At 39.8% G+C, this 144,179-nt stretch overlaps 1 protein-coding gene across 1 annotated transcript; it reads left to right on the top strand.

Annotated features, from left to right (window-relative positions):
- The first annotated feature begins 27,840 nt into the window (after positions 1–27,840).
- On the top strand, positions 27,841–126,989 carry LOC308386636 (polypeptide N-acetylgalactosaminyltransferase 10-like). The gene is made up of 14 exons (XM_080866317.1): positions 27,841–28,045; positions 52,330–52,432; positions 56,956–57,094; positions 61,167–61,333; positions 98,427–98,612; positions 101,723–101,906; positions 108,463–108,580; positions 117,577–117,684; positions 119,687–119,908; positions 121,525–121,641; positions 123,123–123,272; positions 123,717–123,951; positions 124,854–125,069; positions 125,154–126,989. The coding sequence occupies exons 1-12, from the start codon at positions 27,902–27,904 to the stop codon at positions 123,879–123,881; spliced, it is 1,803 nt and encodes a 600-aa protein (XP_080722443.1). The 5' UTR covers positions 27,841–27,901; the 3' UTR covers positions 123,882–123,951; positions 124,854–125,069; positions 125,154–126,989.
- The last annotated feature ends 17,190 nt before the right edge of the window (positions 126,990–144,179 follow it).

Genomic DNA, 144,179 nt, shown 5'->3' with positions numbered 1-144,179 from the left:
ATCTGGAGGAAGTTTTTTTTTTTCAATAAATATTAACGTTAGCCCGCGACCTTGTTCCAGTTTTGAATTTTGGCCCACTGTGTATTTGAGTTTGACACCCCTGTTCTACAAGGTCTAATCTTTGCAGATATGGTCAGTGAGAAATTAGTTTTTCCCTTTTTGATAACAACAGTTGCTACAATAATAGTAACAATAATAATTATTTATATTTAAATTACTTCCCCACCTCGTCTGTTTTTTTGTTTGTTTGTTTTCTTAAGGTTCAGGAATGATGGCAACAGACACTCTGGTAGCAAAGAGAATACCAGACAAGGGAGGTTTTAGGAGAACACAGTTATTTCAGCCCACCCAAACAGGGTGTCGTGTCCACTCAATTGAGAAAACTAAACATAAAAAAACCTCCCGACTGGGCAGCCAGCCTACTCCCTCCTCTGGAGTATCCCGCCGCCCACTCTCTTACGTGATCAGAGGTACAAACACAGAGGTCCAAAACAGACTGTTGTGTGTCTGAGCGTGTGGAGGTGTTCTGCTCTCAGCTCAGAGCAAGACCAGAAAAGCACAGACATATGGCTTGTAAAAAATAAACAAATGCATTAAAAAAATAAAAAAAATGACATGCTTAAACATCTAACCTGCTGTAACTCCAGCAGCTGAGTCAGATCGTTCATTTTTCACTCTCCTCTGTGCAGTCTGTGTAGAACCAGTCTACCTGTGTAGCAGTTGTGTTGCTGTAAGATGTGTTGCAGTGCTCTCTCTCACTGGGTTAACATTTCTCATGAAACAGTAGATCATTACTGTTGTGGTCAGAAAAACAAACGAGTTCTTTAAAAATCAGTCAGAGATTTTTCCTCATTTACATTTTTTATGACTGTGCTGAAGCCACTGAGAGGAAACCCTTTGTGTCAATTAAATGTGCATTATGGCGCTGAACTGTTATTCATTACATTCTCATGTACTTTTATGTAAGCAATGTTTTTTGTGTAGCAATATGGAAATGAGCTTTTCTAACGAGAACCTTGATTTTCCCTCATGGAGAGATGCTTATGTTTCTATGCGAACTGAAGGGTGAATATAAAATTTAAACATTGACTATCACCTTGCTTTTACTGCAGCTGTAGTAGCATTGATGAAAGCAGTATTTGCAAGAATTTGGACACAAAAGGCTGGAAAGGTTTTGTTCGGAGGGTTTAAAGAGACTGCCTCTCAGTGTGTATATTAGTCATGTTATTCTTTTAAAGAATCAGTGTGAGCCCTGCCCACCTATTTTTGCTCTGGTTGACTATAGTAGACAGGAACCAGCCCTGATCCTCAATGTCAGAGGTTCCACCTGTCACTCCATAAGGGGGCTAGCTTTAGACTCTTTAGCTGAAAAGTCAGGTTCTGATTTGAAGCTGTTATTAATATATGTACACTGAGCCAAAACCAATGCACACTATCATTTCAGTGATCAGCCATGACACCAGAAAGCGGATTCAGTTAACTCAAATACCCACTAGCTCAAAAAATATCATCATCCCCTCAGTGGGCCTGCACCTAGACCAGAAAACATAGCGCCAGAGCAAAGGACTAAATCACTGGATTCCTGGGACTTGTCGAAGATTCGTCAAGCTTCACACATTTGTTTTTTTCCCCCATCACCTATTCTACCATTTACATTCACTTTTAGGATAAGGTCTAAAGACGGGCTCTCCCCCATCTACAAGAACAAGGTGTACTTGGCTGTAGATGACAAAGGTGGAAGTGTGAAAACAAGAAAAGATTATTTCTAAGACAGACAAATGACAGGTACATGAACGCATGCTGAGAGGGAAATAAGAGCTGGGCAGGCCAAGTGACAGGAGTTTGTCTCCTTTTACGCAGGTTTGTAAATGTGGGAATGACTGGCAGCAGGAGGCAGAAGTTTCTTTGCAAAAGTACTCGCCTTACTAGAAATAATGATGTGGAATAAAAAGGTTACACATTCTGATAATGCATTTTTTTAATGAATCAGTGAGACAACATAAAAAAGATGGAAAAGAGATGATTCAAACACACAATGATGTAAAACAAAGACTGGGCGAACCAAAATTATTCTGGAAAAAAAGAAGCTGGAAATACTGGAATACATTAATATAGAAACACATAAACATTGGACAACACTGCATGGTGAGAGAACCACTTTATGACTGGGTTGGAGTCCAGAAGTGGCTCACAGGAGAGCCCCAAAAAACAACTACAGGCAACAGAAGTGTGAGAATGGGAATAATAGAAGCTGCAGTTGATGATCTCTCCTCTGATCCCACAGCTGGCATTGAACAGAAGCTACTAGGAGAGACAGATATATGACTGCCTGGCAGCACCTGTGATTTTTCCAAAGAAGGTAGGAGAACTACAGCCAGAGCTATAAATAAGGGTATATAAACAAACACTGAGAGACTTAATGTGATGTAAGGGATGTAAGTGATGAGGGATCAGAGAATATAGAGGGCACCGGTCCAGGAGAAGCTCTAGGAAGGAAACAATCTCATCTTTTTTTTGTCTGCTAGTTACACCATGAGCCTGAGGAAACACACATAGCAGATAATTATTTTAACACAAAGAGAGCAGACTCCATTATTGTCAACACAGAAGGATCCCTGCATGGAAAATGTTTAATTTGGCTGGCACACGCCACTGAACAAAAGTGATAATGTTTTAATAAAACAAAAAGTCCAGCTGGAAGATTTTTAGTGCCTAAATGAATCCGTTAAAGCAACAAATTTGTTTTTTTTTTTTATAGAATTCAGTGCAATCAAAGAGTTGTGGCATAATTTAATGTTGTAGGCCACTTTATTGAACTTTCCATCAATTTGCTTCTGTACAACGGTCATATTCATTCGTGAATGCATGTAAGTGAAATTGATTTTACGCACGTCATCAGTGACATACCCTATGAGTTATCAGGTGTTTTCGGTCTTTTCAACATCACACACCTGGTCAGGTGAGCCAGCTTAGGGCGATGAGTCACTAGCTTCTTTGTCTCATGTTCAGCTTGATGCCTCCCCAGCTATATAAGTGATGTACCTGATGGATCCCTCAAGTTGCTATATATTCCTCTGATCCTCAGCAACTTGAGGGCCTGGTAGAGTGACAGGTTGGAAAAACCTCAGCAACCAAAATCAGTGGGGTAACAATTGGTCTTCCATCTCGTAATTGGCCACTTTCTCCTCAAGCGCTTCTCCCATCCAGTTTTCCCAGGGGGCACTCACTTCCACCAGGACCACCTGCCTGGAAGTTTGACATTAGAACCATGTCAGGCCTGAGGGTAGCCTTGCTATGATGTCCTCAGGTCGACCTTAAGCTGTCAGTCCTGTGCTGTTCCCAGAAACCTCTGTAGGGTTTGTGTCTTGTTGCATCTTCTCCCCAGCCTTGATAAAAGCAGCATTGCTGGAAAAAGACCCTTGTTCTGATAGCCTTTGCAATAACTCTCAGCACCTGGTAGTGGCGCCACTGATAACACCCCTCATCCACTGCTTTTTGAGCAATAGTTTAAGATCCTCTTCCCTGGCACAGCAGGCCTGTGGGGTTTCATTAAGATTAAGAAAATCTGGGGAAATCTCTGTACACAGAACATGTGGCTGAAACCTGATATCAAACAGCTGCAATCTTTGGGACACCACGGCCTCCACGAAATCACAGCATGGTTTTCAAAACTGCTTTTGAAAATAACTGGCAGAAGTTGCTTTTGAAAACCAGTGGCAGAAGATCCACAAATATAAGTTAAAACTCAATGATGCATTTAAGGGAAAAAAGTGCAAACAACTTAAAGATGAACTAAAACGAAGTAGAAAACTGATCTGTGGTCTGTCCAATGACCTGACTTGATATCAACTCACAGTTCAAAAACTAGCATCTATGAGGGTATTAGAGGTATATGTTACATTACATAACATGGAGAACTTGATCCATCTGCTCTGATTCCAAAGACGCACATATGAGTGGGAAAAAAAAGCACTTTACGCGCCATTACATTACACGCACATCCACGCCAAATAATGGGGCAGGTACTGGGCCAGAAAATTAACAGCTCGCACACTAAGAACAGCACTTTTACCCCTTTTATTGCATTTTGGTAGTTCCAAGTTCCTGCATTTTTCAAACTAGTGTAAGTGTTGATATCGTACTTAGCGACTCATATGGGAAGCTTATACAGATGATGGCGTTTTAAATATCATGAACCTGAAATTAGAATCACTTTTTAAAGATAGCAATGAAATAGAATTAAAAAGTAAAACACGTAGAAAAATGCAATACTGACTGGAGTGGACAACAACACTAGAACTCTGTAGAAGGTTTTTACAGAAATAACTTTTGCTTGTTACAGCATGACAACAGTACTTCATTGCATTCTGCATGTATACCAGCAGCATGGTACCAAGTGATAAACTGACCTGCCTTATATCAGGCCAGAATAGGAAAACATTCAGCCTTCAACTCTTACAGAGTGAAAAAAGCGGTGATGCAATCCCGTTGAAATCATACACCTGCCCCAACCTTTTTGAAAGCTTTGGATCAAGTTCAAAATCACTGTTTTAAAATAATATAAATACAATTCATGCTTCAAAATGTGACATGTTGTCTTTTTACCATTTTCTATTAAATCTGTTTAAATAATTTGTCAATTATTCTGGCTGTATTTCATTGTTGCACGTCATCAAGACAGTTTTGGAAATCTCATTTGCAAATGGTTATAGACTTTTTCCACACACACAGTATATTTCTTTGCACTTGTTTGAGTTTAAGATCTTGTGGATGACTTTGTCCCTTCCCTCCTTGTTCCGGTGTACAGGACAGATAGTTTCAAACGAAATAGTGTATTTTAAAGTATGTATAGGTTTTATGGCTTCCTCTGTGGAGAGATTCTTCTTCCTAATGTCTTCTGAGCTTCCCCACATGATAGATTGCTGCACTGTGCAGATTTCGCTGGGGAAGCTGTGCAATTATATAGAAAGCATCAGATGAGAATAGTAAAGTGGAACCATAAAACAATTCTGCTTCAGTTCTACTCTTCCACTCAGCATACCAGTAGTGCCTGATATTATTTCGCCAGTCTTGCCATGTGCAACGGTAATTTCTCTAGTGAATTACCACTTCTTGACCTTTCACGGCATTAAGAAAGGGCACTTTCATAAATTGTGTATGGAGTATTCCATCCAGCCTCTTTATCACTGATAGAAAAAAAGCAAAGGCAGCAAGACAGTTTTAGTCTGGGAATTTTGCTCTGGTCATGTAGGCAATATTAATGATTAAATTCAATCTTTCTTTTTTTTCCCCCCCTTTAATGTGCCTACAACAAACAGTAAAACAATATTTACAATAGCACCACTGACATTCATTAGTTGTGTTTACATGGATGAAATACATTTTGTTTAAAGCAAATATTATCAGTTCTTCAAATCCTGCTGACTCAGGTGCTGTATATATTTAATTATTTTTAAATAATCAAAACTCATATGCTGCTCAAATTTTAACTTATAATGTTGCTTTGGGTTTGACTTGTGTAGAAATGCCATTGTGTTGACGGTTAACCAACAGTCTGACTGACCGAGTTGGAGCCACAAGACTTGGAAACACAAGGGGTAAACTAAAAGTGGTTTTATTTAACTTAAACTAGGTGGTAAACTAATGTGAGCCAGAAAACTTGGAAAAACCAAATCAATGATGTTCAGTTAAACCATACTGCAAGGGCGAACACAACCAACGTGTGACAGAGGATAAAGGGAAACTCAGACAAAATATACACACCAGGTAATTAGGGCAAGAGGACACACCAGGGAACACAGCTGAACAAAATCAGGCTAACATTGAGCAAACACACAAACTCCCTGAGCGGTCCCTTGGACCACTGTGAGCGACAGCAGACGTGAGCACTGTGGTCACGCCAGCATCGAATCCATCCAAGTTACATGTTTTATTAAAATAATTAAATTACAGCATTTACATTTATGTTAGACTACTTTTAATTAACTGCTACAATGAAAATTTAAAAAAAAAATCTTGTTCATGACCTGTGTAGTATGTTAACACTATTGGAAGTAAAAATAACTTTAACTCCAATTTTGAAAACACAACTTTATTTATTTATTTATTTTGCTCTGACTTGTATTATGAGTATGAGTCTGTGGTCTGGGAGATAGTCCTGTAACTCTCTGTCTGTAAAATACAGTATATAATGACCAATGTTGGGCAATTAATAAATTGTTACTTCTTCAAAAAAGTTTTGCAAACAAAGTTTTTTGCAGCTGTTTACCTAAAAATGCTGCCAAGACTTTTTTAAAATAAACATTTCAAACTATTTACAGAACAATCAGCTGTTCTGCATCAAGTCTGATGCCACACAAATTATTTGTGCCACTCCAAAAAATAATTTCTGTCCACTATGAGATAAAGGAGAACAACAGCCTGATACCTGCAGGCCTGACAGCAGGAGATGTATCACTGCTGTAACACCTGTAACATTCAGCAGTCGCCTCTTTGTTCTGACACACACAACAAAACTACTGACTACACTACACACTAACTACACAAGATTTGCACTAAACGTTGCAAATCTCTCACATCTCAAAACACCTCCGTCACTCCTAAAACCTCCCCCTTCCTAGTTGTTTTTGGGGGTGTTGTTTTTGCTCACAGGCAATGAGTGCTTTTGAGCGTTTTCCTTATAAAACACAGTTTTTACCATTTCTTCCTGTAGTAAATATAAACAACGATAGTATTCAGGAAGAAAACAAACTGTTAGTGTTCTTAATTTGTGGTATAGTCCACACTTTTTCCGTCTGTCCTGCTCACATCTCCAATGGTTGTACACGTTGTCATTAACGTGGCTTCTATGGGCTCAAACTGTAGTCATAAATATTTTGTACTTGTAAATCAGGATTTGTATGTGTAAAAAAGATTTGTGTGTGGACTTAGCCAAAAAAAAAACCTCTGCAATTTACAAGTACGAATTTTGACTCTATTTTTCTTCCTTTCATCTGATTGGTCAATGTCATGTCAATCACAAATGTAACAATCCAATCAGAGAACAGATGGGTTTGGCTGTCCGAGGGGTGCTTTTTTTTTAACTTATTCTCGTGAAGGACAAAACAAGACAGAACATCTTTAACTGGTCTTTTACTTGCTAGCGAGGGAAGGCAGCTATTTATTCCCAGTTACAGTTTACACAATACAACACAAGCACCTCCCATCGTAGAACCCCCTTGGTTACAAAAGACAAGGCACTGTGTGTGTGTGTGTGTGTGTGTGTGTGTGTGTGTGTGTGTGTGTGTGTGTGTGTGTGTGTGTGTGTGTGTGTGTGTGTGTGTGGCCTCCTGCTCACCAAAAGGATCATAAAAGCAGGACGCTTACAATAAAAAAGGATCAAAGGAATGTCTTTGATCCTATACTGCTTGAACTAAGACTTTACAAATTTAAGAAACACAATGACAACATTCAACAATTTGACTTAACATGGCCCACGTAGACTGTGAAGGCCGGGTCCTCAGGTGGATGCAACCCATGAATTTGGACACGACCCCAGAAAGAGTAATAAGAATAATATTAAAAACTTAGGAGCTGTTGCATTGTTGAAAACTGGAATTGGCTGAGCCGCGCTATGAATTCTGGGATATGGTGGGCCATGAAGCACACGCCCGACCCATCCTTCAAATTCGGGGAAAAGGAGGACGCATTTGTCAGTTGTATTCGGAGGAGTCTACTGTCATGAACCGGCTGTGTGGAGGCAGATGAGGACCCAAACGCAAAACTCACGGAGGCAGGAACTGAACTCAAAATCACTGCTTTATTGCAGGTTTCACAAAGGAACAGAACTAAACTGGGAATGCTAACAGAAAACCATGGGAACACAGAAAGACACACAGGTTCGGGGAGAAGACATTGACGACGCAACACTGACCTGATGGAGACATGCACATAAATACACAGAGGGTTAACGAGGGAAGTGGGAGCACATGGGGAACACAGCTGACACAGATAATCGTAACGAGACAGGGCGGGGTGAACACAACATGACGCATACTGACGAGAGACTGTCAAAGTAAAACAGGAAGTACACAGAGGTTCAGACAGGAGGAGAGAGAGCACGGGGAGAACACAGACATAACAGGCTGGGGGAAACATGGAATAAAACACAAGGAGAGACGAGGGCTCACAGATACACAGGGGCACACAGGAGGTAACCAAATAAGGAACATCTTAACTAAATAACCTAGGAACCAAGGCATAAATAGGGAACAAAATACAAAACACACAAACTAAGAATATTGGGCCAACATAGCCCAGGACCATGACATCTACGAATTTGGACAGCCTTCGTCGCGTCACTGTGACGTAATCGGCCTACAAATGCGGCCTCAGGAGGATGCAGCCTATGAGTTTAGACACCCCCCCAATCCGAAGTGTACTCCAAATGTGGTCGCCAAATGCACCGTCGATTTCCCCAAATTTCCCCAAACTGTTAATGTTAGCTATGTTATATTGCTGCCTCTGTTCGGTGGTGTCGAGCCAAACGGACTTTAACGTGTGTTTGAACGAGCTGACGGTTCACTCGTTAAGCTGAAAGAAAGATGCTTTAATCACAGGAGTCACATGTGTCCACTGTACCATCTGGGAACTCTTCTTGTTTCGTAATAACACAAACACTAAATCCTCCTTCTCTTGTGCTGTTTTGTAGCAGTGTGTACACCTGAGACTGTCACCTGTCTGTCCTGCACTCTCTCTCTTTTTCTTTCTCTCTGATTGTGTAATAAAAGTATGAACATGTGTTTATAAGTTACACTTGTGTTTTAATCCTGCAGCTTATCACACATTTGATTTCCATGTGTGACAACTGCAAGTGTCCAGAGTGAGGACAGACTGAGGGACCCACTGCTGCACATCATCTGTGAGGCTTTGCACCCCTGATGATCCACCAGGAAAACTCAGCAGTGTGTGAGGAAGAGGAGGAGGAAGAGCCAGCAGCAGCTGACAGATGGAGAGAATAGACAGACTGTTCCCTGTTTGTGAAGGACTGCTAGAAAAGTTTAGAATAACTGTCTGTCCTGAATCAGTCTTATTAGGTAATGTTCAAATTTTTTTTATCATCCCAGTGTTTTCAGTGTGCGAGAAAGTGCTCAGGGCCTTCAAGTTACACACTATGAAAGGCAGAAACAAGTTTAATATTCAGAAACCTAAAGTATGTATCAGTAGCAGAATGGACCTAAAAATAAATGTTTGTTTCAGTTCTATCTACTCTTCATTCAAGACTTGAAGAAGAGAGAAATATGAGAAAAACCCCTGATAACCCTGGTTCAAGGAGCCAGGCACCTTACGTGATAATTATTGCTTTGCACCTTTGCTTGAAAATAAGCTAACAGTCAATGGATCATTATAGCATCTGCTGATTAATGAACAGTCTCACTACTTGTGTCTCTTGTTTTTTATTGCCTTTTGTATATTTATATGTGCTGTTCTATGTTTTTTAAGGAGTAAAGCTCAGAGGATACCTTTTTTTTCTGATGATTCAGGAAATTGGGCCTAAAAAACCACCAGGGCTGAAGGATGAGACAAAATCAAACTCCAGGATTTGGAGATGGTTTAAAAGCCCAAAGGTGATCATACTGGAGGGAAAGCAGAGAGGTGGGAGTGGCAGGTCTGAAATGGCAACAGAGTTAGTACATGGTTAATAGACCAATAGAGTTTGATTGAATGGACAGAATGGAATGGAATAGTGGCAGTTTTCAAGGCACTCATGGGTGCTTGATGTCCTCCTACATCTATATCCTACATCAGTCCTGCTTCTAACCACTTTGGTGCCCTAGGCAAGATTTTAGGTGGCCCTCCATTGCAAGAGAAATAAATTCCTCTGCCCATTTACATACACTCACACAAGAAACTGAATAGCTTTGCCTTTGACATTTTCTGTACTGTACATGTATAAAATACAATGGATTTTGCTTCTGACATGAAAGCTAGATTTGATTCAAATTCATGTCATTGCAGTGAAATGCTGATTAGCAGAATGCAAAGATGCAGTGAAATGCAGTATTGACATTGTCATGATGTGCATTTTAACAGTGATTTAAAGTTTGACGCTATAAACACACAACTAGTCTAACAACTATGATGCATAAAGGGGTAGAAAAGGAATAGCACTGTGACTGACTGTTACAGGCAAGGCAAACATTAGCTAACCAGATGGCAATAAAAACGTAGATAAATATAACAAATGTAATACCTGCTGCCAATACGTGCTACTGTGTCTTTGTACATTTGTCTGTTTTTAAGGAGGTTTGCTGAAAGTATTGATTCGATCGATTTCAAGCTGAGCTGCAGATGAGCTCCAGTTGCACCTAAATTTGTAATAGCTTAATTGTCAATAGCTTTTATTTACTATTATTATTATGTAAGCTATCTTGCTTTTTGGTGCTTAAATCTAACGAAAGAGCAGGTTTTAAAATGAACAGTGAAAATAAATAAATAAATAAATAAATAATAGTTCTATATTAGAACGATTACATTATAAATGAGAACTATTTTCTTGACTGCTTGTCCAATTCAGGGTTTGGAGAAATGTTGACTCTTTCCATCTATAAAGCAAAATAATCTTGGCAGTCACTAAAAAGTTGATGTAGTGAAGTAACAATGACAATTAAAAAAACTGCAGGAATGCAACAATTATAGAACTAATATGTTTTACCCTGTGGACTAATGTAGCTATTACACATCTTAATGTGAGACTGGCTTGCCTGCAGACATCGTAAACAGCTGACAATAGGATGCACTTTGCAGACTGGAGACAGTGAGGTAGTAAAGCTGATGACTCATTACCCAAAAGAAGCAGTTTTTGAATCACTTGTATCACTCAACAACCTTATCGAATCCCTGCAGATAGTGTGCATTGCAGTTGTTATATTTTACAAGCCGGGGAGGGAAAGAGAGGGAGCGAGCGAATGGATCATCTTTAATTTTCCCCAGGTAGGATTTCAGTTTCTCGCTTACAGAAAGGTGAGATGGTACTTTAGCTAAAGCTGCTGAAGCAGAAATAATTGCCTACATTTATCTGCTTTTGTCTCCCGGAGAACAGCGCCAGCAGTAATGCTCGGCTAATCACTGTTGGGCTCGAGTAAAAACAGCACTGTCAATTCCAAAGGCAGACACAAAAATTTTACACACATGGCACAAGAGGCAGCATTCATCATTTGAAACATTGTGGTTCGATAGCTGTATTAATGACCTAACACACATGCATACACACACCTACTATAGAAAAGAGAGCTTGTTTTGTCAACAGTGTGTGCCCTCATGTTTTATATTTGTGCTACAACTTTGTCAAAAGTAACCACCTATTCATTTGTTTTGCAGGTCATGAAACACGGTTCTAGACTCTAACTGAATAGAGTGAAACAAATAAATAGTATAGGTATGAAATCTATGTAAAAAGACATAATGTGTGTGAAATGTTTATATCTCTGAAGGTCAAACACTCTGCATTGTTGGAATCCCACAATTTCACAAAGATACACTAATCTAAAAGATCTTTAAACATAGTAAACATACCTTGTGTGCCACAGACTGCTCCCAAACACGAGGGGACAAGTAATACCTCTAAAACACTTAAGTTGGCTTTATTAAACATTAGATCTCTAGCTGGGAAAACATTTTTAATTAATGATTTAATCACTGAGCACAGCCTTGATTTTATGTTTTTAACTGAAACTTGGTTGGACCAAAGTAACAGTGGAGCTGTTCTCATCGAGACGACCCCTCCTAACTACAGTTTTATCAGTGAGGCCAGGGCGAGCAGGAGAGGAGGAGGGGTTGCTGTCTTATTTAATGAATCATTTCAATGTAAGCAGCTATCTCCTGGAATTTTTCAGTCTTTTGAATATGTGGCTTTACAGCTGAAGGCCCCATCCAAAGTTGTGTTTCTTAATGTTTACAGGCCTCCCAAATACTGCACAGACTTTTTTAATGACCTCAGTGAACTGCTGTCTGTGATCTGTGTTGATTTTGACTGTGTAATTATTGCTGGGGATTTTAACATTCATGTGGACAACCCTCAGGACAAAGGGACTAAAGACCTGAGTAACACTCTGGGCAACTTTGGGCTGACTCAGCATGTAACAGAGGCCACACATAATAGAGGACACACTCTTGACCTACTGATCTCCAAAGGCCTGAGCATTTCAAAGGTTACTGTGTCTGATGTGGGCCTGTCTGATCATTACTGTGTTTTCTTTGAAAGTAAAATCTCAGCCCACACAAATATATCAACAACAGTGATCACAAAACGGTGTATAACTGAACACAGTAGTGCAATTTTTAACCAGGTCTTCCCATTAACACCTGACCTGCCCAGAGGGTCAGTCAATGAGCTCGTCAATAGCTTCAATGCTAACATGTTAAATGTAATGGACACTATTGCTCCCATTAAGGTGAAGGTTATCTCTGGAAGGAAAAAGTCTCCATGGAGAAACTCCACACTGGTGAAAAATGAAAAAAGAGAGTGTAGGAAAGCTGAGCGCAGATGGAGAAAAACAAACCTCCAGGTTCATTATGACATTTATAAAGAGAAACTTCACAATTATAATTTACAACTGAGGAATGCAAGGAGGTCCTACTTCTCTGACATCATCACTAAAAACAGCCATAATGCTCGGGTCTTATTTTCTACAGTTGACAGGCTAACAAACCCTCCTGTGTCAGTGGCAGCTGAACTTCATTTGACCATGGCCTGCAATGACTTTGCCAAATTCTTCACTGAAAAAATCCAAAAAATTAGACAAGCAATTGGTACATCAACAGCAGATCCAGGATATGTACTGTGTCCACCAAAAAACTGTTTAAACACCATGAAACAGTTTCAACCTATTAACAGCAAAGACCTGGAGGACATCTTAGGTCAACTGAACTCCTCCTCCTGCTGTTTAGATGTCCTGCCAACAAGTTTTTTCAAAAAGGTCTCAAAGACTTTAGAGTCAGACCTGTTACAGATCGTCAACTTTTCTTTATTATCAGGTGTGTTTCCAGAATCACTAAAAACTGCTGTAATCAAACCTATACTGAAAAAGGACAATCTTGACAAGACACAAATGAACAACTACAGGCCGATCTCAAATCTCCCGTTTTTAAGTAAGATCATTGAAAAAGCAGTTTCTCAACAGCTCAGTTACTTCTTAAAACAGAATAATTGCTACGATGCCTTCCAGTCAGGTTTTAAACAGAACCACAGCACTGAAACCGCTCTGACCAAAGTGTTTAATGACATATGTCTGAATACAGACAGTGGAAAAATGTCAGTCCTAGTTTTACTGGATCTCAGTGCAGCATTTGATACAGTTGACCACAACATATTACTCAAACGACTGGAGAACTGGACAGGTCTTTCAGGAACTGTACTAAACTGGTTCAAAACATACGTAGAAAACAGGAAATACTTTGTATCAATAGGTAACTTCACATCTGAGCAGACAAGTATCACATGTGGAGTTCCCCAAGGTTCCATCTTGGGACCCCTTCTGTTTAACATCTACATGCTCCCACTGGCACAGATTATAAACAACAACAAAATAAACTATCACAGCTATGCAGATGACACACAAATATATATCACAATGTCACCAGGAGACCGAGGCCCTGTACAGGCTCTTGGTAAATGCATTGAGGAAATCAATGACTGGTTGTGCCACAATTTTCTCCAGCTAAACAAAAACAAAACTGAGGTAATAGTCTTTGGCGCCAAAGAAAAACGATTACAGGTCACCAGAGAACTTCAATCTATACATCTAAAAACCACAAACCAGGCGAGAAATTTGGGTGTAGTGATGGATGCAGACCTAAACTTAGAAAAACACATCAAGACAATAACAAAGTCAGCTTACTATCACCTCAAGAATATATCAAGGATAAAAGATCTGATGTCTCAACAGGACCTGGAAAAACTAGTCCATGCATTCATCTTTAGTAGGCTTGATTACTGTAACAGCATCTTTACAGGTCTACCTAAAAAATCAGTCAGACAACTACAGCTCATTCAGAACTCTGCTGCTCGAGTCCTCACTAAGACCAAAAAAGTGGACCACATCAGTCCAGCTCTGAGGTCCTTACACTGGCTGCCTGTCCGTCAGAGGATAGACTTTAAAGTTCTGATGCTGGCCTATAAAGCTCTGAATGGTTTAGGACCAAAATACATCAATGACCTCCTGACCCAGTATGAACCATCCAGATCCCTCAGGTCATCTGGATCCGGTCTTTTATCAGTTCCCAGAGTCAGAACCAGACACGGAGAAGCTGCATTCAGCTTTTATGCTCCTTATATCTGGAACAAACTCCCAGAAAGCCTCAGATCAGCTGAAACACTCAGTTTATTTAAATCCAGGTTGAAGACTCACCTGTTCTCAGCTGCATTTGAATAAAGCACCAAATCCACACTTTAAGCTTAAATTTCAAAACTTACATTTAACTACTGATTTTATCTACTGTTCTGATTTTATCTGTTTTGATTTTATATACTGTTGTTTGTTTGTTTGTTTGTTAATTAGTTAGTTAGTTTATTTGCTTGTTTTAATCAATTTTAAATCATGCTTTTTATTTGTTCTTGTTTCTAATGTCTCTGTAAAGCACTTAGAATCACCTTGTTGTTGAATTGTGCTATACAAATAAACTTGCCTTGCCTTGCCTTGCCTAATCTAATAGGATATATAAACTATAAAAATATAAGCTGATGGATGCAATGTGCATGAAATAGAATTAAAAACACGCTGCCAAGCCGCAGTATACTGTAATGTTTTTTTTTATACAAATATAAAAATATATAAATATAAAAAGACAACTGCAGCCCAATTTGTTTAATGTGTTCCTGTTCTCTGGTCCTTCTGTACTTTAAATCTCATAAGAGGAAGGTGTATTTTAACAAACACAGCCTCTGTGGTATTTTTGGGGTTTTTTTTTTACTGGTAAAAATGTTTTCTGTCCTCCTTCATTTTACCAACTGTGGGTCAGATATGGCTTGTGAAAACAAAAGTATCCATCCATCCATCCATCCTTCCTACCTTCTTTCCTTCCTTTGCCTATCCTTGTCAGATATGACCTCAGGAGGTAGAACAAGTCATCTACTTATTGGAAGGTTGGTGGTTCAATATCTTCTTCCGCTTATCCAGGGCCAGTCGTGGGGCAGCAGCCTAAGCAGAGAAGCCCAGACCTCTTTCTCCCCAGCCACCTCCTCCAGCTTGTCCGGGGCCTGCAGAGAGATATAATCTCTCCAGCATGTCCTGGATCTCCCCCGGGGCCTCCTCCTAGTGGGACATGCCCGGAACACCTTATCCAGGAAGCACCCAGGAGGCATCCTTGTCAGATGTGCGAACCACCTCAACTGGTTCCTTTTGATGTGGAGGAGCAGCAGCTCTACTCTGAGCCCTTCAAGAATGGCTGAACTTCTCACCCTATCTCTAAAGCTGAGCATAAACTGTACAATTTTTGGCCCATTTTGAGACCATTTTTCACTTGTGCAACCATTGTGTGGGTTGTGCATCGTGTAGTATACATGGGGTAATGAAAAGCGATTAACACCTCACAACTAGCAGTGCAGCATGTGATCTGGACACAAATGATGGAGGCCCAACTTGTAGAACTTTGGCAAGCTCATCTGAGGCTTTTTGATGTGGCCTCCTAAAATTATCACAACAGCAACAACTGTGAAAATTGTGTGTGTGTGTGTGTGTGTGTGTGTGTGTGTGTGTGTGTGTGTGTGTGTGTGTGTGTGTGTGTGTGTGTGTAAGACAGAGAGGGAGAGCGAGAGACAGATTTTGTGCTACAACCTTCATGTTATCACTTCATGTCATGGACATGGTGAGCACTCAGGTCACATCAGAGCATTGGGCCGTATAGTGTGAGAACATGCATCGTGACCTACGAACGTCTAACCCCTGAAATTCAGTCGTACAGTTTGAGCAGGAGCTGAATAACGCAACTGAAAAAAATCACACAGTGTATGCCCGCTTTTCAATAGGCCAGTCACCCATCAGAGGAAGCTCATTTCCTCCACTTGTTTCGGCAATCTCATTCTTTTGGTCACTACCCACAGCTTGTGAAGACAGGTGAAAAAAGTATGTAAAACAGATTTTTTTGAGAAAAAAGAGAGAAACGTGGGGTAAAACAGAGGAAACAGCGTTGAGACATTCACTTTCATCTTCCCTCCAGTGTCTTTATAGTCTTCTTCTTCATGCTGGATGAGACTCACTACTCAATCAAATTAGAAATGACAACCGTGAAAGGTTACATAACTTTCCTGTGGAAATTCTGTCACAGACCAAATCCTGTAATTTTGGCAAGGCCGAGATCACATACAGATCAATGACTTAAATCATCAGCTACCACAAAATCCCACTAGAGGTTAACTGGATTCAAATGGCGCTTAAGACTCAAATGTCACCCAAAACTGAGCAGCTGAGGAAAACTTCTCTTTATGTGCTGTAAATGTAGTCTTTCATGCAGGAGCAATAAATTGCAGGCAGCAATGCTTGCCTGCAATTTATTGTCCTTATGAAACATAGTTGCTATTTTAATGAACTACAGTGACTGAAAAGAAAAAAACTACAGTGAATGAAAAACAAAGACTGCATACAAAAGATGCCAATGGGATGCAACTCATTTGTTTTTGAAACTTTGTTTGGAAACCTCTACTTTAGCATTTAGGTCCTTGACATCTTTATTATTATCATTATTGTTATTTGGGTTAATTGGCTATCAGTTAATGCAACCCAACTTGGGCAAAAAAATTTTTTTTTTTAAAAATATGGCCTTCAGATCAGTCAGGGACGCTTTCTGTTGGGTTTGTAGAGGGAAATGTGTATTCCTCAACACCTGACAAGGGTGAGGTTCCTGCTTGTTGCCACGTAAAATCAGTCACAAACAGGATGCTGCACCAAAAACCTCCCTGCAATTGCTTCTACTGAATATAGCATACAATGATGATGATTAAAATACCAGAAGTATGTAACTATCCAACAAGATTATGTGTGCATTGAAATGTACTTCTTGCATAGTCTGTAGTAAAATTCAGCAGGGAATGAGCCACATTATAGTCAGATGTCTATTCATATAGTCTATATATGTCTATTCAATAGTCAGATGTCTATTCATATTAATGTACAGAATTCACCTGCTTGCTGCTACTGCTGCACATTCACCCAATGTATATACTACATATATATATATATTTATATATATATATATATATAAAAACACCCAGCACGCCCCTGCGGGCGGTTTATCCTTCAAGCTCGGGTCCTCTACACTGCAAAAACTCAAAATCTTACCAAGTATATTTGTCTTATTTCTAGTCAAAATTATCTCATTACACTTAAAATAAGACACAATCAGCTACAGGGCAACATTTCAGTAAGCTAAAGGAACTTGTTTCAAGACAGTGAATCTTGAAACTAGAGAAAAACTAGAGATTTTTCACTTGTTCCACTGGCAGATTTTTTCACTTATTTTAAGCTAAAATATCTTATATTAAGTGAAAAAATCTGCCAGTGGAACAAATGAAAAATCTCTAGTTTTTCTCTAGTTTCAAGATTCACTGTCTTGAAACAAGTTCCTTTAGCTTACTGAAATGTTGCCCTGTAGCTGATTGTGTCTTATTTTAAGTGTAATGAGATAATTTTGACTAGAAATAAGACAAATATACTTGGTAAGATTTTGAGTTTTTGCAGTGTACCAGAGGCCTGGGAGCTTGAGGGTCCTGCGCAGTATCTTAGCTGTTCCCAGGACTGCGCTCTTCTGGACAGAGATCTCCGATGTTGTTCCCGGGATCTGCTGGAGCCACTCGCCTAGCTTGGGAGTCACCGCACCTAGTGCTCCGATTACCACGGGGACCACCGTTACCTTCACCCTCCACATCCTCTCGAGCTCTTCTCTGAGCCCTTGGTATTTCTCCAGCTTCTCGTGTTCCTTCTTCCTGATATTGCTGTCATTCGGAACCGCTACATCGATCACTACGGCCATCTTCTTCTGTTTGTCTACCACCACTATGTCCGGTTGGTTAGCCACCACCATTTTGTCCGTCTGTATCTGGAAGTCCCACAGGATCTTAGCTTGGTCATTCTCCACCACCCTTGGGGGCATCTCCCATTTTGACCTCGGGACTTCCAGGTTATACTCGGCACAGATGTTCCTGTACACTATGCCGACCACTTGGTTATGGCGTTCCATGTATGCCTTGCCTGCTAGCATCTTGCACCCTGCTGTTATGTGCTGGATTGTCTCTGGGGCATCTTTACACAGCCTGCACCTGGGGTCTTGCCTGGTGTGATAGACCCCAGCCTCTATGGATCTTGTGCTCAGAGCTTGTTCTTGTGCTGCCATGATTAGTGCCTCTGTGCTGTCTTTCAGTCCAGCTTTGTCCAGCCACTGGTAGGATTTCTGGATATCAGCCACCTCCTCTATCTGCCGGTGGTACATACCGTGCAGGGGCCTGTCCTTCCATGATGGTTCCTCGTCTCCCTCCTCTCTCTTGGGTTTCTGCTGCCTGAGGTATTCACTGAGCACTCGGTCAGTTGGGGCCATCTTCCTAATGTATTCTTGGATGTTCGTTGTCTCATCCTGGACTGTGGTGCTGACACTCACCAGTCCCCGGCCCCCTTCCTTCCGCTTAGCGTACAGCCTCAGGGTGCTGGATTTGGGGTGAAACCCTCCATGCATGGTAAGGAGCTTTCTTGTCTTTATGTCAGTGGCTTCTATCTCCTCCTTTGGCCAGCCTATTACCCCAGCAGGGTACCTGATCACGGGCAGGGCGTACGTGTTGATGGCCCGGATCTTGTTCTTACCATTCAGCTGACTCCTCAGGACTTGCCTGACCCTCTGCAGGTACTTGGTGGTTGCAGCTTTTCTAGCGGCCTCTTCATGGTTCCCATTCGCCTGTGGGATCCCCAAGTACTTGTAACTGTCCTCTATGTCTGCAATGTTGCCTTCTGGTAGTTCAATCCCCTCAGTTCTGACTACCTTCCCTCTCTTTGTTACCATCCGACTACACTTCTCCAGTCCGAACGACATTCCAATGTCATTGCTGTATAGCCTGGTAGTGTGGATCAGTGAATCGATGTCTCGTTCACTCTTGGCATACAGCTTGATGTCATCCATGTACAGGAGGTGGCTGACAACTGCTCCGTTCTGTAGTCGGTATCCGTAGCCAGTCTTGTTAATGATCTCACTGAGGGGGTTCAGGCCTATGCAGAACAGCAGTGGGGACAGAGCATCTCCTTGGTAGATCCCGCACTTGATGGTGACTTGTGCTATGGGCTTGGAGTTGGCCTCTAGTGTTGTACGCCACATCCCCATTGAGTTCCTGATGAAGGCTCTTAGGGTCCCATTGATCTTGTACAATTCTAGGCATTCCAGTATCCAGCTGTGGGGCATTGAGTCATAGGCCTTCTTGTAATCAATCCAGGCAGTGCACAGGTTGGTCAGTCTGGTCTTGCAGTCTCGGCTGATTGTTCTGTCTACCAGTAGCTGGTGTTTTGCGCCTCTGGTATTCTTGCCAATTCCTTTCTGTGTCCCGCTCATGTATTGACCCATGTGCCTGTTCATCTTAGCCGATATGATGCCTGACAGGAGCTTCCATGTAGTACTGAGGCAGGTTATTGGTCGGTAGTTGGAGGGGACCGGTCCCTTCTTGGGGTCCTTGGGGATCAGGACCGTCCGGCCTTCAGTTAGCCATTCCGGGTGTCTCTCGTTAACTAGCAGCTGGTTCATTTGTGCTGCCAGACGCTCGTGGAGTGCAGTCAGCTTCTTCAGCCAGTAGGCGTGAACCATGTCGGGCCCTGGTGCTGTCCAACTCTTCATACTGGAGACCCTTTCTTGGATATCTGCCACTGTGATGGTTACTGGACCCTGTTCAGGGAGGTCGCTGTGGTCAGCCCTCAGATCCTCTAGCCACTGAGCATTGCCGTTATGGGTTGCATCCTTCTCCCATATGCTCTTCCAGTATTGCTCCGTCTCCAGCCTTGGTGGTGCTGTTCTCTTATTGTTCCCTTGCCACTGAGAGTACACCTTTGCTGGTTCTGTGGAGAACAGCTGGTTTATTCTCCTGCCTTCTATCTCTCTGGTGTACCTCCTCAAGCGGCTGGCCAAGGCTGTGAGTCTTTGCTTGGCAGTTTCCAAGGCCTCAGTATGGACAGCTTGCTGTATTTCTTAGGCACCTTATTTGTCGCACCTTTCTGCAACTCCGTTAGTTGGCTAACCTCCCTCCGTGCTACTTTGATCTTGCCCTCTAGCCTCCTTCTCCATGGAGGGTACTGCCCCTTGTCGCTGTTCAACTTGTAGCCAAGCATCTCACTGATCACTGTTGCCGTATTGTAGATCAGCTTGTTAGTGTCGGTAATCGTGGTTGTAGGTATTGCCCGTAGTGCTGCATTAACATCATCTAGCAGACCTTCTGAGGGAACTTCACGTAATCTTGGTAACCGGCTACGCGGGATCCAGGTTTCAAGCTTGGCCATGATCCTATTTTTCAGGTCAGTTCCTCTCGCACTCAACGATCCTTCTCCTATCGCACTTACATAGCCCCAAGTGCTATGTACCCAATCTCGGGTGGGGGTGATGATATCTCCCCCCTGACCTGGCGTCCTGACTCCTCCTTGCCGTAGCATTTGTGTTGTACCTCGTCAATCTCTAGCTGTGAGAGCAGTCCCTTCTTTTGAATGTTGGAACACTGAGCTACTAGTTGTTTCGCCGTCATTGTGGATGTTGGGTATCGAAGAATCCATAGGTCCCTCATCCTATTCATGTAGCCCCTTCCGCCGGGGTTACTTGCATAGTAGCATTCCAACAACGCCCTGTTTTCGTCTCTTGCCCACCGATGCCGATATATATCGTAGTATATATATATATATATATATATGTTTTTCCTCTCCCCCCCCCCCAAAAAAATTCTTTTGCACATGTCGAGGAGTGTGTCAGGCTACATTTCACTGTGTGTTATACTTGTATAACTATGCATGTGACAAATAAAGAACCTTGAACCTTGAACCTTGAATTATTAATTGTCAGGCAATTGAAAAGCAAACTGTCAAAAGACGCCAACACCACAAGCGATGATGATGCACCTGATAATGCGTCACACATCGTGTGTAAAATTTCAAAGAAATAGTTTTATAAAATATATTTGTCATAGAGACTTTTTTTAAAAAAAAATCCCAGGCAATAAATATTTGTTTTTCCTCTAATGGTTTATCATGGGAGTCTACAGCAACCAATGCACCTTTAAAGTCAGCCTCAAGTGGCCATTTAAAGAACTGCACTTTTGTTTTTTAGCAATTTCAGTTTGGCTTTTTTTTCGGTTTTTTCTCCTTTGATCAGCTCCATCACCTAGTGGGGGTGGGGGGTCATAGTTTGGTCCCACCTTCACTGTTGTGATTGGTGTGGGGGTAGGGACAGGCTTAGGGCGTCGGGGGGTTCCCTGGGGGCATCTTCCTTGGGGGGGCTCAACCCGGGGTAGCGGTCATGGCCAATTAGGGGCTCTGTTGGCTCTTAGGTGACGGTTTCCTCGTGGCTGCGTGCAGCGGGGCTAGGGGAGGGTCTGTGCTGACGGACGTGGGTTACTGACCTAGTAGCCTGGCTGCCCCTGGGTGGGTCCGGGATGGGCGTGAGGTTCTGGGGGCGCTCCGTCTCTGGGGTGGGGCCCTGGCCGGGCCTCGGGGGCTTGGGTCCTGGTTGGTGTGTTGCCGGGGTTGTGGGCGGGTGGGTGTGTCGGGGCCCAGCCCTGGTGCAGGGTGCCGCCGATGCGTCGAGCCACCTGGGGGGCTCTTCAACTGGTGGGGCAGGTTGTCACATCTTGCAGGAGCTTTCCTCTCCTCAGGAACTCTCTGCAGGGGGAGCTGGCCCCAGGGAGGGGTTACCTGCCCCTCCCTTCCTTCCCTCCCCATCTCCAGCTGCCTCCCTCTTCCCGCTCCACCACATCCACCCACACATGCAGGGCCTTGGAGTAGGGGTATGTCACCAGGGTGCAGAGGAGGCTACCCCCCCCCGTCCCCTTCTGGCTGCCTCTGCCTCAATTTTATCCCACAACTTAGACATTCACATTACTCACACTCTCATTACACATACATATAGGATCTTGGGGGTGGGCACGATACACGGAATCCAAATTACTATCAGGGTGTACACCTCACCCCTGGCGTCGTCGCCCACCTTTCAATTTTAAATACACGTAGACATTGAGGGCTAGCAGGAGGGACCATGCGCTTACCTGCTGCTCTCTGGCAGGTAGCTCCATGCCCTCCTGGGTTTTAAATGCACCTTAGAACACACATGCATCGACACTACAATGAGCAGGCGGAGGGAGGTTTGGAGTCTTCTCTCACCCCCGTTCTCTGCAGCCTGCTGGAGCGGGGGGCTAGGAGGAGGAGTTGGCCGTCCGACTGGGGTCTGGAGTGTGGGGCCTCCCTGCTGCTGCGGAGTCGGGGCGGTCTGCTTCTCCCCACCACAGGGAAAAGGGTAACACCACCTGGGTCTGGGTGCAGTTCCCCCCTCCAGGGGCAAGGGTACCTAGACCCGGTTTGTAGAGTACGCTTGGGGAGTGTGATCGTGTGTACAGCGTCTCTTTATGTCTGTCTCCACGTCGGTTGAGTGTGGAGTGAGTGCATATGAGAGCATGAGGGTGGGAATGGATGTTTGTATATGTGTGTGCCTGTATGTCTGTGTCTATATGTCAGGTTGGGTATCAGACGCCACCTCTCTGGGGACATCTCAGGCCCTCCAAGGTTTGGAGGCCTATCTCCCCCACCACCACTTCCCCTGCCAGTGGCGGACTCCCTCAGACGTCGGTGCGTTGGTGGTTCTTTGTGTCCGGGGATGGGCGTCCAGGTACACACCGGCTCACTCCTTGGCGACCGCTTATCGGGGCCTGGAGCCTATCGAAATTTTAAACAAATATCCTCATTTGTGGCTCTCATTTTTCTTAGAAACAAAAATTAGGTAAAAAAAAATCTGGTAATTGTTTGTTTTTACATTCATCAGGTCCCAATCAGCCCAAATATCAAATATAATTAAAAATGCATGCCGTGGAAGAGTTCGGGTCTTAGGAGGTTAACTCACTTTAACACTACTATATTAGTGAGGAATTGTGGGCAGAATTTCCTATACTTTGATAACAAGGTGGAAGACTGTAGTGGCATTTTGTAATTGAGGCTTTTGTTTGTTGTTGCTCCAATGGGGAAAAAAAATCTAGCTGAAAATGTTCTGTTTATTTGACCTGTGGGTTCGGATTTCATGGCTCAGTTCCTTGGAAAAGAATGATGCATCGGTAATTGCTTATCAAGGAAGTCATAGCCCAGCCCTTTCTGAATGGGCCTTGTTAATGGCTTTCAGCAAGGAAGAGTCAATCAGTGGTTTGCCATTAGAGGATAATAATACCCCCATTTCCTCTGCTTTGATGCTCTCCAAATTACCTTGATTTTTTTCCCCCAACCTCTTTCAAATCCACACTGAGAGAGTGACATGAGCAGGAGGGGTTATTAAGCCTAAATCCCCACCACATTGAGAGGTTGCAAGGTTCATCCATAATTCATGCAGGAAGACGGAGAACAGATTGAATTGTCACAACTCCGGCCAGTACAGATGGAGAGAACGAGAGAGGAATGAGCTGTTCTCCTTTTTCTCAGCGTCCAGATCAGGAATACAAAGGACGCGATTAGCGGGCAGAGAGGGTCAAACTCCTGGCTTCAAGTCCACTCTGTTAAAGAATGTAGCTAATCTTCATTTAACTTAAACTAGCTCTTTCCAGTCTGTGTATACTCTGTCTGTGCCTGTCAAATTTGGGGGTTATAGGAGATTAGAGTAGCTTAGAAATGAGGATTTGTTCATCGTGTGTGTCAGAGGTTAAAAAAGGGAGCATCAACTGACGTTTGAAATAAGAAGGGATCATGGGGCAGTTTAAGGTCAGGAAGAGGTGATCAAAATTTCAGTCACAAATTTCAGTGTTTATCAACTGAAAAGAAAACCTTTACTCTCACTTCTGTACTGACCAGCTTTTTTTCACTGTTTAGCTGGTTGAGTTGGGTCGAGAGGCTTTAGATGACTAACTATTGTACAATCGTACGTGGTTAGAAAACAAAGCAGGGCAAACCTGGGGGGGGGGGGGGGGGGGGGGGGGGGCACATGCAGAAGTCTTTTTTTTCATTCCTTGCCTTCATTGGTCACCATCATATGCATTTGAAATAAATAATGCATAAATAAATAAACATGACAGGAACTGACTGTCAACAAAGTGCATTCTTTCTAATATATAGCAACTGGCGATTCATCTGACTGCTTAAGGATATCAAATTCTATTCAGTCCAAGTCTCACATGGAGCATTTGCCATCTCAAGTCAAGGTGTGAGAAATCAATCTGTGATGGCTACTGTATGCATCTTTAACATACAGTCTATGGTGACATGAACTCAAATGTATAAAACTGACTGGTTCTTATATAATGCCCTTCTAATCTAGCTGAGCACTCAAAGGACTCTATAGCCTACACCGTGCCTCATTCACACACAAGCACATTTTTCAATGCTCAATTCACACTCTGATGGATGCATAGTAGAGCAACTTGGCATTAGTATCTTGCCCAAGGATATTTAGCATGCACGTTGGAGCAGCCAGGAATCAAAACTCCAGCCTTCCAATTAGTAGAGGACCTCCTGAGCTACAGCCACCCAAAAATGATGCTTGAGTGTTTAAAAAAATTACTTAAAAATCAGTACATTTAATTATTTATGCATTTATTGTATGCTATTGTTAAGAGATTTTCTACATTATACAATATAACCAAATCTCTATAATACAATATAATCAAGTGTGCCTTATATTCTGTGTGTTCATATGTTTTCACATAACCAAGCTTATTGTTAAAAGAGAACATAATGCATTCCTTACCTCAGTGTGTGATGTCAGATAAGCATGATATACTTCTGCATCGTTATTTTCAGTGTATGTGTGCAAGGTCAGATAAGCTGAGATAATGCCTGACCTCTCCCCTTTCTGTTAAAAGAGGAAGTACTATGTAACTTACTTTCACTATAAATAAAGAACCAAGCCTGCGCTCAGTGTGTGTGTCTTCTCAGAGGCATTCACACCCGTGCGCACGCTTTCTAATACTCTCTGAGTCGGTCTACAGTGTCTCATTTCTCTTACTTGTGTTTGAACAAATGTCTACCCCTGACATTTATATGCAGTGGAAGTTGTTGATTGAATATGATCTGCCTTAAGTGAAAACAGAAAAAAATGGTGTACCCAGCTTAACAATAAAATTCTGACAAAAAGAAATGTTGTAAAGAGGGAGAAAAAAAGTCAAAGCAGATACCATAAAACATATAAAAAGAGCAGACGTGTAGCTCAATGTGGAGCTACACAGGTCACACAGTTGTTTGGCACTGTTTTTTGTTTTTTACCCCCGAAAAATTATGTAAATTGCATGGCACAATTTTAATGACTAAATTGCAAAAATATGGCTTATGTAGCAAATGTGATACTAATTAAAACATATATATGCAGATTAAAATTTAATATATTATTATATATTCTGTCTAAAGGTTCAACAAAAACTCCATTATCAAGAAATTAAAGATTTCTGGCAGTTATTTTATTGTTCTGGTTTTAAAGGGCTAAAGAAGACTGTAAAATACAGGCAATGTGCTCTCATTTTAGTTTGATTAGACCAAAACAGTTAAATATGAGATCATACAGGATATTTGATGAACACAGAGTGGCAAGATCTCATCACATCTCATCTAATTTCATCTCATGCGGCTTCATAAAGTGATCTGGGATCATGTTTCTTGATTGTGGTTGCTGTAATTGGTAAAACAAAAAAGAAAAAAAAAAACCTGTCACCTTCTGCATGAGCTCAACTAGAATAGTGGAATATCTCATTACCAGGCCAGGCTCAATCATCATTTGTGTTAATTAATGAAAATTGATGAGGGACTGACTTTGTTCATAGTGCATTAATTATGTACATTGACTTCCTCTGTCTGCAAATGCAGCACTAAGAAAAAAGGATAAATGGAAGAAAGAATACGGGAAGAGTTTGCAAAGGAAATCACTAAAATAGCAGCAGCCCTGTGTTTCTATTGTTTGATTGATAGAATTAACAGGACTTTAAAAGGACAAAAACACAGTACATGTTGGAAAGCAGAAGCAGGTAAAAATGATACCATGAAATAGTGTAACAGTACACATGAAGTCACCCTACATGTTAACGCTATGCATTTTTTTTCCTTTTCATCTGCCATTTCACACTTTTACGAAACCATGAAAATGACCTGAACCCTGCCCCAGGCTTTAGTCATTTTCTATGTATTACATGACATGTGAACATGAAATATGCCTGAAGTGACTTTCTATTTATAGCCATTCCAGTGATACAGAATAAAAAAATCCTTCACTACTGTCACTACTGGTCTTTAGTTTCCATTGTCTTTGAAGAACATCATAACATGAGTCCTAAAGGCTGCGCTCCCGTTTTAGTGGGACTTTCCAGTTTGTTTGCTGGGTGAGATCAGCAGGCAGGACATAAGAGGGTCACTGTGAGAAAAAGAAATTGCTGTGTTTATCAAAAAGAAGAATTGAAATGGCTCTTGATGTTTTATCTTTTGTTTTATGTTTTATTGCATACCTGATTATTAAAACACAGTCAAACATGAGCAACTGGGGTTTCCCACCAAGCCGTGGTTTATAAAGTGTAGCAGGTTTTACAGAGCAGGAAACCACTGGAAAATTGCTAATTAGCCTTTCAAAACAAAAGCATCAATCCAGTCAATAAGAATTAAGCTAATTGTTTACTGCTCTGCTACATTCATATCTACTGTATTGAAAAGACCTACTGACTCCGATTGCTATACTTTTGTTAACCTCGATGACCAATTAAATATAATACTCGTAAACTTAAAAAAGAAATACAAAGAAAATATTTCTACATATCGCAGCGATTCATAAAGACAGCAGAGTCTGGACGAAATGTCAGAAGAAAGCTTAGCCAATTTGGGTCTTTCAGAAATGCAAGGTGGAACATTTTCTGTGTGCCTTCCTGCTGTGTAATTCTACACCGCACACGGAGAGTCTTCACACTGTGCAATTTGGTGGATTTTTTTTAACACCAGTCAACCCCCATTTTCCAGCTTGCAGGAACAATTGTTCAACAGCTTCAGGTTAAAAAGGTTAAAAAAAAAGGTTAAAAAAAAAACGAGACTTTTGAGGCAGTAGACGTTTCCTCAAGCTGCTCTACCATCTATGTCTTTCCACTAAAAACTATGACTTTTGTAGAGAAAAGCACCATTTGTGCTCAAGCTTGAAAGACTCCTGACATAAATGCTCATTAAATGTCTGGTCACATTCATATCTGCTGCTTACAAACTAAAGATGTGATTCAATGTCAGATATAAAATGCCTGTGTCCACGTTTCACACAGGAAACTACAAAGGCACAAGAAGCCATCTACATAACCGTTTTCAGATCCCACAATGTGACCTTTAATGTAGTGTTGTGAGTGCATCATTGAGAGATGGAATGAACTAGAAAGAGAAATATGGCTTTCTGTCGCTGAAATCATGAAACTGGTTTGACATTCAAGACAGAGTATAATAGAAGAGAAAGGATTCATTTGATATAATCTTCAAATGCCACCATTCGTCGCTCTTTGAAAGTTAGTTTTTGTCGTTAGACCAAAGTGAAAGCGTTTCGTAAGTCGTGTGCTTTTATTTTGAAACTCTCACCCGGATGTCCCGGCTGGTGGGGTATTAGAGTTAGCTTAAAAGCAGCTCGCTCCTCGAGTCAGAGCGAAAGTTGTCTCCGCTTGGAAAAGTGGTGAGACGGGACCCTCCTGTTCGCACCGCCGTTGCTTCGCGCGCTTTCTCCCGCAGAGATGAGGCGGAAGGAGAAGAGGCTGCTGCAGTTCGCCGGGCTGCTCATAGCGGCTCTGTTATTCCTCCCTAACGTCGGGTTGTGGTCTTTGTACAGGGACCGAGTGTTTGACAACTCTCTCTACACAGTGGATGCACCGATACAGGTAAGAGAAGCTCGGCTTTAACGCTCCCCGTGTCACGCAGGGGTGCTAAGACTTTAAAGGCAGTCTTAAAAAACATACATGCATCGTGTTTCCTCACTGTGTCCACTTGTTCTCGGTTTAAAAGACAAGCAGGGAGACGGTATAGCCTCGGTTTATTCTCGTTGAGACTGGGACATCTGAAACAAAGAACACACTCTCATACAGGAGACTTTTAAACTACAGAAAACGCGTAAGAATTCACTTCAAGTAAGGAAAATATGTAATCCAATCTTCCGTATATGTTGTAAAATCAGGATCAGGTTCAGGATAATGTAGTGAGACGTGAAACACAGTGTAGCACAGTGTTGCTTAAGGTAGCCGTCATTCACTCAAAATAGTAAGACGTGCAGTAGAATTTGCAGAAGAGTGAGATTACAAAGCAACCCTCGCCTTACTTTAAAGCCTTGTAAAGTGTGGACAGAGCGTAGCTTCAGTAGACTGGTTGAGAAAGGGAAATCTGAAACAGAGAAAATATTCATATAGGCGACTTTAAAAGTGGGAAATATGAAAAAAAGAAAACTAGAAAACTATTGAGAATATCCACAAGACACATTCTTTTACCACTATCTAAAAAAGAAACATAGAATAAAGAAACCCATGTGTTCCCAGGTTCAGAACCATGGAGAGCGTACAAGCGTTGCTCAGGTTCAGCACCATGGACAGAGCCAAGGCACCTAAAGGATCGCAAGACAAAGTTTGTTGGGTGTTAGGACGATTTCAGCACTATTGCTTTATTTCAACACATTAAACAATGAGATGTGTAACAGTCTGGCATTCAAAGTTAATCATCTTCACTGTCTGGATATTGATTGTTTTTCTGTGCTTAGCTTGGTTTTAGTGTAGTGGAACTGAGAGTTTTCTTTATGATGAACAAATGTAGATGCTTTCATTGTGGGATTATACGTGCTTCAGCATGAGCTTCCTGGCAGTCAGCTTTGAATCCCTCATTATTGATTAATATTAAGGAACTAATTTGTTGGCATGTCATGTGAAGAATAATAAGGAGCATCTACCAGATCGTAAAATTATATTCATGACTATTCTTTCTGATTGGTGAAAGTGCTTTGTCTTTTAAAACCATGATGATCCTGGTTGCTGTAGTGTCTGTACTGTACTCTATTTAAAAGAAAATGCAATATTTATTTTACTAAGGCTTCCACACCTGAGAGGCAGGGTACAAAAATAAAATAAAATAATAAAGGTATGCGGCTGGCGTGAGGCATCTGCTTGACATTTCAGGCACTTCCATTACAATTCAGCATTGTTGTAAAGTTATAAACATGGAGGATGTTGTAAATTTAAAAACTGTTTTTCACTCTTATTTGACATTGAGGTGCCTTTATTTGAGAATCATATGTAGAAGGCATGTATCGAGTGAAGAGCACAGCAACACTGGCTTCCTGCCCGTCAGTCATTGGCAAACGCTTCGATGCGCCTCACCTCTAATAAGAGAGACAAGACGAATGTTTATGCAGCAAGCTTCCAGTAGTGTCAAGGAGGTTCTCTTTTTCTTTCTTGTAAATTATAAAATGAAAACAGAGGAAGGCTGCTAATGCTCATACTGCTGACAGGCTTTTGGAATTTAAAATCAGTCCAATGAAATTTTTGGCTCTAATTAATTTTCTCTTGATTGGTAGTCCTTTAAGTGAGAAGAAGTGGCTGTCATAAAAAAAGCTTCAACATTGCAAATTCATTTAAAACTTTTTCATAGTATTTAGACTCAACATATCCAGCGTCTCTGTACATAATACTTTGACAAAACCATTCATTCCTTGATGTGTGAGAAGAAAAGCCACATGTTCAGCGTCAAATTTACACTGAACGCATGAAATGTTTTTTTTTTTTCTTTAACATTCCCTCAGTGATGAAGATATATCAGCTCAGTTTCTCTGAGGGATTAAACAACATTCAAAACCATGAAGTAAAAATGACCACTTAAGCATGATTTATGTGTAGATTTGTGGAAATCCAGCCTGCGTTAATGTTTTTGATGTTTTTGCATTCAGTCATCAGTGTAAGGTGCCCAATCACAGCTTTCCTGTTATTGATGCTTGCATTAATTTCTGTTCCATTCCCACTGTTGCAATGGAGTAGATGAGAGCCAGTGATTAGAATTGATCATCTACTGCCTGACGTATTCAGTTCCCTTTGACTGAACAGAGAAATCTACCTCTTGGGCTGTAGCCAGTGCCAATTATGAAAATTTGAAGTTCACATAGTAGATGTAAAACTGAGCAAGTTCCCCCCCTTTTTTTTTTTAGCATTAAAAACACTTGTTTACTGTCTGGCTCTAAAAAGAGTTTGGCCTGTCTGCATATTTTCCCCTTCATAAGAACTCTGACTGGTGTGAATTTTATAACTCATCCACCTGGATGCTGCAGTGCGGGCTGTGGCTCATTTTACCGATAGCCGTCCCGATACATGAATGAATAAACTGGATGTTTCTGCCACGTCTGTGCTGTTGGTACCTGTTGAAGCCTTTTAATGTACTTATCTGTCTCATATTATAGTCAAAGAAATCTGAGCTTCAGTTTTACTCAATGAAAATTTATTATTTTATTAGTTTGCAAAAATGATCAGTAGGTCATCTGCATTGTGCCTATGCGTTTTGTAGATGCAGCATGACTTTTGTCTTCACAAAACAACATGTCAGGGGCAAAACTGCTAATTCAAAACTAGTGGGTGATCTCACAGTAGCACAGTCCATTTTATATAGTGCCTATGACAGAAAAGGCTTCCTTTCCATTTTTCAATTTAACAGCTAAACAGTAGGGGAAATATTAGGGCTACTGAAGATTAAAATAATAATAATAACATGAGTTATAACCCTGAATTTTAGAGATTCAAGTTGTAAACTTATGAAAATAATTACTTAAGAAAAAAAATTGAGTTTTTATTTTTCACTCAAGGATTCATATGCTGAACTTAGTAAATACGGCTTTTACTTAGTAACCTCCCAGTGACTGAACACAGAGAGCCAGACCCCTATTTCAATAAGGAGAGATCACGTGGAAGAATTGAACATTATTGATTGAGATAGAGGAATTAATGTATTTGGCGATTAGACTCCAATAACCCATCTTGGAAGAACAAAATTGCAATGTGCGTTTGCATATGTAACGCAATCTGTACTTACGCCAAACCTTTAATGCGTGGAAATCAGGACTGTTGACCTTGGGCAGTTCACTAGGTGTCGGTGTCATCAATTTCACCCCGATGTTTAACCCAGAATCACAGTTTCTCTAAAAATAGGTTACAAGAAATCAAATGTATCCCAAATACCTGTATCCTGTCAGAGGCTAGTTTCGTAAAGGAGATTGGTAGTAGCTGCTCCACCACAGGAACAATAAGGCTTCCAGCACACAATGGACACCACACTTACTTAACATAAACACATTTATTAGACACAATTTTAAATAATAAACCCCTTTTTTTTTTTTTGTAGTGTCTTTCCACTCAGTGTCATAAGAAAAATAAAATAAATAAATAAAAACAAATATGTATCCTTTAAGGTCCTTTGGCCAAAAGAAAATCACCTGAGCTCAGGGAAAAATAAAGCGCATCGTTGGGGCCCTTTGAATTGTTCCTACCGCTCTGTTGGAACGGTGTAGCATCCAATAATAGCATCCAGCAAGCAGCAACGACCATCTATTTGCCAGGACGGTTCGGCAGAGTCATCAGATGAGGACTTCCACAAGGCAGTTCATCCAGTAGGATCCAGGGCACCAAAAGGGCAAACAAACCAGCCAGAGGAGTTCGTGTAATGGCGAATGCTGTCGGACTCAGCTCCGCTTCACGTTTGTAACTGCTACAAGACTTTTTCCCGAATTTCCAGCTCGTAGAGGGCACGAGAGCAGCATGCGCCTCATCGGACGAACGGAAGGAAAAACTCTGTAGCTGGACTAGAGAGTGGCTATGCGCACGGCACAGTGGTGCGTTCAGTGACCACAAATAATCAGAAATCCCATACTCAAACAATGATCTGGGTTACACTTACATAAGATTTTCTGGAGGAGGACAGACATTTGTTTAGAATTCTTAAAGATGTCGAAGCAAGCTCCTTTAAGTAATTACTTTGGTGTTCCTCCACCTCCAACGGATGCGCACATGCGGACCACTTATGTGCACCCCTGTATATAAACATCCATGACACCTTTCATGTTTCTACACCTTATAACGGCAATACAAAATGAAATATATTAATCACACGTTCTGTACATAAATATTCCGTACATAAATATCAATAGTGTGCTTTCCTAATCGTGTCTCCGTGGGAAAAAAAAAGAAAAAAAAAGAATTTAATTTAAGGGATCTCCAAAAGTTGATTCTGTTCATCTGGACGTAGCGTTTTGTGGGAGAAACGTTTCGTCACTCATTCACGTGACTTCTTCAGTCTCAGCTGACTGCAGGTTTCCCCAACCTTAGAAACAGTACATTTGCATAATGACTGAAACCAGCCCACTGAGGAACAATGGGCTGGGAGGTCAGTTCCTTAATCTTAATTATGCAAATTCTCATGACCATTGATCAACAACCACTGATCAATGGCCATGAGTACCATTCACAGAGAGTTGGGGAATGGCTGCAATCACAGCATTGTAATTTAAGGGAATTCCTGACTTATAAAATATATTCATCTAAGGAAAATGTAATATGCAACTATGTAAGCAACAAGTTAATGGGGAATATTTGTGCATTAATATAGTGTGGTAAAAACCAGCTACGTCAAATCTCCAAGTCAAAGCCCTATATTCCACATAAAGACCTTGAAAAGCTTATCCGTGCCTTCATTACTTCGAGACTGGTCTATTGCAATTCTCTGTACATGGGCCTCCAATTCTCTCTCTCCTCCAGCATTTGCAATTAGTTCAAAATGCCACAGCACGCCTCTTAACTGGTGCCCAGTTACCCAGCAGACCTTCTCGACGTGTATAGCCCCAAGAGAATGCTCAGATCCTCTAACCAACTGCTCTTAGTGCAACAAAGGCCCCGACGAAAGACTAGAGGGGACCGAGCTTTCGCACCCAAACTCTGGAATAATCTTCCTATCAATGTCCGCATATCAGATTCCATTCAGTCGTTTAAATCATGCTTAAAAACTCACCTGTTCCAGCTAGCTTTTGATGCAAATTAGTTTGGACTTCCACCTGGTCTCCAGTTGTGCTATGTAACTGTAACTATAATTGTTTTTAACTTGTTTTGTTGCCTTTGTTTTAATCTGCTTTGCTACCTTGTGTGAAGCACTTTGATGGACACTGTCCTTTTAAAATGTGCTATAGAAATAAAATATTGATTGATATTGATTTGCAATTTTTATGTAATTTAGGTATATGAATCTCTTTGTGGTGGTTTTTGTCAAAATGTATTTCCTCTGTAAAAAAAAAAAAAAAAAAAAAAAAAAAAAAAAAAATCATATCATGCTGCGAGAACATCAACATCAGAACAATAATGCTGTCTGATTTACTCACTTGTGCTGCGTTCATGTCATGTGGGATTGAAGTTAGAGATGGAAAAGCTTGTCATTTGCCACTTAGATGAATTTACAACATCAGGAAACTTAAGAGGTTTGTGCAGTTATAGATTTGGTAGTGTGAATGTTAAACAACACCCTGAATACGCAGGGAGGCGCATAAAGTGTTAATTTTGCATTTAATTCCCTTCATCAGGGATTTTAGTTAATATGAGCTGTCTTATTGTTTTTCTTTTTATGCATTTGATGTATTGGAGCTCAGAAAAATCTGAGTCATCGATCACGCTCGCTGTTGTGAATTAGGAAGCCAGTTTACTCCCACTTGACATAAAGTGCCATTATTTCTGTATCATGTGTACTGAAAGGCATGGACTGAGCGAAAAGGAGGGAGACAAACGGGTTAGGCTGCCAGCACATCATCATCCAACCCTAACATTTATCTTATTTTAACCTCTAATGGCACAGAAACTCCTTTACACTGTTGGAAACCGGCTGCAAACATTCATCTTGTCTTCTGTTTGTTTCTTGTAAACTTTTAATAGCTAAAGACAAATGGAACAAAAAACAAATAAGGGCAAAAGGAAGGAACAATATGTGTGTCTGTGCTCGGCGTCTGAGTGCTCCCTGTGGGCTGTTATGGCTTCACTGAAGTAGATAAAAATCAATACTCTAATCCCATTCAGGCTTTTCCCACATAAGTCTTGTTAGAGACGTTTGTAGCTGATATTTTCTTCCCCTTGTTGGTTTCTGTCTGCTTCACTTGTCGACTACACATCGCTTAAACCATCAGAATGAGATCAGAGTGTATTCAATACAAAAAGGGTGAGCCACATTCTCATTCATAACCAATCTGTCCCACGGATGTATTAGTTATAACAGGATATAAATGAACAACATTTACATTTATTGTTTTTTTTTCTTAGATGGATTTACCCAGGGAGCCGGACATAGAAGGCTTTTCTGGTGCTATGTCCTCATTTGCACTTTTTCATATCCACATTTTTGCATTTCTGCTTGACCCTCAGTCATGAAACCGTAAAGAGTAACAAAACATCATTTGGGAATTCTCAAACCACTACCCGGACCCAGGACTCATTTCCACAATTTATGTGTAGATTCAGTCACAGCTATAATATCTCAAACTGGTACAATTAAAGCCAACAGTCTTTCCACAGCTTTGCACCACCAAGGTTAAGGATTTCCACTTAAGGAGCATGCCTTACATTTGATTTACACTGAACAGAAAATTACTGACATGCTTACTGTGGGTCTTCTTCCCTTATTTTTATCTCTTAGTCAGTTCGTAACCTCTCAAACCCTTGCTTATTATTCGCTTGAAAATATCCCAGAATTTTGTCAATAACAACCGAAAGTAAAAATGTAAGGTAAAAAATGGACAACCTTGGGCTCTGTCACTGAAAGACACTTGGGGAAGCTGAGGCACACTGATGTGACTTAACCTAAAAATTCTCAACACTGACTCTGAAAACATTTTTTTTTTTGCGATATGTTGATTTTTATTCCCTATAGATTTGGTTGTCAATGCAGTAATATGTAGCCTGTTCTTATTTACTAGTTTAGTAGTGAAGAGTGGGCAGGAAAGAGGGGAAGAGAGAGCGGGAGAGGGTATGTAGCAAAGGGCTGCTACATTTCAGCCATGTAACATGTGGTCTCCTGCTTCATCAGTGACCTAAACTGATACATGAGAACCTGAGTGGTTTTCAAGGAGAATGAGGCAAACTCTTCCAAACTGGGATGTAAGCAATATGTTTAAATGCAATATGAATGCAGTGTGAACGAATGCTCTGTGTTTGAACCGTCAGCCCTACTTTCACCGAGCGCTGAATAAGACTAATCACTTAATGCGACTGAAAGCTTTGGCTGCACCTGTTGTTCCGCACTTCAGCACTTTGTCTATGCTTTGTTGCGTAGCGTTGAATTTTCATTTTATTACTATGCTGAAAAAGTTTTATTCTGAAAAGAAACAAAAAAATCCACTGTTTGATTTAAAAACAAAATGGCCTTGAGATAACTGTACTCACCAGTGTGGCTAAATGCCTTTCAGCAGCACAGTGACAGCTCTTTCTATTAAACCAATTGATTTGCTCCTCTTAACCATACCGAGCATTGATCGCTGTAGTGAAGGAAGGAACAACCTGTCTCTGTGTTCTCTGCTCAAAAAAGAGAACCCAGCATGACTGTGGCCCTGCAAATCAGCCTAAGTCGATGCTTCTAATGGGGCAGATAGAGAGCATGTGGGATTAGGGAAGCCAGTGCAAATCACATCTGTTTCTTTAGTTAGTGGCAGCAAAGCTGAAAGGCAACATGCAAAGCAAAGTTACTCATCTGTAGTACGAGTTCTGCTGACGGGGTGATATTTAGGATGGTGTGGAATGGAGGACTGCAGGGTTGCCACTGCAGCTGATGGTCATCTAACGTTGAGCTTCATAACCAAAGACACAGAGGTTCAGTTTATTGTGACATTTTAATTGAACCTGAGCTCAGTCATTACTGCAGATGTGCTATGCATCCATGAAAATAATTTTCTTTCTTTATCAGTGTAACACTTCGCGTATTTCAGGAAAGTTGATGCATGTGTCATTCCTTATTTATTGCTGAATTATTGCTTGTTTCCTCTGTGATATGAAACATCACAGATTCCAGTTTGTAGTGAGAACGGAGTTACGGACTCACCTCAGTGATTATTTAAGCTTTAATGTAGTGGAAATTCTTCAGTTGTTGTTGAACATTCATTTGTTTTCTCACCTGGAGGCAAACATGCTCACCATTTTAGTGTACTTCTGAAGCTTAGTGCTGTTCTGTGCTTGGGGGCTGATACTGGGGCCTTTCTGCCAGCTTTGCCTCTGGCTATAGATGTGACAGGAAGCTGCTCTTTGAGCTTGCAGGACCAGAAATTCTGTGCGGTGACCATTAAGTACTGCTTCTTTGCTGCTTTCGTCTCCCTCAGACATTTTAATAAGGAGCTTATATGAACAGCTGATGTGAATTCACACAACAACCAGTGAAGGCTGCAATCCCAGCATTTCCAGCATATTATGCAGGGTGTATTTTTGTGGTATTTGTCTTGTAGTTTTTCAAAAACTAACGGGTTTTGAAATAACCGAAACCATTGGAAATAAATACAGTTTAGTTCATCCTGTTAAAAATAACAAACGACATTAAATTATCTTTTATTGTTTGTACCTTATATCACCCGGAGATGATGTTTCTTGTGATTTGGATTTACATATATAAAACTGAATTGATTACTCATTGAATTACTTTTAACCACTGTTTTGTAAAGTAGTGGTTAGCCTTGCCATCCCACTACACCAAGATCAAGGGTTTGAATCCAGAGCGGGCTAGTGGATACCTTTTTGTGTACAGTTTTTATATTCTTTCTGTGCCTATGTGGGTTCTCTCTAGTTATGTCTCATGTTAGGCCTCAGTTACACAGGCCTAGATGACCTGCTGGCAATCTCTGGTTGTTAGGGAAAAATGTGTCTAATCCTTGGTGAGTGATTGGTGGCTGTCCCTGGGTGGAACTGGTTACAAAAAGGGTGCTAGACCAAAAATGTTGTTGTGAAGTTGTCGCTAGCAGATTGTCAAAGTCACCTGTGGTTTGCATTGAAGTTGGTGAAACTTGAAAAAGTGTGATACAAACTGGGAAGAGAACATTTACCTTCAGAGTAATAGTGGTACCTTTTTGGTTCTAGTAGTAAGGCACCACTTTTACTTTGAAGGTGAACAGACTCCAGGTTCATAGGTTAACTTATAGTTTTAAATTGGTTGTAGGTATAAATGTGAGTGTGAATGACTGTGTGTCTCTATGTGTTGGCCTTGGTTTCAGCTCCAGCTACCCTGCAGCCATGAAAGGGCCAAACGGCTAAGAAAAAATGACAAGACTGCAAAGCACCAGACTGATCACACTGAAGTCCCATTAATACAATAGAACCTCACAGTTAGAGTGACTTGTCTAGCTTAGTTCAGTGGATGGCAGCTACTGTAATGCATCTCGATTTATTTAGATTTTTGCTGATTCTGAAGTCGAAGAGCCAAAAAAACCTGCAGCGTTGATTTGGCCCAGAGTTCCATCTGCTTACAGCAGAATGGAAGCAAGCACTGGAACAAGCAAATACCTTTTAGCAGTAGTTTATGCATAAAATATATTAACTTGCTCAGTAGTATTAAGAGCAGTTTAAAATCAGATATCTGAAATGTTTACCAGCTGGATCTGTCAGCAGCTTACATTAACATCCTTTAAGCTGTGTGGGGAAAACACTGCATTCAGCTCTTTGGTGATATCAGAACAGTTTTAAACTGTTTCTTAATGAGGGCTATGGAAGTTCTTTTTCTGTGTACAAATATCCAGCTGACGTTGTATCTTAGTTTGAATCTCCTAGTGTGTCCTTTTTCTGTTCTTTGTTGCATTGTAATATGAAACATGAGCCGATACAAACTCTACACACTGAAATAAGTAGTAGACAATACAGGCAGACTCCTGTGGTGATTGGAAATGTAATTCTACAATGAGTCTGTTGTTTTAAGGCTTTCTTACAGCCTACAGTATGTCCATTTAGCCACGATAATATTTGTGAGATAAGGCTCTGATAATGAGAAAAATAACTGTTCTTTGCAAACGAAGCCATCGACTGAAGCACTTTTTGAAAGAGTAAAGTAAGTCCCTGCCAATCTTTCCATGTTACTTTTGGGAAAAACAACAAACCTTTGTCTACATTCCACATATTTTCATCTTTGATTTCTCTCTGATTTGACCAAAGAAAGGAGCACAAGGCTTTATTTGGTCTTCATGTTGCTTGGTGGGAGCAGCAGGCGGTCCAAAAAAATTCTGTAAGACCAGTGTTTGCGTCGTAATCCATCAATATCTGAGCAGAAAGTTTGAAACCACAGGAAGCAGAGAACTCCAGGAGTTCTGGCCTCTCTGTGGTCCTCTGCCTGCTCTCTCCATCTCAGCAGGACTTTGGATAATGACTCCTTTTGGGAGATAATGGACTGTGCAGTGGCCTTGCTGAGCTCCTCTGCAAGGGGAGTTTGGAGTGCCTCGCTGCAGGGATCACTGTCGGGAGGTCCTCTGCCTCAAGCTCATGTCTAGCTCAGATGAGACAGAGAGCAGAAGCCTTGAAGGATTTGCATGTGAGTCACAATGAGGTTAATCAGCCAGAAGCATAGTCTAGATCTTTTGCAACTTACCTGAAATAGCAGAGTACGATTTTGTAACTATGGCTCTCAGGACTCAAGTAACATAACAGTATTACTCAGTGGATACCTGAAGTGTTGCTCAAAGTGTTGTTTAAAAGCTGTGAGTTTTGTAGAGTGTGTTAGCTGGCAAAGAAAAAAACAAGCACAAAGATACTTTATACACAGAATCACGACCCATTAATTACCTTTGGTACTTCTGATTGTACAGTTCTACGATTGTAAGATGGAAATGGATTTTTAAGTGAATAGAGAAGTTGCGCTTTCTTAGAAGATGGAAAAAGTGATTTTGACCCTCTAGCTCAGATCAACTTGTCTGTCAAATGCCTAAATATGATGGAGGAGAAGAAGAGGGTAAAGCAAAACATGAAAAGCAGGTAATTGTATCAAATGAGGGGAGTATTGACCTCGCACATTGAATTGCCAGCACTGTTTTTTATCAGATGCACTGCTCAGCTGGTAATACTTTATTTTTCTTAATGCCAGACAAAAACAGTCCGATAGCGTTTATCTGTCTTTCATTTTCCCGCTGACTGTTTGTTTAGAACAGATCAGAAAGTGGTAGAAAATCAGCAAACAATCTGTTTTCAAGTTGGAGGAAGAACATTTTTTGAGCAAGTCCAAGAGACTCTGGTAATGATGGTAATCTTGAGCCATCTTATGAAAAAGGAAGCATAAAGCTTATAATAAAACTAGGAACCACTTTTGATATTTATAATCTTTATTACTAGAGGGACATGAAAATACCTGAAAGCCTGAATATAGCCTGAAGTTTGTGACATTGGAGGAGGCCATTTTTGTCATGGTCCTGGGTCGTTGACCCAGCGTTTTGTGTTTTGTGATTGTTTTCCTCTGTTCTAGTTATTCTGTGCCCTCCCCCCTTGTGTCTGGTTCGGGTTCTAGATTTCCTGTTTTGTTCTGAAAGTCTGTGTCTGTTGTCATTGTGTTCAGCTTGTCTCCTCCGGTCCTCATGTGTATTAGGTTCAGCTGTTCTTCCCTCCTGTGTGTGATTACCTGATTACCTTGTGTGTATGTATATTTAGTGGGTGTCGGTCTGTGTTCATTGTCGGCTCGTCTGCATTTATCCGTGTATCGCTGTGTTCTATGGTGTTCCTGTCTCTGCGTCTCTCTGCCCATCGCCCCTTTTGTATGGTCTCAGGTTTGTCAGTTAGTTCTCCCAGTTTAGGTTTCTTCAGTTGTTTTGTCATACCTCACTGCCTGTTTCTGCCACTACCACTTTGTAAATAAACATCATTCGTATCATCAGTCACTGCTGCATTTTGGGTCCTCCTTTTCCTCCACACCACACGGCTCACTCCACCAGCCGTGACAATTTTCCCCCGAACTCAAAGGTTTAACCTCAGTTCACACACGATTGTACTAGTCTTTCTGACTCGTCTTTTTCTTTCTTTCTTTTTTTACTTTTGCACAAAAAACTGAAAATGGTAACAATATAAATTGCCCTCTGGGAGGAAGTCGGTTATATTTTTTTGGATAGATAGCAACTACAGCATGAAAACATTCATCTTGCACCTAATATTTGCTGCTTACAAAGTATTTTTCCCATGTTTGTGGGTAAACATTATTCAAGTTCATAATTTCTTAATATTCCTCTAAACTGTATGCATTTGTGACAGGGAACAAAGATGGAGGAAGCTGGTTCTGAGTCATTCAAACACAGTCACAGAGTTAAGTGTCTCTGATGGTGAAGTCAGACAAAAACTCACTTCCCTTCCATTTCTATGTTTAGCGGGGCTAGACATACGCTTGGAGTTGTATATTGATTTGCCTCCTTCCTGTGCTTTTTGTGCAGCTGGGTTTGATCGCAGGGCTCTCCAGTGTCTAGCCAGAGGTAGGAAGGTGAGATTGAGGTCTCGCTCAGGGACTGCTTGTTTATGTTCTTGTTTTATATAATAACAAAATAACCAGCTGCAGGAAGACCTTTAAAGCTATACTTTTTGATACTGGTTTCTCCTAAACATAGTAGCTGGAAGTCGTTATGTTGTCTTTTACAACTGAGATGTATTATATGTATGTTTGCCTTTCTAACTAATTTAAACAATAAAGCACAATGTATATTTCCAAAACGAATGAATGCTATCATGAAGTATGAAATATATTTCAGAATGCTTGTTCAGGACAAATACATCCACTGTGGGAACCAGACTGTGAATTTTTAAGAGTAAATAAAGTAAAATAAGTGGCTGTTGGGTGTTGTGGACGTTTTCCATTAAATAAAGCCTGCAGACGAGCGGTGAGCAGTAGCTAAGACTCATTAATCAAAACACAAAGAAGAGAAAAACCAAGCTTGGTGGAGAGCCTGCATGACCGCGGGGCAGACGGTCAGCAGAGTCTTCCTGAGCCTAACATGGTTCTCAGTTAAATACCTTCTCCAGGAACAAAAGGCAGTACACAGCTGTTTCACACCTTAAGGTTCACACTCCCTTGCTACCTCCCAGAGTCCTCAAAGAGACAAAAGACTCTTCCTGGGGAGTGGTCTGCTTCCCCCAACTTCCTTACTACACCCCCACCATTTGTCTTGCAGTATGAGTGTGAAATATGTTTAAATCCAGTAGCACCAAGGCATCATACAATAAAATAATGTGATTAATACATAAATAAAATAAATTCCTATACATGGGCTTTAGAAAACTTACCTCCAGCAAACCAGACTATGTTTCTCTAGACTGAATGCCTATCATTTGTTAACTTCTGGTACAGTCACTGTATATGTGGCTTAAGTCTTCATGTTCTGTGTGCTGATCATTGTTGACAAATATATAACTTAAATCAAAAAAAGAAAAATCATCATCAGATTATATGGATTAGTTTGCGTTTCAACACTTTTATTTATTTATTCCCGCTCAGGCCGACATTCCAATATTTAACCAAGCTCACAGCTTCCAATACCAAAACTCTTACCCCTTTTCCTGCTGATTCGGTTTCAGTAGACATGTTCTTTATGTTCTTACACAGATCTCTGTAGTGATGTAGTGTGTCTGTCTGACTAACACATTGATTAGTTATCATCCTACAACACTGGCCAGCAGCAGTGATGATGGTGAACTTCTGCCCTGGACATTCAACTTTAGATCCATTTATTTTCAGCACAGATTTCTATTTAAAGCAAACTTGGAAACACGAGAGACACAGTCAACAGCCAGAGAAGTAGTTTTCAATTACATTAGGCATTTTTTCAATGGTGCGACAAAAAAAATATCTTAGGTCGCACCAGTGCCACCAACTGTTTGAGTAACGAAAAAAAAGTCTCTGCAACTCTCAAAGTCTCCGTGTGGTCAACAACAGCCACACATTATGCCCCTATTGTGGTGTAAACCAATCAGAGATAATCAGGGGCGGGACCTCTCTGATTGGTCATGGTCCAGATATTCATGTAGTGCGTCTGTACATTTGAAAGTGCAGGCGGATAGAGAATTCAAATTCAAATTCAAATTTTATTTGTCACACACACGCAACCATACACAGTATGACATGGGGGTGAGTAGCTTGAATAAAGCGATATCGATTCATTAAATCCTGAATCGACTTTTAAATATAAATGTATTTTGCCAGAATCTCAGGTTAAAGCTCATAAAACAATTTCAACGACCACCAAACAGCAAATGAGAGCAGATAAATGGATTCCACACAAAGATGTAAACACAGAGCGTGGACCTGATGCATCGGAATCAGCTTTCTCACTCAACGGCACGTAGACGGACACGGTGTCGGGGCTGAAAGCTGACAGCTCACTGATTCTGATGCACCAGGTCCGCGCTGTGTGTACGTCTTTTTTGCGTTAGATTCTGCGCTGCAGGGTTTGTCTCTCTCCAACCAAAATTCACTGAACCACCAGCAAAAGAAGCAGCAAACTACGCATCTCAAACCTCTGTTTTCTGCATTATTCATTCGCTTATAACCCACCAGTCTACCGCTGTTTACAGCGCGGTCAGCCGCTGTCCTTTTTTTTTAATTTTTATTTTTTTATTTTTTTCTTAAATGACCTCGGACAAAGCCTAATTTCTGCTGTTCAATACTGAAGAAAACTTTTTAAAATTATGCAAAATTGCAGAATATTTTGAAGGTTATCTGTTATATAAAAAGCCAGGCCAGGAAAATCTCCTTCATGTTTTTCTGTGTTTTATTCTCAGTTACTTTGACACAAAGCATCTGCTGTGATGCTCACAATTCTGATGAAGTCTCACAAGTGTCAGTACTGTTAAATGATCAGAATTATAATGTTTCTGACTGTCTGAGGCAAAATTGAATCAAATCGGGACCTTGTGAATCAGAATCGAATGGATTATAGAAATCAGTGATGACACCCAGCCCTAGTGAGTAGCCTAGGCCCGACATAAGTGGATGTAGCTATGGGTAATGAGAAAAGATGAAAAGAACCATTGATAAGTTTTTCATTAAGGCCTGATCCGTCCGAAATTCATAGCCAGTGCTCTGACACGGAGCCATCAGTCTTTGAACGCTTAAAAAGGACAGTGTATCCAGAAAACATATTATATGTCGTGATAAATGCACCGCCCAAGTGTCCCCTCTCTCCACTGCCTTTCAGTGGCAGGCAGCAGCAAACAGGTCGTCAGAGGAGGCTGAGATGATGATTACGTTTAACATTGTCTACAATATTGCCAAAGCACTTTAAGCACAAGCACAAGATTGTTAGTTAATCATTGTCTGTACGGACAGCAATTTTCCGCCCCCAAAGAAGTGCACATGTAAAACTGCGATGTTAAGCGATGCGGTTGAAAGATTTGGGTGCGTCTAACTTTTGTGCTGGTGCGCCTGCAGCTGTGTCAGAAAGTTAGTGTAGAGCCCTGTTAGGGAACTGAAATGAACTTAAATCTGTAATAAAATTTGCCAGCTGCAGCTACAATTTCAAAATGTGTTGTTTGTTCTGAAAACCTGTCCGATATAATCTGTTGGAAATTATTTATCTGGAGTTCAGGGAGATATTGCCAATTCTTAGCAAGGTCTAACTGCCAAGCTCTTAAAAAGCCATTAGAAATAACAGTGGTTTTAAGATAGTGGTGGTGATACTGTATTTTTTATTTTATTTTTTAGACACAGACAGCAAACCTGTGTTTGTGTTCAAACCTATGGTGAGTTTAGAATCACTAATAAACGCAGCCCCTACGTATGTCTTTGGACTGTGTCAGGAAGGCAGAGAACCCACGCAGACACAGGGAGAACATGCGAGACTAATTCTAAGCATCTGGACTGTCACTGTCAAGATGTCACATGTTCTGCAAAGACTCACCTAAGCATGTTTTATATTCTTCTGGTGAAGTTGTGTGGCACAGGGCCGAAACATTTCTGCAGAGAAACACGTGACAGAACAAAATGCCACTGATGGTCTGAAGTGAGGTCGCATGTACTTTCTAAACTTTCTATTAAAACACAGTGGAAAACTTTGCGAATCAAAAGGTCTGGCACAAGAGATTTGAATGTCAAGGTTCATTTTATTATTATTTTTATCAGCTGTAACGGTTGTTGCTCTGAATGCTGTCTTCCTCAAGAGCACCGTGGTAGGTCTTATCTGAATAAACCTCACGGGTATTGTTTGTATTACTTTCAGTATGCCAGTTTCTATATCAGTACATATTCTGGGCTGTTATGTCGTATGACTGCAGAGAAGAGGGTAAAATTAATGTCGGCACTGTTTCTTGGCAGAAGTGGACATTAAATCAAAACATTGTACCAAATTTGATTTTCTTTTTTTAAAGGGCAAATACAAAGAACCCTGTTGTTGTTTACATTATAATGTAATATTGGCTCTCTCACCAGAAAGCTGTCAAGAAAGTAAGAACAGCTTGACTGGAGTCTTGTGTTGTACGCGTGGTGGTTAGTTTAAATAAATCCTGATTTAAAAACATCTAAAATGTATGCATACAATGACAGTTTCAACGTCCTCGAGTGGAAGTTTGCTTCTGTTAGCTGTCATGTTGGTCATTTGGTCATTCTTTTACAGTCTCTTATTTTCCACTCAGTCACCACATTTATGTCATAGGACACTTCAGCCCATTTGTAATGGTGACCTCAGACACGAGACTCAAATAGACTGGATTATCAGTTTAATAGAGAGATTCTGAGGTCACTCTGGGTAGCTGGTCTGACTCTGGAAGAGAGGAGAGAGCTATTAGTACAAGAAGTCCAAACAGGGAGATTCTACAAGGAAAGTCCAGTTGGTGAGTGAGAGTGCGGTGAGGGAGAGGTCACTGACTTGTTTTTCCACACATTAGGAGTACATTAGAGGGTCACCATAATCCATGTTTCAGCCACAGGATCTCACATTAGAAATAGAGGAAGACACGGGAGTTAACACAGGCAGTTAGAACGTTCTCAGAGAAATATAAAGCTCAGGTCCTTCTGGACTCGGGCAGAAACTGCAAAATGACAACAAACCAGTGCAGGACTAGGAGAGGTTTTTTTTAAAAATAAAGTAACCAGTGATGAGAAAAGGTTGGAACATTGTCTAAAGTTGTTCTGCTGCATAAATCAAATGGACTTTGTGCTAAGGAGCTGGCAGGTCAAAGCCAGTTTCCTTTCTGGTTTGACTGAGTTAAACTGTTCTGACATGCACCCCCACTGGGTAATGTCTAAATAAGTGCAAGGCTGCATTGCATGTGTGGTAATGACTTAACTGTGTTTGGGAAGCATACAGCACTGTTTGAAGTGCTGTATGTAAGAGATACACGATGAAGAGAGCAGTGCAGTATGTGAAATAGCTTACTTTCTTCCCCTCTCTTAACAAAAATGTGAATTTTGGCCTAAAAAGAACAGTTTTTTTTTACTTGGCTACGTGTTAGTGCTATGGTTAATCCAGTGGTCGATTGCTACTTTATACTGCACCTTGAATAATTATGTGTTAGAAAGTGCAGAAAAGTATTTGTGCCAGTGTGAACCTCATCTCTGTGATGATAGCCATCAGAAACAGTAGCAGCAGCACACACAGCAGGGAGGCAGCGAAAACTCGGAGAAGAATAAAGACAGCTGTGTTTACTGTTTTTCTTTTTGAACAGAGCTACTTATAGCAGCTTGTATGAGACGGCTGCAGTTGATGCGTTTGATGCTAAAAAATACAACTGAACTGAATCTTTTTCAACTGTTGGCGTGGGCAAGCAAAGGTCAGAAATCCCTGTGGGTTGTGTTTAGTTACTTAGCAGCAGGTGAGGCGCTGTGAGACACAAGAGAGTTCTGGTTGGGTTTACTTGAATCTTTAGAAAACAGCTACATGTCTGATTTCAGTGTGTTGTGACTGGACGTTGTGTTGTCATAAATATAAGGATTAAAAAAATGTAATTTAGGAGCCTTGGGATGAATAAAGCTCAGAAACTGGTTGGTTTTGGTGAAGAAGGATTTAATTTTGTAGTTGGCAATAAAAATATTGATGATACATCAAGCATTGTAACCGTATTCTATCAGAATTATTATATATAGTTATAAATTGTGACTTAATTGTTTTTAATTGACTTTTAATTGTAAAGATTAATGTGCGTACTTTGCTATTGTAGAATGATACAACCTATTTAATTGTAGCGTGTTGCATTTGTTGTAAAACCTTCAGCGGTAATTGTTTGGCACAGACCATCCAAATGTGAATCTTGCTGGTAGCATGAAAAAAAGACAGATTTTTCTGAAATCAGCCTTAATAAGAGTTCAAAAACCAAGGCAATAAAATCCAAAAACCAGCAGACAAAATCAGGGTTTAAACACATATTGACGGCTAATCACAGATATCAGGGAAATGCTGGTAAAACTAGATACATGTGACACTAATTAAGGATGAAGAAAAAGTAGAACATAAGTAAACTAAATGCACAACGCTGGGGATGGAGAGCTACAAAATAAATCTGCAAGTAATTCAACAGGGACACATCTAACACAGAGATGGACACATAACAACAAGAAACAAGAAGACTCTAAAGAGACTAAGCTAATAAATACAAGAACATGAGTGAACTTAACAAAAAAACCCTAAACAACAGAACTTAGAATGTAAAAATAACAAAATTCCATCTCCAACAGTAATCAAAACTAAAACAGGAAGGAGGAGAGTTGAAGAGGCAGGTTCAGAGAGGTGACTCAGCCACAGGACAGTGCAAACAAGCAGTTCAAGGTGTCAACCAGGGGGACAGGAAGAGCAGGGGATCGACCTATATGAAGGGCAGTTCAGAGGGTCGACCTGGGGGCAATTTCTCAGAATATATGCTGCTGGCATACGTCACTGGAAGTGGCAGAGACCTTCTGAACAGCCGGCTGGTGACAAAGCAGATAGGCCAATGATGTTAAAGTTGGCACTCAGGCTTAGATAACATTGGATGCCCTAGACTCAATGGGATAGCAGCAGTCGAGTCTTACCGACAAAGATAGAAGGATCCATGAAAGCAAAGCGGTACCCTCTGGCTCAAGCAAATTGGGACCCTTGACTGACTTTCTCGGAACACCAACTCAGAAAATTCAGATTTATTAGGTGGCTTTGGACTGTCCGGTACTATTTAGATTCTGTCATGATGGCAAGAGAGAATCTAAACAGTAAGGGCTCCCCTTTTCTCTGACCTGTAATGTTCAGTACCCGCATGGTCCCTTTGGTTGTCAGATATACAGCAGACGGTAGGAAGAAAGAGTCGACTAAGCTGTCACGATGCATGTTGCCCAAAAGCAAGATGCAGAAACAGAGGACTTTATTTAGATTAATACAGAAAGTTAAAATGAGGATATATTAACGGATTGTGACAAAGGGAAGACTGCAAACACTATGAGAACCGATTAAGGATGGCTAACAGGCGAGAAATGAGATGCAGGTGGAAGTAATTACACAGGTGAAAACAATCAAGAAAAGAAGGACAGACAGGAAGTAAAACTGACATGATAAATGACAGAAATGGTATTTAAAGTAAAGCTGCAAAAATGAAAAAGAAAAAAGCACAACACAGAAAAAGAAGACGTCACAGACACTGACAGAAATAAACTCAAGACAAGATGTTAAAGTCAATGAAACATAATTCAAAACTCTAACACTAAAAAATTAAAACAAGAATAAAAACTCACTAATGTAAAACAAGAATTAGAAGTGAACCGGTATAACGAGAATTGAAGCTTAATATACTAGGATGAAAATGAATGCTAAACAGGAAACCATAATTAACAAACATCAAAACATGATGAAATCAACAGTAAAACCAATTAGAGATCAAAACTTAATAATAGACAGTTGCAAAATATGATTGCGACCTTGTCATTAGCAGGTTACATGTGTATTACCACAGGCCAGAGGAAAAAAAATCCCTACAAACTATCAGGGGAAATTTATTTTAATGCAGTTGACTTCTAAAGGTACATTATTTTCATTTTCTGGCTTGTCTCCAGCAGCTCATGCAAGAATATTCTGTACTCATTGCAGTCTGGTATTTGCAGCTGGGTGGGCGCATCATCATCATCATCATCATCATCATCATATACAGAATGATGGTGATTTCCAACTGAACCATATTCAATTGAAATGAAATAAATTGAAATGTGTGCACCTTTATTGTGGGAAGGCAATGGATATTCCACTAGAAAGCTGGGTTAATGTGGTGTCCAGTTCCATTTCCTGCATTATTGTGTTGAGTGATTACGACAGCTTTTCTGGGATTTAAATTCCCTCGGTTGTTTGTTCTTTGCGTGGTCCTCTGCATCTGCTTCTGGAGTGCACGTGCAGGTGTGAGAAAGCGGTAGATATGGGAAGAAATGGAGCAAGAAGAAATAGATTTTTTTTTCTTTTTTAAATTCCTTTCTGTCTTTTTGTTTATCTCAATCAGCTTCTCACCCACATCTTGTCTCTTATTTTGCATGTGTTTATGTGGTGTGCCTGGGCTGAGGCTGAGAAAAACAGCATAACACCTAGGCAAAGTCACACTAAGATTCTCGCAGAGACTCAGATTACAAAAGTTTCTCATTCTCCTTGTCTTGTTTTTCAAGGTCTTGTTAGAGCAGAAAGCCCCAGTGGAATATCACGCCGACGTGTGCTGAAATTTTAATCAAAAGGAAATGGGGCAGCGCAGTGTCGCTTCCTTTCAGTGGGAAACACACAGATGGACTCTAACTGCCTGTCAGGTCCTGGCACGACACACTGGGAGAAAATATGAACCAAAAAAGAGGAATGAGGATGGAGTTTGAGACAATTAGAAAAGTTAATGCGAGGTTTTAGCTGGCAGCTCCAAATCGATGCTAAATAAATTAATTTAGTGATGTGCTCCATCATTAACTTCAGCTGGAAGGAGGCGATGGTGTCTTTAATTCAACAACCTCATTGCAAAAACAATCAGGTTGCGGGTTTTTCAACAGTGATTCCACCAGACATTGCCAGATTCAACTATGGCTAAGACCATCTTCATTAGCATGATTTGGACCTATATTTTCATCACGAGTAGGGCTGCACGATTTTGCATAAAATGAGAATCACGATTTTTTTTTGGCTTAGAATTGAGATCACGATTCTCTCACGATTTTCTTTTCCAGTATAAATATTTATAGCGCTTATTAACTGCACATCAACTTCGTAACAGTTGAAACTGAACATAAAAACAATAAATGTCTCACGTTTTGTTGTTGCCGCAAAATGTTGTACTGCTTGAAATTCCGTCTCCACTGTTGCTCGACACTGCGTGTATAGAGCAGGTAGTGCAACAATAGAAAAATAGTCGTGGGACGGCACTGTGTAGCGTTTGTCTAGGATGTTGATCATTTTCCTAAATCCCTCGTTTTGCACAGTGTTGATGGGAGCCATATCTTTGGTCAGGTGATTAGTGATAGCCTCCGTAATTTCTTTGTGCCTGCGGGAGTTCGACGGGTATAGGGAAGCGCTGTATAAGGTTCCCGTTATTGATGTTTGGGTGGTTGACCGGGACGGATTTTCTCCTGTCACTTTCTCGTCTTCCCTGACGTGCTCTCCGTTGTTTTTCCCCTGCTAATTTTAGCATCACACAGCACAGCTTCTGTATCACGTGGTATAAGGCTCCGCCCTTTTCATTTGTTGAGCAGGAAGAGTGAGCGCTTGTTTTCATGCAGATTACGTCCCGGATCAAAATGCGGTACAGTCGTCGTTTTTTTTCTTTTTCTTTTTCTTTTTTTTTTTTTTAAATCGTTGTCATTTGGAAATGAGATCGCACATAAGTATGAATCGAGATCGCGATTTTCTAACGATTAATCGTGCAGCCCTAATCACAAGTATTAAATTTAAGAGAGAATACAGTTTACTGGGAACTATCATGCTTCAAATATTTACTGTCTCAAATAATGCTTGAAGGACAAGGCAGTGTTTAACAGTAGCTCCAGTAGTTTTCTTTGGTTTGGCAGGTTTCTCTTTAGCTTGTGTTTAGCTTTTTCTGTATTATTGTTGGTTGGCCGAATTCTGGCTTTAGCAGCACGTTTCACTTTGCCTGCAATTTGCAGTTCTATTTGCATTCACACTTAAATCTCAGCTGTACATTCACTGAATGCTTAATTAGGCATTGCAGATGGGTTGGTCACATCTCATAATGTGCAGTCTGATATAACATTGCTACAAACCACACCCTCAATAAAAAAGACTAAGGAAACAGGTATTATAAAAAAATGAATACCTCTCTAACAGTGTCACTAAAAACCATAGTTTATTATCATTGTAAAAGCACATGAAATGACTGAGCTGTTGCATTAAATTGAAGCTTTACAGTCATTTAATTTTAGAACTGAAGAGTTCAGCTGTCAAGTCTGTACACAAATAAAGGAATTGGTAATCTTGTGGTCGATATTTAGTCTCGTTGGTCTAATGTATGAGACCCCTTCTTGTGTATTTCACAGAATGTCATATGTTAACAGTATTTTCACTCCCACTCATAATTCCTTTAACTTCTTGAGAAAAAGTTGAGATTAGTCTCTCGTCGTTAGTGTGTAAACTTTGATAAAATGACGTTTTGGAAGAGACAGATGCCTCTCACTAATGCCATAACCTTATGCGTCCAGCTCAGCCGCCAACGGACACCTTGTGGGTGAATGACTCATGCGACCGGCTTTGAGAAAACAGCCCTAATTGATGCCCGAGGAAAGAGAACAGTTGAAAACAGTTAACTTGAAAACCTTCCCTGAGGTTTTTCCACCTGTCATCACCACAAGTTGGAGAACTTCAGTGACAATAAATGATAAATAAGCTTTTATGTAGTGCTTTTCTAGTCTAATCGACCACTCAATGTGCATGACACTACAAGCCATATTTAGATGGAAATTCATACACTCAATTCATACAATATTGCATTAAGGGCAGTCTTTGGCTTTCAGTACCTTGCCCAAGGACACTTTGATACGTTGGCTGTAGAAGCCAGGACTCAAACCACTGGCCTTTCAATTAGTAGATGACCCGATTTTTCCCTGTCTCACAGCCGGCCAAGTTCAACTCCTAATCAGGTTCCCAGCGCCAAGAGCATGAATCATAATGATTTTGGTAACTAATTTTTTTTCCCTAACAATCTGAGTCTGGCATTAAGGATGATCAAACATGTATTTGGGGTCAGAGAGTCATATTTAGTCATGACCTTTGTAATCATCTGGGCTTTTGTCTAAATTGGTCCATCCACTGTGATTATATACTTTGTTTAAAAATGGTGTTGTAAAATTGCATACTATATTACATTTTTGGGATAAATTATTAAAGTATACTTACTGAAATACAGAGGATATTGGCTGATTGGCTGACTGTGTTAACACTGAGCAGAAGAGCAAAGAGGAAATAAACGAACAGCTGTACATTCATCATCGTTGTTTGTCTGACTCTGCTGTGGTATCAGCTAACAGCCTGGTTAATAATACTCCATGCAGTCAGACTTATCATTTGTATTAACAACAATTCACTAATTGCATCCTCCCACGGAGCTAATTGATTAACCATTGTGCTGTGATCCTGTAATATCTCGAGACACTGAGAAGTCATTTCTAACGCGGGAAGAATTTTGTAAATGGCTGTTTTTTGCATTTTAATTCTGTGTAGAAAATAATGGCTTATGGTGATAAGAGTGTGCGTGTGTGATGACAGGAAAACTGAATGTCATTTTCTGTGTTATACAAATAAAAAGCACATCCCCCTCCCCCTCCTCTTTTTATAAAGCCCCAACTGTCAGCAGTTGTCTTTCCTTTAAGAAGGAAAGACAACAGGAAGGCTGGCGAGATATAAAAAGCGTGAATTAACCATATATTGTATTTAAGCAGTTTTTGATACCAATATTACTGTTTAACATCCAATAAAGTGAACATCCTTTGCACTCTTCCTCTAATATCAGTTGCACTGCGTCTATATTTAAGAAAGCACTCGGTTTTCTATGGAAACATATCAACATAATGACAACAATAAAATGCTTCAGCAAGCTTTCTTGAATGACGTTCATTTGGAATACTTGTGTAATGATTTTGAGGAAAGATCCATCATTGGAGCCATTTGTAAGTGATAAAAACTTGACATCCACATGGTAAGTTTAGCTGAAAAGTTGTGACGCAAGTCTTAAAGGCTTTTATGTTTTTTTTTGTACCACTGCAGTGGTTGAACCAGCTGCGTAAGGTCACTCAGGTGGGACTTGACGGTGTGCGGCGGATCGACTGGCACGACTACGAGGCAATAAGGAGAGATGCTGCACGCATGGGTAGGTACAAACTTTTTGCTGATGCTGCTGTTTTTCAGAACATCTGCTCTGTTTTAGCAGAAGGCCACACACACATACACTAAAACTCTAAAGTTGTGCTGCTTTTCTCTTAATTCCCTCGAAGTGGATTTCTCACTCATTCTCAGAACCAGTGCGAATCAATGCTCTAAGTGCTGTTCTGAGTTCATTATTAAACACAGTTAATCTTGTACAACAAGACCTCGAGTGGGAAACATAGATTATCATCCCTTTTGAAATCTTTTTATAGAATTACATTGTAGTTATTATGGAAGAAAATTAGTTGTTTGAGCCTTGTTTGAACTACCACATTAAAGCATATAGAGAAATTAGAAATATGCAAAGTGAGTTCAGCTTTTTCAGGTACCCTTGTTTAAAGATTTAATGAGTCATTAATTTTCTCAATAGACAGTGATGCTCTTCAACAGCTTGGAGAAAACAGCATTGATAATAAAGACAAATGTAAACATCCTAACATCTCAGATGCATCTGGTTAACCTTCAAACATCTAGTCTACAAGCTTAAAACTCATACATGCCATTGTTGATACGGTTCTAACACTGAGGAAAATGTCTATACATTCTGAAGCTTTAATGAATAGAAAATCCTTGCACTTTCATATTTTTAAGGAAAGAATGACATAAAGGTGCAATCTGATGTATAATATGGGCATGAAAAGAAAATGTGGGAGCTAGATCAGTTAAGTTCGTCCCTCAGAAAAGCACAGCATCCCTATTATCAAGTGTGTGTGATTTATTCGAGCTGGTTGGCCTACAGACATGTGGTGCTTCATATTGATCAAGAAAAGATTAATTATATCTGTTTCTTTTTTTTCTTCGGTTTATGCAAAGTCGGGTATGAAATTGCAGGCTAAGAAAGGTTTGCAGATATCCTTCTTCCCATCAGGGCTTTTCAGTCCCTCCTGGAGAATGCTTGAGATGCTCTCAGGCTAGATGAGATAAATAATCCCCTCGGTGAGTTCTGGGTCTACCTTAGATTTTCTCTCAGCTAGGTATCCCCAGAAAACCTTCACAGGAAGGTGCTCAGGAGGCACCGTGATTAGATTAGATCTCAGTTGGTTCAGGCTGAACCAACTTTACTCTCTCTTGGTGTCTGAACTCTTCACACTATTTCTAAGGCTTAGCCCAGATGTCTTAGAGAGGAAATTTGAGATCCTGGATATCATTGTTTTGGCCACTAACCATAGCTCATTACTACATATAGTTTAAATGTAGATTTACAAAACAAAAGCTTTGCTTTTCAGCTCAACTCTCCTATAATCTTAATGACCACTACAGCGCCTGTGTCATTGCTGACACTACATCTCATGCTCCACCTTCCCATAACTCTTGAACATGACCAAAAGATCTTAAAGTCCTTGGATATACTGTACCCTAAGAAGAGATCCAACAGATGATTTTCAAACCTTTCATGTGCCTTGTTCTGCAAGCAACATTAGTGAACCCCATGAATGTCCTCTTCTTATATGTGCACAATTTAGGAGGGCACATTAAAGCTTCTTATACAATGGAAACCCTTCAGAGTGTTTGCAATCAATGCTTGACATTATTGCATTCAAGTCACTCATTCACGCTCTTTTTTTTTTCAGCTCATATGTAAATTCTCAATAAATAAAGACCAATATTAAAACAGAGAATAATACACTTCCAATTTTCTTCCATCTATTTCTTCTTTTTGCTTCTTCTCCTTAGCGCAGACCCATGATCAGCTGAGTGACTGTATTTGCTAACATAATGAAAGTAATGAAAACGATAAATCTGATGCCAGAAAGACCACACAAAACAACCCCCCAAAAAATATTAAAAAATAATTTGTCTCTGTGTGGTTTGTATTTGCCTGAGGAAGGCTAGAAATCCCAATTTCAAAGATCTTTCTAATAACCGGGAAAAGTACAGAACTAGGTAGAAGAGGGTTTATCGCTGAAATGAGCCATTAAAGTGAGGAGTTATTTTCCACAGTTGTTACCTTCAGGAATATAGACAGATCATTTCTGCCTAATGGAACAAGGCAGTTCAGTTTAATTTGTTGCTCTTCTCTGACTATAGAGCGTCTGTGCGCCTGTGTGTATATTTTTGTGGAGAGCATTGATAAGTGGCTAATGAAACAAGCAGCACAGTGTAATTTGATGCACTTTTGATATGAGCTTAAGCTTCACAATGTTTGTGCATTGATAAAGATTACAGAATACGATTAGGCACACAAGTATGTGTTCATGTCAAACATCTGAACTATGTGCTGAATATATGTATTATATAGTTACTGTACAAACACTTGATGTGTCATACTCTAAACAATTAACTGATTAGCCGATATTGACAGCTTGTTGCACCTTGTTAACACAACAGCCATGAACTAATTATATTCAAATTGAAGACTATTACGTGGGAACACACAAGGCGAAAATATGCATTTTTCTCATACTTTGGAAATTCTTTAAATTATAAACAATGAAATATGAGGAGAGTGTCCACGTCTGGAAATGATTCAGCAAGTTAGAGTTGCATTTTTCTTTGCAGACCCAAGTTATGCTGAATAAATGTCGGCTACGTGCTTCTTCACTCACTTCACTCAAGGTGCTAACATCATCAGTACGAATAATTAGCCACTCATTAATTAGGTGCAACAGAACAAATGTCATCCCCATTTCTACCATTTAATTGAATTTAAATGAATTTAAATTGAATTGAAGCAATCCAAACTCCTTGCTCTCCAAACAACTTTAGCTAAAACTATTTTTTCAAACTTGATGAGGAGTAGATGGAAAGCCTAATGCAATATGACTGTAGATACTGTTGGATCTCAGTGGATTTCTGCTGAATATGATGCTTTCTGAGGCTGAATCTGTATTTTTTTTTCCTTTTTGACTTTTGTGCCGATGTTCTTTCTTCTTTTGTTTACTTTGCAAACATTATGCCTTGGGCATATAATATGGTGAATATGATATAGTAAACCTTATCACTGCTGTACAGATGACATTCAGAAAATACTGTACATTTCTTTATGTTTGGATGGCAGATAATTTCTACAGTTTTATTTAGGTAGTTCTGCCACTTTAGTCCCCAAAATGCAAGAAAGTATTTTCTGCAGAAAGATACGAATAGACACTGCAGAATATTTCTCATGTGTGTTTTTGGTTTGTTTTTTGTTTTTTTAATTATGCAGGATTGCTGAGCCTGGTTTGAGTATATTTCAGGCTAAGACGAATGCAATGATTATGCTTACCATTTATTTATATTTTGATGACTGTAATTCTGAATTCACTTGTACCAAATCATTTTTTAAATGTAGCTGCTAGGTTCTTTGTGTGGGCTTAAGCTTTAGCACATCTTGCTGTCTTCCCATCAATATTAAAAATTTAGTTCAAGTTTTAATACTTTGCAAAGTGTTAAACACTTTGATTTTACCTTCATGTCTGATATTAATCTACTTTCTTTAATACACAAATATATACTTGTTTGTCCTAGTTGTTCAACAACATAAATGATAACACTGACATAGACAGACATTATTGTTACAAGCTGGAAAATCAAGTGTTGAAAAAAAAATACAAGTGTGTGTGTGTGTATATATACATATATGTTTGTTATTCAAATGATTTGAATAACCAAGAAACAGGGAAAAAAACCTCCTTTAAAGCCAAAGAAACAACACAGTTCTGGTTATCTATTAAGAATATCTTTCAGAGTTGCGTACCTCATATATATTAATAAATAGACCTTATAGATCTCAATCCTATAGTGATGTATATTCTTCAAATATAAACCTTGACAACTTAAATTTTGGAAGTACTTAAACGACCACTTGAGGCTAGCTGCAAAAGTAAGTCCAGTCTTAGAGAACCATATATTAAAATGCTGAACTTGAAAGCAGAAATAAACATGTTTACAGCCTAGTTAGATCTTATAAAAGGTGATTTTGATTGTTAGAAAAAATCTCCCCTTTTTATGTCAACTGTGCATGATATTTTAACCTCCTAGGACCTGGCGTCCACATATGTGGACATCACATTTTGGGTTATTTAGACCAAATTACTCAATTTTGCTCTACAAGGGCCTGATATCCACTTACGAGGACATTATACTGCTACTGTTCTATCGAAATTTTAAACGAATATCCTCATATGTAGCTCTCATTTTTCTTAAAAACAAAAATTAGGTAAAAAAAAAATCTGGTAATGCTTTGTTTTTACATTCATCAGGTCCCAATCAGCCCAAATATCAAAGAGAAATTAAAAGTGCATGCCGTGGAAGAGTTCGGGTCTTAGGAGGTTAAAAAAAACAACTTATCCTTTAAAATGAAAAGTTATGACTTGGACATGGACACTTTGAGTGACAGGTATGTGCTGAATTGGTTGCAAACTGTTTGAGAGGTTTCATGTTCGAGGTACCGAGTTGGACTTCTCTTCTGTGTTTGTGGTGTTTTCGTTTTTAATGTGTTATTTTTTCTTCTCTTTATTTGTTGACCTATACATGTGTGTTTGATAGGTAATGGTGAGCAGGGGAAGCCGTTCCCTCTGACAGAAAATGACAGAGTCGACCAAGCCTACAGGGAAAACGGCTTCAACATTTATGTCAGCGACCGAATCTCTCTCAACCGCTCTCTCCCTGACATCCGCCATGAAAAGTGAGTTGCGTGTCTGTGTGTGTCTGTGTGCACTTCAGGTAAATGGATGCACTCCAAAGCCAGAAATCGAATCTTCTGAGTTTTTATTGAATACTTTGGATTTCTGATGTAGTCATCCTCTCCATTCAAATGTTGTTTTTCCATGAATGTCCATTTCTTTTAGACTGGGTTCTGAAAATAAGCAAAAGCAAGCAATATTTTCTTTTAGAATTGAAGGCTAAATTGTTCAGAGTTAAATCAGCATGTGTGCCCTCATTACTCACCTTGTGGGCCTCTTGTATCAAATCTACAATGAAACTTTGGAAAATGAAGAACAATTTTGAACATAATGTGTTTTTTCCTCCATTTTTATAATGCCTTCAAGTCCAAGAGGAGCCTGAAAATGATTATGTGTTACTGACATGCATGTCTACGATTAGATATGACAGATGCCACTGCATGGATTATTTGAACTGGTGTCTCGCCAGAAGTGTTTATAAGAAGCCAACATTTTGACCTATTTAATAAAGCCCAAAGAATCAATTCATCTTCTCAGGAACAGCAGGTCACAGGGAGCATGTTTGGTTTAGTGTTTGTCAGGGATTACTTCTGGGGCTTTGGTACACCAAGAAAAAAGTGGAATTTAAAAAAAGAGAGAGAAAGAAACAAGAACCTGTCCAGACTCCTGTGAACTGTGTGCTTCCTTCAAGCATAGACTGGCATTGTGAAAGACCTTTAATCACAGCTTTGCTTTTACCTGACGAGAACTTTCCACTGACTCTTGACCCTTCCTCCTCCTTCATGTGGAAAGCAGCTTTGAAAGGAAGCTTTCAAAGCTGCTTTCCACAAGGACTGTTTCTTTCTTTTAGTGTTTGTAGAAGCCGTTCTTTCCTTGACCTGCCACATCTCTTGTGATGACCTGTGTTTTCCTGCTTATACTAAACGTGAATCTATCATCACAAAACATCCCCGCATAGTAAGCTAATTTCTTATGCAAGTATGCACTTTATTTCCAAATCCAACTGGTGTGGATCTACACAAAGAAAGAACGAGTAAAGGTACACCTTACACAGGTACTTATTCTGTATTCTGAGCGACCACATTTAGTCTGATACTATTCACAGTTACTTTCATACCTATGAACACTCTCTTCCGATTTGAAATCACTATGTTTGAAGTGTGTTTAGATTTAGGAAGGTCATAAAAACTTCAGGTGTTTACATGACAGCTGCTGCAGTCATCTTGGTTTCGTGGGGCTGTAATTGAATTATTAGCATGGTAATATCTTAAATGAAGGAGTGTCATAGATTACTGGTGCTGCTCCAACTGGCTGCCATCATTCATCACTCCTGTGTGACCAATCAGACAGACACACCTGTACCCAACCCCTCCACCTGGTCTGCCCTATAGGCACCATCTGCCTCTTAGTGATTGGCATGTTGTCACTGCCCCAGAGTCACCCAGTCCCAGACCTGAGACTGACACATTCGATTTCTGCACACTGAAAAGATTTAATTGAAGCACACACTTACTCCTTCCCCTTGTGGAATTGGACAAGGTTTGTTAAGATTCGTCGGCCAGCTGCCTGTCGATCAGTCAGCCTGCCTGTCTCCCAGTGTTCTTATTTGAATGAATAACACGCAGGCTGATGTTCAACACAGACATTGATCGACTGACACAGTTCACTACACACTTACACTTTCTCTCTGTCAGAGCAGGAATATAACTGTCCTCTTATGATTAACACCTCTGCAGGGGTCCTGCCTCTTGCTGCGATGCTAATGCACAAGATGGAAGCTGCAGCCCATCGTCAGAGCACATGTTGCCAGCTGATAACTGCTCTAAGTTCAACTGTCCCTGATACAGGAGGAACGTGTCGGTGACATTCTTGACACGAGTAATTAAGTATGTATTTAGCAGCATATCTGAAGGTCTTTGCTTTAGAAAATGTCACAAAGCTGTCATCCTAGCTCCAGTTTATTCTCTTTGATCACATGACTACCTTGGAACACATGACAACCATGTAAATATACATGATGAGAACAAATTTGTAACCTTTTTTTATGCAACTCTCAATTAAAGATTAGATCATTGGCTTTAACCAAAAAGCTTCAAAAACAATTGATCTAAAATGATGGTTGCACTTTTAAAACATCATGAAAGTAAATGTGAAAAAATGAATATAACACTACAATCTCTGATGTAAAGTCCACAATACCTCCTGAAGACCAACAGCAGACCAAATTTTCGATGTTTGTAAATCTGAGCTGATGAAAGAAGCTCTTATTGGATGGATGAAGTTTAACAGTAGAGACATGAAATTTACTTTGAAGTTTCTCTGTCAAAAAAAAGAAGAAGAACACAAAATAAACATGTGAATATAGTCAGATTCGCTCAGCCGGTCACTTTTGTGAGGCTCCGGCTTCATCACAATCTATTAGATGTAACTAACTTAAAGCGTTCCTGCCACAGTGCCTAACTATTGTACTTGCACAGTCACTGCTTGGTATGTTAAAGGAAAGGTTTCTAGTTCTTAATGCTTCTGTTTCACTGACTAAACAAGGCTGGTAAAATTACTGACAGGCAGTGGAACACAGCCTTGTTTTTCCCTATTCATACTGTGTGTTCCACATGATATGACTTTAGGTCTTTTGTTTCCCTTTTCTTTCAAAGACTAAAACCTGTTAAACTCAGCAGTTAAAGTATTCCAAAAGAAAAACTCAAAATTAAGATTAGTTTTGTAACAATATAGACTGATGTCTCATTTTTCTGTTAAATGTAAAAGAATTTAGACACTTTTATTTCACTTCAATGTTTAATTAAATAGTGCTGAAAGTTCTACAGTGTTTTTGATAAGGCCAAAGCCTATTAACATCCCCTTAGTGAACATGATCATGACCATAAAAACTAATTTGTCTTTGAAAGCATGATAAGGACTTGTTTGATAGTTCTCACTGGATTGACTAATACTTCGAACAATGAGAAAGCGAAAGGAACTCAGTGAAGATCTAAGAAGGAGAATTGTGAATTTACATGAGGTTGGAAGGTCTTTTCAAGACATTTTTAAACAACTGCTGATTCCAAGCTCATCAGTTCAAACAACTGATGAGTACAGGTTACAGGTTATGTGGATGTGTCACTATGTCTGGGATAACTTCCAGAACTCTGCAAATTGTCACCCAGTAGTGCTGGTACATTGCATAAATGGAATAATAAATGACTGCCTTCAAATTCTTGCAGGCTAGCATTACACTTCTAGAATGCTCTTCTCAAAGCTCCAACCTCAAATTTAAATAATCTACCAATTCTGAAAAGAAGAGTGGCCAAATATTCAGACAGAATTATGCCAGCTTGTTGATGGCTAGCAAAAATGTCGGGTTTTGGACAAAACTTGCCTCCTTACTAAGGGACATTCAACCATAAAAGAGGTCTCGGATGTTGTTCCTGGGATCTGCTGGAGCCACTCGTCTAGCTTTGCGGTCACTCCATAGAGTGCTTTGATACCACTGGGACCACTGTTACCTTCGCCCTCCACATCTTCTCGAGCTCTTCTCTGAGCCCTTGGTACTTTTCCAGCTTTTTGTGTTCCTTCTTCCTGATGTTGCTGTTTTTCGGTATTGCTACGTCTATCACTGTGGTCGTCTTCGTCTGCTTGTCCACCACTACTATGTCCGGAGTGTATTGGAAAGCAGTCCTTGAAATTGTTTTCTGCTGTTCTTTGTTTTCTTCTTACTAAGAGGTGAACAAATGCAATTGTCTCTGTAATAGCAGATGATAGAAAGGGAATTGAGTTGAGCTTTCAGAGAAAATTGCACCTGTATTTCAGTGAAATGAGTAGAGCTGCCATCTGCTCACCATGCCCATACACATTCATTTGAGTGCTGATATATATACATGTTCTTTGTGACCTGAGATGTACTGAAGAGACAAGTGTGCAAGAAAAAGAAAAACAAAAAACAGAATGATTCCAGGCAGTATGCAGGATATGAATAAGATGCTCTTGTCCTTTCTTGAATACGCTGTGTTTATATATGTATTTGCAAGTGTGCTACATCTATTTCTATTTTGTCTGTGTACGTGTGTGTGTGTCTAGCTGCAGACAGAAGCTGTATGCAGAAAAGCTTCCCAACACCAGTATCATCATCCCTTTCCACAATGAGGGCTGGTCATCTCTGCTAAGGACTGTTCACAGTGTGCTCAACCGCTCTCCCCCGCAGCTCATCACAGAGGTCATACTGGTGGATGACTTCAGTGACAAAGGTAGTGAGAGCTTCTCTAAACTCTGAAAGGTTACAAAGAACACTAAGCTGTAAAAGCCCGATATACCGTGCTGTGGGAAAGGATTTGCCCTCTTTCTGACTTTGTTTCTTACATATTTCTCACACGTGCAGTAAATGCAGTATTTTAATGAAGGTTTCATTTTCTTTTAGAGAAAAAAAAGCTCTAGAAACCTGCCTGGTGCCACATGGAAAAAATAATAGAAAACCCGGAAATATTTCTAGAACTGAAGAGAAAAATCTGTCTATGAAAAGATGTCTGTAAAAGTTGCTAATCTGGTAAAAAGCCTACCCTCAATCTTACTTGTCTGCATGGGAATGAAACATGGAACTTGGGAGTTTACATACAATCTTTCACCTTTTTTAACACATGAATGGGAGTATCGAGTCGAGATGTTGTCCCCAGTTCCTTTTTCTAGACTATATGTAACAGATACTTTCTTATAACTTTTCTGTATTTTTGGTCAGAGTGTGCACACCAACTAGCCTTCTTTGAAAGGCCAGATGATAAAGATGATAAAGCAGATGATAAAGATGCTGGTTAGATGAGATGGTTAGAGATCACGATATCCCTCAACTGTCTGAAATGTTATGTTTTCACATATTTCTCAGATAATATCCTGAAGATTTTAAGGCTGCAAAGCAGCTTCCTTGAGCAAGACACTCCATCTTAAAGATCAACCAAACAGTGTTTTGGTATTTGTTCTACTGTCATAACTCTACCTCAGTTATGCATTGATGTAGTTCCCAGCAAATACCGAATAGTTCCTGTTCCTAATGAACATCGGTTCACCCGTACAACATAAGGTTAACACATGATTGTGATTACATTCTTATAGAATGTCTTCATTTAAACTTATAATTGGCATAGGATTAGCAGTATACATTTGGCTTTGAATGTTTCTTCAACAGCTATTTGCGGTAAATGTGTTCTGCTTATCATCGCATAGATTAAGGTGTCTGTGTGTGTGTCTGTGTATGCATTTCTGTGTGTTTCCTCTCACTCTTTCATCAGGCCTTTTAAAGTGTTTAACTCCTTGTTAATTAGCGCTCTTTGTCACGGTCCTTCGTCGAAGGATGTGTTTACCTCTCGTCTCCACGGTAATGAGATGTTCTGCTGCCTCAGACTCATTTAAAGGTTACCACCCATCAGAGCTCCAAGACTAAACCCTCCTCCTGCTGCTGCCAAGTGGAGTGGAAACAATAACGATTTCAATGTTCACGTTTCTGGACGCTTAAGTCATTTCAATCAAAAGTGTTATTGTGCTCAAATATTTGTATAGGTAAATTAAATGTTGAGTGGATTTCAAGCCTTCGAGTTTTCCAAAAGATGACACATAATTAGAACCATTCAAAATCATCAGTAGTCCTAATTTCAGTTTGGCAGGAACATGTTTTTTCAAACAAAATCAAGATGTCCTCATAAATAATGCAACACACATATTTGTGATTGCGCTGTTTCCTTGTAACCTAAGAAGCCAGAGCAGCTGAACATCCAAAAAGCAAACAGAAACTGAAATCACTCCATTTTCAGGGTCAAGCTACCCACAAGACACTCCACGAGGTCCTCTGTCAAGGCCCTGTGGTTTTATTATTTATTTATTTATTTTTGGTGTAGTCTGGCTAATCAATGTTACAGATGCGCAGCTGTACAAACTCCATTGTGTATAAAGCTATTGATGGATCAGTATCCATTTGTTTTGATACATGTTGAAGTTGTGTTCCAAAACATATGGCTAAACAATAAAAACCATACTGGTGTTTTGTTGTGATACAGCTATTCAGAAAAAAAGATATGATAAGATATTTTTTTTTGAATAAGTGAAGCAGTACATTAAGACTGTCTCTTAGAAGCCCTTGTAAATTGGTTTTTAATTTTAAATTGACTTATAACAATCCAGTGAAGTAAACTTTGAAGTAAAATATGTAATAGATACATACAAAACATAGAATAGCTAAGACCTTAAATGTGTCCTATATCATTCCCCTCACACAACCTGACAGGTGGGAAGCAAAAAAATTTCGTTTTGTGAAGGGAAAAAAATGGGATGGGTGTGAGCGCTCATGTCATCAGGATTGATGGGAAAACATTACACAGCCACGGGGAAGGGTTTTAACCTCTGCAGACCGTCTGCTCTGACGTTCCTTCTAACCACTACACTGAAAAAAATATGTTGTTGGATTTACTTAATTCAATGGTGGACATTTGTTGCACACAGATGTTTTGCTTTGGCAGCAACTTAAACCATTGAGTTAAATTAACACAATTTATTCATGTTCAATAAACCTGTGCAATTTGTGTTGATAAAATGTGACTTAAACATGTTTTGATGAAGTAATTTGAGCTCTTGGAATATTTTAATCCTTCACAATTTTCTCACGTTATCCCAACACGATTCAATAACTTTTACCCAATACTACTTGGTCACTTAAATACTACATGTTATCTTCAAATTACATTTTGCTATTATATTCTAGTATCAAATACACAATTTTCAAATGGAGGCCTTATAACAGATTGTATTGTTCTCTTCCAAGATGGTTGCTGGCATCCACCAGTAACCTTTCAAAACAACATGTCTAATTTCACTGCAGTAGGTAAAGAATTAAACTGACATTACTCCTCTACTGAATCTATATAAATCAACAGTTAAATAATGTCAGTTCTTCCGTGTTCTCTGGAATCAATCGCAGCAAAGAAATTAGACTGTTTCTTTTGAAAAATGTTGGGAAAGAACAATACAAAACATTCTATTTAAGGCCTCTGACATCAAGATTCAGTTAAACAACAATTATAACTAAACAATTTGAGGCAATGTTAGTTTCCATTAACATTAAATTAGGTTACTGAATTGGCAAACACCTTCCTATTAACACTACCCATTTTACCCCAATAACTAAAGAAATTAGCACTTGCAGGTCAAAAACTTTATTCAAGAGACGCAAAAATAACATTGATACAGTGACTGTCAAAAATTACAGCACTGATCATACTGTGACATCTTGGTTCAAAACAGCACACTTAGAAATATTCAACGTTCTTTACTTCAACTGAATGAAACTGAAAATACCATTTCACATGACCCATATGGGATATTTAGACTGTATAACTGTTCACGCTACATCTCTTCACTAGTAAAAGAAAGAAAAAATACAAAGAGAAATTTAAAAATGCTGCCAAACAGACCTTGTACAGAGCAAAAGGAAAAACAAACAACAACAAAAAACAGCTCGTCCTCATGGCAGTTGCAGAGTATATAAAAATGAACCCTGCGATCCGTTCCTGGAATTGAGCTTCAAAAATGCAGCAGAACAAGCGTGAGATTTAAATGTCCTCTCACCTAGAGCTGGTCACCTCACATGCATAACAGTGAGCTTCGTTGCAGGAGCAGTTTTGTCTTAGTTGTGAGCTTTTCTTGAGAGCTGAGTTGCATCCAACTCCATTACCACCCATTGAATCACCTCAAAAGTGTAGCAGAGTTGTGATGGGTAACTCATGTTGAAGGAATAAAAAAGGTCCAAACAGCATGGCTACTGCAAAGGTCACGTTATCCAGATCTTGAAGAACAACATCAGAAAAGTCATTGCCTGGCGCATCTCTGGAGACAGATGTTCATTGTGGTTTTCTCAATCTGTGCAGTGGCCTCAGGCAAGTCCTGGTTAAACACAAAACATTTCTTTAAGATTCCTTTTTAAACTCATCTCTTTTGAATCTACCAGTTCTAATGTTAGAGTAATTTAAACCAATGCAAGCAACATAGTAAATAGCTATAGCCAAAGAGTGGCCTGCCATGCTGCCATTCATGGTCTAACAGAGTTTCTAAGAGAGGGTGAAAAACATAATAATTTCAAATGCTTTACATTAGTTTTTGTTAGAAAGACACCGGCCCATCAGAAATCCAGGCTATGTCACTCAGAAGATGTTAGAATTTAGACTTTCAGCCCCACAATTTGGTTAGCTGTTGGTCAGTTGGTCTTTTTTTTTTTTTTTTTTTTTCAAACAAAAGCTAATGTAAATACTGGTGGGATTTTCCTTTGTTCATTAGAATGACAAATTTAAAGTTTTTTCACACTGATGTGACCCCTAATACAGGGGTGGGGCCTCAAGGGCCGGCGGCCGAGTTCACTACCAGGCCTCATGTGAACTTCAAATTATTAAAGAGGACTACTGGTCCTAACCAGTCCAATGAGGATCAAGTGGATAACTAAATGCATTTTTAAAGGTTGCAAATCCACAATCTACTCATAAAACACTCACCATGAACTCCTGCACCAAGATGTTGCAATTGTCTTTCACACAGATGCGGAGCACTTTGATGAGGGACTCCAAGCATTAATGTCATCCTTGACTATTATAACAAAGAAAACAGAGATTTGTGAACTTTTCAGTAGCACAGAAGAAAATGATCCCAGACAAAAACTCTTGACTTTTTAAACCAGTCAACATGCAACACCAGCATCTACAAAGCAATATCAAAAGTTCCTGTTTGACATCAACTTTATGGATATATAGTTTCCAGAACATTTATTTTTAAAAAAAGATAAATTTTTCTCAGTGGGCCAGTAAATGCATGACGAAAATAATGGCATCCTTTTAGTGGAATCATTACTCACAGGTAATAGTTGACTGTTTCAATGGATGTAGCATAAAAATTTTACTGACCTAATGCAATACATATACACTTTGTAGTTAAAGAATTTTAAAGTTCTTACTGTCATAATGGCAGCTACATCTTTTAGCTTTGTGCCCTGTTCCCCCGATCACTTTGCAAACACTTTCAGCAAACTGTCAGAGAGAAACTCAGCTCCGTCAGAAACCTTGACTGTAAAGGCATGGTTGGGATGCACTGGAATGCTGCATTTTATCTGAAATGACATAAAATTATTTTGAAATAACAGCAGGCACTGTGCTTGGTTAATCAGTAATGTTTTGTTGAATAAAAACTGTGTTTCCAGATCTTATGGGATTAAAAAAAAATCCAAAGATGTTTGTTTCTGATTTGCAACCCAACAACCCACAAGTTACAACCTCATTTCAGTTCAAGTGTGCATTAATGCGAGTCCAGTAATCACCTTTCTGGCAATACATACAGGTATAAGTTAAACCTATGGCAGATTTTGGATTTCTCAGTTGTATTAATAGGGTGAGTATGCATGCACCTAATAATTATAAAAAACCCATTATAATTAAGTTACAGAAACGAAAATAGAATATACTTTCTTACCATAACACCTTGAACCCACAATCCATCAGCTGACTCCTGGTGAAATGCAGAATAGAGGTCGTCTCTCAATGTGCAGCAAAAAAAACAAAAACAAAAGGACAGCAGGTGAGGCCAGGAGGGGTAGGGATGTAAGCTAGCATAATGCCGCTGATGATATTAGCTAAAGCTGTTCAATGTCCAAAATCTCACTAACACCATGGTGCAGTAAATACACAATGTAACTGAAGAGTCAGTTGGCAAATCTATTCACACAGAAAACCAAATTATGTTATGAGTGCCTCGTAATTAGGTTTAATGTGATATTACGGCTCTTGTGCCAAAGACAAATTCAAATGAAAAAGCGCCAATTCTTTGACAACAGATAAAACAGCAAATAAGCTAACGGCTCTTTTTTAGCATGTTACATGGCGACACTCTAGACGTTTAACTACATTTGTCTGAAATATGGTAAATATTAACTCAAAAAATCAAGACATACCAAAAACGTAGAGTTGGCTGCTCGACTTGACTGAGATGGATGCCTTTTTTAAACCACGATCCAAAGCCCGCGAGATGAAATCACGCGTGGTTTCACGAGATTTAACGTTGCTATCTTATTGACTTACTTCACCTGAACATGATATGAACAATTTAATACACCCTTTCTGCATATCATGTAGTTTTTACACTATATAGTTACATTTAACTTTAAAACATGAGGCAATTGTGTTAAATACATGCAAGATGCTTACATAAATCCAAGAGATGGCCAGTCCCTTTTTTTCAGTGTACTGTCATTTGATAAGAAATGAGTTTGGCAGCAATTAAGGCTTAAGAGGCATGAGACCAAAGTGAACTTCAGTTGCTTCAGGTTTCTGGTTGAGTAGTGTTACAATGTCAAAGAGAGTAATCCTGGACCGATTCTGTGCACACACGAAACGGTGTCAAGCTTTAAACCCTCGTATACAAAAAAATATATATGGAGAGGAGGAAGAGGAAAAGTCATTTAGTCTGAAGTAAGTGTGGTTCAGACTTATAAGGTAGTTATTAATTTCTGGTTCACACATTAATTTTATGAAGCTCAAAAATAACTCAAACTAAAAATGGAGGATGAATCAATGATACCCCACGTCAGGTGTTTTGTAATCGCATGTGTATGGATGAATGTCAATTGATTATTGTTAAAGTGAGTATAAAGTAAGTTTGAGGATTTGTGTGGTAAACATGGCACTTAAAAATAAGAGAAAGTGTTCCTAAAGAAGGCACAAACAAAATAAATGAATAAAAAATGAAAAGTGTGAGTCAAATCACAGTCCGGGGTGTGTGATACCTGTTCACATCAAACTCCCCACGCAAGGTTTGCTCATTTTATATTCTTTTTTTATTCACCAACTTAAGTGTGGTAAAATTAAAAAAGCAATTATTGAACAAGGTTAAAATGATGTTCAAATCCTTCCCATCACGTTTGGGTCATAGGCTACAACAACACACACATACATAATTTATGATTTTGTTGAGTGGGAGGAAAGGATGTGGAAGTTATTCTCCGATCACCAATTTTCATCTGAATGAAGGAATAAAACAGTTCAGCTCTGTCCACTTGTTGGTTAACAATGATAATTTTAGTAATAATACACATTTAAAAATAATCATAACAATTATCTAAAAACTGAAACTATTTTTGGTAGCAGTTTGCAAAAATTAGGTTGAGCTACTTTAAGGGTTTTTAGCCGGTTTAATGAGGTTGTATATAGCACAAGTATGACTTTAAGACGCGTAGAAAGGCAAAGTTAACTCATCCTTATAGCTTTTTTTTTTCGGCTTCCTGTTTTGAAAATTGATAGGAAATACAAGGGGATCTAATTCTCATTCACCAAATAGTAGCCAATCAGTCTGCATGAAGGTATAAAATACACACTCACAAACAGATGGTATGAAACCCTCCAGGTGAGTTCTGTTGATGCCGAGTTACCTCTCTATGCTTAACGGCAGCTACAGAGCCTGCAGTCATACTAATGTGGTTACTTCAGTCTGTACCAGCATTTCTTGTAACAGTTATCCTGAGGCAAATTAAAACATGAGATGGCAGTTATTTTTAACACTTTGAAGTTTGCCTGCAAGGTGTGTAAGATTACACATGTTGTAATTATAGAAATGACCCCCAGTTTATATTAATGCAATCATTAAAGGATCTCCCTCAGCCTTATTTTCCACATGAGATTATCGCTCTCTTATCAGTCTGCTGCAGATGTTTGTAGTTGTTTACAGTCTTCCAAGTCACTTTTGCGTTGACCAGTTTTCAAATATGAGTGGTAAGCTCATATTTTATATATGTATATAATTTGAAGAAACTAGAAGTAAAAGGTAAAAGAATTCGTGGTCATATAATTGAAATCCAGCAAAGAACAAGTAGTTCCCAGTAGTCCAGTTCCTTGGAATTGTGAGCCTGCTTGCCTTTCAATCCCACTTATTGGTTCTTGCACTTGGGCTACAATCATCTGATTTCAGTTTGTGTATCAGAGGAGGAAAATCCAGTTGTTAAATGAAGACGTAAAATCCCTGCTTCTGGGGCCAAACTACACTGCATTCATTAGGGATTAAGGATGTTGTCTTTTTAACGTGTTTTAACGCTTGTATCTTGTTCTATTTAATCTGAACAAGGCCCTAAAAGTAGTCAGTGATCACTGTTGGCCTCTCTGGGTTTTTATTATCATCACTATCAATTTGAAGTACGTTTTAAAGCCCAGTTTTTAGTTACTTCTACAAAGTAACTACAGCCCATCTGCTCATGGTTTGCCAGACATTAAATATTTGAACTGGTCAGAAAGGAATCATTCTGAGGCTAGCAAGGATTTGAATGGATACATGAAGCTGAGGATCAGGAGTTTTTCATAGCATGTAATTCAAACCATGCAGCAGTATATTAATGTTTTGTGGATGGACTATTTCAGTTCTCCTGACTGAAATTTGGTGTGTTTTCAGCATCTTTTTCCTGCCATGCGAACCATGCAATTGCATTTAATCATAGCTCAAAAAAGTTAGCATTCATCCTCTAGCTTCACTATGCTAATGTGTTTATTATATTATCCTAACTCGCCACCACTTTACACACCCTTATTATTAGCTAGCCTAACTTCAGTAACCCTACAAACATCACTGTTGCTTAGTTTTCTGTCTTCATTTATGTCCAAAGTGATAGCAGAGCTGTACGTTTTAGTTTTCACAAATCCCTCAGTCAGAAGTTGTATATCATCTTTAGATGGAAACTAATAAGCTAAATCGTTAAACTTCATAAATTTTCATGGATGCCTGGATGTTAAAACTTTATTGTTACACTTGGTAGAGCAACCGCAGTGATCAATATATTAAAGATGAAAGAATTCAGAGGGTTTTTTTTTTTTTTTTTTCTGTCTCAGTGATCGCGTAGTGTTTGAGTTTGGGAATTGAAGAGGAGTTTGGACCCAGAAGTGATGTTAGACTTAAGTGCTGGACAGCGTGGAGATCAACATTACTTTTATTTTAATTGCACAAAAAGAAGAGAATGCAAACAGTTGCACAACAGTTAGAGTTACACAACTTCTGTTCCCTGTAAGCACCATCACAAACATGCTAAGGTAGCTAGAAAGCATGCTAAGCTAGCCAAGAACCCAGAGTGACAAAGCTGAGTGAATGCTGAGTGAAGCCCAACAGCCAGACACTGAACTTCAACAAGTAACAAACTGATGAGCAGTCAGGCTGCAGGCTCCATTTCTACCTGTTCATGTTTCTATAGTAGAATCACTGTGGAGATCGCTTTGAAGTCTCTTTGTGCTAGTTTTCATCTTTGCTTTGTGCTGTCGGTTTTGTGTAATACAGAAACTGAGAAAAATCATATATGTGTCCTCATTAGAATAAGGATTTTTACTTGTGTGTAGGAACATAGCCTATAGGTTTATATTGTTAAATGGTAATTATAAGGCAGTTTGTTGAGGTCATTTTACAGAGTAAGTAATTTAGTGAATAGTATAAAGAATTAGCTTATCCTGAGAGTAATTAAATACCCAAATGTATTACTTTTAAAACAAGTGTTCTGTGTAATATATGTAATAATTACTTTTTTGAGTAATGATATTGGGATAACATTTTGCTATGAGGCACTACAAGATATGACAGAGCCTCATCATTCACCAGTTTCATTTTTAATTCTGCCTTTTATAGTAGATAGAACAAATATAATCTCATTCCAGGCTCAGTATTCTCATTCCAGCATTGTTAGGAAAACTGATAAATTGCAATGGTCCACCCTAATCTAATCACTAAACAGCATATGACATCAAAATAGCTTATGGACTATTAACACTGTGAAATTTTTCCATTTAGAGTTATAAAGGATAAAAGAAGACCTCCAAGCAACTCTCACGAGTTGTGCACTAATGCCAGCATTAGCTGCCATCTGTTTCATGGCACAATAACTTCTTTTTGTCAGGTGGCATTTATGTTGGAGAGGTATCATAGCAACAAGAGCTCCAGTGGTATGGTTAGAAATTGGGTGTGAGGGTGAAGGAAAGCACCATTTCACTTTTTTGAAACTGCCAAAACTTAACTGCCTTCCAAGGAAAAGGTAAATTTCCATGAAATAACCCCCTGCTATCAAATAGCAGTGAAAACATCAAGAGGCAGCACCTTCATTTTCTTTTTATTCCCTTAATTTCCGCCCTGAAGCAGATTTTGTGCTAAAGCATATGTTACCTTCCTTGTATATGGCCTTACCCATTGTGAGGGAGCCAACCTCCAGTCTCTCCTCTCTTGAATTTCTTATTTTTAATTTAATTTAATTTTTAATTTAATTTTTTTATATCTATTTTTTACATTTCTTCAGATTTCAGTTGAGGACAGGGCAAAAATGACCCCCCCGCAAATCAACCTCTGCCTCTCTCAACCTCTCATTGTTACCAGTCCAGTATATCCAGTCCAGTCCAGTAATTGTATAAAATGTGACTAAAATAAAAAAAAATGCAGTAATTTGCAGAGCATATAAATATTCATCTAAAAGATCATCTTTGACAGGCAGATTTTCTCTGAAGAAAAGATGTGCGGAAGTTCACCAATCTGCATGTGCACCCAAACAATGTTAAAGGATATCTGAATAATGTCCTTCAATGTAAAATTGTGAAGAGTCTGAGAATCTGGAGAAATATCTGCACACAAGGCCAGAAATCAAAATCGGATGCCCGGGATCGTCAGGCCCTCAGTCGGCACTGATTTTTTGGGGGGTATTTTTGTTTTGCTTTAGTATAAGCTCTGCTTATTTCATCAGGACAATGCTAATCCACAAAAAATACTAGACTACAACAGAGCACAAAAACTTACCTAGAATAGGTCCACATGTGGCTCATGTCTGGGATTAAGTAACCACACCTAAGTAACCAAAGGGTGGTGGCTAAGGCTAAAAGCTAATCAACATAAAAAGTCCATATAGTTACATTATCATTAGAAGTACTGAGTCAGATGGATTCCGACATGATTATTTCAACATTGGAAATCGATTCAATTCTCCAACTGTAACAAAGTTCAACAGTTTCACCTCTGCTGTGTAAAGATGGTTTCACTCAGTAAAAGGTTGAATTATGTCGCTTGCAGCTTAGCATTTGCGGTTGAGCATGAGCGATGAATGCTGCTGGTGGAGCCCAAGTCATTTCACGGATTTATGGCCAGACATGGCAGGGAAAGTAGCTGTAACTTGTCTCTCTCTCTCCCTCTTTTTCTCCCTCATTTTCTCTCTCTCTCTCTCTCTCTCACACTCACACACACACACACACACACACATGCAGAGAAGAACAAAGAGCTGCCTCCGTTCTCCTCAGATCAAGGAAGAGAATCTATGGAAGACAAAGAGAGGAAATGCATGTACAGTATGTCTGCTATATGTAAGCATTACAATGTAGAGCTGTTAGATCAAATCAACAAAGCTCCTAAATCTGTCTTTATTTCCAACTGTAGTCACCATTACAGCCTAAGGGTCAAGCCCCACCTCTGCTTTTCATTCTTGGACTCTTCATTTGGCTTTCTAAAGCTTTCTAAAAAGACAGATTGCATTTGTTAGGGCTAGGTTCTATTTTTATGTTTGTTTTTGTAAGTGAAGCAAAAATTATATCTCTTTATAATTTGCATAGTCATTTTTGAGAGCATAATTACTTCAGTCAGAAATAACAGGCCCGAGATGTTTCAAATTGTTAGAGAGGTGAAATGAATCTTTCGTGGAGAGTTCATCAGATATACAGGAGACATCTATCTCCAGATACACATAGATTTTTGATGAATATAAATGCAGACTATATCGATCATCTTTACACATGCCACACTGTTCTGATTAAGTGGATGTGCATCAATGCAAGTTATTATCTGGCAGTATTTCAATAGGAGAGACTATTTTAAAGTAAAAATATCCATCAATATAACTTTTCAGTAGGTAACTGGAATCTGATGCGATGCAACATTTTAGAACAGAATCGCATTTGAAGGCAGGACCAAAGGGAAATTTGGATGGGACGCCCCTGATAGCCTGTGTGATTTTTAGATGGAGATGAGGAGGGTTGTATGACAGACAAGCTGTAAGGAAAGGGCTAATTGGCTCACAAGGAGAGGTGACATACAGTGTTGAATGACTTTACTTGATAGCATGGAAATTGGGAATAATAATAAAAAATGTATCCATAAATTTAACTCATATCTCCAAGAGGAATGAAGATGGAATATGAGAAAACAACTCTTCCTGCTTGCATATGTGTAAAAAAAACTACCTGAATTACATTGAGTGTAACTGAGTTTCCCCATCAATGGTCATGACAATTTACATATTAATGTTTAAGAAACTGATCTCACACCCCACTGTTTGTTAGTGGTTCTAGTTTCAGTTTATAGCTTTTCAGTTTTTAGTTACAAAGTACCGTAATGTCCATAATATCATTGAAAAAACTTTTGGTAATTTTCAATATTGCCACTGGTTCATGACTTACGCTATTTTGACCTAAAACCAAACAACCAATGGGTTATAATGGGTTAATAAACTTTGAATGTTCATTTGTAGCAGAGGAGTGTGTCCTTGTACTAAAACCTCAACCCAAAATCCCTAATGTACTACCTTTTTAAAAAAAAAAAAATTTTTAAAACAAGAACTGTTACAACCTTGAAAGAATTGCTTTTAGAGTTTAGTCATCCACTTGTTCTCCTATTTTTCGATGACTACTGAGTGGAGAAAACAGATGCAGTAGAAAACTTTTCATCTCATTCTAACAACTACCTTGGGTAAACTACTTGGCATGTTTTGATAGGTCTCCCACTGTTGGTCCAAAAATAATCTCTATGGTCAAAGAGAAAAAGCAGCTTCGAATTATTAAGTGAAATTATTATAAGAGAGAGTAATGGCTGTCAAAGAAACCTGAATAAAGAAACTATCTGAAAACTCTCTAAGCATGATTATGAGTGAAAAATACAGAAGATAAAACCTAGCCTTGAATTGCCTTACAGCAAAACTGCGTCATCGCTCTGCCCTCTTGATCCATGTCTACCTGGAAGCTCTTTCTGATGCTCTGTTGAAATCCTAATAACTGACCTTCTGTGCGTTCCGCTCATGTTCCGCAAGCTTTAAACTGTAGAGAAAGCGACCTGCAAAGCCTCTCCAGTCTACTTCCACTGGATGGCAATATCCTTGCCAACATTGTCTTGGCAAAAAGCCTCTGGTACTTGTCCAGCTTACTCTCAAAAACCTCAGCTATACAATCTTCCTTGCACATAGTTAATTTTATCAGGGCATGCTGTTTGAAGCCACTAACAAAGTTACAATGTCTGGTTGCAGGGATGTTGATGTGATATGTGGGAGAAGCATAAGTTGTTTGGTCTCTGTCACTTTCTGCAATTCTTTTGTAGTGGAAAGAAAACCAGTGGCAGCTCAAGATTGGAGTTTCAGTTTCTCCTGCCTTGACTAATATTACCTACTTTATGGGGAGACAGTGGGGCCTGATTATTATTATGGCTGAGAAGAGTCCCAGCAATTGCCATTAGCATCTGGTGATGGTCCAACCGGTAGTGACCCTCCCCTAGGGCTTCTTGGCAGCTGGACAGGATGTGTTTGAGTGGACAGGAAAGTGTTTCAGTCAAGGTTTGTAGGGCAAGGTAAGATGTCATCTACAGCTTGGATTGAAAATTTTATGCACTGGGACTCTGCTCACCAGATATCTTTTCACATTCGATTACGTTCGTCCATCTCATCCAAGCTACCTGCTGCTTCAGGACTGATTTAGACTTCTGCAGTGAAACTTTATAAAAGTCTTTTTAATCTAACTGTCATTGCCAGCATTTATGCTTGTGTATGAAACATGTGTTAATGACCTTGTGGTTATGTCCCCAGTATTAAATATATGGTGTCAGCCATGAAAGAAAGAAATACAGTGCTGGGACATAGGTCTCTGGTTTTGTTGTGATCATTTTTTATTTCCTCTTAGCAGCTAACATATTTGACCCTCAAGCTTTTCCTTTTCTTTACACTTTCCCTCATGCCCATTCCAATACTTTTCAGTCTCCCTCCAGGAATTTGCTGACATCTGTGAGTCCTTATTTTGAGGCAGTGATTACTACTCTCTCACTGATCCCCTTGTGGAGAAGCTGCTGGAAATACATAGGAGTACACAGTACGCAATAGAACAGGTCATTGTGGGCTGTGCTGACATCTCGACATGTGTAATTACATTTCTTTGGAGGCACACATTAGTTTGTGGTGTAGATTGCATTGCATCATAGGGTTTCAGAGATGTTTGTCATTAGAGGAAAACAGGAAACCTGAAAAAGAGTGGCATACACTAACATGTACCTATGACATAGATTTAGCACAGAAATAAATAAAGTAAATATTCCATGTCATGCCTGCCGTCCTGTTGGTCCCATTGACTTTAAGGTTATGTGACTTAATGTATATTCAAAGTCTAAATTTGTGGGTTTTAAGCCTTACGTCAGGTGTGTGTCAAAATATAGCGGGGCAGACAAGACTAGATATACAGAAAGGTCTGATTGTTGATGTGGCACGGGTGAACAGTTTGGGGACTAACAAGGCAAGAAGACAAAGACCATGCAAGAAGTGACAGATGCACAAGAAGACCGCAGATTAACAGAGGAATACAGGACACATGATTTAAAAAAGAGAACATGAAGCAACAGGTGAATATGCATAAAAATGAAGAACAGTGCAAGTACGCTTAAATTTTTGGTAGAGTCACTTTTTAAATTCTTTTGCTGCTTTATCAGGTTTGACTGATGATTCACCACATGCAGGTTTTTTTGAGTGACAGTGAAAATAAAGGTAGAAAATTTTGACTGATGAAAATGCTTGTTGGTTGTCATCAGGAGTCTGTTCTGTAATTTCTTCGGCTCTCTTATTAATACTCTGTTGCTTTTTTCAGTGACATTGATTTTTATTCTGAATGAAAAGGACTTGTGTCTCAGAATTACAGCCAGAATCAAACCCCGAGTTCTATTCAGTGGTATCACAATCTCACTGCACATCAGCTACTCTGTGATGGAGACCTGCCATTGGCAGATTGATCGTCCAATTATTTCCCCACTTTCTACTCCCTGATGGGATCAATTGAGCAAATCACTGCAATACTTTATTTCAAATAAGGAGTGGCCTGTACTCTGTAACTATGCAGAGCGACTTTTGATCTATCTCCAGTCAGATGTTGAGGCGGTCTGGTGGTCACATAGCAGGGCTTCCACAGCAGGCAACAGTACAGCCTCCAACCTGCAGCAACTGTAGAGCTGACCACAAGAAGCCTGCTGCTAAGTTTGCAGAAATATGTCACTGACAGATTTTGATTGTGTTGCGATGGAAAATGATTCCCAAATGTGCCAGTGTGGTTTCACAGTCCTGCCAGTCTCAGCTGCTTGTTGAATGAAACCAGAAACATTTTTGCACCTGCCCAGTTGCTCTTGTTGTCAAGATAAAGCAGTAAATAAAAGAAGGCCCATTTTTCTGCCGGCTGGAATGATGACAACAAGATAGAATCTGATGCTGTTTCATGTTGTTTTTTTTAATACTGTGAGTCCAGCCAAAGAAAAATGTGACACTAATAGAGTCTGAGTGCTGAAATCTGTCAGATTTCCACCATGTCTCAGTTTTTCCTCTATCTTTATTTATTTTCGTTATAAAATTCAACAGCCTTTCAAATGTGTTTTCTTTTTTTTTTTTTTAAATGACATCAGAAACAGCAGTATGCGACATTACGTGATGGCAGAGCTTCAGTTCATCCTTTGTCATTTTTTTTTTTTTTTTTTTTTTTTTTTTTTAATAAATAGGACAGGGGGAATGAATGAGAGAAAGAGGGGGAGAGAAAGAAAGAAAACCAAAGGGGAGAAGAGACGGTGAGAAGGGGGGGGAAGAGAGAGAAAAAAAAAAAAAAAAAAAAAAAGAACTCCTGGGTCACCTGTATGGAGAAAAAAAACAAACAAACAAGAAAAACAAACAGAGGAGACAGCAAACAACAAAGAGCAACATAATAATAGAGAAAACAAAGCACCATCACAATAAACTAGCTAGCCATAGATATCAATATTTACTAAATAATAAACGATATTGTGCAGCACGCAAGAAAGACAGCGCACAGTGTGCTTTGAGGTAGCAGCCAAGAAAGCTTTAGTCCGCGTCTGTGAATACCCATGTGTGCATACCTGTGTGGATCAGCATGCTTGCATTCCAAAGGTTTCTCCATGTAATGATCTGCTAGGGAGTGTGGGGGGGCCACAGCCCCGTCCTCCAGGGTGTGAAGCGGGTATGGAGGAGATCAAAACTCCAGACATCCAGAGGCCCCCAGAACACAAGAGACCATGGAAGACCAACAGAGGGGCAGCCGCGCCACTATTCCAGTAAGAGCTGAGGAGAGTCCCAGATGAGGGCTCGCCCAGCAGCCGCGGAGCAGAAGTCAGGGGGAGTTGCAGTGACGCGCCCGTGAGCTCCGCCAGCCCCCAGCTGCGCCTGAGTGACCGAGCCCCAGGCCGAGAGGCCGGGGGCACCCCACCTCCAAAGGGGGCCCGAGCGAGCCCCAGGCCCCAGGCCCCGACAAGCGGCCGCCAAGGAGTGAGCCGGTGTGTACCCGGACGCCCACCCCCAGACACAAAGAACCACCAACACACCGACACCTGAGGGAGTCCGCCACCGGCAGGGGAAGTGGTGGTGGGTGGAGATAGGCCTCCAAACCTTGGAGGGCCTGAGGTGTCCCCAGAGAGGTGGCGTCTGATACCCAACTTGACATATAGACACAGACATACAGGCACACACAGACACAAACATCCATTCCCACCCTCATGCTCTCATATGCACTCACTCCACACTCAACCAACGTGGAGACAGACATAAAGAGACGCTGTACACACAATCACACTCCCCAAGCGTACTCTACAAACCGGGTCTAGGTACCCTTGCCCCTGGAGGGGGGAATTGCACCCAGACCCAGGTGGTGTTACCCTTTTCCCTGCGGTGGGGAGAGGCAGACCACCCCGACTCCGCAGCAGCAGGGAGGCCCCACACCCCAGACCGCAGTCGGACGGCCAACTCCTCCTACTAGCCCTCCCGCTCCAGCAGGCCGCAGAGAATGGGGGTGGGAGAAGACTCCAAACCTCCCTCCACCCGCTCATTGTAGTGTTGATGCATATGTGTTCTAAGGTGCAATTAAAACCCAGGAGGGCATGGAGCTACCTGCCATGGAGCAGCAGGTAAGCGCATAGTCCCTCCTGCTAGCCCTCAATGACTAAGTGTATTTAAAATTGAGAGGTGGGCAACGACGTCAGGGGTGAGGTATACACCCTGATGGTAAATTGGACTCCGTGATTGTGCCCACCCCCAAGATCCTATATGTATGTGTAATGAGAGTGTGAATAATGTGAATGTATAAGTTGTGGGATAAAATTGAGGCAGAGGCAGCCAGAAGGGGACAGGGGGGGTAGCCTCCTCTGCACCCTGGTGACATACCCCCACTCCAAGGCCCTGCATGTGTGGGTGGTTGTGGAGGAGCGGGAAGAGGGAGGCAGCTGGAGATGGGGAGGGAAGGAAGGGAGGGGCAGGTAACCCCTCCCTGGGGCCAGCTCCCCCGCTGACCCCAGTAGGCACTCCCACCCTCCGCGACCCGCCAGGGAAGGGGGGCCCAGGCCCATCAGACCGGGGCCCAGTGCAGTAGCGCCCTCCGGCTCCACAGAGCCCTGGACAGTCCACCCAACCCCACCACAGAGAAAACTGCACCCACCCCACCATCCACACATCTTCCAGACTACATAAGACGGTAAACGCCCAGGCTGAGATCTTCCTCCACCTCTCCTGTATCTCCCCCTCCCGCAGAGAGTTCCTGAAGAGAAGAAAGCTCCTGCAAGATGTGACCATCCCCCCCACCAGATGAAGAGCCCCCCAGGCGGCTCGACGCACCGGCGGCACCCTGCTCCAGGGCCGGGCCCCCATGCACCCACCCGCCCACAACCCCGGCAACACACCAACCAGGACCCAAGCCCCCGAGGCCCAGCCCGGGCCCCAGCCCAGAGACGGAGCGCCCCCAGAACCTCACGCCCATCCCGGACCCACCCAGGGGCAGCCAGGTTGCCAGGTCAGTAACCCACGTCCGTCAGCACAGACCCTCCCCTAGCCCCGCTGCACGCAGCCGCGAGGAAACAGTCACCTGAGAGCCAACAGAGCCCCCAACCGGACGTGACCGCTACCCCGGGTTGAGCCCCCCAAGGAAGATGCCTCCGGGGAACCCCCCGACGCCCTAAGCCTGTCCCTACCCCCTCACCAATCACAACAGTGAAGGCGGGACCAAACTATGACCCCCCACCCCCACTAGGTGATGGAGCTGATAAAAGGGGCCCAGAGCAATTGATCTAATGTGGTGGCAGAGGCTGTGTCAAGACTAATGTAATCTAATAGATAATTTCTATATTGGTTAGAATTAAGATTATTTTTATTTTTCCAGTTCATGAGGACTGTTTTCTTGGCTATGCATAGGGCAGTGAAGATCATATGGGCTATATTCTTTTCTGAAGTGACATTATCTAAGCTGCCCAGTAGACACACTAAGGGGGAAGTTGGGATGTTACATTTCAGACACTTTGATAAGTCTTCACATATCTCGCGCCAAAACTTTTGCACTGGTGGACAGAACCAAAGAGCGTGGATGTAATTGTCTGGTGTATTGCCTTGACAGTGTGAGCAGTTGTTGGAAGATGTAAAGCCCATCTTGAACATCCGATGACCTGTATAGTGCACTCTATGAAGTATTTTGTATTGTATTAATTGCAGACTGGGATTTTTAATTAATTTGAAAGTTTTTAAGCAAATCTGAGACCAGAAGTTTTGGTCTAGGTTGACTGATAAATCTGCTTCCCACTTTGCAGTAGGAAGGGATATTGATTCATCTAATTTAGAAAGTGTTCTGTATATTTTAGATAATAATTTGGGGGATTTAAGAGTAAAAAAATGTGCCGCACTTAGTGGTGTTTGTAATTCAACTTGACTGAGGTTAAATTTCTTTTTTACTATGGATTTAATTTGTTGATATTCTAAAAACCTTGTCTTGTTGATCCCATATTGTTCAACTAGTCTGTCAAATGGAATAAATTCTGTTCCCTCTAATATATGTTCTAAGTATTTAATTCCTTTACAACTCCATTCTGGGAAATTAATCATATTATTGTTTTGTAATATGTCAGGGTTATTCCAGATAGGTGTACGTTTGCATGGGATTAATGAAGACTCCGTTATTTTTAGAAACTCCCACCATGCTGTTAGAGAAAAGCTGATGTTGATACTTTTAAAGCATTCATGTCTTTTGATGTTTGAGCTAATAAATGGTAGGTCTGAAATCTCTAGATCCTTGCATAGTGCCTGTTCAACATCTAGCCAGGGCTCAACTAAGAAGGTATGTTTTAACCATTCTGAGATGAACTGAAGCCTGTTGGCTAAGAAGTATTGGTGAAAATTAGGCAGATCTAATCCTCCTCTATCCTTGGTTCTTTGTAGCGTTTTTAAGCTAATACGCGGGGGTTTATCTTTCCAAAGGAATTTGGAAATATATGAATCCAGAGATCTGAACCAATCTTGTGATGGTTTGTTAGGGATCATCAAAAATAAGTAATTTATTTTTGGCAAGATCATCATTTTTATAGTGGCGACCCTTCCCATGAGTGATATGGGTAAAGATTTCCATCTAGTCAGATCGCCTTCTACTTTCTTTAGAAGTGGGATGTGGTTTAGTTTAGTTAAGTCTGAAAGCTTAGGAGAGACATTAATACCTAAATATTTAATATTTCCGGATTGCAGTGGGGCAGAGGAAGAATTATGGAAGGAGCAGTTAATGGGGAGAACTGTAGATTTTGGCCAGTTAATTGAATAATCTGAAACTCTTGAAAACCAGTTTATTAAAGTAATTACCTCAGAGAGGTTGGTTTGTGTGTTTTGCAGAAAAAGCAACACATCATCCGCATAGAGACTGATTTTATGTTCTATGTTCTTACATGTTATGCCCTTAATTGTTGTAGCCTGTCTAAATGCTGCTGCTAGAGGTTCGATAAAAATTGCAAAAAGTGAAGGGGAGAGTGGGCATCCCTGTCTGGTGCCCCTCAGGAGACAGAAGCTGGAGGATGTCTGGTCATTTGTTCTGATACGAGCCGTTGGGGAATTGTATAATATTCTTATCCAGTTTATGAAAGAGTTTCCAAAACTAAATTTGTGTAAAGTTGCGAATAAAAATTTCCAGTTAACTCTGTCAAATGCTTTTTCTGCATCTAGAGATAATATTATGGTTTCGATGTTTTTATCGTATGAGTAGTCTATTAAATTAAGTAATCTACGAGTGTTTGTTGAGGAGTGCCGACCTTTTATGAAACCAGTTTGGTCAGGATGAATTAAGAGGGGGGTCATTTTCTCTAATCTCTTTGAGAGAGCTTTGCAGATTATTTTAAGGTCTACATTTAAAAGAGAAATTGGACGATAGCTTGAGGGAAATAAAGGGTCTTTGCCTGGTTTTAGCAGGAGACTAATGTTGGCAGAATTCATATTTGGTGGTAGTCTGCCCTTTTCCTCGATTTCCTGCAACATGCTGTGGAATACTGGTGCCAAAATTGTCCAGAATTCTTTGTAGAATTCTGCAGGGAGGCCGTCTGGACCTGGAGCCTTATTATTGGGCATACTTATCAGGGCTTCCTGGAGTTCACTTGGCGTCAGTGGCGAATCCAGTTCCATTGCTTGACTGTCTAGTAATTTTGGAAGAGTTACGTTGTCAAGAAACAGATCAATTTCATTTTTAGATGGGTTTATTTGTGGTGAGTATAAAGTTTCATAGAAATCCCTAAAAATGTTGTTTATTCTTCCAGGATCATATATTGTGTTCCCCGATAAATCTTTAGCAGCACATATAGTTATTTTTTCTTTATTTATTTTTAGCTGGTTAGCTAGAAATCGACCTGATTTGTTACTGTGTTCAAAATTCTGCAAGCGAAGTCTTTGTATAAGGAATTGTGTTTTTTTATTAATAATGTGTTTTCTTGTGATTTGATTTGTTTGTCTTTTTTTTTTTTCTTTATAAGAACGTTCTGGTGGTGGATGGGTTCCCTCAGTACTTGTGTTTGTTTTTATTTTGTGTGTATTTGGATATTTTGTTGACATGGTTGGTTACTAATATTGCAAGCTATTAAACATGGCGCAGAACAGCAAACAAGAACCAACTCGGGCTAGAATGAACTGGACCATTTTCAAAAACATACAGAATTTCTAACATTGTTTCTTTTCAGCAAGTCGACTGAAAATCAGAAAAATAATAACATGTAGCTGCTCTTCAAGGTTTTTATAGCCCAGATTAGCATTTTGCTAATTGTAGTTCAATTCAGGTCAGTTATTTATATAGCGCCAAATCGCAACAACAGGTGCCTCAAGATGCTTCATAATGTAAGATAACAATCCTACTGTAATACAGAGAAAACCCCAACAAGCAAATGGCCCCCTATGTACAAGTGCTTTGGCGAACGTGGAAAGGAAAAACTCCCTTTTAACAGGAAGAAACATGAGGCAGAAGCAGGCCCAGGGAGGGGCGTCATTCTGCCATGACTGGTTAGGGCTGAGGGGAGGAAAGTGTAGAGAAAGTAAGTTATCCTATGTGCAATGAGTCAGTCTCATTATGGTATCCCGATTAGATTACGTGATAAATCAGCACTTACTTGTATTATATAATGTTTGAAAGTGGTCATTCTGCTCGGTCAGTTTAATGGCAATCCATCTATTTGGATCTATTATCCATCTATCTATTTGACTTTCACTTGTGCACGTTACAGATGATCTAGTATATGCTAAGAGGAAAGAGCGAGTGACTTTAGAGGTAGGCTGTAAAAAGTCCACCCAATCAAAAGCTTTAAACTTTCCTTTTTTCCTGTGCCATTCTACGTGCTTGATCATGGACCATTTTCTATTTTCTCAAGATCCATCCATCCATTCGCTTCCGCTTATCCTTTTCAGGGTCGCGGGGGGCGCTGTAGCCTATCCCAGCTGTCATAGGGCGAAAGGCGGGGTACACCCTGGACAGGTTGCCAGTCTGTCGCAGGGCTAACACATAGGGACAGACAACCATTCACACTCACATTCACACCTAGTGGCAATTTGGATAAGCCAATTAACCTATCCCCACAAGCTGCATGTCTTTGGACGGTGGGAGGAAGCCGGAGTACCCGGAGAGAACCCACGCAAACACGAGGAGAACATGCAAACTCCACACAGAAAGACCCCGGCCTGATGGTGGAATTGAACTTCTTGCTGTGAGGCAACAGTGCTAACCACCGTGCTGCCGCTTTCTCAAGATCAAAAATTTTAATTACGATTATTTTCTTGGGTCTTAATTATTTGCACTAGATTCCAAAGCAATATGTCCTGGAGTTTTTAAGACATTTGAGGTGGTACACAGGCTGACTCATGCACCTTCTGACCCACTGACATTTTTTGGCTATATATAGAGAGACAGATACTGGGGCGATCGTGGCTCAAAGAGTTGGCAGTTTGTCTTGTAACCGGAAGGTTGCCGGTTCGAGCCCTGGCTCGGACAGTCTCTGCCGTTGTGTCCTTGGGCAAGACACTCCGCCTACTGGTGATGGCCAGAGGGGCTGATGGCGCGATACGGCAGCCTCGCTTCTGTCAGTCTGCCACAGGGCAGCTGTGGCTACAACTGTAGCTGCCTCCACCAGTGTGTGAGAGTGAATGAATAGTGGAATTGTACAGCGCTATATAAATGCAATCCATTATTATTATTATTATTATTGTAGATACAGTATATAGATTTAGCTATGGATATTATATAAACATTACTGAATACACAATCAGTTAAAATTTTGGAACAGTCTAGTTAGATTTGTTGTTTTGGCTGCCTGAGAAAGCTACTGTCAGCAGTGTCAAGCTACAGTCTTATCAACAGTAGCAGCCTCACCATCATGATGGAGCAGTGGGGAGAGGAAGCAATGGTGATGAGGAGATAGGCGATGATTTATGGGACAGGCAGCGATGGGGGGTGACTAAAGGGGGAGAAAGAGGAGGCATTGCAGAAACACAGAACAAATTTTGCCATGTTTATTCATTCAAGTGTGTGTGTGTGTGTGTGTGTGTGTGTGTGTGTGTGTGTGTGTGTGTGTGTGTGTGAATGAGGGTGAAGGGAGATAATGAGGTAATGGCGCTCAGTGAAGTGTGACGGAGATACGCGGGAGAGAGTGATATGAAGAGGGAGGTTGAGAGGGAGACAGACGACAGAGGACAAAAGCAGCTAATTGAGTGTTGCCATTTAGAGATGTGGAGCCATCACTGGGAGCTGATCGATTCAAACATCTTTCTGAAGAGGAGACAACCAGATAAGTCATGCTTACTGTGTGAAGACAAACTAAATGAAATATACTGTAGCGCTGCTATTGTATATGCTGGCCTCTGCGTTAAGTTATAAACCTGTAAAATGTAGTCTTGGCCTGCCTTTTAAAGCAGCATACCATATTCACTTCTTTTTAAGCCAACCTTTAGTGCCTTCCTTTCTTTGCTGCTGATTGAATAAGTGATATGTTCTTCCTATAACTAAATTGAGCTCTTCTAAAAACTGAAAAACACAAGTACAGAAACACAATTTCCATCCTTACAAAGCAATGGGGAGGAATATTTGCCATCATGATACATTTTTTTTTTGTTTGTTCTCTCTTTTTCAAAGTAGTAATGTCATAATATGGACATTTAAAAAACGTTAAAGTGTATTTCTTATATCTAAGTAAGACACGATCAAAAATGAATGAAGTAAAAAGGCTGATGGTGAGTTTAGAAACAATATGATGAATGCACACAAGAGTCTTGTGGCAAGATACAAGGGTTGCTTGTTTTATATAAATAAAGCCATTCCTTGTACAAACCCACATTTCTTTTGTTATATTTGTTAATCTCCAGATGAGTGATACTCATTCTAAACAAGTTTTATTTTCACTTGTCATTCCCACTGATTTTTTTCATATCTACTTAATAAAGTAGCACATTTAGATGGAGCTTATGAAACCAGCAGACTTCCAACTCTTGCACAATTAAAGGTTCAGATTAAAGATAACTATGAAGAGTCGTAAAAACAAGCTCTCAATTCTGAGATTGCTAGGGTCAGTAAATTATGCAAGATTGTTGTTTGACAATTTTTCAGCAGATGCTAGAAGATCTGTGGAAAGCCTACATAAGCCTAACAGGCTTTAATACATACAGTCTTAAAGTATTATTATTATTATTATTATTATTATTATTATTATTATTATGTAACCTTCTTTTAGTAAGATGCTATTGTGTTTACTTTCAGTTACACAAGGATCTCTTTTATTACTTTTGCATTATTTTTTTCAGTAAGTTATCATCTATAATAAAAGCATTTTTTTTCTTACTGACAAATCTCTGTCTTTCAATCTTTCAGTGAGGTTGTGCTTTGAAAAGGGAAAAAAAGGAAAAAAATCAAGTTGTTGTGTTTATCTGTTTTAATTTTGATCTTAGATAATAAATAAATAAAAAAACAACTACACATCACAGTGGGTAATTTGTATACTTTTTTTCTTACTGATTTCTGACAGTTATGGTTTTGTCAATGTACTTTAAAGCTGTTCATGTACTTCGATGGCATGCCTGTGGCATGAGTAAACTCTGTTTTTGTAAGGACTTGAAGGACACTGTTTTGCAATGGAAAACAGGCTGGTTCTGAGCTCCTTTGTGATTTCTTGCCGCTGTGGCATCTGAACTATGAATTCCTAAAGTAACAAAAAATGTTCTCAAAATACAATGTTATTATCTCACAGTCCCAGGTGCCATTTAAAAGCTTGACACCCGATTATTGTCTGTGTGAACCTCTATTATGTTATTTTATTCTTTCCTGACTCTGTGCTGATTTAATCTGTTTCTTTCCTGATTGCAGTGTGATAGTGATCAGGACAGTGTGACAGTGTGTTGGTGTGATTATGCTCTAAGATCACTGATTTTAATAAAGATTGAAATTGTATTTGGTAGAAAAAGGAACTTTTAAAAAAACCACACTTGCATCTATAACTTGTTCCCGATGCACTGTCCTATGCTGACTTGTTAAAGGGTTATGCCATTGACGTAAAACATGTGGTTTCTTGAGGGCCCTTTGGCATCACATGTAAAGGCACTGAATACATCTGAAAATAATTTTCAATGTGCAAAGTTTACAATGTGAAAAAACTTAATGTTGGCAAGCTGTTGGTGCCAAGCAGCAAAATGTGAAACTAAAATGTGACTGAAAACAAAGTGCAAAAGCACAAAGCTCGCAAATGAGACAAAATCTGTGCTCCCCTGCCTGTGAAATCTTTGACTTGCAACCAAACTTCTGCCATCTAATAAGGACTATCCATCCATCCATCTGTCCTCATCCATCTGAATATCGACTGCTAGCTTTTTCTGCAGCCAGCGTGTCAGGTCCCCAATGAAAAGAAAACAGCTTGTGCAGATGTGTACCACACCCTCAGCCTTTGACAAATGGAAGTATAAAGGCAGCCATTCTTCTGTCTGTGCGCAGACTGTGTTCAGGATGTATCTCACGTCATCAGGCCAGACCAAGCTCCTTACTATATAAAATAAATAAATTAATAATTGTATTCCGGTTAGTCTGTCTACATTGTTTGATCTACTTTGTTTGAAAGCAGTGATTGCTGCCAACTGCTGGTTTACAGTGAGAATTTATTTGCTCGTTGTTATTGGTAACAGAGGCTTCTTCAAATTTCTTAAAGGCGTACACCACCAATTTGGCATTGCAGCAAAGGTTGAAATCCCAGTAGACAGTTTAAGTCTTTCAAACTTGCTGCAGCAGAACAAGAGGTGTTGTTTTATTCATTCAGTGCATTTTCCTGACTTACTTTCCTCACTTCAGCCCTAGCCAATGCTGACTCAAGAAATTACTTAAGGAAATTCATCAGGCTTTCCTCGGAGTAAAACAGAATGTGAAATTACATGCAGATCAGCGAAACACTGGTCGCAAACTTGACATCATTTGTTTGCCGTGCACTTCCTCGTGCTTCCTGTCCCTAACAGTGTGGCAAAACTGACCTACAATAGGCGCAGCCACTCCCTTGAGAATAATTTATTTCATGAGAGAAAATTGACAGAGTGTGATGGAGTTCACAAGGGCACTGGAATATTTTGCTGGGGGAATAAACAAGCGGCTCCAGTCTTTGGTGGTGTGCCAGCGCTTCTAGGGATTAATCCACCACCCTGAAAACAGCTCAGTGTGCCATGTTGGACCTGCTGTGTTTCAGCATTAATTGATTTTTTTTTTTAATCCATTAGAAAGGATGTTGCTCGTGTGTGGACTGCAGTGTTGTGTGTTTGACTTTGAACTCATAGGCCCTATGACTTAAAACCTGATCTCTCTTCGGTGCAAATATTTTTTTTATTATTTCTTTATATATACTTCATGAGAACATTACAATATTAGAGTGCTAAAATGAAAAATATCCAATAAAAAAGTAACCTTACTTAATAGTAGTTATTTTTAGCTTTCAGAGGTTTGTGTTTTAGGGGGCGGGAAGGGTGTGTATGTGTTACATCTTGGTTACATAAAGTCAGATATTCTTACGTTTTATTAAGTGTTAGTATCCTTTAAAACAATGATTGCAGCCTTTCTGGAATTCAAGCTAACCCATATCTATATGTGAGACAACACTAGTTAGTAATTGTAATTTCTGGGATTTCAGTTGAGCAAAGATTAGTGAATTTACAGATGTTATAAAACAATTCAGCAAAGTGATGGATTTGTGGGCTATCATTTTATTTAATTAAGGCATTTTAATAATAACAGTACAGCTAATATATTCAAAGGATAATGCAGTGACTCACTAGTCCTATGAGGAGGCTCCACTTGGTCAGTGTTTAAGTTCATGAACCAAAGTAAGACAAACATAATCCACAAGTTTATTCTGACACATTTGACATTTTAACCTCATGTCATCACCGAGACGAAGGTACGGTGGCTCTGAGAGGTCAAATGCACTGCAGCGTGAAAAAAACACCAGCTAATAGATTCTATAAAAGCACACAAAACACAACTGTTTTTTTTTTTAAAGGTCACAACAAAATTAAATAAATACAAAATAAGAAGAAAGCTCACAAAACACAAGGGGAGTCTTTTGGGGGAGAAAATAATGTGAGGGAGCAGCTGCAGAAGTGACAAGCTGTTAGCAAACATGCTTCTACAATATTATATGAATCATGCAAATAAAACACACATTAACTGTATCTTTTCACAGATGAACCCTCTGGTCTCACTTCCACAGTTGTTCCGTCACGTTATTGTCTCCCCAAAAAAAACTCTCCTTTTTTCTGCTTTTGCAGCATTTTTCTGTGTCATGGTGTTTTCTTAAGGTGCAGTGTGTTTGACCTCTCAGGGCCACCATACAAAAGCCTGAGGGCTGCTGTCATGTCTTTCAACTTCTAAGCACATATTCATGTTTGAGTTTGGCCCTATGTGAGATGATGAAAGATGGCGGGAAAACTCCAGGACTGTTCATGTAAAATGTGTGTGACAGACTCCAGGGAGGTAAACTAACAAAAATGGATGGATAATATCACGGGAGTTCAGGTGGAATCCACTCTGTGCCAAATAAATAGGCTGAACTCCTATCACCAGCCTGCTGTATGATGAGTGATTCATGCCTCTGCTGTATACACTGTGAAATGGCCCCAACGCCTCAGCCTTCCAGTTTCCTCTGCTTCACATTCTAATAAAGACTAATGTGTTTGCCAACATCAGCTCACTCTCATTAGAGTGATTAATTGCCTCCTTGGTTATGGTAAACAGTACGAGCTGTATCACAATTTATTGAGGGAAAATTAACCAATCATAATTAAATGCTCTGATCTGTCTTCCTCACCTCTCCCCATACAAGCTCTCTTCACACATGGGGTGAGTGTTCTTTGATTAATTTTGCCTCGGTTCCTGTCATTGGAAGGATGATGTAAACGTTACTTTGAGCGGGGTGAGTGTTCATAAAGAGCAAGAGTCAGCCTTTTAATGGTCAGTAGTTAATGGGTTGATTTATTGCATGAGCATAAAGTGAGGAGACTCTGCTTTTTCCTCTCAGTTTGATGCTGACCTTACAGAGACCTTCCGCCCTTGTTGCAATGTCACATTTTATAGGGTGTAGGTCAGCTGCTGTGTAACATGGGCTGAAAGTAATGATCTTCACTGCAGTCCAATGGAAGGCAGGAAGGGGAAACAACAACATGAAATTCAAGGAAGGGCAGAGAGAACTAATTTAGGATTAGTTTTTGATGGAATAATAAAAAGTAAAAGTCTTCAAACAGCAACATCAAAGTGGGCAAAACATATGAAGTAAATGTAAAAAATACAGCAGCATGTATACATCAGATTAGTTTGATCCATTTGTATTAAAAATAGAATAAATATAGTTAATCAGTTGTCCAGTCAATAGCTGACTGCATAACCACTAGTTGTCATTGGTTACAGTGCAAAGAGGATTTGCTTGGAGTTGCAGATCAGTCAAAGTCTTCACCAAAAGGATATAGAACATAAAGGCATAGACTTTATACGCCATAGTTAGCCATTAGCTTGTGAAGCTCTCCCCTGAAGCCTCAATGTTAGATGTAAATGTTGGTTTCTATCACTCAGAAGTGACCATTCTCTGAATGTCACTCATCAAAACTGGATTGACTTGCTTTTTCAAGTGAGGACTGCAGTTTTTCATTTGCTAATAGCATTTAGCTATTCAAATAAGTAACATAGTACTTCTTGTTTGTGTCATTCAAAGCATCATTCGTGCAGTAAATGGTGGCTATATGGATCGGTGCAAAGACAGTATATATATATATATATATATATATATATATATATAAAAACACCCAGCACGCCCCTGCGGGCGGTTTATCCTTCAAGCTCGGGTCCTCTACCAGAGGCCTGGGAGCTTGAGGGTCCTGCGCAGTATCTTAGCTGTTCCCAGGACTGCGCTCTTCTGGACAGAGATCTCCGATGTTGTTCCCGGGATCTGCTGGAGCCACTCGCCTATCTTGGGAGTCACCGCACCTAGTGCTCCGATTACCACGGGGACCACTGTTACCTTCACCCTCCACATCCTCTCGAGCTCTTCTCTGAGCCCTTGGTATTTCTCCAGCTTCTTGTGTTCCTTCTTCCTGATATTGCTGTCATTCGGAACCGCTACATCGATCACTACGGCCGTCTTCTTCTGCTTGTCTACCACCACTATGTCCGGTTGGTTAGCCACCACCATTTTGTCCGTCTGTATCTGGAAGTCCCACAGGATCTTAGCTCGGTCATTCTCCACCACCCTTGGGGGCATCTCCCATTTTGACCTCGGGACTTCCAGGTTATACTCGGCACAGATGTTCCTGTACACTATGCCGGCCACTTGGTTATGGCGTTCCATGTATGCCTTGCCTGCTAGCATCTTGCCTGGTGTGATAGACCCCAGCCTCTATGGATCTTGTACTCAGAGCTTGTTCTTGTGTTGCCATGATTAGTGCCTCTGTGCTGTCTTTCAGTCCAGCTTTGTCCAGCCACTGGTAGGATTTCTGGATATCAGCCACCTCCTCTATCTGCCGGTGGTACATACCGTGCAGGGGCCTGTCCTTCCATGATGGTTCCTCGTCTCCCTCCTCTCTCTTGGGTTTCTGCTGCCTGGGGTATTCACTGAGCACTCGGTCAGTTGGGGCCATCTTCCCAATGTATTCTTGGATGTTCGTTGTCTCATCCTGGACTGTGGTGCTGACACTCACCAGTCCCCGGCCCCCTTCCTTCCTCTTAGCGTACAGCCTCAGGGTGCTGGACTTGGGGTGAAACCCTCCATGCATGGTAAGGAGCTTTCTTGTCTTTATGTCAGTGGCTTCTATCTCCTCCTTTGGCCAGCCTATTACCCCAGCAGGGTACCTGATCACGGGCAGGGCGTACGTGTTGATGGCCCGGATCTTGTTCTTACCATTCAGCTGACTCCTCAGGACTTGCCTGACCCTCTGCAGGTACTTGGTGGTTGCAGCTTTTCTAGCGGCCTCTTCATGGTTCCCATTCGCCTGCGGGATCCCCAGGTACTTGTAACTGTCCCCTAATTTCCCTCGGGATGAATAAAGTATTCTGATTCTGATTCTGATGTCTGCAATGTTGCCTTCTGGTAGTTCAATCCCCTCAGTTCTGACTACCTTCCCTCTCTTTGTTACCATCCGACTACACTTCTCCAGTCCGAACGACATTCCAATGTCATTGCTGTATAGCCTGGTAGTGTGGATCAGTGAATCGATGTCTCGTTCACTCTTGGCATACAGCTTGATGTCATCCATGTACAGGAGGTGGCTGACAACTGCTCCGTTCCGTAGTCGGTATCCGTAGCCAGTCTTGTTAATGATCTCACTGAGGGGGTTCAGGCCTATGCAGAACAGCAGTGGGGACAGAGCATCTCCTTGGTAGATCCCGCACTTGATGGTGACTTGTGCTATGGGCTTGGAGTTGGCCTCTAGTGTTGTACGCCACATCCCCATTGAGTTCCTGATGAAGGCTCTTAGGGTCCCATTGATCTTGTGCAATTCTAGGCATTCTAGCTTCCATGTAGTACTGAGGCAGGTTATTGGTCGGTAGTTGGAGGGGACCGGTCCCTTCTTGGGGTCCTTGGGGATCAGGACCGTCCGGCCTTCGGTTAGCCATTCCGGGTGTCTCTCGTTAACTAGCAGCTGGTTCATTTGTGCTGCCAGACGCTCGTGGAGTGCAGTCAGCTTCTTCAGCCAGCCTGGTGCTGTCCAACTCTTCATACTGGAGACCCTTTCTTGGATATCTGCCACTGTGATGGTTACTGGACCCTGTTCAGGGAGGTCGCTGTGGTCTGCCCTCAGATCCTCTAGCCACTGAGCATTGCCGTTATGGGTTGCGTCCTTCTCCCATATGCTCTTCCAGTATTGCTCCGTCTCTTATTGTTCCCTTGCCACTGAGAGTACACCTTTGCTGGTTCTGTGGAGAACAGCTGGTTTATTCTCCTGCCTTCTATCTCTCTGGTGTACCTCCTCAAGCGGCTGGCCAAGGCTGTGAGTCTTTGCTTGGCAGTTTCCAAGGCCTCAGTATGGACAGCTTGCTGTATTTCTTAGGCACCTTATTTGTCGCACCTTTCTGCACCTCCGTTAGTTGGCTATTTTGATCTTGCCCTCTAGCCTCCTTCTCCATGGAGGGTACTGCCCCTTGTCGCTGTTCAACTTGTAGCCAAGCATCTCACTGATGCCGTATTGTAGATCAGCTTGTTAGTGTCGGTAATTGTGGTTGTAGGTATTGCCCGTAGTGCTGCATTAACATCATCTAGCAGACCTTCTGAGGGTACTTCACGTAATCTTGGTAACCGGCTACAGGGGATCCAGGTTTCAAGCTTGGCCATGATCCTATTTTTCAGGTCAGTTCCTCTCGCACTCAACGATCCTTCTCCTATCGCACTTGGGGCTATGTACCCAATCTCGGGTGGGGGTGATGATATCTCCCCCCTGACCTGGCGTCCTGACTCCTCCTTGCCGTAGCATTTGTGTTGTACCTCGTCAATCTCTAGCTGTGAGAGCAGTCCCTTCTTTCGAATGTTGGAACACTGAGCTACTAGTTGTTTCACCGTCATTGTGGATGTTGAGTGGATGCCTTCTTGTTCCAGTAGCCCACTTTTTGTCAGGGTGCCCTGGTTCCTCAACACCTGACGCGGACCTTGTTGATCCGGGCGACGTCCGAGCCGGCATGCCTTCATATTTATCTGTCTCGCTCATGTCTGCGGTAGGCTTGCTTAGCATAGGGGGTCTAACCTTAGGACCCTTACTGGATACAGACGCCCCAGGAAGGAATCGAACTTGCGATACTCTGTTCCAAAGGCGTGTAGTCTAACCACTACGCTATCCAGCTGCTATATATAGTTAGTTGGCTACTTTGATCTTGCCCTCTAGCCTCCTTCTCCATGGATATAATTTTCTTAAACCCTACGACCATCTGCGAAGAAATACAGTTTCTGTAAAAAATCCATAACCATTTATAATCAGTCGTGTTAAAATACTCTAGTAGTTTACAAATTAGCCTAACAAGCAAAAGATCCCCAGCTTAAGCTTGGGGGGAAATAGGATTGTTTCAGGAAAGGTGAACAGGTGAGACACCGAAAGATGCAAGAAATAGTGTTTAAAAAAAAACATGAAATCTTGACAAAGAATGTGCGATTCCCGTCACATCCTCCTAGCTGTTTGTTGATGTGACTTGTTGCTTTTCCATCCATCCATTTTCAGCTGCTCTGATGCTGGTCCACCTGAGCACCAGTCTAAGCAGAGGCACCCAGACCTCCCTCTCCTTTGCCACCACCACTGGTGGGCGGGGTGACACCGAGGTGCGCCCAGGGCCTAAGAGGTACCCAGGTGATATCCTAATTAGTTGCCCGAACCACCTCAACTGAAATGTTCTACTCTGAGCTCCTTTCCCTATCCACATGACCAACCACCACTATCCCATTTCCACCGCGATCTCATTCTTTTGGTCACTACCCAGAGCTTATGATGATATAGGTGAGGGTAGGAACGCACATCATCTAGAAAATCAACTGCCTCACTCAGCTCTCTCTTCGCCACAATTGACCAGTACAGTGTCTGCATCAGTACTGATGGAAACACCAATTCATCTGTCAACCTCCTGCTCCACTTCCCTGCTGCTGTTCTAAAGTGCTTCATCTTCTGGAAATAAAACAAAACAAAGATAAATAAATAAAATCCTGGAATATTAGTTGGGAGAATGAGGGTTGGGTGGAGATTGTTTTATTTACCAATTTACAGTCTTTTTAATGTCTGTTGAAAGTTTAGCTCTTCTTTCTTAACCTTTCTTCATATTGAAAATATAAAACCATCTGCAGTCATTCTTCCTTCCACTGCAGGTCATCTTCATGTATTTAAAAAAGGCAGCAGGCAGAGCAATTTTATATTTCTCTTCCTCTCCATCAAATTCAGCTCAGTACGATTTCTGCATTTGGCATGAAAGCAAAGAGTTTCTAAAGGATGACGTTAAAAGGTCAACGTTTCAGCTACTCTTAGTCTATCTGTCTTCTTCTTTAGACAGGCAGTATTGTGACTGTTTGTAAAGAAGCTGTCAAAACCATATGTCACGTTTTCTGTACTTCAAGAAGGTTTTCTATTCAAACCACTGGGCTTCTGCTTTTATCCTCAAGAATGATCACCTAGCATTAAAACATGACGTTAAGGGATTGTGTATAAATAGCATCGTTTGTGTTTAATGTCTTTGTGTTTTAGGCTTTTTGAACGTGAAAAGGTTAGGATTGGGGATAAGGTCAGGGTTAGGGCATCTCATGGTGTGAAATGCCAACCTCATTCAGGGCATCAAATACTGCTTTTGAGTGTTAGTAATGGCATAAATCTAGTGCATCAGGGGACCGACAGAAACCTTGTGAGGAGTTGATGCCATATCTGCAGTGTTTAATGCTATGGGATGACAGTGTAGTTTGGGTTAAAATACACCCTTTCAAACCTAGCAAACTAACAAAGTTTATGGTGTTTTAGAGCCTAAACCAAAGAAAAAGTAAATTAACAAACAGGCCTCTAAGCGTCATCTTCTTCTAGCTGACGATGTGTGGCTAACACAACTGCTGTCCCCGAAGCTTCAAATTCCAATCTTCAGTGAGGCTGGTTCTCTCCTACGCATCTTATGCTCATCTTTTACCAACAGAATCTGACAGAGCATAGGTATTTGATGTCCAACCCATTGGATAATCAACTGTGATTCTTCATGTCATAAAATTGCACGAAAATAACCTAAATTCAGACTTGTTAAACAAAAAGGCAGCTTTATTGGCAGAAGGCCCACAACAAGTCTGTACAAAAATCCAAACAAAATCAACAAACAGTAGTTTGTTGATTTTTCTTGGATTTGGATTTCAGAATATATTCCATGCTCCAGATTACTCAAAACTCTGATGTCGGAATTTAAGAGTATTGCTTCTGGAGTCCAAGTTAGCTCGTTCCAGATAAAGTGACGAAAAAGTTTTTTGCGCTTAAAAACATCACTGGATAGAGCGTGGTCAGTATGGCTTATGTAGTGAGTCACAAATACACAACAGTGACAGCATAGATAGATATAGAAAGTTTCACAAATTTGCTATTGTTTACATCCAGGGCCGCAATCTTGGATGTGCGCCATCATGAGTGTGCATGCATCAACAATGCATGCAGCCTGTTACAGTTGCTCCTGCTTTTCTCTTTACTTTAACTTTTTCTTACTTATTTTTTGTCCTTTACTTTGTTCTTAATGTTCGTCTGTTTAATAGATTTCCTTTCAATTATGTGGCTAGAGAGTTTTTGTTCTACATAATTTCCTTAGGGATTAAGTGAAGGATTCTGATTCTGAATGGATTGTTAACTCTTGGTTGAGTGGGAAATCTCGGAACTCAGAAATTCCAACTTCCTAGTTATTCAGGAAAGCGAAACCTACAAAGGACGAGCAGAAGACAGGACTCTCTTTACTCACACAGACACAATGAAGGCCAATCAGGGAAATGAGACATGGGAGCACACAACAGACACAATCCAAGAGGAGAAAGTAAAACTGAATACAAAGCACACGAGCCAAATAAGTACCAAAACAAAACAGGAAATAACTAATGCAAAGGTTAGATATATACCTACACACAGTAGCTTTACACTAAAGAAATGGAAATTCAAAAACTCAAATCATTAACATAAGTCAGAGAGAAACACTCTAAATAATCACAAAAATACCACAGCCCCAAGACCATGACACCATAACAGAATTAAGTGTTCTCATAGAATAATCCATGATATCAGTTGGGTAAAATAGTATTTCATACTTGTAATGCTCTGGTTTGTCAAAATGTTGCAATTAATTGTACTTATTATACAAACAAAACAGCCCAGGCCACCTACACAGACAGTCATACTAATAATATAAAATATCTCACATTTTAGGTTAGATTTTTTTAAAGGCCTTTAAATTTTGTATGAAGAGCATTAAAACGTAACAACGAAAAAAACAAAAACAAAGCCTTCTCTCTTCAGGGAGACCATTATCCCAGCCCATTTCAATGAATAATGGTACTTACACTTAACTATGCATTTACAGATCATTGACATGATTACAATCAATGACAGACTGAATTTTAACAGCCAAAATGTTTCAGCAGTCTTTTTTAGCAAATTGCAGATTGTTCTGCAAAAAATGTGTGACACATCTTAACCTAACCAAATGTCAGGTTATAATGCGCTTTTATTCGCTTGTTACATTTTAAGTATAAAGAACTATTCTTTGAGAAACGTTGTGAGTATGAGCAAATATTTGTAAAGTTTATCTCTTTATAGTCATATATTTATAGCCACATGTGCAAGCAATTGTCCAAATGAGATCTTAATAATGAGATTTTCACATTTCATTGTTCGTGCATCTCCTGGCAGCCGGTTTTGAACGCTGTCTGATCTTGCTCATTAAATGGATTGCTAGAGTTGTTGTTTTGTCTATTTCCTGAACTGAGATTACCTTCACTCATGTTTGCAGATATTTGTCCTACATAGGTAAAACATCACAGCCCTGCATCTCATCAGTCTGATTCGTTGCTCCTGTGGTTAAATGTTCTGTCTGTAATTTCTGCATTTAAAATGGCAAAATCCCACAGGCAGAAAACTGAAGCAGAGAACAAATTTTTTTTTTCTTCTTTTTGAAGATTTGTGAAGTAGACACAGTGAGTGAACAGTAAAACTTTCCTATCCCCAAACTTTCTTTTGGTACCTCTGCAAAAAAAAAAACAAAACAGCTGTTGTATAAACTGCTTATTGTGTGCAGAATTGCACTGCGTTGGAGTGTATCCCGGCTACCAGCATGGAGCATGGGCAGGAGGGAAGGTAAACTCAGTAGGTCGCCAGTCTTTGTGTTACATGCCAGTTCTTGATTCAAGGAGAACCAAACTGCAGAGACAGAACTACACAGACAGGCTGAACAAACAAAAAAGGGAAACTAACTGGAAATGGTGAAAGGTAGCAGATGCAAATCTGATGGCTGCTGATTCTACCAAAGAGTAATTCAGATAAAAATAAAAGAGGACATGCAGGAAGGTCAGCAGTTGAACTGACAAAGGACAGATGGGAGCGACAGGATGTTACTGTCTGAGTGGGTGAAGGGCAGGTCGAATCAATTAGGACTGAGCACACAATCACAGGAGCTGGAAAACAAAGACTACAAAGATGCACAATGAGGGTGATAACCAAACAAAACAAGAAGTGACAGAAAAAGAAAAATCACAAGACTGGTACACACACATTCACACATTTACTCACACAGATACAGAGAAGATGTAACACCAATGGATGGACCAAGGAAAAACTAAGAGCACTGAAATGTTGTTACTGGTAATACACACAGCACAACTCTTTCATCCATCCATCCATCCATTCACTTCCGCTTATCCTTTTCAGGGTCGCGGGGGGTGCTGGAGCCAATCCCAGCTGTCATAGGGCGAGAGGCGGGGTACACCCTGGACAGGTCGCCAGTCTGTCGCAAGGCTAACACACAGGGACAGACAACCATTCGCACTCACATTCATTTGCACATTCACACCTAGTGACAATTTGGGTTATCCAATTAACCTATCCCCACAAGCTTCATGTCTTTGGACGGTGGGAGGAAGCCGGAGTACCCGGAGGGAACCCACGCAGACACGGGGAGAACATGCAAACTCCACACAGAAAGACCCCGGCCTGATGTTGGAATTGAACTCAGGACCTTCTTGCTGTGCGGCAACAGTGCTAACCACCGTGCCACCGTGCTGCCCAACTCTTTCACACTTAAGAAATACATTGAGAGAGTTCGTTGTCTATGCATTGTGGACATGTGTCCCTATTTAAATTTTCTACTCCAAACAAAATGATCAATGCTACTATAGTATTTATTTTAATCCTGAACAAACATTTGCAGTACAAAACAAAGGACAGTGCTGTGCTGAAAAACTAAATGCTCAAGCATATGCATCAGCTTCTTACACAAAGCACGGTGATGAAGGATTTTGTTGTTGAGCTTGATCGATGTGAAGGTAAAGTGTGAAAAGAATGAAAATAATTACAGCATGTACGGCTTGTTGCAGTGTTCAAATGACATTAAAATATTGTATTTAGAAAACTGAAAATATGAGAGTCTTTCCTTTCTTGGTATTGATAAAAAAAAATTACGACTTTTTGGTAGCAAAAAGTGGTCGATTGGTTTTAAAAGACTAAAAGTGATAAAGAATCTACTGAAGCAGAGTGGTCCTTTACCTCAAATCATCTCTACCTTCCTCTCTTTGCAGAGCACCTAAAGGTGGCACTGGAGGAGTACATGAAACGGATGCCTAAGGTTCAAATCTTGAGGACGAAGAAGAGAGAGGGGCTGATCAGAACTCGTCTTCTTGGAGCCGCTGCTGCCAAGGCAGAAGTCATCACCTTCCTGGACTCACACTGCGAAGCTAATGTCAACTGGCTGCCTCCACTGCTGGGTGAGAAACACGCTTGCACACATCCATCCAGCAATCATGAGGTGCCGATGACATATCTCCCATCCAAAAATCGGTACGAGGTCTTATACCAATATTTGCAAGCCAGATAGGGTGTTATTTCCACACCCAATAGCAATTCAGTCTGACGACTTCCTTCAAAGTACGACATCAGACCACATTGTTGTAATAAAAATAGCAAATGCATGTGATTGTGATCACGTAGTTATGATAGAGCTGCCATGATATAGGGTTCTAAGGATAAACATTACGTTTAAAAATGAGTTCATGTATACATAAAATGTGTACATCATAAACACTGCAGTGCGTATGTAGAGTTTCAGACTCACTTAATAGTTTATCCAGGTTTGTTCCCGTTCACATTTCCAGTGACTAATATTCTGCTACCTCAGCTACTTTCTTTATGGTTGACTAAAGTAAGGTGACTACAAATGAGGCCATTCACTTTTCTGTTGGCACATTTTTTTCAACATACTGAGACTCATCTCCCACAGCAGTGCCACTGAAAAGTGAGACACCACACAGGTGCAGTTTGAGAAATAAATTCATAGTTTAATCACCAAGTTTTTGTCCGTTCTTGCTGTCTCTCGTTCACTGTTAAACTGCACTACTGGGTCCTCGCCGTGACTCAGAGCTGTGTCCACAGTTTGTAGCCTAATGATATTTTGTGTACAAGCTAACTACAGCATATATCATTATAGTAATGGTGTTTACTTTATATATCAGTTGTATCCACCAGCTTCTTGCACACTCCCAGTTCACATTGCCCTCTTGAACCATTAAAATATCAAAAATATAAGGATGAATTTCCACATTTTCTACACAGATGTATTATTATAAATTATTTTGGCCACAATAATAACATTTACTGCATTAAACAAAAAAAACATGTTTACAGACGTTCTGGTAAACAACTAAAAGCCAGTCCAGGCAACATATTAGAGTCATTCAGCATTTGAATATTGGCTGAATGTTTAAATGTAGCACTGTGATTTTCATGTAATAAACAAATAAATTAAATAAACAAAAACGTCCTGAAATTTCTGTTTTCCAAAACGTTTCACTTTCAAAAATTGCTCCAAAAATATCACTTAATTTCCAAAAGAACATTTCAACCTTTTTGACAGTTTAATTTTCAAATATTTTTAAATTACTTTACTTTCACAAATATTCAAATTTTCTTAAAAAATAACTTTTTGTTTTAAAAATGCCTCACTTTTGCAACAAAAAGGACACATCTATAAATGTCAAAATCTGACAAATGTCAATTTCCAAATTTCATCGCTCTCGGAAAAATGTATCACTCCCAAGGTCACGGAGCACAGGAATGTACAAAGTCACGTTATTGCTGCAAAATTGCTTTCACTAAGAGAGAGCCAATCATTCTCAAACACAGAAATATATGCACACACACACACATGCACTCACACTATCCCTGCTGCGAGACTGAGTGCTTCCTCTTCTGGCTGATGGACTTGCTCACTACCTCATTCTCACTTTATCAATTACCTTTTTCCATTAAGGACCCATGTTCAACTCGGTTTCCCAGCATGGTGCCATTCCCAGTTGGAACCATTTCACAGCAAACCTTATGACCCATGTTACCTCTCTGTCAAGCTGTTTACACATCAAGCGGGAATAGGACGTGTGTCTGCCAGTGCGTAACATAAACAAGCAGCCATGTTCATTACAGCCCACTGTGGCACTTTGATTGTTGTCAGGAGTGAAAGAGTTAGGACTGGAGGCTGTGGAAAAGTGAACATACTGTAGTTGCACTGCAGGTTTGCATTAGGTGCAGCAGTATCATTACTTTGAATTGGCAATTATGAATACAAATATTGATATGATACATGCTTTTCATCTGAAAGAGGAGCGGAAACTATAAATATTTTCTGTATTTTAATAATTGTTGAATCCAAATATAAAGTTACCGTATATTGTTTGCTGTAAAAAATTCAAACTCAGGTATAAAGCTGCATTTTTAAAAACTACATCTGTGGTGGACAATTTTCCTATCCCCTTCTGGATCATCAAAGACCTTAACTTATGGAGTGCTGTTGCCAAGAATCCGTTCACAGCTGTATCCAAATGTAAATGTTATGTGGAAGTTAGTAAAAGGAAGAACACATACACTCACACTCATATGGCAGCAACTCCGTGCATTAGGCACGTAAACATGGACAAGAAGACCTGCTGAAGTTCAAACCAAGCATCAGAATGGAAAAGAAAGTTAATCTAAGTGACTTGGTGTGGTTGTTGATGTCAGACAAGCTGAGGATTCACTATTGTCTATAGAGAATATACCAGGGTATGCAGAAAAGCATCTCTATTCTATTCTGTTCAATTCAGTTTTATTTATGCAGTGCCAAATCACAACAACAAACCTTAAGGCGCTTTATATTGTAAGGTAGACCCTACAATAATACACACATCTCTGAATGCACGACGTGTCAAACCTTGAAATGGGCTACAGCAGCAGAAGACTGCACCAGGCACCCTTCCTCTAAGCCAAGAACAGGAAACAGAGTCCACAGTCCACAATGTGGACTCCACATGGGCTCACCCAAACTGGATATCAGGACTGGAAAAATATCACCTACTCTGATAAGTGACTGCAACTTACCTGAATATTGTTGCTGATTATTTTCTATCCCTTTATGAAAACATTGTACTCATCTTCTGCTGGCTCCTTCCAGCAAGATAACACACCATGTCACAAAGCTCAAATCATCTCAGATTGGTTTCTTGAACATAACAGTGTTCAAAATTCACTCTACTACTATGCTATGAAGAATTAAGATGGTTGTGAAAGCAAAGGGAGGTCCAAGGCAGTAAAGTAGCCGGTGAGTTTAGATACAAACAAAGGAGAGAAAAAGGGGATAGAGAGGTTATGACCAAAGGATGAATCTCTAAACAAAAACTAAATATTATAACACAAACAGAGGACCAAACAGAACAAGGGTTAACCAAGACTGAGTTTCATTTATTATTGTCCATATCACAACATACAGCAAATAAACACGTAACTTGTCTTATTTATTTTTTTTATTTAACTCACATTATTCAAATGGCTCTCTATGTGCATCTCACAGATCGAATTGCCCAGAACAGGAAGGCTATTGTATGTCCAATGATTGACGTCATCGACCACGACAACTTTGGCTATGACACGCAGGCAGGGGACGCCATGCGAGGGGCGTTTGACTGGGAAATGTACTACAAACGGATTCCAATCCCTCCAGAGATGCAGAGGGATGACCCCAGTGAACCCTTTGAGTGAGTAACGCAAGTTTAAAAGTAGTGCACTTTAAATCTAATCAGTGACTTAAAGCTTTCCTTCCACGGCATACCTATTTCATTTAAATATGCATTTAGATTTTGAAGGATTTTATTTAAATGACCTAAATGATGAATGATAAAATGACAGTAATTGAAGTCCACTCCTCTAAAATGCTTTATTGTGCATAATCTTCTCATTATCCAGGCTGAGCTGTTGAAAGTCTCTTTCTAATAAAGGCGTATGTCGTACTTTGTCTTGTGAGTAAAGATGATGTTGGTTTGTGAGGCTTATTTTTTCCCTACTCTGGTGTAAGTGAGTTGCCAGGATCACACAATCACTAATGGGCTGCCCAGACAGAAAGTAGACATGATACGGGGAGTGAATGTCTCTATAGAAATGATAATATTTTTAGCAGGATGCCTCCCATCACCAAATTGATACTAGTTTACTGTATTGATAAGGATGTTGATACTTCCATTAAGAAGATGACTTTTGTTTGCTTTGTTTAGAATTTTCATTTTCAAAATATTGTACTTCAAACAGTTACGTAAGATGCATTCACTCCTACTCCAGTAATGTTACTGCTGGATTTTTAAAAAGAATGGCGGAATCAGGCATATATATCGGATGTTTTTTTAAAGTGGAGATCAGCTCTTATTTTTTTGTCTGCTTGAACATAAGTATTGATTACAGTAAAATATTTTTAACAAGGAATACTTTGGCCTACTAGCTGTTTGCTAAATTATGCTAGCTTAGCACAAGGCTAAGTTTATCAGATAAGCCAGTTTATGCAGAATATGAAAGTAACACAAATTATATCAAAGTTCTGTAATGCAAACTGCCCCTAACTATGAATACATTCATTTTTGTGGTGAAAAACATTTGTGTAATTTTGTATACATTTTTAACACTGTAGAATGTAAATTGATTCCACTTTTGTTTTTGCTTTAACTAAAACTGGTCCGTGTATTTAGCCATGCTGATGAACAGTCTCTCCGCCTCTAGAGGTGGCCTAACGCAGTCTTTTTATGTATTTTCTATGCTTGAGGTATCTGTGTGGGGTTCTGAGTCATCCAGTCATTGTAGTTCTAAGCACTTAATTTGAACGCAACCTGGAGCTAAAATAGAGGTTTGAATGTTAAGTAGATAGAGCTACGATGCCTGAGAACCTCCATCAGCTTGTAAAACTAAAACCTTTCACATGAGAGGTGAAAAAACATCTTCATATTCATTCATCCATCCATCATTTATCCAATTGGCTCACTTTAAATATTGACAACACTTTTTCCCTTCTGTATTTAGTAATGATGTACAGACATTTTTGTCTCTTACATTTATGTTCCCAAAATCCGTGCTCTCACACATCAGATGCTGCACTGGAAGTCAAACCCTCCCAAGAAGACACTTCACTGGTACACTGCAGTGCTCATCTAACTATACAGAATATAGCAACAGATGAACTGAACCGTATGCTTAGTGGTTCTCTTATGTACGATCACACTGTTATAGAACAGCGCTTCACGAGTGAGAACATCTAGAGACAGGTGCCAGATGCCCATTTGTGATGTTTTTCCCTTATGAATATGTATAATCTGTGTTTTGTAGGTTTGGGACACTTTAACAACCACAGGAAACAATTTTTGAGGCTTTATGTTTTCGACTTGTCTGTCCCCTTCTCAGGAAGTCCTCAAGGGAGCTTCTGCAAGTTTGGCTCAAAGTTTCACTTGGACACAAGAATGAAGTGATTAGATGAACTAGAAGGATAACTAATAACCATTAGAATAACTCTGCTTAAATGTCAAAAAGTCAAGGTCATTGTGACCTCACAAAATACCGTTTTAGATGTTAAATGTAACATGTTACACACATGCACAGTCATGCATGTAAAATGCAATTTGACTGGTTGGCATGCAGCAGCTTTTTGGTAATTCTGCTTTTATGACTGGAGCAAAACAAAAAAAATCCACTGGTTTCCCCTGCTGTATGTTGCCAATGTGTCCAAATGTGACAGTGTGAGAAAGAAAGATGTGTTTCTGAGGATAATTGTGACACGACAAAGTGCTGAGCTTTCTTAATTAAGACAGAAGCTGAAATTAGACTGGCAACTCCGTCTCAGCTCCTTTGCTTCACTTTGTCTCAGCTGTAATTAAGTCCTTACCCCCACATTTTTCCACACTGACTATGCTCATATTTACATTGATGTGGATTTAGACCAATGGTTTGGAGCAACACTTTTTTTTCAGGCAGCGTTGTGTAATTTGAGTTTTTTTTCCTTCTTGCCCTGTCGGATCAAACAGAATCTCTTAAATCTTGATTGATGTAGGCGTAAAACACTGTGTAAATAACTGTGTAAAACACCTTTTTTATTAATCCCTCTAATATAGTCAGTGTGTAGAAGACTGGTTAAATATTGGGCTAAAAAGTATCATCATATCATATCATCTGTGATATGATAAATCATGATATGTAAGTCTTTGAGACTCGAGGCTGTTTAAAGGTCAAATATAAAGTAATGCAGAGAGAATCCAAACAATTTCCGCTTGACCAAACACTTAGTGTGGGAGGCTGGGTCCACGACTCAGCATTTTGAGTTTATTTTGTTTTTTTGAGTTTATTTTGTATTTCTGGTGGTTACATTGTGAAGTTCTTGTGTTATTATTCTATTTAGTGTTTAGTTAAGTTTTGGTGTAGTTATGTTTCTTCTCTGTCTCCTTGTTTATGTGTCTTTTCTGTTTTCCGTGCAGTCTGTCATGTGTCTCATGTCTGCGTGTTCCATGTTGTCAAGCTCATGTTGTCTTGTCTACGTCCCTTTCTTGTTCCTGTTTTATTGTGAAGAGTCTGGTGTTCCATGTTTAGTGCGTTTAGTCGTACTTCATCTCTGGCATTCAGGCTCATTTGTCCCCGGGTGTTTTCACTTCCCTCATTACCCTCCTGTGTATTTAAGTCCCCTGTATCCCTCTGGCTTTCTTGTGTCTTCATGCTCCTGCTCAAGTTCATGTTTGTGCTCTTGGTATGCCCCTGTTCAGATTTATGTTTATGTATTTGCCATAGTTTTCATGTTTAGCTCTAGCTTTTTCCAGTTTAGTTTAGCTTTTGGTCTTTGCCTTAGTTCACCATTGTCCAGTTGATTTCTAGGTTTTACTACCAGCCTAAATAAATGGCTCACCTTTTGTTACCCTTTTGTTTTGTCTTCCATACGTATGCTTTTGGATCCGCTCCTCAAACACATTGGCCCACCTGACTGTAACACTTGGTGAACACGGGGAGGAAAAACACCCATTTAATAGGAAGAAACCTCTGACAAAGTAAAACATGATAAAACAGCAATTTAAAAATCTAGTTGATTGTTTTTGGCCTGAAACTAACATGACAAGAGAGGGTTGACAGCATTGCAATAGACAACAAATGTCCCAGGACAAAAAAGTGATTGTGCAGGGACAGTTTCCAGGCAAAATATTCTTATGCTGATAGGTTTTTGTGATTAAAACAACAAAAGGGGAATTTAGAGACCCAAGAGGCATACCAGTGTTTTGTAGGAAGCATCAAGCATCAGGTGACCTTGATGTGCTGGCCAAAGCAGGGATGGACCGAGTAAACCACCAAGTTTTCAGTATTTCGTTTAATATTGCTGTCATTGAGAAAGTAAATTGGAAAATCTGTTAATTTTATTACACTGCACTTAGGCATTCGTTTATCATGTGTGTGCATTGTGGAGCTGTGAGTGCTAATTTAGGGTAGCGTGCCCCACAGAGGGCACAGGAAGCATAAATGTTTTCATCACGCCAAATGGTTTTTATTTTAATTTTAAAAATGAAGGACCGTAAACAAGCTGCACGAGTGTTAGAGGCAAACCCGACACAGTGTGCCCAGAGTAATTATGATGTGTTAAAGACATTAAACAGTGTTGGAGAGGAGTACAGAGATTTCTGTAATCACTGCTTATTCATTCATTTAATTATTTTCACCCTTGAAGAGGGAAAACTGCAGAAACCTGGCTGTTATCACCAAGGGACTCATATCTGTGCTCACTGCTCACGAGGTGTGAGAAGCCCTAGAGTGTTTCTCACCGCTGACAGTACAGTAGCTGCACTGTTTGCCTTTAATTGATCCTCCTCAGGGACGACTTTGGCAAGAGCAGACTACCTGCTGGCTCACTCACCTCCGATTTCCACCTGATGAAAAGCTTGTAGCTATGACAACCTGCGTGTACCCGCGAGTGTGTGTGCTGTGATATTTCTGCAGTGAAGTGGACCGCATCTCGTTTGGGGGATAGAAAGATGAGAATGATGCGCTTCAGTGTTTGATTGATTTAGTGCTGCACCATTTGGGGTCAGGTGTTGAGTGGAAAGTTGTGGGTTAAAGATCGGATCTAGTTGGTGAAGTTCTTCACAAGAAATCTGACGTACTCTTGTGTTTGTGTGCCTACCTGCTGCCCCAGTTTTTGTGCCTCAGGTGTGCAGCAGCAACAATCATGTATAGCAGCCACATAACAGCTAACAAGTCTCGCGCTTAGCAGCACAGATCTTGACACAGCAGACAGAAACCACAGTGCTATAGTGGGTTAATTGCAGAGCATCTTCATTTTCTGGTGAGAAATGGGTGCCACTTGGAATACATGCACTCTGACTTACTGTCTGTATTCCTCTGAATATTCTCACTCGTTTTATTTTTGCTTCCAAAAGTCATATACCATTGAAAGCAATTACCAGCTTAGATGTTTTTTTTCTTCAAGGCCACAAAAACAGACTTTATGTGATTTTGGTCCAAGCACTGTTGGAGCTGTTTCAAAACTGTCATTTTCTCCTTATATTCTGTTAGCAGGTGGATGGTGAGCTTCGAGCCATTATACTTCTAACAGTTCCATTTCCGGTGTATAATTTGTTGACTAGGTTGCTTAGTTTTGCATTAAAAAATCTTGTGTAAATGTCAGAGTTCATGATTCCCATGAATACATACATACCAACACCACTGCAAGAAAAGCAGCTGTAGATTTTGCTCTAAGGGTGGCCTGAAGGGTGAAGGAGGGAGTCAGTCTGGTTGAAAACCTTCTCTAGACTCCACAAGAAAACTTTTAATGCCACATTCAAGCATATTAAATTTCCTTTACCTGTCCATTGTAGATTTAATTCACTATCAAGTTAGATGCTGAACTTTATTCATATTAGAAGGATGCATGTTTTCCTATACAATCAACTCTTTTTTTTTCTTCCAAAGCATGTAGTTTCATTTTTTAAAAAGTGTTATTTTGTAACAGTTAAAGATGGAGCTGGTAGATTTTTGTTGGGAGTGGGTTAGGGTTAGGACAGGAATAGAAACGAGTTTATCAGAGCAAGAGCTCTGGTTGTGAACTTTGGAGACAACGTTAGTGAAGAGAAGCTGAGTTGGTCTGGACATGTGCAGAGGAGGGATAGTGGATGTAATGCATAGAGGATGTTGAATATGGACCTGCTAGGCACTGAGAAGGTTTATGGATGTATTCCTTTTCAACCTGTATGTTTTATAACCATACCTGGACTTGTAGCCAATGTTCCCTCTAAGCTGCGCACGTGCTTGCGCACTGCTGGCACGGTCTCTGCGAACAGAAAATCTGCGTTGTGCACACAAAAAAAATCTAATCTGAATTGAAATTAAGATTAAAACTTTAATAATTCTGTTTTGCGGTGTTAGTCAGTAAGTGACTGGCTGCTCATTAAAAGTAAGGAAAACCCTCGAAAGCACTCTCCACTGTGAGAACAAACAAAACCAAAAAAAACCCCAACCCTTTCCTATTGGTTGAAAAATGTGCCATGTCGACCAATCAAAAAATGAGATGTGAGAGATTTGTGACGTTTAGCGCAAATCTTGTGTAGTTAGTGTGTAGTGTAGTCAATAGTTTTGTTGTGTGTGTCAGAACAATGAGGCGACTGCTGAATGTTACAGGTGTTACAGCAGTGATACATCTCCTGTTGTCAGGCCTGCAGGTTTCAGGCTGTTGTTCTCCTTTATCTCATAGTGGACAGAAATGATTTAATTTGTGTGGCATCAGACTTGATGCAGAACAGCTGATTGTTCTGTAAATAATTTGAAATGTTTGTTTAAAAAAAGTCTTGGCTGCATTTTTAAGTAAACAGCTGCAAAAAACTCAGTTACTTTTTTGAAGAAGTAACTATATAATTAATTGCCCAACATTGGTCATTATTTACTGTATTTTGCATTAAATAGAGCATTGACACGTGTAATACACGTCTTTTAACCATGTCATTTTACTCAACAAAGCTGCCCTAACTGACCTTAAGTACTATACTAACCTACACATTATTCATGAAACGGGTCTGAAGTAGCGCTGTATTTATATGCACTGTTGATAACATGTTTGTCATTTTGAATAAATCCACACTTCGCCTCACACAAAAGGTAGGGCTGTTAGATTTGTCTGTTTAGATGTTGTCCTTGGCAGGATTGATATTACTGTGATGCTTCTACTCTTTATGGATAAGTGAGGGGTTTTAAGTAAAAGCTGTTCACGAAATGCAACGCAAGCAGTGACTGTTTGTGTTACATTGGGTCTTTTAGGTCACCAGTGATGGCAGGTGGACTGTTTGCTGTGGATAGAAAATGGTTCTGGGAGCTGGGAGGATACGACACTGGTCTGGAGATCTGGGGAGGAGAGCAGTATGAGATCTCCTTTAAGGTAAATATGTATAGATAATATTATCCATTATATTATGTTTTTGACGTTAAATTGAGGATGTGAAGCCAGATTATATTCTTGCCTGTAACCTGTTTGTTAATGGTTCTGTATGGAGCCACTCTGCCATAGTTTTAGCCTTTCATGATTACATCAGTTCAAAAAAAAAAAAAATTAAATAAAAGATTGCCTGCAAATTAAAGGTGTTCCCAGACAATGTTATAATCCTTTCATTGCCCTCCGGCAAATCTATAAAATACTAAACTTTTTTTTTTTCAAAAGGACCAAGGGAGTTGTTTTTGTTCTGGCTTTGGGGGTCAAGCTGAGAGTGTATTTCTAATGTTTCCTTTTAACTCTTTTAAACACGCTTCAGCCACATCTTAACAAGCTCAGACAGCACTGAAAACACTCGTAATGCCTATTTACTTTTATGTCTACTTTAGCGTCAACGCTGTTGACAGAGGGGGGTGGTGGAGGTGGTAGGAAGATGTCCACGGGAGTGTTCTTCTCCTCTCACCAAACATTTCTGTGATCAGATTCATAGTAGAAGAAGACAGAAACACAGAAAATCCCTTTGTGTTTCTCAGAACCAGATAGAACAAATAGTTGTGCACACATTTATAACATCAGTATGTTTCTCACACCAGCTCAGTGAATCACTACACCAGTCCAGCCATTATTATTATTATTATTATTATTATTATTATTATTATTATTATTATTATTATTATTATTATTATTATTGTTATTATTGTTGTTATTATTATTATTATTAAAGCTTAAAGTTTGCATTATTAGAAGTATGGTCACTAGGACCGATGAATTGGTGCAAAGCACAGACTGTGGCCTATAAAAGATGTGTCCTGTGTTTGGAGGCTTTCATTTAGCTGTGTATCACTGCCAACTTGGTTGTTTTGGAAACAGAAGTAAAGTGAGCTTATTTTCATGAGCAAAAATCACTTGGAATAACTGAACATGAGATATAGAAATTAACGTATTTGGCAATTAGACTCAATTACACATGGCATAGCAGAACAAAATCCCAGCAGTTACAGGATTTACGATGGTGGTGGTGAAGATGAAGACTGAGGCTTGGGCGGAGCTCTGACTGAGGTGCTTGTGGAGATGGGTTGCATGAATGAGAGTTTGAAAGGGAGAAAGAAATGAACACACGCAGAGCCTGATTGGCTCAAGGGCAAGGAGATGATTGGACTAAAGTAATGATGACTGTGTTGAGATTGACGGCGTGGGAAAGTGGTAGTGATGTAATGAACAGAAAGCAGCTTAACACCCAGGAAAGCAGGCAGATGACTGATTAGGGAGCTTCCTTAGTGAATTTACGCATAAGCTTCATTTAGTATCAGAGTAAGTTCAGACCACGGTAAGTTGAGCCACTCGAGTGAAAGAGAACTACTTTCGGCTGCCCCTTTAGACACAAGGCATCACCACAGCGGGTAGCTTCTTTGATTTATCCCATCTTGATGCAACCCCAAAGGTATTTGTGTCTCCTCCTGGGATCAAAGCAGTTTTCTTTTCCTTGTTAATTGAATGTGTAAACCAATCACTGAACTGGACCTCTTGATTTTGTTCATGTTTTCATTCACATTTTTATCAATTTAATTATAAAAATATAACTAATAAAACATATAGTCTTTAGATACACTATATATTATGCTTTTGACTACATCTGCATCTGACTAAGCTTAGCACAAAAGTAAGGACATTTGTGTTTGGTTGATTAACACCAGTCTAATTATCCTTAAATGGTACCTCATTTGGAAAATTGCATTTGTGGGTTGAGAAGCAGCTTTGAATATGTGGGTTGCACCCATGAAAAACTTCAAATCAAAGATTCTATTGACTCCTGTTGGGTGTCATTTACTGGATTGGATTATTGAACTCTTAAGAAACAAGACATACTGGCAATTTACAAATGTTTTCATTTATTTATTCACTCAGTAGCATCTGGAAGAAACATTCACAGCCACAACAGCTTGGCACTTCATCCTCATGCTGGTCACAGATTGCTTTTGTCAGCATTTGTCACAAGTCCGCCAATGTTTTCGTGTGAGTTACAGATTAGAAGCACCGTTACTACAAAGAAATAATCAACCAAACACATATTTCTGTCCTTTTTGTGCTGTTTATATGCCCATAATTTTTAAAAATAACACTAAGACACTGTATAGTTTCTATGAAAGGTGAAAGCATCTACAGAATCCTCAACATTGTGTGTACCAGGCTGTAAACATGCTTTTTTTTTTTATCTTGATTGAGTTGGGTGTAGTACCTTGGGAGTCTGAAATGGGGAGACTTACCTGCTTTTGGAGCCAGCTGTAAATGGCCATGTCAGACAATGATTCTTTTAGCGCTTCTGTGCTGGCCTTATCTTTTAACTTAAGGTTTACTGGTTAGAATTAGATTATAGCAATGCGCTCATTTGTCAAAATTTTTGGTTTCTGACTCCAAAAAACAATGATAAGAACAACCGTCTGGGGTCTAAATTTCAAGAAACCAATGGGTGAAGTCACTGTAGGTATATAAAGTTGTGAATATAAGAGAAGGAATTTGCCCAATGCTTGCCATAAATGACAACACTATACAAAATAAGAAGATGAAGAAGAGGAAAACTGATGTACGGATGTCTGGGTGGAAATAAAATCGGTTTCTGAATGACTGATTAATTCCAAAAACCAAGGTCACCTATACCTGGATACCCATGCGTCATGATGCAAAAGTATAATCCATTTTTAAAACTATAATATGATGGATTGTACTGCAGTTGAGTGTCTTTAGGTCTGAACAAAAGGTGAGGATTAGAAGCCGGGCATGTGAAACAAATGATAGGCCTAGACTAATGCCATCAATGGCCCAGGGCTGAGCCTGGTGAGAACAGCTTTTATGTTTTAATACAGTTTTCTGTCTAACTTAAGTAATCATTAAGATAATACCCTTTACCAAGGTTATTATTTTGGTCAAGATTATCACTATTAATTTTTCCTATTAGCGCATGCCTTGCTGTGCCTCTTAAGTCTACTTTATATGCTCAGATATTCAATTTGGTTTCCTTTTTATTAAGATCCCCATTAGCTGATATAGTGCAGACAGCCAGTCTCCTGAGGTGAGAAGATTAACAGGCTCTCATACTAATCCTTACAACCAAACCGCTGCTCCCACAGACAGCCGGGCCCTGCTTGCATGTGAAACACAATTACTTTACTCAGTGGTACAGTTAATCTAAAGCTCCATCCTGGTGACAGCGGTGTGGGAACACCAAGCATTTCCAGCTCACACACCAAGATAATGTCAGAACATAAAGGCCCAAAGAGCAGAAGCAATGTGACCTCACAGGGAGGGTGAGAGGGACAGTGCAGGCATAAAACCAACTGCGGAGTCTTTATATTGCTTCGGACGAGCTTCATTTATGCAAACATTTAGAGACAGAGCTGCTCTGGAGGCAGAAATAATTAAACCTCCATGGATGGAGCCAGAAAAGGGGTATTTGTTCAAAGAAAACATTTGCCAACTTCCAAATAGTTGGCAGGGTAAAACTTTTCTAAAAACATAAATTGAAAAAAAAAAATGTTTTTAAAAGAATGTTATTTCATATTTATGGATTTGTCACGGCTGCACAGCAGTCGTGTGGTGAATTGAGAAAAGGATCCAAGATGCAGGCACTGACTGGGGTGCGAGTGAAAATTTATTTGCAGAGGTGATAAAGTGACAAAACAGGAAGAGCAGAGCGGGGAGTAAACAAACCTAAACTGGGAAAACTAAAGAACAAAACTTAAACCAGACACTCACGGGAGGAGGAGCGAAATGCACAAAGAGAGATGGCAGAGAGACGCAGAATGAATACCAGGTAACAGAATAATGCAGACTGACATGGAGTTAAACAGACGACGCGACAGAGAGCACAGGAAAACACAGGGCTTAAATACACGGGGAGTAATCAGGGAATGGGCCACAGGAGGGAGACACAGCTGGGAGCAATAAGGCTAACGAGACAGGGGAGAGGTAAAACTGAACACACTGACATGAGACATGAACTTTCAGAATAAAACAGGAAACTAACAGACACAGAGAACCAGACCGGACACTGAACTTGACAGGCAGACTCATGAGCAGACACAATAACACCATGGACAGACAGAGGGAACACAGAGAAGTGGAAGCAGGCAGGCAAAGAACAGAAACCTAACAAATGGCAAAATCACAACAGAATACACACTCTGAATGAACAAAAGCATAAGGAACACAAAACACTGAGTCCTCAGACTCAGGACCATGACAGGATTTAGCGCTGGATGGACATAGACAGCTACAGACTAACTTTTCTACCCTTGCCTGTGATAAAATCATCTTATTGAAAGAATAAAAAGTACACTGGCTTTCTGGTTCTTGTTTCCACGGCAACATCATCAAATAATATGTATTTGCTCATATTATGTTTGATGTGGATTTTTCCCCTTCCTGCTTATTATAGTTTTTTTTATATTGGTCTTTGGTCAATTAAATTTACTTGTGATTTCAGAAAATCACAATAAAAGTCAACTCAAGGGATGAGATCTATAATATAGACAGAAATATAACTCATCCCTTTGGGGAAACACGTCGTGATAGATAGAAATAAAATAATAAACAGGACAAACTCAAACTTTGGAACAGAGAAAACGTACAGCTAATGGATGGAGAGTAAGAGAAAGGAAGAGATGGAGAAGTGCTCAGGATGCCCTGTAGCAATCTATAGTAGGCCTGCAAGGTAATAGTTCAGGTGACCCTGGTCCAGCCTCTAGTTGGTTGAAGAATAATGTCAAAAGCTGATGTTCTGTTTTGTCTGCTCACTGTGAGGTTTTCAGGATAAGATTGGGCAAATTTAACTTGATTCTGGTTTTGACAAGAAGCTTCTGTTGGGGAACTAGCTCTCTTTCTAGGTCTTCTTAAGACTCTTGCTGCAGTGTTTTGGATCAAGTGAAGGCATTTCAGAGTGCGTTTAGGGCAAGCAGATTACAGTTGTAACAAATGCTTGGACTAGTTTTTCAGCATTACCCTGAGACGGGATGCTCCCATTTTTATAACGCTGTGCAGGTTTAAAAAAAAAACTAAAAAACAAAGAAGCTGTGTGAGTGAAAGGACAAATCTCAGTCAAAGACTATTCCGAGGTTCCTCAGCATGCCAAGGTAATGCCATCCAGTGTAAATCTAGTCCAGGTGTCACGCCAGACTCATAAGGCATCTCATAAAACATCCTGTTGAAAGAAAACACTGACTGACACACACACACACACACACATACACACACACACACACACACACACACACACACACACACACACACACACACACACACACACACACACACACACACACACAAACAAACAAAAAAACCACACAAGGTCAGTCCATTCAGATTGTTGTTCTAGTCCCAGAGCATTAAAATGCAATTGATGCTATTGTATACTGACTTTAGATTTAGTGCTGCGAGCATTTTGTTAGATCATTATTATTCATGCAGTGGAAGCAAAACACATGACCAGGCCACTGAAACACAGAAGAAAATCAAACTGTATGCATTCATGTTTTATTTATTCTTGGACACGAGTACAGACAGCTCAAGTTCTTGTTGCACTTTAAGTCAGTGCTGGATTTTTTTTCTTGCAGCAACATATTTTATTTATGCATTTGGAGTGAATTCAGTGGTTCTGTAGTTTCTTTTCTTGAACTGAGCTGTGAACACTCATGTGAGCAGAGAGACTCTAGCTGTACTAGAGTGACAGTGATAACAGCACAGGGTCATGAGAACTTCATGCCTGGACGATATATGAGTTTAATGTTACTTGGACCGTGAAACACATTTTCATGTGACGAGATTACACGCCTCATTAATGAAAGTCGAGCTGCTATAGAGGAACATTAACTGGCCTGATAGCGCTTTTTCTTTGTAGATTTCTAGATAGTCAGTGGTTTTGTCTTATTGTTTTAATGTCTGTAAGCTTAGTCTGCAAGTTTAATTAAAATTTGAGCCCCGAATGTGTTTAACCTCCTAGGACCTGGCGTTCACATATGTGGATATCACATTTTGGGTTATTTAGACCAAAACAATCAGTTTTGCTCTACAAGGGCCTGGTATCCACTTACGAGGACATTATGCTGCTACCGTTCTATCTAAATTTTATATGAATATCCTCATATGTAGCTCTCATTTTTCTTAGAAACAAAAATTAGGAAAAAAGAAAAATCTGGCAATTCTTTATTTTTACATTCATTGGGTCCCAATCAGCCCAAATATCAAAGAGAGATTAAAAATGCATGCCATGGAAGAGTTTGGTTCTTAGGAGGTTAAAGTTTGAACCTGACATAGAGAGCCAGAGTAGGTTTTATGTTTTGGCTTGAGCTTGACTGTTAATTCCTGCCCTTGGAAACGGCAGTTGGCAAAACAATTAAACATGTTAATGTTTAATGAACGTCTTCATAATGAAAAGCAAAATACAACTTTCAAGCCATGTGTGCCAAGGTTTATGTTAATTGCTTTCAGAACCTGAAATATTTACCTTTTGTTGCCAACCAGATTGTCAGTTTAATATTTTTAGACTGTCAGAATAATTCAAAGTATATCAATAATTCACTGGCACACATTAGTGTCTCAAAGTTAAAACCCAACACAAATAGATTCATGTCTTTATGGCGGTTCCTACGGGATAGGTATTTCATCTACTTGTATTGCAAAAGCGATATTAAAAACTGCTAGAAGAAAAAAAAAAGTGTTGCTATGCAGGTACTGCTAAAAATCTCATAGAGCAGCCCGTAGAAAAGGATTCATCCATTGGAAACCAAAAATATTTTTAATGTATTTTAATCACTAAAAATCCTTGAATAATAATCAAACTTGTTTGAAGTTAAACACTAAACATTCCTTGAACATTTGGGATTCAATTACCGGCTTCTATTTTTCCTTGCCTCCTGTAAATTCACTTAAATTTTATTTGTTCGGCACCAAATCACAAGAACAGTTGCCTCAAGGCAGTTTTTTGCAAGGTAAAGACCGTACAGTAATTCAGCTGCAAACCTCAGAGTCAGACAATCCCCAATGAGCAAGCATGTGGCGACAGTGGGAAGGAAAAGCCCCCCTTTGGCAGGAAGAAATCACCAGCAGGCTCAGGGAGGGGCAGCCATCTGCTGTGACCAGTTGTGGGTGAGGGGATGTAGACAGGACAAAAAATAAAAAACTCATAATCATAAGGTGAGAGTGAGGTCACTTCAAAATCCACATTTCGAAAAATGTTTTTCCTCACATAATCTACAGTTTGTGTATGCTAGCTTATTGATTTTGGTTCTAGACCAGGCCATATGAAAAGCTGTGCAACAATAAAAACATCTGGCAGAATCTCAGATTTGCACATGGTGCTTTGATCCACCAGCAAAGGTAATTCTGTTTTTGCTCTGTTTTATTTTGATTTGCTTAAAAGTTTAGTTTTCACTTCCCCATAAGTTGCTGGCTAGGTTTAAGAAAAGATCAGCTTTTTGTTTATTACATAAACACCTTAGCAGCATTAACATTAACTTTGAAAAAATCCATTAAATAGTTCATTTAAATGTAACAGCAAGAGATTCTTTAGAAGCATCCATATGTGACATGTTGCTACTGAGACATGTCTGAGTAATACCATAACTCAGTGCCAAAGGACACTGTGCATATTTTTGAGATGCCTGTGGGTTTGATGAATTGACAGCACTTGATGACTTGGAAGGACAACTAGCTGATATTTCAGTCTTCAGCATTTGAGATGCAATCTGCTCTACGTTCCTCTATAGTTTCAATGTTATCATCTCTGCAGGGTGGGAGCCACTGAGCCACACATCTCAGGAAACTACAGAAAAAAAATTCTTTGTATCTACACATCTACATATGAACTGCTGTGTAGTAATAGGTTTACAGTTAGAGATCGGCTCAGTTCATTCAAAGGGTTTGCCGCGATCCTTCAACGATTTAAAAAATGCAAACTAATGAAATGTATGTCTGTATAACTAGAAGTGATGTATAAAACATGTTCTTTTCCTTCGCTCATGTCTAAGTTGTCAAACTTTCCCCACGTTTAGCCTGTTTAGTCTCATATTAGCAGACTTTTTTGCAGGACCAGCAGCACCAAACCACTCTTTCTCTCTGCCTCTCTCTTTGGCTGTCTTCAAACTTGTGTTGATAGTATTTACTTATGTTTCAAATGAGCTTCTCATTTCTATTCATTTAGTTTTGCTAAAACAAAACCCATTTTCCATCCTGCCTGCTGTATTTAAGTCTTTCTTTTATTTCTCGCCCCTTTCATAGCCTCCCTTTCTTCTCATGGTCTGTTTTCCTCATTGAAAGCCAAGTAAGCAAATCATCACAGTTGCCTTTGTTATTGCTGGAGGATTAAAATGAAGACACACTGTTGAATGTCTCTGTTATGTCAGATAGACAGCTAAAAAGAAAAAGAAGCAATGATGCTTTGTTTTTGCTTCAGACAACACTTCAGACAAAGGTACTTAAAAGCTATTAAAAAAGTAACAAAAATGTTGTTTTCCCATAAAACGGCAGAAGTTTTAGTAAACCAGTTGTGTTTTTTGAATACCAACAATATTCTAATAGTGTCGTAACATAAGCATTGTATCAGTGATTTGTCAGAAAGACCTTTTCTCATCTGGTCCTCCTTCTTAGGTGAAGTCAGGTCACCATCTTGGCATAATTTGTTTTTGTGCCCCCTGCCTCCTCTGCTCTGTCCTCTCATCTTTATTACATCTTCTCTCTCCTGTTGGTCTCCCAGGATTTATAAGCCTCTTCGAATCACTGTACCTTATTCCTCCTTCTGCTCAGCCATCAGTCTTCTGCTCATCTCTGTCGTCATCTCCTTCCTTCACCTTGCTTTACCTTTGTGCATCTCTTTGAATCTTAAAGAGCAAAGCTTCTAAACACCATAAAGATTCATCAGATGAAAGTATTCTTTCCCTCTCTTTGTGTCTCTGAAGCTGTGGATGTGTGGTGGTCGGATGGAGGACATCCCTTGCTCCAGGGTAGGACACATCTATAGGAAGTATGTCCCCTACAAAGTGCCTGGTGGGATCAGCTTGGCAAAGGTAATTCTTCTCACTATGTGCAGTGGATCAGTGATGGATTTTCTGCATACTATAAAAGCAAAATACATATACTAATAATTCTGATTTTACTGAATTACAGTAGTATATGGTAGTATAATGCTATAATATCCTAAGGAGTACTAGAAGGAGTATTCAATCTGGATTATGGTGCATCCCATCACATGCTTGCTCACACTCACCACCCCCTACCCTTTAAAAAAATTCTTATTGTTGCCAGTAAGATTTTTAATAAGGAATGAATGATTAACTGTCAACCAGCATGCTTCAAACAAGAGTAAACATTTAGGTAAACAGATTTTTGACAAACTAGTGTTTTGTTGTATTCACACTCAGGGTTTAAAAGCAATACAGAAACATGATTTTTGGATCTCTGCTAATTATGACGTTATATGGAAGATGGGATGTTTTTAGTAGATATGTGTATGTGTAAGTGTGTATTCATAAAAGTACAAACACACACACACACACACACACACACACACACACACACACACACACACACACACACACACACTGTAGCAACTTCTGTGCCTCTGAAGTCCACTGAGCAGTGAAGCTGAATGCATCCCTGCCTTTTAAATGAACCTTTAGCTAATTAACCCCAATAAACAAGTAAACAGAAACATACATTAACCCTGCATGTAAACACACATGCTATACATTTGCATGCACACACAGAGTGGTGCAGGGTTTGTATTTTCTGCATCCTCTGCTAAGTACACTACTCTTTCATCTCAGTGTACTTTACAGTCTGCTCAGCATTCACTCATAAAAGACCACCAGGCAAGAGGCAGAAATATGCAGGGTATCCACTATCTACAACTTATAGCCTTTCCAGGTGCTACTGTGAAGAATGAGCTTAAGTTCTTTTGTTATTTTTTTTTCAGCACCTACACAGAATAGGAAATTGTCTAAAAGTGCTTAATCATCTGAGGTGTAGCCAAACACCATTCATTATGTATGCCTCTGCTCTCAGCCTGAAACATGGCTCGGTATAGCTCAGTGTGTAGCTGAAAGTAACTGGCTTTGTTTTGTTTTTCTGAGGAACAGTCTCTAACTTAGCTTCATTGAAATGTTGATGTCCCTGAATCACCTGACCCTTTACATAAAAGCGGATAGTTCTTTTTTTCCCGTTTGTTGAGGTATCATTTCAATCAAAGCTGAATCAAAGAGAGCACTCTATAGGTCAGTTTCAATATATGTAGCTCAAATACAATGGTCAAAAACGGCAGCAATAAAATGCCGTTGTCTTGGCAGATTCCTAGAGACAAATATACAGTAAAAAAAAAACCCAGCATACTAGGTAAACATAGTTCACACCAGTCCATGGCAGCTCTCCATATAATTGGTCTCACTGTCAGGAACTAAAGGACCTATACTAGGGTACTTGTTTGCAGGTGGAAACACAGACAGCTTCAGAATCCATTGACACAACACATAGTTGATGCATTAAAGCAGTGGTTCCCAGCCTTCTCTGTGCCACGGACCGGTTTATGCCCGACAATATTTTCAAGGACCGGCCTTTAAGGTGTTGCGGATAAATACAACAAAATAAAACTAGTACCAAAAAAAAAAGAAGGTTTATTCATAACACACGTGAAAAGATGGAGGAAAACCGAGTTAACAATAAAAACGATAACAAAATAATGCTGAAAACTGTTAAAAACCCTGAAAACCATACATTTCACACCTGAGCCTCAACTGTCGCGGCTCGGTACCAAACGACTCACGGACTGGTACCGGTCCGAGGCCCGGGGATTGGGGACCGCTGCATTAAAGTATAAAGCCACAACAAATTGAAGAGAATGGGAATGTTAAAGTTTGCATTACTCATAAGTGGACCCTTAAACCTTTTTTATGACTCCCATTATTGATAATGTGTTAGAGGTTCCTATTGTGTGAAATTTGAATTGTCTGCTAACAAAAAACTATTTTAAAGAATTAATCCAACCATGTGAAACTCCTTTTAACTTGATTTCAGAATCTAAAACGTGTAGCAGAAGTTTGGATGGACGAATACGCAGAGTATGTGTACCAGCGTCGACCTGAGTATCGGCACCTGTCTGCAGGTGACATGACAGCGCAGAAAGAGCTGAGGACCCGATTAAACTGTAAAAGCTTTAAGTGGTTTATGAATGAAGTGGCCTGGGATCTTCCCAAACACTATCCACCAGTAGAACCTCCTGCTGCTGCTTGGGGAGAGGTAAGAGCTGGATTAGTTCATGAAACTGCTTTCATATATGTAGAGAAATTAAATAAATAGATGTATGCATAGAGATACAAACTAAAAAATAAATGAAAAAACACATCTGGAAAGGTTTTTGTGTGTACAATGAATATGGAATCGCTAAACTGAATACATGTCTGCAGTTAGATGTCATAATAAAAAATAATAAATACATTTTAAAAAATCTGTGAATCCAACTTTGTTCCCATTGTGTTTTCATAATTCCAGAGACTATACAGGCATAGGGTATGTTTCGTGTTTGATTTTTCATTTAGAATCCCGGACAAGCCCCCAATTGTAACCAGCTGGCTCAAGGAACATGACTCCACACAGTCACATCTAGCTGCACTTGGTCATACATGTGTAACATGCCTCTGACATCTGCTGCAAAATTCCCTATTTCTCCAATCCATTAACTCCCCTTTAAATAGCCGAGCATCCGCCTGTAGCCACAAAGGGAATATTTACTAATCACTCACCAATTTTTGTACGCAAACTATTTGCTGAAAGTAATTAGCTCAGAACCTGGATGCTAAATTGTATTCTGCTGCTATAAATAAATTCAAATAGATATATTATATAATACTGCGGTGTGTAGCTCAAATAAATCATTTAGTATCAGAAAACAGACAGTTAATGAGCATGTTTCAGTTGTGCTGCAGAGAATATTTTCGTGGCAAAAGCAAGATGAATAATTATATCAAATCAAGATGAAAATTATTACAAAATGTATGAAAATTAACTCTGCGTAATGAAAAGGTCAAAGTATTTTTCCAGCTTTCTTTTGAAAATATCGTCATCTTGTAGTTCCCTGTTTGTTGTCTGGGAATCATGTTTCATGCCTTAGGGCTCTTTTGCTAACTCATTTCATGGAAAGAAAAATTAGTGTATTCACAATATTCAGATTCTGCTCTCAATGTACCCAAACTGAAGCCACAGAAGTAAAGCTGTTGGAAATATGAACAACTCTAGTTACCCTATCCTATGATCAGCCAAAGCCAAAAATAATTTCTTTTAGGAACAGATTACCAAAGTTTGAAATTTTCAACAGACTTAACAAAAATCTATAATTTCACTGTAAAATTTCATCATGAATGTATTATGTGACTGTAACAAGTTCACGAAAAACTAGCTTAAGGCAGGAAAATCGTTTCTACTGGTTTCAACTTGTAATGTTTTGAGGGTTTTTTGATTTAAGAAAAATAGATTACTGATAAGAATTGTTAAAAAGGTATAAAGGATTGAGGTACGCGCTAAAGAATTCTCAGTGGTATAAAAAGACAAGAAACAGTGATGAAACACGTTTGCAATAACACACTATTTTTTAGTATTTTTAACAAGCTGCAATTCCTATCGGTGCCTAGTTACACTCCTGGAAGGCAAAGAATGCCTCCAAGCCTTTACATGGGAAGTGCACAAAAAAGAACTTAAGAAAAAAGATAAAACTGAAAATCAATCTGCTGACTACAGTCAGTGTATGGATTTACTTGTGTAGGACTAAGAGCGGAGATTATACTGTGTATTGTAATCTCAGCATGTTTATGGGTTTCTGGTTTATGTCAGTTTATCATAGTTATATATGTGCTTTTCAGATACAGAATGTGGGCAGTGGAATGTGTATGGAGGTCAAACACTTTGTGTCAGGGAGCCCCATCCGCTTGGAGAACTGTGTGAAAGGCCGTGGTGAGGTGGGGTGGAGTCACGGACAGGTAAGGGCACCCTCTTAAATGAGCTTATTGGGTTTTCAGTTCATATCCTAAAGCCTCTGAGATGATGTTCTAGCAACATGATGGGTTGTTAACAAGCTGTTTTTTTTTCAGGTAAATTATTTTCATTTGTTTTCTTACTTTAGTAGCATGTTAATGAAAGTGTGTTTTTACCAACAAGGTATATTAAGGAGGGAAAAAAAACTAAACAGACAGACAGAAAGTGGACCTTTTTAATGTCATGCTATTCATTTTTAGCCAAACCCTAATTGGGCTAAATTAAACAAACAGCAAATAAAAAAGAAAATTAACAGGTGGAGAAAAGACGTCGGTGTCAAAATAATACTGCAAAAGAACGATCATTTGTCCCATTATTTAAATTGTTATATTTGAATTACATTTGGCCCTGTCATTTTTATCCTATAATTGTACAAAATTAAGTCTAATCACTTAATTGAGATACATTTTAATAGTACTATTAATTCAATTCAATTCAATTTTATTTATATAGCACCAAATCACAACAAAAGTCACCTCAAGGCACTTCATAGATACAGAGAAAAACCCAACAATCATATGACCCCCTATGAGCAAGCACTTCGCTGACAGTGGGAAGGAAAAACTCCCTTTTAACAGGAAGAAACCTCCAGCAGAACCAGGCTCAGGGAGGGGCGGGGCCATCTGCTGCGACCGGTTGGGGTGAGAGAAGGAAAACAGGATAAAGACATGCTGTGGAAGAGAGACAGAGGTTAATAACAGATATGATTCAATGCAGAGAGGTCTATTAACACATAGTGAGTGAGTGAGAATGAGTTACCTCATTCTAACTTTTGCAAAGTGATATGCTTCCCTGTGGAAAAACAGCTTGTTTTTTCAAAACTTCTAATTAGAATGTGGTGACCAAATGTGTACAGTTATCACATCCATAACATTTTGCAGCTTGTATGGTCATAGGGTGCAGTCCATATGTTTTAGGATGGCAAAACATTTTTCTTTTAATATCAAAAGTTCAATAAAAATAAAAACTGGATTTGATTCCAAATGTTGAACTTGGATTTGGTAACAGATCATAGGAAATGAACTCTTAATGGGTGAGACAGTAAAAACTTTAGTGACAAAAGGAAGTGATTCATATGTGTACTGTATATCTTAATTGATTAAGTGTACTGTGGTTTTGTACAGCATTACTACTAAAAAATGTATCATCATCCACAAACTTATGGACCTGAGTGTAAATGTAACCTCCAACTATTTGGGCTAGATCGATTGAACACTGATGTGGAGAAACTATTGTATAAATCAAATAAATCCAAAATGCTTATTTTATCGGCTTTACTATCTCTACACCATGTAACACTGCAACACTACCATAATAACCCCAATTTCAACAAGAAAATCAATCTGACAGAAAAAAAGGTAGAAATTTCACGTAGACAAAGGAAGGACAGTCAGATGTTGTTACAGCTCAGATGTGCTCCCTGCAGGTGTTAACATTTGGCTGGAGGGAGGATATCCGGGTGGGTGACCCCATACATACAAGGAAGCTGTGCTTTGATGCCATCTCCCACAGCAGCCCAGTCACCCTGTATGACTGTCACGGCATGAAGGGAAACCAGCTTTGGCGGTACAGAAAGGTATGATGAACAGAAATAGAGAAATTCTAGAGTTCACTGCTTGTAGAAAATTAGTGTATTTACTAATTCATCCTATTCAATGCTCTCCAACTGTCCTGGCCTTAGGAAGGTTTTATATTTGTTAAAAAGTCACCAAAGTAAAAATAAAAAAATAAATAAAAATTGAAATGTCAAGTATTTCAGTGTGTGCCTGGTAAAAGGTCGATAGACACTTTAAATTTTGCAGGAGCAAAGTGTAACATCCTGCCGGTAGTAATGTGTACATATGCCATATAGAACACCAACAAGTTTGAGAAATAGGTTTAATCGTTGTGGAGTATAAGGCTTTAAAATGTGTATTAATCACAGAGTATTAGATTTTTCTCTTTGTATAAAGAAGGAAATAAATGTCCTGTGAAGAAGTTAGCTTCTTGTATAATATGTATATGTTTATCTTTCCTCCAGGATAAGAGTCTGTATCATCCCGTCAGTAACAGCTGTATTGATAGCAGTCCGAGTGAGCGGCGAGTCTTCATGAACACGTGTGACCCTGCCTCTCTCAGCCAGCTGTGGTTGTTTGAAAGAACCAACACCACTGTGCTGGAGCACTTCAACCAGGGCACCAACTGAGCTTACTGAACAGTGAGATGACACGTCTTCCAAAAAGAACGATCATGACTCAAAGGTCATCTTTGTTCAAGTGAGTCTTTCTGAGGGAAGAGATGTTTGATTTTGTTTTGAAATGGACAAATTACTTTGCTTTTTAATTTCTCACACTGTTACTGTAGTGGCCTGAAGACTCGTGAAATTATTGGTAGTACATTTTAGAGTATACTTTTATGTTAAAAGTGGTCCTTGCCTGGCTGATAAACATAAAACACCATACAGGGTTGTATGTGTTGCTTCCAGTAGTTATGTTTGCAGCCAGCATAACCGGTGTAAGGCAACAGGGTCAAGGCTCACTACAGAAGGAAAACATGCTCATAAATCATAAAGCCCTGGTCACACAGACCTTGCTGCACCTGGGCAACCGTCAGTCAGTAAGGAACCTGTGTGTTCCCCAACCAGTTTGCAAGTGGTTGCTGGCATTCCCTAGGTGAAATTGGTTGCAAAAAGATACGGTGCTGTACCGAAAATCTCTTCGCTATAGCTTTGTTCTCTAGCATAATGCTGGTGTCTTATGTACTTTGCATGGAAGATGCTGATCTGCCTGCAAACATTTGCCAAAACTTCACAGTTAAACTGTAAAGTGTGCGAAGCAAACCCAAAATCATGGCCGTTCACACTAAAAGTAAAAATCGTGACTTTTTGACTTTGTGGCCTGCAGTGTGTTAATCCTATGATTGATTTTAAAGAAGTTTACTCCTTTAAAAAATATTTATATTTCATGTCGCCCAATGTGATGAACATTTATTGATGCAACTTCAATAATATTTAACAACGGTGAAGAAACTAGACACGAAACCACCATTACGATTATCATTAATGTTTTGCTAGTTTGCCTTTTTTTTAACTTCCTTAAGGATTACCCAGTAAGCCTGTTAAATAGAGCTATAATGGTCTCAGAATTTATGGAACCTGTATATCTTCCCTTTGTTTCAGTGTTGTCAAGGTATGAATGAAAGCTACAAGTGAATAAGACACAGCTTTCCAGACATACCCTGTGGTACAGTGATCTAGTGCAGTCCCTGAGAGCTGAAGAGCTGGTGGGACCACAAGCAGTGACATCCAGAATCCAATCATGAAGCGCAAGCTTGTCGTGGGAAAGGAGATAAAAGAAGGACATGCTTGCCTGAGCACCAGCACCCGAAACGCTCAGTGAGTGCAAAGACACAGTTTATTTTAAAATGCCTATTATAAAATCTGTGATTTTGATAATATTTTGATTCTGTTTATCGTCAGGATGGGAGAACGATGGTGAGACCTGACTGCCTTGTGGAAACCCTGAAAATGTGGAGCTTTTAAAGATGGAAGACTTGGACCTCAAAAATGTATAAGAGGAAAAAACTTAATTTGACTGCGGTAAAAATACTGATACTGATGCCGATACTGCTGGATTTAATGGATGAGCTATCCAGTTTTTATTTCATTTATTTATATATTTTTGTCAATGCTATCTTTTTACTCACGGCACCAAGTTCTTTAAAGGCACAACTTGAGAAAATGAGGAGGGACAAAATCCTGCACAGTGTGTAGATTTACTAAAAATATACTTTTTTCAAAGGCACAAAGACTTTAAAGTGAACTTTTTTGTATAATGTTATAAACAAACTAAATATTACGTGAACATCATTTCAAAATGTATTTTGTGTTGTCTGGTAAATTACAGGTAAAAACTTCTTTTTTAAAATTATATTTTCATTAAATGTTCTGCTATGCTAAACTACTACTGAGGCAAGGTTAAGCAGTTTTCTCATGTGTACTGATTAACAGTTGTAAACCAACAGATATTTATGCCATTTACAGAAAACAAAAGTGAAGTTGCACTTTGCTTGTTTGCATGTGTTGGCAATTCTCTAACAGCTAAAGGAATTCTCAGGGTACAGCCCTGTCTCCCAAAAGTTTCATTATCATTTTATTGTTGATTTCTAAACAAAATGCAAGAAACCAGTGTGCACTCTTTTAATTCAATTCAATTAAATTTTATTTATATAGCGCCAAATCACAACAACAGTCGCCTCAAGGCGCTTTATATTGTAAGGTCGACCCTACAATAATACATACAGAGAAAAACCCAACAATCAAATGACCCCCTATGAGCAAGCACTTTGGTGACAGTGGGAAGGAAAAACTCCCTTTTAACAGGAAGAAACCTCCAGCAGAACCAGGCTCAGGGAGGGGCGGCCATTTTTTCATAAACACATCTACAGATCATTCGGTCAGAGAGGTCCAGAATTGGCAGCACAGTGGTTTACAGCATAAGATTTTGGGTTTGTACCTCTCCGCATGGAGTGTGCATGATGTCCACATTCTTGCATAGATTTTTTTTCCAGGAGCTCAAATCTGTTCAGATCTCTATCATCAAAAAATATGCTATTTTTAGTCGATAGTAATAACTATCTTCATCTAGGAAACTCTTGCAAACTGGATTCAAAATCTCGGGATTTCAGGACTCTGGTGCACAGCCTGGGATCCTCATGCAAGGACCTGCTGACTGTTTTCACCTCATGCTTGGAGACTAAAAGGGACTCTGCAGTTGTGGAATGACCAGCCGAACTGAAGCACGCTACATAGTTAGCTTTAAGAAATATTGTTAATTATTTTTTAAAATATTTTTTTCTTAAATACACAGTATTTTATTACTGACTTTGCACTTGTGTATCGCATGATTCTACTGTAAGTTTTATTACCCTCTGCTCTTTTTATAGTTTATCAGCGTGTTTTTATTGTGTATAAAGCTGTGAAATGGTTTTAATAACTGCTATACATAGTTAAGTTGTCTTTCTTACTAAACTATTTTTAAAACTTAAATTGGAGCAAAGGTTTCACTTTTGCATTGCTTTTTAAAAAATCTTTTGCCATTTCCACTAGTTTAATTTCACATAGTTCAGGTTGAAATAAATCATATCACAACAGTGGCTAAGTTAGAAGCTTCACTTCCATTTTCTCAACTATCATAGTGATGAGTTGTCTCCACCATCAGCTGCAGAAAAACATGACATTTTAGAGAAGAAAGAAATAAAAGACACATATGCTGATTACTAATTTACTTGCAAATGTGACACATGAGAAATTGCATGCAGAGATGAGAAAATTGTATAGTTGTATAAGAGTGTCATTTTTAGTAGACAAGCCTGCAGGCAGAATATGTGCGTCAATAAAATGCGTATCAGTCAGTGGTGCCAATAAATGGTATGCAAAACAGGCAGAACAAACAACAGAAATCCATTCATGTAACTGAATAAAAATACAATGAACAGAAGAAAAAAATCAACTCAAAACTAAGCACTGTGTTCAACCTGTTGGATAAATTCAAATATGTCCCAAAATAATATGCAAACATTGTTGCACAAACTATATGACTGAAAGGAACAATCATACCATTGATATACCCAATCTGTGTGAGAAACTAGTCATTTTTTAACAGAGAGAATATGTTCCCGGCTACTCTAGAGTAACAGGCAACCTATGGATAACCTATGATCAGGCAGATCCTTGACTCAGCACCTGTATATGTCTGAAAACATCTTATTGGAAATCTGATAAAACAGAGGTCACGCAAACTCATCATCTCTGCTCAGTCTGGGGATAAAACCTGCACAGCAAGCTAACAATTATCTGCAAAGGACAGCAGCTGCTGAGGCCCAAAGTTCATTCGGCACTTTCACTTTTTTATTGACAGAGTGAGTCATCAACCTGAGTGGCAAATCCAATACCGGAGTATGGTTCCCGAGAAATTATTGGCTGTCTAATGCCATCAAGGTCAGACAAACAGTGGAAGCCACTGCAGAAATACCCCTAACCTGGAGATTTTTGCATGCAGTGAGGGTAGAGTAATATTGATGAGATGAAAATGAAGCAGAAATCGGAGAGTAAGTTAGGATGAATTATTAAACTTCTAGCATGTACTTATTCTATCTTATCATGGAGAAAAAACAAAACAGTTTTACTTCATGAATACAGTCATGAATACATATTTGTGCAGCTGCAGAATCATATAAACAGTACAAGTATGAACAAATTCTTAAATTTAGGCAGAAGAGTTGAAGACCCAGCATCCAATAAACATATCATGGTCATCATTAGACATATTAAAATGCACATTTTTACACCAATTTAGAGCACACACATACTGTAGAGTCCAGCAGATGAATTCAGCTGTGATTAATCAGGGAAGTTTTATTTATTTATTTTTTTTAAGTTCATTGAAGATTCTGTTGCTACAAAAACATGACAAACATCACAAATATTAGTTTTTATACAGTCAATATCTAAAATGACTGAAAAGACAGGTGGGTGGCATTTTTCTTGATAGTTATGAATGGCTTCACAGAAGCCATGTTTTGCATTTTTCTTTATTAAAAAATATCAGATTTGTTAAAAGCATAAAAAAACTAAATACTGACCTTTGTTTATGAACTGAGACCTTGGAATAACCAGCACTCCATGCACCAATCTAAGTAAGCACCCAGGCATATAGGAGACTAACAAGTTCTTCATAAAAATCAGAACATGGCTATTTAAAGCTTAGTAAGATTTTAAGATCAATACAAAATGGAACAGGCAGCCACTATAAATTTGCTGATACTGGAGTAATATGTTCATATTTCTCAGTGCCAGTTAAAATCTATTTTGTTTTACAGAGGTAGTGCTATCATATCTTAGACCGAGTCAGAAGGGATATGTCTTTGAATTTGTCCTTTGTCTTTCTTTAATGATCAGTTAAATCTATATTGTTTTGCCATGTAATCAATCTTACCTTCACAAAATAGTGGACAAGCTCTTTGGTCTTTCTCATGTGAAAATAGCATTTGAAATACTTTCATTCCCTTTATTATCTTCAGAGGTGTTGTTCTGACTGAAATGTTGACATTACAAACTCTGCACAAATCTATAAATAATCACAAGCAAATGGCAGATAATCTTCAATATAGTAATCTTTCTTGTAAGTTTACAGCCACTTATTCTGGAGCTATAATGCACTCTTTTGAACCAGTAGCACATTCAGCTTCACATTCACCTCTATCATATTATAACCCTGCAATTGCTCTCACTGCTTTTTGATGATGTGTGATATGAATAGTGCACAGCATGAAATGTAAAGATGCAAGCTAGAGACAAACCCTAAAACAAAAATGTGATGAAAGAATAGGACCATTTTTCTCCTTTAGAGTCGAGATATATCTTGTCAATCTTGATAATATATTTGCAGAACTAGGAGCATTTATTTTGATGTGTATTAACCAGGGTAATAAATGTATTAATCACATGTAGGAGATAAAGCTTTTAGAGAGTCTTGAGTGAAACTTGCAATGATCCCTTACGAAAGTGCAGTTTTACTCTGTGGGGAAACACTTCCGTCTAGTGTGACTGCAATATCCCAAATCTCCTCCTTGCCTAAGATTTGCTCCGCGAGGGAGCTGTGGAAAGTGTGACAGACCAGTTCTGCTCATAGCTGAATAATTACAGCTAACTTGCTTCCCCACAGGGCTTTGCTGCTATTAATGGCCCCGCTGTCACACACAAATAGAAAGTCATGACTGTAGTGTCGCAGTGGCACCCTCAGGCCACCAGAGACCTGGTGGCGATGTTTTTGAGCCAAATCCTCCACAAGCTTGACTGTTTGGAACACAAAAAAGCACATATTAGTTTCATCCTTAAAGCTTTTTTAGGTGATGTGACACCGAATGAAAACAAACTGCTTGTTAATTGCATATTAAGAGAGGATCTATTTTCGTCCGGTTGTCACAAAGCCAAAACCAAGTTTATTTTATGTGCATGGTTGAATGAAAGCCAGAATGTGTCTCTCACATAATCATAGAAATGTCTTGCGTTGGTGGATTGCTGAACAATCAAAGGAACAGTCATTGGCAGAAACATTTAAAGTACAACTTTTGATATGATACAGTCAGAATTAGTGTTACACCTTCTTCATCATCATCACCTCTTCCGGGTAAAGCTTTTCTTTTTGTTCTTTTTTCCTCATCTGTCTGAAGCGCAGTCACGCAGTTAAATGCCTGTTGTTATATTTTCATAAACCCCTTCAGTCTGGGTGAGTAAACTGCTGACTGAAGCTGTAGAGTAACAGCTTTTTGACAGCGACAAGCAGAAATTGCACTTTGTTGTACAACAGCCAGTTCCTTGCTGGTTGTTGGCGACACATATGCTACCGCCACTTCCGTCTTTTAACAGATTTAGACAGTATGCTATATATTCTGTTCAGGTTGCCTGAACGCCAGGCAGGTGTCCAAATGCAGCTCTCATGTACAGGAGCCAAACTGCCGCTAAATGATTCTTCAGCTCAGAAAAAAGATTATAATTTACATAAAAGAAACGGCGTATGCTGAATACTACTCACTGTTTTTTTCTCACCCCCTGACAGCTGTCTGAAACTATCACAGGAATAATGCTTGCAAGAGAAATGATCAGAAGCAGAGAGCAGGGGGCAGATTGTTATGGCGATAACATATAATTCAAGGTACTTATAATATATTAGTAGTGCAGCATGTTAGAGCACACTATAGCTAAAACTCAAAACACTGTGTGTTCTCATACCACTCTATCAAATAGCTTGAAAGTGGACGACTTTGAAAAATGTAGATTTAAAGGTTGGAAGGGTAATGATGGGTACAAGTCACAAATTTGTCAGCAGAGAGTTTTGCACTTTGCCTCACACTGTTTTCATTTGCTTCCTGGTTTTGGTTAAGGAAGGACCTTTTTTTAAAGATATATCCTTTCACATCATCTAAGGAGCTTGGAAAGAAAAGCGCCTGAACTTTTTTAAGTTGATTGAAGACGTTTCACCTCTCATCTGAGAAGCTTCTCCAGTTCTAGAGTCAAATGGTGGAGAGTTCCAGATTTAAGCTCTGTGGGAGTGTCCCCCCAAGAGAGACAATGGACCCCCTAATGATCCAGAACTGAAATGAAGAAGCTTCTTGGAGGAGAGGTGAAACGTATTCAAGCAACTTAAAGAAGTCCAGACGCTTTTCTTTGCAAGCTCCTTAGACTACGATGACCTGGATGACTGAGAACCTTCACAGACATATCCTTTCACATCATTAATACTGTTTTTTGAAAAATTGCCCACAATGTGTATAATGTGAGTCCAGTGGACTTTTACACGTGTCTACACGTGAAAAGCTACACTCAACAAAAATATAAACGCAACACCTTTGTTACTGCTCCCATTCCCCATGGGATGGACGTAGAGACCTAAAATTCATTCCAGATACACAATATAACCATCCCTCCCAAACAGTGGTCACAAATCAGTCCAAATGTGTGGTAGTGGGCACATCTGCTATATTGAGATAATCCATCCCACCTCACAGGTGTGCCACATCAGGATGCTGATCTGACATCATGAGTAGTGCACAGGTGTACCTCAGACTGCCCACAACAAAAGGCCACCCTGGAATGTGCAGTTTTTTGCGCTATTGGGGGTCTGGGGACCCAGAACCGGTCAGTATTTGGTGTGACCACCATTTGCCTCATGCAGTGCAACACATCGTCGCATGGAGTCTATCAGATTGTCAATTGTGGCCTGTGGAATGTTGGTCCACTCCACTTCAATGGCTGTGCGAGGTTGTTGGATATTCGTGGGAACTGGTACACGCTGTCGTATACGCCGGTCAAGCACATCCCGAACATGCTCAATGGGTGACATGTCCGGTGAGCATGCTGGCCATGCAAGAACTGGGACATTCTCAGCTGCCATCTGCCCTGAACAATGTGAACCATGATTCATCCGTGAAGCGCACACCTCTCCAACGTGCCAGACGCCATCGAATGTGAGCATTTGCCCACACAAGTCTGTTACGGCGACGAGCTGGAGTCAGGTCAAGACCCCGATGAGGACGACGGGCATGCAGTTGAGCGTCCCTGAGACGGTTTCTGACAGTTTGTGCAGAAATTGTTTGGTTGTGCAAACCAATTGTTCCAGCAGCTGTCTGGGTGGCTGGTCTCAGACGATCTTGGAAGTGAACCTGCTGGATGTGGAGGTCCTGGGCTGATGTGGTTACACGAGGTCTGCGGTTGTGAGGCCGGTTGGATGTGCTGCCATATTCTCTGAAACGCCTGTGGAGACGGCTTATGGTTGAGAAATGAACATTCAATGCACGGGCGACAGATCTGGTTGACATTCCTGCTGTCAGCATTAGAGATGGACCGATCCGATATTACGTATCGGTATCGGTCGGATACTGACCTAAATTACTGGATCGGATATCGGAGAAAAATAAAAAATGTAATCCGATCCATTAAATATCACGAAAGCACCTCACAAAACTTGCAACACGCCGTAACTCACCTCAGAACGTTAGCACGTCGGAGCAGTAGGCATCACGTGATAGAGCGGCTGTGGCATGCGGGACCTGATGGTGGTCTGGATAGCATGTGGAGCTTCGCTAGCAACCTGGCATTTCATCTCCGACAAAGATATCACCGAGAGAAGTAAAGCAAGTGTGTAAGTCCATCTCTGAATGTTTGTAAAGCATTCCTGCGTTAAGCTTAACGAGCGACTGCCTCTCGCTCTCCGGCTGCTACTTCAATCGTGAAACTGCTTAAATGATCAGCTGATCGGCTTTTCTGTCGCGAGTCCGTCTCTCTTGTTTGTTTTTGGTCCACTTTGCACCAGAAAGAGGAAACCAGCGGCTGAACAACAGCAGCACGTTTAAGCTTGATCAGCTGTTGTTAGAATTTATTTAATATTACTTTCTACTCGAGGATCTTTTTCTACATAGCTGACGGCTGGTAACTGTGCAGGGGCGGATCTAGCAAAGTTTAGCCAGGGGGGCCGATAGGGCATTAACTGGGAAAAGGGGGCACAAAGACATACTTTTCTTTCTTATTCTCATTTAAAATGTCAAGCTTTTAATAAATAATTATCTGACACCCAAAGTTTTAATTTGATGTAAAATGAATAGAAGTCAATTACTGTATATAGTAACTATTAAGTCTAATATATATAGTAAGCTATAGTACTTTTTCCTTTGGGAGGGTACCATCTGTGCAGTCTGCAATTTTGTTGAAGAAAGATGTTGAATCTATTTAATATTTCTTGAAAAATAATTGATTTCTGTGCATTTTTTTTTTTTACACTGCATCAAATTAAGGTTGATTACGTCAATTAAGCATCATGAAGTGGCGCGTGAGGGGTGGTTCCCTATTTTTTATTTATTTATTTTTGTTGTTGCTGGGAGTTGGAACCCTATTAGTTAGGTTGCTTAATATTTACGCTAAGTACTCTTTAAAATACCAGAATAGGGAGGCTGGTGTAGGTCTAAGTTTATTAGATTGATCAGTATTGCTGAACTATGAAATATTTTTTTTGTATACAGGTATAACAGAATAGCTTTAGTGTAGTTGTTGTTTTAAACTTGAGTATGAACTTGCAGACTTGCAAAATGCAGCAAGATATTTTAAAAAACAGTTTTGTTGATTAAAAAACACTATATCGGATTCATATCGGTATCGGCAGATATCCAAATTTATGATATCGGTATCGGTATCGGACATAAAAAAGTGGTATCGTGCCATCTCTAGTCAGCATGCCAATTGCACGCTCCCTCATTGCTTGTGGCATCTGTGGCATTTTGCTGTGAGACAAAACTGCACATTCCAGGGTGGCCTTTTGTTGTGGGCAGTCTGAGGTACACCTGTGCACTACTCATGATGTCAGATCAGCATCCTGATGTGGCACACCTGTGAGGTGGGATGGATTATCTCAATATAGCAGATGTGCCCACTACCACACATTTGGACTGATTTGTGACCACTGTTTGGGAGGGATGGTTATATTGTGTATCTGGAATGAATTTTAGGTCTCTACGTCCATCCCATGGGGAATGGGAGCAGTAACAAAGGTGTTGCATTTATATTTTTGTTGAGTGTAGCATTTCTGAAATAAACACAGAACTTCCTGCTGTAAGTCCATGGGGTTTCCTCAATGTTAGACACAACATCGCCTTCACAGAGCATTGTCAAACCATCACTTAATGTGGCAGATCTTCTATGCTAATGTGCTAAAGGAGTGAAAGAGGTCGTTAGAAAATGCTGGGGTAGGACTGGAACTAGAAAACCCCCGGGCAACCTCCAGTCGCTCAGGCAGAATGTGTACTTCCTGACCGATTGGTGATGTGTGGCTGGAAGTTGCTGGCTGTTACCAGGTGAAACTGGCTCACAGCAGGTGGCTGCAAGATGGTTGTCAACAAGTCTCTAGGTGTGATTAGGCCTGAAATACAGTATCACCAGAAGGTCTTAAAGTTTTAAATTTTGTGTTGGAAGTCATAACTATGACAAAAAACAGGACTGAGATGGTGTCTGTTGTGATGGACACATCTTGTGCAAGTTTCAAGTATTTGCAAGTAGATTTTCTTTAGCCAAGGCTGCATACGGGAAAGCAACAATGCCTTAAATGGCCAGTAGTGATGACAGTAAAGTGCACATTATTTACCACTTTAAACCACTTTAGCCAAACTTGGCAAACGCTGCCAAGTTGGAGCTTTTTCTTTGTTGTTTGTCACTGGCTAACATCGGTGCTGATTAGTATCAGGTTTGTTCCATGGCACATAATCAGCAGAATACAAGCTGCACCAGAGAGAAATCCTTGAAATATTTGTGTGTGTGATTGTAGCAGGTTACAGAAGAAGAGAATTTTGACCCAGAACACTTGGCTGCACGCTACAGCACTAATGTTGTCTTTATCCACGGAGCTGCCTTTTCACTGCCTCTTCTGTCCTTGGACGAACGATGAGCAGACAAAATAGACAATAGCTTAGGATCTTTGGGCAGTAGAATCAGGATTTTCTGCTAGAATATAGTAGTAGTATTTATTGAAAGGACATGGTTCTAATAAATGAACATTATTTCTCCCTCATTCTCATTTTTGTTATCATGTGATGAACCCAGCTAACACAATTGTATGCAGACAAATAGAACAAGTCAGCAACGCCCACCGCTACTGTGCCAGAGACAATCAGGCAGCTTGGAGAAGAGAACCAGGGTGAAAGCAGCTGCCAGATAGTAGAGAATCAAAGCCTGTTTCTATTCTCTGTTCCTCTGCAGCGTGCCACAATATGCATGAAGACAGTAGAACAAATAGGCTGTGTGTGCAAGCAACTGTTGGGACTCTTAATGGAATAACAACAAAGGGGGAAAAGGGAGGAGAGATACATGTATGTACTATTTTGAGATCTTTACACGAAATGTGCATTTTTTGAGTGTTTGGGCAGGTGATACCATTCATTCAGAACCAGATTACTGTTGTCTACATCCTTTTCTTTCTGTAGTATTTCCAATTATCCATCAATTTAGTTTTTTATCTGCTTATCCAACTAGGTTCACTGGGGTGGGGTGAGGCCCTAAAATAATACTGGGTGAAAATCAGAATATACATCAGATGGCTTCGTCTTGATGCATGCTCGATCATCCAGGTAAGTAAATCTCCAAAAGTTGATTCTGTTCATCTGGACGTAGCGTTTTGTGGGAGAAACGTTTCGTCAGTCATCCAAGTGACTTCTTCAGTCTCAGCATAATGACTGAAACCAGCCCACTGAGGAACAATGGGCTGGGAGGTCAGTTCCTTAATCTTAATTATGCAAATTCTCATGACCATTGATCAACAACCACTGACCAGTTAATCTTAGTGCTACCTTCCAGGCAACATTTCCTGTTGAGGATCACTTTTTTATTATTTCCATAAGTTATTTTACATAGCACCACTGCAATGTTTCACCTTGACAACCACTGCTGCAGGAAATATCAGGCAGCTCTTTATTTAGTTTCAGTTTCTTGCGGCACAGAAGGACCTCTGAGGATTTCTCTAGTACTAGTTCTTTAGTAGTATGCCATGCTCTCCACACACTGGTAGGTCAGGAATTTCTTTGGACAATGATACAAGTTTTAGTACGAGTAAACAGTCAACATGCAACTGAAGTGCTGGCTCACTTTTCTTCAAAGGAATAAATCGCATTGGATATATTAACATAACTGAAAATATAATATTGAAGTTTTGCAGGCTGTCGGGGTGATCCATCACATCAAATAAGAATGAATTCATTTTATGGCACCCCTTTCCAGGCCTTTGCTGCAGCTGACTTCACTTGTTTGTTTCTGGGTTTTTCTGCCTTAGTTTTGTCCTCACTGAGTGAAATGCAGCTCGATCAAGCTGAGATCCACTGACTGCCCATCTGCTCTGTGAGGTGCTGTCAAAACACGATTATTGCATTTGTCTATATGTAAGCAGAAAGTATCGCTCCATAAACTTCTCAGTTCATATGGCTGCTGTTTCTGTCTTTTGTAAAATCACCAATAAACAGTAAAATAAACAGAGATCATGCATTCCAATCATAATGCCTCCACTGTGTTTTTTTTTTTTTTTTTTTTTAAGATAAGGTTATATATATTTTGAATCAGGAGCTGTTCCAAGCCTTTTCCATTTCGCTGAGTTCTGTGCGGCCAAAATAACGCTATTCTGGCCTCTCTGTTCTTGAAACTGGTGATTTCTGGTTCACGCCTTCTAGTGAACTCTTGTCCACTTGGCTAATGATGCGCCTACCTCCTAGAGAGTGTTCTTCACTTGGCTTGATGTGGTGAAGTGATTTATCTATACCATAGAAAGGGTCTTCTAATCATCCACAGCAGCTGTCCTCTGTAGTTCGTTTTTCTTGTATCTCACCAGTGTGCTGCTCTTGCAGTGAGAGCTTATTTAGGTCCACAGAAAGAAACTTTAAATGCAAATGCCAGCAATCTCCAAATCTTTTGACAACTTAATTCCTTAGGCAAATATAGCATTTAGTTCAGGTTGGCTCAGGTGACCCTGAGTCCTCCCTTTGTTACTTTCATTAGGTGTTCCCATGATGCATTGAGTGTTTCTTCTTCAGTCACTTTTTCACTCGCTATGTGTTTACACATAGTTTTCTTTTCTTTTTTTCTTTGTTACACTTAACTTTTTTTTTTAGATAAAACAATTTTTAATGTTAAAACTAAGAGAGCCAAGTAAATTCAAAATTCTATTTTTAATGATAATTCCATTTATTAAGGGAAAAACATGTCCAAACATACCTAGCCTTGTGGGAAATTGCTCCCTCTTGTAGAATAATGAACAATGGCACAGCGGAGAAATTGGAAAGAGTTACAAAACCATTTCAAAGACTTTGGGACTGCAGTGAACCACGGTGAGAGCCATTATCCATAAATGGAGAAAACCTGGAATAGTGGTGAACCTTCCCAGCAGTGGCCGGCCTACCAGCATTACACCAAAAGTCCTTCGATGACTCATCCAGGACCAAAAACAACATCAAACAGAACAACAACTGCAATCATTGCTTTTTTCACTTAAAGCCAGTGTTCATGACTCAACAAATAGAAAGAGACCGTACAAAAAAAAAAGGCAAACGCTTATTCATTTTGATGATCACTGAATCTTGGGGACTGATGAGAAAAAAGTTGAACCGATACATCTGGTTAAAAGAACATCATATGATGAGACCATGGGCGTTAAATATGGTGGTGGTTGTGATTGGTCTTGGGCTCCTTTGCTTCTTCTGGATGACTTGCTATAACTGACAGAACTGTGAATTCTGCTCTCTACCAGGAAATCCTGAAGGAGAATTTCCAGTAATGAAGTGATGATGAAAGTCTGGACTTTCACCCACCTGATATGATTTGGCATGACCTTAAACATGCTCAAAATCCCTCCAGTGTGGCTGAATTAAAACAAATCTGCGCACAGAGTAAATGGTAAACGGCCTGTATTTGTATAGCGCTTTCCTAGTCCCTAAGGACCCCAAAGCGCTTTACACAACCAGTCATCCACCCATTCACACACATTGTAGCCACAGCCACCCTGGGGCGCACTGACAGAGGCGAGGTTGCTGGACACTGGTACCACCAGGCCCTCTGACCACCACCAGTAGGCAACGGGTGAAGTGTCTTGCCCAAGGACACAACAACCGAATCTGTCCAAGCCGGGGCTCGAACCGGCAACCTTCCGATTACAAGGCGAACTCCCAACTCTTGAGCCACAATCGTAGGAACGTTTAGATAACTTTTGTTCCTTTGATTATAAATGATAAATAAACAAATGTTTATCTAATATTCAAATTTGTCTGATGATCTTAATCAAACAAGTGGGACCAATAAGCAAAAAAAGGAAAAGAAATCTGAAATGGTGTAAATACTTTTTCACAGCATGATAATAAATGTCATGTTACCCCAAAGATGAAGTCTCTGAATATGAATAACCAAAACATTTCCTGAAGTACAAAGCTCTGTCCACAACTTTATATATAATGGAATACAAAGAACAGTGTGGCTCTGGGGGATAGTCTTACATGGCAACGCCTAAAAAATAGCACGTTATCACATACTTTACTTTAATGTCATTCCTTTCAGTATATTGCAGGAGACATTGCGCTCTAAAAACCGTACTGAGACTGGCTCCAAGGCCATTGTGGAATGACATCTGCAAATTAGGCCAATCTTCGAGGAAATAACATGGCATTCTTTATCAAACTGACATATTCACAGAGAAAGGGTGGAGCTAAGATGGGTGTTAAGTCTGGGTTCCAAAAAAATCACGCTGACGTGCCCTCTTGAAAGTCAGAATGCTGAAAAGGAAAAACACTTCCTTCTGCACTCCTGAGATAGCCTATCATTTTAATTCCATTTCATCTTGTTTAAAGTAACACCTTATGGCATGCAGTGTGCTCAATCCTCAATTTGAGTCATTTATCCAAATGCTCGAGGGCTTTCTCTGATAGGATGATGACAACCAAAGAAAAATCCGCCATTTCACCCTGCTACATCTCTGCACTCTGATGTTCTCTGTGCTCCAGGAGGTATTTTGTGATCAAGTGGTTTTAATTTACTCGGTGTACTCATTTACACCCAAACCTGTCTCATCGACTTCCACTTAAATTGGAAGATTTCGGAAATTTCTGCTTCAACAGTCCTCATCAAATTTGCAAGATAAAGCATTTTGCAGAAATCAATGACGATAGAGTGAAAATTAGTGTTTTTTTCTCTCCCAACTTTAAGCATCACAATAGCAACCATGCTTCTCTTAAAAATCTTAAAAACAGTAATTTACTGTCTTTATCTCCTTCAAAATGTGACACGCAGCATTTGTGTTGGCCAGACATCTTCTCAGTTCAGGCCCCACATACTTCCTCCCAATTAATTTTGGAATTCACCCTTAAATAACTGCTATGTTTTATCGATCTCGTGAATCTCCGTGGTGACATCTTCACGTTCTGTAACCCAGGTGGTCGATTGTGATTAATCTACACATTGATTTTCCTCAGACCTCAGTTGCTCGTGGGCTTCTTTCTGCACCTCAGAAACACCGGCTCTATTCACCTCATCCATCCAGTAGAGATAATTACATATTTCACATCAGGGTTTAAAGCACAGAGGTGCTTGTTCCTCTGACAATGAAATAAACCATATATGGGGAAGAAAAAGAATACTCTAAAGTAAGGCAATTCTTTATTTCAAAAGAGCCCATTAGCTGCATATCTGTAATTATAAGATCAAAGAAATGCCTAAGAGATCAGAAAACCAATCTACTGTCTTCAAGTCTTTTTCTATATGCTTGATTATATGATAAAATGAGCAGAGACCCAAAAGCTAAATCAGGGGAATCAATTATACATGAAACACTATCTGGAAATGATTTATAAACTAAATACCAAATTAAATCTTATTTATAGAATTAATTGTTCATTGAATTAAAGTAGACAAGTTTTTTGCTTTAATCTATATGTAGTCTAGAATTTAGACTGAGTCTGTACATGCCTGCCTTTTATCATTCAATTCTGTCTACCCATGTGTGGAAAACAAAGGCTCATGTGTGGAACCAAAACAGGCTTTGTTTTGGAGAGTAGCTTTAAATTTAAAGTGGTTTCAACATGGTTTGCATTGATAGTTAAAATCAAACAACATAGATGATTGTCAATATCCTTTTTTTCCTCACACGTTTTAGATAGTAGTGACAAATTTAAGAATTTACTACTGTTCGGCATGTTGAAAACTAATATGCTGAATATGTTTTCCCTCTTCTGGCAAGTGTTGTCAAAGGTTGCTGGCAATTGCTGTGAAATTGATTGCTAATCCCGCTTTACAGACCCTAGCTGAGTGACACCCTGGAAACCAGTGGTCACTAGTGTAAAGTGTGTATTGCATAACCGGTTGGCAAGCTTTTGCCAGAGATTGCTGTCTGGTGCTAGTGTGTAGTTAAAGAATTATGTGGTGCTGCACCAAGCAGTCCTGAAATCTAAAACGAATTGTGATGCAAACTGGAAATTGATATCATTTTCCTTATAAGTGAAATCTGCACATTTTGACAGGATTTAGATATTTTCCTGTTACCTCTGGGTGTCACATGCTTGCTGACAGGTCTCTGGGACTGTTCGATTGAGGCCTTTAATAAGACACTGGTTTCCCCCTGGAATAGAGATAAAGGAAGTGGGAGTTTAACAAAGTACTTTCTTTTTAAATTTTCTTGTAAACAAAAAGGTCAAATGGTGAATTAATTTCTTACCATTAACATGATTGTTTCTTTTTATATAAAAGACTGGATGAAAATGGATTTCAAATCTGGTGCTGTGAGACTATTCCTAATCTAATTCTCTAGCAGGGCATCACATAGCATCACACTGACTCTGCTTGGCATGCAAGCATTAGACAGAGACATACCAGTTCTGACTGAAAGTGTAAGAAGGACAAGAGGCGATGCTGTGATTGATCATTTTTTTCACTTTCTTCTGCCCTGTTTTAACTCACACTGGACCGCTCACACCTATTAATATTTAGCTGATGGATGTTTTGTTAGAAAGAAATCTAGAAGAAACGACATGAACTGAACCAGTGATGGGAATAATGGCGTTAATAGCAAATGCGGTGCGGCCGCGTTACTATTTTTCAACAAACAGACGGTTGAAGCTGTGTTCAGCTTACTGCAGTTTATATCAGTTGCACGGAAGTAGCTGTAAGTAATCTGGGCGCTACAGCTTTAAGCAGCTGTGCGTGCTCCCGCGGGCGGCAATCACTGTCTGGTAGACGATCACTTTTTGGCAAAACACCTGGAGCTAAGGGGGCAAAACAATCGCATGAGTGCTGCTGTTTGTCTGAGGAAGAATAAAGTAGTTGTGGTAAGCCAATCACATGACCACTTCAAGATGACAAAGCAACAAGGTGATATATACCAGTTTTTAAATTGTGTTCATAGGACACGTAAAACCAGAGTACCAGTACCAGTAATGCAATAGTTACTTTTCAAGTAATTAATTACTTTTAGAATCTTGTAACTCAGTTACTAACTCAGTTGCTTTTTTGAAGAAGTAACTAGTAAATATAATTAATTACTTTTTCAAAGTGACTTGCCAACACTGCTCATAACACACCTTTTCTGCATCTTCTGACCCATGGGCTTATTACAGCTGCATGGAAAACACTATATACCAGTCAAGCATAACATTATGACCACCTGATACTGTGTTGGTCTCCATTTTGCTGCCAAAGCAGCCCTGACCCCGACAAGCCAAGGACTTCACTCAACCCCTGAAGGTGTGCTTATCTGGCACTGAGATGTCAGCAACAGGTTTTTCAAGTCCTGTAAGTTGCGATTTGGGGGCCTCCATGAATGGGACTTATTTGTCCAGCACATCCACAAATGCTCGATTGGATTGAGATCCGAGGAAGTTGGAAGCCAGGCCAACAGCTCAAACTCATTGTTGTGCTCCTCAAACCATTCCTGAATCTTTTTTGCTTTTTGGCAAAGCACCTTATTGTGCTGAAAGAGACCACAGCCATCAGAATATACTGTTTCCATGAAAGTATGTACATAGTCTGCAACAGTGCTTAGGCAGATGATATGTGTCAAGCTAACATCCACATGAACACCCAAGGTTTCCCAGAGAACACTGCACAAAGAATCAGAATTATTCAGATTCTCACGCTTGCCCATTTCTGCTTCTAACGCATCAGCTTTGAAGACAAAATGTTCACTTGCTTCATAACTTCTGCTCGGTGCCAAAGTGAAGAGATAATCAGTGTTATTCATTTCACCTGTCACTGGTCCTAATGTTATGACTGATTGGTGTATATGAAACATATTATTTTGCAGTGAACTGACTTAAAACACATGAATGGAGAACCGATGATGAAAGTTACTGATATCTCAGTAACTGAGGAAAATCTCTTAGTTTAGTTTATTTTAGCAGCGAAATGCAACAATTTAGCTATTTTGTCACAACCTCATGTGAATCTATGTTTTGTGGATCCCATTGTAGCTTACAGAACAGTGTGGTAAAACTAGCTGCCTGTTGTATCTGTGATTGAGGAGAGCACTGAGTAACTCATACAGTAAATGTACATAAAGCAACGAGATAAAAAAATTAATAAATAAATGGAGTGGAATCAAAACCCAGTGGAGAAGCAGAAGTAGGTCAAAATTCCCTCCTAATTTTAGCCATGATGATGAGCTTTCTTTATTATGCACTTGATTCTACGTATGTTGGTATAAGAAATATTAGTGAGTGCAGGTTATCTAAATTTAGCAATGGTCAGCACCAGCGCTTGTGAAACCTGCTTGTCAAGAGTTCCTTCAGACGTGAAATTCTAAACATGACCTACTTACTTCAGTTTCATCCAGCTCACAAAATTCATTAATCCTTCATGGAGCAATTTTTGAAGCAGACATTCAATCTAAATACCACATACACACACAATGTGGCATTCAGAACCTCGCTCCATGTTCAGCAGCACGAATCTGTCACATAAAGAAGCGTGAAGAGTGAAAAGCCTCGCTAATATGCCTGCCTCGCCTCTGTGCACTGTCCCAAAAAACCACCCGACTTGTCAGAGTAATTTCCTTCACTTGAAATTAGCTGCTTCTAATAAAAATTTAATTCAGTTATTACAAGCAGAGCAACGCCTCAAGTGCTGCCCCTAAGCCCTGTCAGGCTTATGGAAATGTATCCGCCAGATGCACTTAAGCCTTATGCAAATGAATTTTAATTTGATGGAAATTGGTTCTGTTCATTAGCACGACATTACCAGAGCAAGGACTGGAGTCCATTTGTCTCTAGATGTTGACGCTGACCGTTAGCTTGGCCGAAGGCCCATTCTGGAGAATGACGGGGTCAGTCTATTTTACAATACTCGAGGCGACCTGTGATGTCAATGATGGCATTTATGCAAAACAAATTTTCTTGAAAAACTTGGCACATTTTTCTCTTTTCCATCCGCTCCAGTAATGGCCTGAAATCTATTTCAGGAAGGAGAGCATCTGAATGATGAAAGTTAAATTTCCCAGGAGAAACCACAACAACACGTGAAAAGAGCTTGTTTCTGAGTACATCTGATGCATTGTTGTAGAGAAAATTGTACATTTTGCAGTGCTTGGTGAGCCACTCTGTGATGAAAAATAGATGCCCTAATAGGTGCGAGTAGTTACATCTCATGACAGTCTGACAGTTTTTTTAATAATCTGTCACATTGAGGCTCTTCTTTCTATAAACTGTAAGCGTTTACACATATACAAACAGCTCGCAGCACAAGCTGTCCTCTGTTTTTATGCTCTGAAATATTAAATATTAGCAGTCGTCCTCATGAATTTAATATGGATTCTTACATTAGGGTTGCTTTTCCAAAAGCTGTCAGTATGCTCAGTGAGGGATGGACCCAGCAGCCAAGCGAGACATCATATTTGATTCAGTTGATGTGTGTGTTCTTTTCAAGTGTGCTTGAGCAAGGCACTGATCACATGATATTATTAATCGTTAGAGCACTGTAGAAATCATATTCGAACCCAATGTTTGCGCACAGCAAATGCTCAGGTCTTCATCAACATTTGTGACGTCTAAGAAATGCAAAGAACTACTCTTATTGACAGTTTTAGTTGCTCTTATATTATCATTTTACAACGGTAATAATGATGCCTAATCACGCGTATAAACATAAGCTCGTGAATTGTGGGTTTAAAATTATTTTAAAAAAATGATGACTTGTTTGGAGCCTCAAATGAAAGACTCAAGCACAAAAAATGCAAGAAAATGACCTGATATGTCCGTCTGAGATGTGAGCGTGCAGTTCCCAGCTCATCTCTCGGTGGTATATTAAAAACAGGAATACAATAGGGAAATTACCACAAAAATCTGAGACCTAAAGTATCAGATCAGGAAAAGGAGATTTATAAGAAGAAGCAAATATTCCTCCATTTGTTGTTCATTAACAACACCACAGAGGTGCCAAAAAACAAAAAGG

The sequence above is a fragment of the Rhamphochromis sp. 'chilingali' genome (genome assembly GCF_963969265.1).
Source record: "Rhamphochromis sp. 'chilingali' genome assembly, chromosome: 19".
NCBI lineage: Eukaryota > Metazoa > Chordata > Actinopteri > Cichliformes > Cichlidae > Rhamphochromis > Rhamphochromis sp. 'chilingali'.
This window is presented reverse-complemented; position numbering and strand designations above follow the sequence as displayed.

Excerpts from the sequence above, each read along its gene's own strand:
- LOC308386636 (XM_080866317.1), top strand. The coding sequence starts at position 27,902 with ATGAGGCGGAAGGAGAAGAGGCTGCTGCAGTTCGCCGGGCTGCTCATA. Across the intron at positions 28,046-52,329 it reads CAGTGGATGCACCGATACAG|TGGTTGAACCAGCTGCGTAA; the intron begins GTAAGAGAAGCT and ends GTACCACTGCAG. Across the intron at positions 119,909-121,524 it reads CTGCTGCTGCTTGGGGAGAG|ATACAGAATGTGGGCAGTGG; the intron begins GTAAGAGCTGGA and ends TGTGCTTTTCAG.